The sequence below is a fragment of the Mustela putorius genome, unplaced genomic scaffold, assembly GCF_011764305.1.
Source record: "Mustela putorius furo isolate JIRA1106 unplaced genomic scaffold, ASM1176430v1.1 tig00000129_pilon_pilon_pilon, whole genome shotgun sequence".
In the NCBI taxonomy this organism is placed as follows: domain Eukaryota; kingdom Metazoa; phylum Chordata; class Mammalia; order Carnivora; family Mustelidae; genus Mustela; species Mustela putorius.
Window position 1 is genome coordinate 41,969,242 of NW_025421290.1, and position 110,610 is coordinate 42,079,851.

The following is a 110,610-nucleotide window of genomic DNA, read 5'->3' on the forward strand; positions in this document are numbered from 1 at the left end:
GCAAGAGGGGGCGGGGCCCGGGGGCAGGACACGTAGGCGCAGGGGGTGGAGAGGGGCGGGTCGGTGGCTGGCGGGGCAGCCCCAGCCGCGGAGATAGGAACCTGCGGACGGCCGGCAGCGGCCAATGGGAGGGCGGGTTGGCGTGGGGGGGGGGGGGCCCGGCGCCGGGCGGCTCCGCCCCTTCGGGTCCGCAGGGCTGGGGCGGAGCCAGGCCCGCGTCAGGTGGTCCCGGGCGTGCGGGCGGTGCTGGGGGCGGGGCGCGGCGCGGAGAGGGGAGCGGCGGCCGGCGGGCGGCGGCGGGCTCGGGCTGCGCGAGCAGGTACCCGCGGCGGAGGTGGCCAGGCCGTCCCCGGGGGGCGAGCACGAAGGCGGGGGCTCCGGCCCGCCGCGCCCCCATGCCGCGGTGAGCGCTCCAGCTCGGCGCACTTGTCGCCGCGCCAGCCCCAGCGAGCCGGCTCTCCCCGCCCCGCCAGCCCGGGCCCTACCTGCGGCCGCCGTCGGGGGAGGGGGGTCCCCCCAGCTCTGCGGAGCCGCATGAACAATAGGCGGCGGCGGCTCCTGCGGGCGGCGGCAGCCCCGCACCCTATGGATCGGCCGCTCCATGGAGCCCTCCAGAGCGCTTCTCGGCTGCCTGGCGAGCGCCGCCGCTGCCGCCCCGCCGGGGGAGGATGGAGCGGGGGCCGGGGCCGAGGAGGAGGAGGAAGAGGAGGAGGAGGCGGCGGCGGCGGCGGCCCCGGGGGAGCTGGGTTCCGATGCACCGCTGCCCTACTGGACGGCGGTGTTCGAGTACGAGGCGGCCGGCGAGGACGAGCTGACCCTGCGGCTGGGCGACGTGGTGGAGGTGCTGTCCAAGGACTCGCAGGTGTCCGGCGACGAGGGCTGGTGGACCGGGCAGCTGAACCAGCGGGTGGGCATCTTCCCCAGCAACTACGTGACCCCGCGCAGCGCCTTCTCCAGTCGTTGCCAGCACGGCGGCGAGGACCCCAGTTGCTACCCGCCCATTCAGTGTAAGGCGAAGGCGGGGCCGCGGAGCCGGGCGGGGAAGGGGGGAGTTGGAGGACTGGGGGGGGGGGTGTCGCAGAGCGGGTGGGGAACGATTGCCCGGGGGGTGGGTGTGTGCGCGCGCGCTCGGGCTGCAGGGGCTGCTTTGGTGGGTGCGCTGGGTGAGATAGAGACGCCGCAGGCCTTGCCAGGAACCTCAGGCGCTTGGGCTTCTTAACCTTCATCTGACCACCTCAGCTGCTCTCCACATCCTGGAGCCCCAGCATGAGAATCTCCCCATGTCGCACTCCCGGCTTCCCCAAATCTGGAAGGGTTTCAGGCAAGCTGGTAGTTTCTGTCATAACCTTAGTCCCCAAATCAGGGACCTTCCCGACCTCTTCTACAGCCTGTCCCCGCCCCTTCAAGGCATTTGCTTTGAAGCGGATGGGGGTGTCTCCCGCAGGGCTGGCTGGGCTGGCTCTCAAGTCCCGGAAGCCCGTGCGAACTCAAGGCTGAAGTGTCTTTGAAATGTCGTGTTGATTTCTCGGATCGCAGTCTTGTATCTCAGAAGTTGTACCTTTAGGAGTCTCAGTGAGTGATGTGCTGAGCAGGGTGCGAGTGTGTGAAGAAGCCGGTGGTGATGGGTGCAGAAATGATTGGAGAGGGAAAAGTATGTCCTTCCCCCGTGAGAGATCAGGAGCACAAGGTACAGTGGCGAAATCCCAGTCCCTTGACACCCAAGCTGTTCAGATACAACGTTTTCTCCTTTCTTCTCACCCTAGATCCTTGCCTATATTTGGTATTTGCCAAATCTCAAGGGGATCATGCCCACGGGTCCCTCCCAGGGCCTTTCTTCCAGTGTCCTGGTTTTCACCAATTTCCCAGGAGCCCCCTGTTCCACACCCTGCAATGATATTTCCTTTGTTTTTTTTTCCAAAGCAGTCAAATTGCCATTGGAATCCTTGAATCAGTTCTGCTAGGTGGCTTTAGGAGATGTAAATATCTACTCGTGCAGTTGACACTTATATTTGATTATTCCCACAATTTCTTCCCTGCTAAAAAGTATTGTTAATACGTATTTATTATTGTTTACTCAATATTTTGTCTACTTTGCATTTTAGTTAATTAAAGAAAATCGTTCCCAAGCACCAACTTTTAGGCATTTAGTTTTTAAATTTCATTTGTAACATTTATCTTTCGGTCCTGTAACTTACTTTCACCTGGACAGTTGTGTTACTTTCTTTAAGATGTTTTCTTTAAATACCATCACTTAATAAGAAAAGCATAACCTCTTTCCTTATGTTTCTATTCACCTTCTTTATGGGTGTTTTGACCATCAAATTGGTGTTCAAATTCTTAGTTCCCTTTGTTTCTGTCTCCCTCACATTCAGTGTAAAACTTCCTGTTTCTACATCCTGACCTTTATAATGCCTGGAGGGAACAGATGATTTTAAATGGTTTCTGGGTGTTAATTCATTTTGGCTCTAGTACTGGGAAGGTGAAGACTAAGGGTCCTAGTGTATGATGTGGTGCTGAACTTGGTCACATACTGAAAGAAATACTGGAAGAATGGTCTGGCATATTAGACACAGTGCAATTTTTTTATGCATAAGTCAAAGGTTTGAGGTTCTTTATGGGTTACATTTTGTGATTTTTTTTTTTTTTTCTGTGCAGCTAATGTCAGAGTGGGAGAGGTGTGTGAGGCTTATGAGCAGGAACTCTGTTTCTTCCATCTCTGTGCCCCCAGCTATCAGAGCAGTCGATGTGAATATGACTTGGGCTGGAAAAACTCACCTGCAGAATACCAGCCGTGGCCAGGGTGTGCTACGTTAGGAACTCCTTCTCCCTTAGGTACCCAGGACTTAATCTTTATTGTCACAAAAGTTACCTTCCATAGGCCAGATTCCTGATTCTAGAACTCAGATAAGAAAGTAGGAAGTACTTTGTGCTTGTGAAAAGAATTGACTTGCACATGACAGGCGAAGGCCCTGGTAAGTTACTTTATGTAGTCTCATCAGAAGTTCGGAACTTGACTGGAATTAATTCTTGATAATTCAGAAAATTTAATTCCATTCAAAAATCAATTCGAGTGCCTAGCAAAAGATAGATACTGGATTAAATTCCAGGAGATAGGGGAGCCTAGGTGGTTGAGTTGATGGAACATGCAACTCTTGAGCTCAGGATCGCGAGTTTGAGCCCTGCCATGGGGTACAGAGATTATTTAAATAAATAAAACTTAAAAAAAAAAACCCAGGAGATAAAGGAATGATAAGATAAGGGGGTGCTTATAAGTCACACCTGAGGGGGATTGGTGATATAAATACACCATGTTGACACAATGCTTTGATAAAGATGAACTCGGGAAATTGCTAACAGGTACTCTGATGGGTGTCCTATGTCCACCATTTCAGTTAGTGTCACTTGGAAAATAAAGTGATTGAAAACCTTGTCTCCAGAGACTTGGAATGAAATTGAGCCACTGACAGCTTTTCCCCAGTTACCCTTTTGAACTTCTCTTCTGGGGCATGAATTGTGACATTAGATTATGAATAGCAGACTGTCAGTTAAGTAAGAATGTTTTAGTTTTAAATAATGCTTTTCAGATAGAAAATTTTGTTTCAAACTTTACTCAAAATAGAAGAGGGGGAAATTACCAAATTTTGTGACAAACAGGAAATATAATAGATATTCAGAAATCATCTGATATTTATATAGTGCCTTTATGCCCTCCCGTGTGGATAATGAAAGCTTAGCTCTCCGTGGGGCTGACAAATATAAATAACATAGGAGCTCACTCATCTTTTTTTTTTTTTTAGTGAAAGAGGGAAAATGTACAGTTCCAAATTTATCATCTTGGGACATATACAGTCCTGGGTATTAAAAAAAAAAGTTTGTTACAGGAGAATTGTGTCTGTTTTCAAGCAGGGCATAAATTAAGATTATTACTAATTAACATTTTTTCCCTTGCATCCACTGCAAATCTAAGGATATATTTTCAGGTGTACTTGGGATTTTTAAAAAATTTATTTATTTGACAGAGGTCATAAGACAGAAAGGCAGGCAGAGAGAGAGAGAGAGAGTGGAGGAAGCAGGCTCCCGCTGAGCAGAGAGCCCAATGTGGGGCTCGATCCCAGGACCCCGGGATCATGACCTGAGCAGAAGGCAGAGGCTTTAACCCACTGAGCCACCCAAGCGCCCCTGTACTTGGGATTTTTAAATGAGTGAAGTACATGCCATTCACTTACCCAAAACCTACCGGAATGTGCCTATGTGTCTAGTTTTCAAGAATACAGCTGAGAGAGAATAACATCTTGACTGCCAAAATGAAAGAAGTAAGGTTTCATTCCTGATATTCCTGGAAATATCCATCCACAGAAACTGAAACCTGTGCTGAATGTGGCTTGACCTGATTCTTACTTAAAACCAGGTCTTGACTGCAGTGGGAAAGGAGAGTCCCACATTCTCTTAGCTGCAGCTGAAGGTCTAGTTCCTACCCAAAGGGACTTCTTCACAGGGAAGGGAAAATAAAGTACCTTCCCCCAGGCCCTGCTCATCTGTCTTCTCTCCACTTGCAAGCTGTGTTCTATGCCTTTCTTGAAGGCCGGTCATAATATTTCCTTAACTAGTTAGCAAGAACCTGAGAGGTTCATTTCTACCTCGAGAGGGTTTATTGCTGTCCCTTCCCGGCAGAGGTTTTCGGTCTTCTCTGAAATGCCATCAAAGGAGCTGTCCCTTCAGCACCCAAGTTCAGAATCACTTCTTTTAAATCCTTATACATTTAAAAATTTCCGCACGTCTTGTGTGTTCACAACTATGCTTCAGACCAGAGGAAAAGGTAGAAGAGAAAATACAACAGTTAATTCCGTTAAGGAAAAATCGGATATTCAGTTGAGGAAATGAGATGTGTGAATGGAAACTTGTTAAAGAGACAGATATCTTTTCATCAGTGTAAAAGCTGTTAGAAAAAGTGAATGTTCCTTCCCTCCATGACCAAGGAGACGCCTAACATAGTTTACATATTTCTCCAAGAGGGTTTCTTAACACTCCTTAGTATACACATTGTCTTTTAAATTCATATAGACAAGATAAGAATTAGTAATCAGGATTCATTTTAGAACCCAGATGCACTGAAGCTATTTTAAGCAGAGGAAATTTTAGGCACAGGAAACTGGGTGCTTACAGAATTGTTGGAAGGGCAGGGAGAAGGGGCTTTTAGTTGGACCTGTGAGAACGACTCCCAGAACACTGCAGACCTGGCCCACCCAGGAAGCTACTCCTTCTCTAATTGGAAACATACAGAATCAGGAGTTGGTGTTGAAGCTGTCGATTTGGAGAACACCCTGTTGTCATTGCTGTCCAGCTTAGGCAACCACTTGGCCTTGCAGGTTTCCTTTCTACATCTGCCCAGAGCTAGTGATTGGACACTGACATGCAGGAAAACCCCACTTGTCCAAAGTCATGCTTGGCTGGAGAAGCGGCGATAAGATGGTGTCCATCCCACTTCTGCCTTCTCTCTCTTGTGCATCTAATTGGCAGAAGCAGACCTGTAGCAGTCAGAGAGTCTGGGAAATGTAGTTCTTAGCTTTCTGGCCTTTGTACTGCACGATATACTAGAGGATTTTAGAGTGGGTTTGATGGTGAGTCTGCAGGACCAGCCGAAACATTTATTTTTTAAGAGGAGTGGCAGATGAGGTAAAAGCTTGAACAGTTGGAACTTTGGGGGTCAAGATGGGCTAGACTTTTCGTATTCTTTTGTGCATACTGCCACTTGCATTGTAAAAGACTAATGAATATTAGTCCTAGACAGGACGGACATACTCTAATTAAGAAAGAATAGAGTTTTGAGCACCGTCAGCATGTGAGTGGTGGTTGGAGATATCCTGGAGCTGGCTGCAGAAGGAAGAGAACAGCCAGCAGTGGGCACTTCCTCTTTTGGTTTTGCCAAAAGTTCAGAAATATATCTTTGTTTTCTTAGTTTTTTTTTTTTTTTTAGCAAGCTGACTATATTCTTTCTGTTTCAGGAGATCCAGTGCATTAAAAAAAAAAAAAGTTCAGATCTGAGTTTGGTTTATTTCCTACTGAGATAGACCCCCCCCCCTTTACTTGACTGCCGCTTACCTGCTGAATGTTCAGCAGGGTGAGTACAGTGATGAGTAAAGCAGGCAGAGTCTACCCTTGTGGATCGCTCAATCTCGCAGGACGGCAGGCACCGAACAGGTTATTAAACCTTGTTGGGTCTTGCCAAACAGACTGTTATGGACGTGTTTGATGGGGGCCTGACCTCATTTAGGCGGGGGTTAGGAAAAGTTCCTCTAGAAGATTTTGTTTCAGCTGAGACCTGAGGGTTGGGTATGAGTCAGCCAGGTAAAGACAAAGAGACTGAGAAGACGGAGCACAGGGTTTTCACGAGAGAAACCTAACATAGCACTTTACTCCTATAGCAATGCCTTATCTAGCCTGAGTTTTCTAATCACTGGTGGCCATTGTGATCTGGCCATGGATCCCTTTCCAAATGGTGCTGAAGATGTAATCAGGTTCGTCCTCTTAGGTTCATCCTCTATATTGGAAAGGAGATGAGTGGTTGGGTGTGGTACTCGGGGACATCAGGGATGGAGCTATGACGCAGGTGACTTCTGCAGTGAGATGTCCCCTGGGAGGCTCCTCTCTGCACGTCTTAGTCACCAGCTCCTGGTAGAACCATGTTTGGAAAATATCCTCCCAATTTATTTCCCACCCTCCGTCTTTCCTGCTGCTCGTGTTTGCACCCTGTGCCTGCATGCCTGCCTTATTTCAGTGGCTCCTTAGTGGTTCCTCTTGCAGAAGGCTCCCTGGCCTCCAGGTTAGATGCCCCATGGCTGCCACAATTAATGTCCTCTCTAAGTCACAGTCTACTAGCACTCCCCTACTTAAAAATGCATGAGTTCTGGGGAGCCTGGGTGGCTCATTGGGTTAAGCCTCTGCCTTCGGCTCAGGTCATGGTCTCAGGGTCCTGGGATCGAGACCCACATTGGGTTCCCTGCTCAGCAGGGAGCATGCTTCCTTCCCCCTCTCTCTCCCTGCTTGCTGCTCTGCCTGCTTGTGATCTCTCTCTCTCTCTCTGTCAAATAAATAAATAAAATCTTAAAAAAAACAAACAAACACATGAGTCCTGTCATTCACAGTGTGAAATTTAAGCCACTCAGCATGACTCTAAACCATTTCACAACCGAGCTGACCCCAACAAGACCTTGAGCCTCATCTCCTATCCCTGTACATATAATCCAGCCACACTGTGCTCCTTGAACTTCTTAATATGTGATATAGTCTCATACCTCTTGTTCTTGCTCATGACCTTCCCTTTGCCTGGATTGTCTTTCTCCGTCCTGATCTTTGCTGCCTGATGAGAACCCTCCCACTCATTTTTCTTTTTTTTAAGATTTTATTTTTAAGTAATCTCTACACCCAACATGGAGCTGAAACTCACAACCCCGAAATCCGAAGTTGCACGCTCTCCCAACGAGCCAGCCAGGCACCCTCCCTCCCACTCATTCTTTAGGACACATTCCCTGAGTTCAATTCCCTGAGAAGCCCTTCCCATTCACCCTCTCAATCCTGTCCTGCAGTGGGAGTTGGTGGTTTCCTAATCTGGTCATATGGCTCTGAAGGCTCTTTTCACACTGTGGTTTTGTTGTTGTGTGTCTGGCTTGTCACTGGACTGTGTGCTTCTCGCCATCAAGTACACAGAAAAACGAAGAAGTCTCCCAAAAATGATCTCCCTCTATGTTACCTTGTATTAAAATGGTGTGTCATGGTATGACATTCTGCGTGATGTTCCAAGTAGAAATTATCACATGAATAGTTATTGAATGCCCACTATGTGCTAGTCGTTAAGATTAATGTAACAGAAAGTAGGTTAGCCACATTTCTTGCCTTGATGGAGCTTACCTTATAGAGGGGAGACAAAAAAGCCAAGGGAGTATAACTTCCTATGTTTACCTGTAGGTAAATGGGTGATTCCGTGGTGTTTTCAGAATGTTTTTGACTTCTTTTTTTCTTCTCTTTCTCAGTGTTAGAGATTGATTTTGCGGAGCTAACCCTGGAAGAGATTATTGGCATCGGGGGCTTTGGGAAGGTCTATCGTGCTTTCTGGATAGGGGATGAGGTTGCCGTGAAAGCAGCTCGCCATGACCCCGATGAGGACATCAGCCAGACTATAGAGAATGTTCGCCAAGAGGCCAAGCTCTTCGCCATGCTGAAGCATCCCAACATCATTGCCCTTAGGGGGGTGTGTCTGAAGGAACCCAACCTCTGCTTGGTCATGGAGTTTGCACGTGGAGGGCCTTTGAATAGAGTGTTATCTGGGAAAAGGATTCCCCCAGACATCCTGGTGAACTGGGCTGTGCAGATTGCCAGAGGGATGAACTACTTACATGATGAGGCAATTGTCCCCATCATCCACCGCGACCTTAAGTCCAGTAACAGTGAGTATGAAGTGATGGGACTGGAGGGCTCACGAGTAATTCTCTACTCAGTCAGTGGCTTCGGTGGGAGTGGATTCCGAAGGAATCTCAGTGGGCAGTGAAACAGGGCAACTCCTTATATAAAACCATTCCATCCTTGAGTTGAGATGTAAGGATGAAATGAGTGCCAGGGAAAATTGGTTTAGAAAGAGAAGAATGAGGCAGCCGAGGGGTTTGGAATAATCCGAAACTCATATTAGCAGGCAAGGGTGGCAGTGTATAATTCTGATGCGCTGTGCAGTGTATATCCACACATGTAGATAGTTAGATGCATAGATTTTTCCACTTTAGGGAAGCAAGCCTGTCATTACAGAAGGGCTTTCCGTCTTTGGTGGAACACCAGGTAACTACAACGCCTCTTTGCATTCTGCCTGACCACCCCAGCTTGAGGTACCCCCAGAGAAGGGTCTATAAGGAAGAAAGGGGCAGGTCATCTAAGCTGTGGGGCCGATTCGGGTGACAAAGTGCCCTGGGAGAGTATGACCTGGCTGGTAGTATTGTGGACTCCTGATAGCCTACGGGTCTTATTAATTAATTGTTGTAACTACTTAGTTTTTAATAGCAGGGAACTGAGAAGTAACTGTTTATTAAACATCCAAGATCCATAAACTGGATTGTAAAGCAGGTGTTAGACATAATTACATGGTGAGTTGGTGGAAACCAGTCTCTTTCCTTGGAGGAAACTGCAGGCGCTGGGACTCTGCTGCTTTTGTGTCGTAATTTGTGTCTCTGTTGCCTTAACTGTGTGATCGAAAGGATGACATTTGTTTAATTGGAAATGCTTAAAATCGTTTCAAGCACCCTTTCTGGAGAGGAGGGCGTTCAGGTTTGGGGGAGGTGGTGTGGGTCGCGGAACTTCACTGTCTGTCTCCTTCTGCATTGAGCCCAGAATTCCTTCAGATTTTATTTTGTTCTGAGAGGTTCCAGATGTGGTTTATTTTCTGTTGACACTACTATGAACATTTACTTTTAAAAATACATTGTTGTTGTTGTTTTGCTGTTGGTTTTTTCTTGGACAGTTGTAATTATTTTTATTTTATTATTCGTTAAAATTTAATTTTTTTATTATTAACATATAATGTAGTGTTTGTTTCAGGGGAAAAATAGATTTTAAAATTATTTAAGTAGATGTTTGTACAAAAATTGGGCATTGTAGATAAAGAGAAGGTAACCAGTAATGTTTTCCTTCAGGGCGTCTAACTATTACATTCCGCATATCCGCTCATGTGTTCTGTGTGCGTGACTTAAAAAATCGTTTTGGAAATCTTATGCTCGTTTTTACCCACCCGTTGGAGAGTCACAACTTCACTGTGTTTCGCAGACCAGGGGATGCTGGCCTGTTTCCCTTGGGTTTTCTTGTTTGTTCAAGATTTTATTTATTTGAGAGAGAGAGAGAGAGAGCAGGTGGGCACGTGTGGGGAGGGGAGGAAGACGGCTCCCCAACGAGCAGAGAGCGCGATGGGAGGCTCGATCCAGGATCCTGGGATCACGACCTGAGCCCAAGGCAGATGCCCAACTGACTGAGCCACCCAGGTGCCCCCCTTGGTTTTTATTAGGGTTCTGGCGAGTTGGATTTGGTCGCTATCATGTGAGGACAGAATTCTAGGAATCATATGTGTTCATTGATCCACCAGCGAAAAGAGTACGTATACAGGCGGTTGTCTTTGTGGAAAAAAGAAAGTAGTTGGTGATAAACATCTAACTGTTACAAAAGGCTCCGTGGAAAGGTGACTAAAGTGCTCTACTATCCTGCTTTAAAAAGTCACGTGCTGTCACCGGCAGTGGAACACATACAGCATGTATGTGTATGTATGTGTATGTATGCACATAACCTAAAGACCAAAATAATAGTGGCTAAAACAAGGTGTATGTTCAGTTGTCTTTGACAAGTAGTCTGCAGGGCTTCGGGCATCCCAGTGTCATCAGTCCAGTCCCAGTGCATGGCTCGTGCCCTCAGGCTTGCCTTGTGGTCTTCGATGGCAGCGGAAATGCCAGTTATTTGGTCCAAGTAACAGGCCTGAAGGAGGAGGAAAAGCAGAAGCACAGAAAAAGGTGTTCCTGGAGCCGAGTTGGCTCCTGTCGTCCTCCCAAAAGTCCACCAAAGTGCATCTGCTTGCAGTCATTGGCCAGAACATAATCAGAGTCGCGGCTGGCGCAGGGGAGCCTGGGAGGTGCAGGACTCTAATCTGGGTGGCCGTGAGCCCAGCTGATCATCAGGGGCTATTACCGAGGAAGAGGAAGAGCAGGGCTGGTGGGGGCAGCAGCTGGCAATCTTCCCATGGGATCTTCATGTGGGACATGCATTGGGAAGAACTGTTTATTTCAGATGTTTAGCATCATTTGGCCAAGCAAGGTTAGCCAGGCCTTGGGGCATGTGGCTCTGACCCCTGATTTAACTAATGGCTTCTACTCCTTTTGCCACATTGCATCATTAGCCCAAACATCACTTCTTAAAACTACTTGCAGAAAGCCCTGGCTTGAATAATGGATTAGTGTCTCTGCTCTGTTAACTGGGAAAAGCCAGCTACTTGATATTGTTAGCAAAGGTGTCCACAAAAGATGGTCTTAGTGGAAACATTGTCCTTTTGGGGCTTAGCTAGATGATTTCAGGATTTGGGCTTGAAGGCATTTGGCAGAATAACAGTTCAATCGCCGTCATTAGAAGTTAAATTAGTGTAAAAACAAGATCGTATGAAAAAGCTTTGGAAAAGGAAAAGCCTTGCCCAAAGTGGAGGTTGTGTTATTACTTTTATTTTATTATTAAATAACTTCTTTCCTCCTCTTAGAGAACATAGAAAAACAGAGAGGTAAAAGCAGTGTGTTTCTGCAGTTTTTGTGTTTATGGATACTTCTTTTTACCCAGAATATTGCACGGGAAGTCCTAGTAACTGTGCTGCTTGTAGTGTGCCTCCATGCCCCCAGGCCCGTCCACATATTGTGACTTGTTATGTAAATAAATAGTCTTTGACCACAAGATATTTAAAGGTCGCACAGATCCCACTGCTTAGATATACTCTGTTAACGAAACCAAACCCGTATATGACAATAATAATAATAATAATAGTAATAATAATAATACAACTGATTCTAATGAAGTGCTCTCTTTATGTTAGGCACGAAGCATTTCACGGCCCTTCCCTTTCATTCCCGTAGCAGCCCTGCTGAGTAAAGACTATGAGTGTGTTTATTTTACAAAGGAGGAAACTGAGGCTCAGAAGGGGTTAGCCATTTCTCCAAAGTCTCCCCGCCAGTCCTGAGGGCGGACTTCGCGGCCCGGTCTGACCCCTCGGCCTGTGCTCCCAGTCACCAGGCTGTTGGCGGCACCCAGCTGCTGGGCAGCCGGGGCATTCACAGCATTATTTCCCATGGCCCGTAGCACTTTGGTTTTATAGGATTGGGAGTAGCATTATCCCGCTCACAGAGCCCCAGAATCTACATTTCCTTAAGGTCTGATCGACTCACTCTTGTTTCATAGCTGCAGCGCAGAGGTGAGTGGGGAACTCCCCGTGGTTGGGACTGGTGGCACCTGCCTTCTTTGGTGTGGGCGTCAGTTGAAACTGACATGAGGTCTTTGCTGCCTTGATTCCCTCTTCCTCTACAGGCACTGCCCCGCATGCCGGGCTGCTTTCCTCTTTCCTCTGGAATACCCTCTTTGCCTCCCAGCCACGAGGCCCTCAGCACCGTCCCCCTCGCAGCAGGAATAATCTGGCTTTCAGGGGTGCTCTTGCCTCGGCCCCTGCCTGTCCAAACCCTACCCACGTTCCTGTGCTCGGCGTGAACCCGGCGGTTCCCTCCCGACAGCCTGGCACCGTGGTCAGTGCTGAGCGGTCATCTCAGGCTGGGCACATGCTGCCCGAGAGCACGTGGGAGAACAGTCGGGTGACAAGGGACTGGAGCCGCTCGGCCAGGGGTCGACCCCAGGTGTCTTCTGGGGTCGGGTCGGTGTGTTTGCGAAGCCGCTGGGGGGAAGCTGTAGGGCTCGGGAGGAAGGATGGGGAAGCGAGTGCGCGCTCCCTCGGGCGCGGGCCGTGGGTAGATGGGACAAAGCACGCCGGCCTGCCGCAGCCTGCCCGCCGCATCCCCCTGGCCGCCTCCCGTTGGCCGGGATTTCAGGAGCATCCCTGAGGCCTCCAAATAGGTTCTGTGTCGTTAACGTCCAGGGGCACGAGTGAATGGGCAAATGAGCCAACACAGGATCCCTTGAACTGGTCTGCTCATGGGGTCGCCAAGTGTGCAGCCCCCCCCTTCTCTCATCAGAGGATGTCCTGTGTCCTCCGGGACTTTGGAGCCTGTGCCTTTTCATCCTCTATAACCTCCAGACCCTTGTCCCAGTCCTAATGTCCGAGTTCGCCAACGTTTCGGGTGCCGAGGCTGGTATTGTCCCAGTGTGTTTGTTACCAACCTCCAAGGCCTCTGCCCTCTTTTTTCTCTGCACCCTTCCTGGATGCCGGCCCCAAATACCTCCCTGGCAGCGTGTCCCCTGCAGCCAGCCAGAGGGCTGCGAGGTGCTGCGGGAGCAGGCCAACCCCCAGCCTCGGCCTCGTGTTCCCTCCCTGTGAGTTCCCTGCTGTGGCCCTCGGTCTCCCTTCGTGGGCTTGTTTGATTGGTGGCTCCTCTTGGCAGCTAGGGGCTGAGTAGTGCCCTGCCTCCCGTTTCTGCACTCACTTGTGCTTTGTGCCCTTTTCACAAGATAAAGAAGCAGAAGCCTCGCTTTCTTGGAAGTGGAAGGAGGACCCAGCTTCCATCGTGCCCTTGACCTCAGGCGGGCTGTAACATTCTAAGCCCTGCAGTATACCTGGACTGGACACTGGCCACAGACCCTGACTGTGTTTTCTGGGGAGGGTTTCTCCGGGCTGAGAGTGTGCTGTGGACCCCACTGGGTCCCACTTGCTGGTGTCCTTCTTCCGGGACCCTGAGGTCAAGCAGATTTCCTACGTGCAGGAGTGAATGAATGCAGGAAGCACCTAGAGCTCGGGGATCCTGGCCGAGAGCAATGCGGCAGGAAGGACTTGCCTAGAAAAGCTTGAGGAGTAGCCATCACAGCAGCTTTTCCTATAGGAGAACTAAAGACACTGTAAAACATTCCCAGGATGGAACTGGGAGGGAGCAAAGTATTGGCCAGAGAACCCAATTCCTAGTCCTTTGTAAGAGTTACTTAAGTGACTTTTTATGTCCCATGAAGCCATCCCCAAATGAGACACTTCTAACAGTACCTGGCTTAGGTACTGCCAGATCTCTCTGCCCATTTTCTGTCCCACTTCTGGGCTTTGTGGTTCTTTGTTTGCTACAGGCTCCTTCCTTCAGAGTTGGAGAGTGATGGACATGTCTTAAGGATTTTTCCTGGCAGAAGCATACAAGTGCTCAACAAATTGGATCATTTTGGTTGTAGGAGGCAATACCTAAGGTTAGCCAGCAGCCACTGGGCATATACCAGACGATTCTGTTCAGTTGATGGGTAGCATTCTGCATGAACACAGACGCATGTTGTGCAAGTCAAATAAAGACATAAGTAAATAAAGCTGAAATGAAGCAAACCATCGAACCTGGTGAGGCCTGGCGGTCTGACCTGGAGGTCCGGTTGCAGCTCCCAGTTCATTCATGTTGCCGGTGCTTTTCCCTTTTCCCTTGGGCGTGGCCATCTCCCGCACAAAGATGGTTCTCCTTTGTGTGTTAGTTTGACTGCTTGGTGTTGAGGATCTGACAGTAAGCGATACCAGACACCTGCCGTGCCCTTAACGAGCTCCCTGTGGGGTCGCAGGCAACGACCTAAGTCAGGACTATGGTGCACGCTGTGGAGGGAAGATGTTGGTACCACAAGAGAATGACAATAAAGGGACCTGCCTGAGAATTTCCTGAGGGAGCAAAGGAGTTCATGCGAAGCCATGAGGGTAGGTGGGGCCTTGGACGCTCCAGGCAGGGAGACCAGCAGACTCAAATAGGAGTCTCAGACTCAAATGCCCAGTGGGAGCATGGCCCCCCAGGAGGCAGGTGATGCCCTTGATGGGGTCCTTTCCTGTGCTTGCCGGGGCTCAGGGGCCACCGAGAAGGATCAGGAAGGACATTGGTCTCTTTGTGGCAGATGTGCCATGCTTTCCTCAAGCTTGCTCTGGAGTGCCTTCCTGCATCTCTGGGAGCTCGGGGCTGGGCGTGGGGGTGGAGGGGCTTCCCTGCGGCTTACTCAGGTGTGTAGGAGGTGGCTTGGGGCCCTGGGCAACAGTCCGGCACCTGTAAAGTCCATGTTCCAGTTGTAGCAGGAGATGAAGGATCTTGGGAAATATTCTGGACCCTGAGCCGTTATCTTGGGGAAAACAGCCTCAGTGCGGGGGCAGGTTCAGGGCCAGGAGGACATTTAAGGTGTGTGGGCTCTGACTCCAGATGATGCCTTAGTGTCTTCCCCTTTGTTTTCTCCGATTTGAGCCGCTTTTGCCGTGAAGGTTGGATCGCGATGTCTTCTCTCCTCCGCGTGTCTCCCCGGGCACACTTGGTAACAACTAAGTAGTGACATCCTCCTCCTTTTGCAGCCGGTCTGTGGCTCCGTCATTGCTCAGGGTCGCGGTCTGTGCTTCAGGATCTCTAGGGAGACAAGAGCCTGCCCGTCTCTCCTTTCCTCCTTATCTCTTGGAAGCATTTCAGTTCCTAACTTGGTATTCTACTTCATTCCCGCGAGCTAGCTCAGGGCTGCTTGTGGGGAGAGAAAGTGAGACACAAGGTGATGGTGTGGGTGGTCTTGTTAATCCAGAAAAAATGTGGCTTCGTCTCCAGGTCCCTCATCTCCTCACCTCGGAATCCCCTTCCCTGTAGAGCCAGCAGCTCCCTGTAGAGCCATACTTGTCCCTCTTATTAGGAAAGGCTGCTAACGTGGCACCATTGAACCCCTTGGCATCTGTGCAGAATGTGTGCATGTTCGTTTTGGGGACAGGGTTGTTACTCTGACTAATCGAAGACTCGGAGAAGGTTGTGCATCAACACTGTTATAGAGAACTTCTAAAACCGGTCATCTGGGTGACAGGAGACTTGGTGGCATAGAAGAACACCGGCCCACCTGCCACCCGTGGCTTTGCCGGGCCGGGTTGCCTTGGGCACATCTTGTGCTTGCTGATACGCGGACCCCTCGCATGTGACCTGAAAGGTTTGGATGAGGGGGTCCCTTCCAGGGGCGCTTCCAGGACTGACATTATGCATATGCGTGTGTTTGGGAGAAGGTGGTGACTACGTGGTCTGTATGTGCATCAGGCCATCACGTGCCCAGGTTCCCCGCTTTCCGGCTTCTGGTTGCAGGGGCTGAAGCTCCCAGTGAGGGAGCATTCTCTGAGAGGTGTAGGGAGAAGACAGTTGACAGGAGCTCCCGGGTGCACCCCTTCCCCTTGGCTGCCCAGGGCACGACAGATGGCTTCGCAGAGAGAAAATGAATCAGGAGGGAGAGTCACAGTAAACCAAGGGCAGCGTTCATCCTGGAGACGGGACATAGTCAAACGCCACCTCTGCCCTTGGGGCTGAACGCGGGGCATTCCAAGGCCTCAGAGCTTTGCTCTAGCCGCCCCCCCCCCCACTTAGGGCTTTTTCAGGTGGGATGGGGACCACTTAGGTGTTTGTGTGCCCTAGTCCCCCTGCCCAGCAGAGCCGCAGGAAGACCGTGCTTGTGCGGGCACCGGAGTGTGACAGCAAGGTCTAGAATGAGACACATTAAAGCCGAGGCTTGCTCATCCCTGGGATTTGTGCTGTCTGCAGGATACATGGAGGTTCTGATCTGAGAAGAAAGCATTTCCCCTGAAGCTTGGCTTTGGGAATCCTGAGCCCTGACATTGAGCGTGTGGCTAGCCTCTGGGGGTTCCAGAATCCTTGTCTGTAAAACGTGGACAATACAGGAGTGTTGTCTGAAGATGGTATGAAACTGTGTGTGCCACGTGTCCCACGGGGACCACATTCACGACTGACGCTGCACTTCTTTCCTCTTCCCAAGGAGTAGGAGAAACTTCTCGCTATTCCTTGGTATTTTAGGTGTATACAGGATATAGTTGGGTTTCCCTTTTTAAAGTAGCATGAGAGGGGCGCCTGGGTGGCTAATTGGGTTAAAGCCTCTACCTTCAGCTCGGGTCATGATCTCCGGGTTCTCAGGGCTCTCTGCTCGCCGGGGAGCCTGCTTCCCCCTCTCTCTCTGCTTGCTGCTCTGCCTACTTGTGCTCTCTCTCTCTGTGTCAAATAAATAAATAAAATCTTTAAAAAAAAAAAAAAAAGGTAATATGAGGATTTTAGGCGGCCCTGAGCTGCCCTTTGCCCAGTTGGCCGGAGGTAGCTTTACCTCTACTACCGAACCCGGGCAGATTTATGTCAGCCAAAGCCACAGAGGGGGGTTGATAGCCCTCAGCCCCTTCCAACTGTATCTGGGTTTCTTGGGGGTCTTTAGCTCCCAACCCCTTCCAACTGTGTCTGGGCTTCTTATGGAAAAGGCCGGTGTTTCTCGCTCCTGCTGGACCTGTGTTAACTCACAGTGCTCGGCCCCCTGAGAAATGCTGCCTTGTTTGTTACGGCCTTTGGCCTGATTGAATGGGACAGCTGGCAAGTTTTATGGCTCTGCTGGCCTCTCAGCTGACAATTAAAATGCTTTTGCCCCAGGAGGAAGGCAATGTATTTCTCCTTTCTCTGCTGCACTGGTCTACGGCCAAGGTCAAAGGGAATGCCTTTTCCACTCCCGCTCCTGGCTTCCCCAAACCCACTTAGCATTCTTGTTGCACAATCTTTTCTACGACTTCTCAGGGTGAGCCCAAGAGATTCTATGTCGAGTTTTGTGGTCCTCCTTTGGCAGGATGGGGGAGCTTGGCTGCCCCTTTTCCATCTCCACGCAGCAGCTTTATTGCTGTCGCTGTTCAGATCTGGCTGTGCACAGCACCGCGTAGGTACTCAGGAAGTGCTGGTGGGTTTGGTCATCATGAGTTCCAGCACCGTCCGTCTTCCCATGCATTAACCTCTCCCCCCAATCCAAGGCAATATGTAAACAGTGCCCAAACTCTCCTTTAGAGCCCGCATTTAGGATGTGAACCCTCTCTCTCATTGGAGATGAGCCCATGTGAGCTCTGGGTGAGATGTGCCTGTGTCTTGGCTCTATTACTTGCTAGCTGGGACCTTGCGCAAACGACAGACTCCTTGTGCTTTCGTTTTTGTTAATGTTAAATGGGAACAATTATAATTCCACCCGCCTCATTTTATAGGGTAGAGGGGAGGATTCAGTGAAATAATCTAGATGACGCTCTCTGCCCTGCCTGGCACATGCTAAGTGCTTGGTATGTTGATCATAATTCCAGAGGCTGCATTTTCCCCTCAGCCTTTAGAGCCACAATTTGTGATCTTGTACTTTTGAGTATAAATCATCTTGTGCTTGCATTCTCAGCGTCTTAGTCCTGTTCTCTCCGATTGTGCTGTAGGTACTTAAAATTCAAAGTGCGGATGTATACATAACGTGAGAAGAGTTCGACGTTGAACTACAAAGGAAAGTTGCTCTTCTTTACCCTAAACCCTGAGTTGACGTCTTAGAAGCAAGTGAAATTAAGATATGGGGTTCTGTTTTGGGTTTTTTTTTTTTTTTTTTGTCTCCTTAGATAATTTTTATTCTGTAAAAACACAGAAATCCCAGTAGAATTCTGGACAACAGAATTTGTTGTCTTCCCACTTCTTTTTTTTTTTTTTTAAAGATTTTATTTATTTGTTTGACAGAGAGAGATCACAAGCAGGCAGAGAGAGAGGAGGAAGCAGGCTCCCCGCTGAGCAGAGAGCCCGATGCGGGACTCGATCCCAGGACCCTGCGATCATGACCCGAGCCGAAGGCAGAGGCTTAACCCACTGAGCCACCCAGGCGCCCCTGTCTTCCCACTTCTGCTCCCTGCCACGCTCTTCCACATATCACGGGCAGTATAGGACTTTGCATGTAGCATTCCCAATGTTTGGCAGCAATTGTCTGTTTCTATGAAATCTTGCCTTTTCTTCTTTTTCTTCTTCTTTTTTTTTTTCCTTTATAGAGAGAGCAGGAGGAGGGACAGAGGGAGAGGGAAAGTGAGAATCTTAAGCAGGCTCCACACTCTGGGCAGAGCCTGACATGGGGCTTGATCTCACAACGCTGAGATCATGACCTGAGCTGAAATCAAGAGTCAGATGCGTAACCCACCGAACCACCCAGGCACCCTGAAATCTTGCATTTTCTATCCCTAGTCCCTTTCTGGATGGACTCAAACTCCTCTACTGAACAAACCGGAAGGTGTTCCTTGGACCTCAGATAGTCAGAAGCCTAATATCTGCCTCTGGCATTTTGCCAGCCGGGGAGGCTCTGACTCTGTAGCGGGGACCCGAAGCATACCCATGGGGCCGTGGGACCCTGGAACTGGCTGCTCTTGTAATCCAGACCTGTTTCTGCAGATCCCCGTGACTGCTTGCTGCCTGATGTGCCCGATAGGGCAACATAACAGGAAAAAGTATCAGTGAAAAAAGAAGAAGTTATCCCAGATTGCATAGCGCAGATGCGACTGCTTTTTCCGTCTACGCGATTTGCCTATTCCTGTCTGCGTACCTCGTCTTCTCCTGCCATTTCAGTCCATCTGGATACATTTTATTTTTGTTTGTTTCTGCATTCTGGTAACCTTCAGAATCCAAGAAGGAGGAGAAAAAGATTGTAGTTGGGGGAAACAACAATAATCTTCAGTTTCCAGTTCCATAACTCCCTTTTGTGTTTGTGGATAAGGTTGGAGCTTAAACGAACCTTAGAGCCGTGACCACGAGACGTTGAGTGATTTGCCAGAAGTTGGGCTGTTGGAATGCCTGGTTTCGTGACAGCGTCCTGCCTTTCAGGCGCCCCCAGCCCCTGACAGTGGGGACCTGTTAACTCTGTCACGTTTCCCAGCTGGGTCCCCAGGACTGTGGACGACAGTGGAGTGAGGATCTCCACATCCCCCCGAGGAGAGGAGTCAGGGATGCCTGGCTCATGGCCCCCGAGGTCACGGCTGAGCTGCCAAGGCTGTGTCTTGAAGTTTCTTCCCTGGGGTGTCTAGAAGAATCCGAGAGTTCAGGCTCTGCGTCTAGTTCCCAGGAAGAAGAAACCGTAGAGACGCCCCACCCCTCCCCCCAGCTGTACTGAGAGTTAATTGACACGTACACTCTGAGTTTAAGGTATGTGATTTGATTCATGTATACGTTACAAGATGGTTACCACAGCAGGCTTAGTCAACATCTGTCACCTCACATAGTTACCACTTTTTGGTGCTAGGAGAAGATTTAAGATTTATTCTTATTGGCAGTTTTAAAGTCTATAATATAGGATAGGGATTTCCTAATGATTTTATTTTATTTATTTTTTAAAAATTATATTTATTTATGTGAGAGAGATAGAAAGTGGGGGTAGGGGGTGAGGGACAGAGGGAGAAGAAGGTAGGGCTCGATCCCAGGATTCTGGGATCATGACGTGAGCCAAAGGCCAATGCTTAATGACTGAGCCACCCCGGAACCCTTAACATTTTATTTTTAGGTAATCTCTGCAGCCAACACGGGGCTTGAACTCATACCCCCAAGGTCAAGAGTCGCAGCCAGCCAGGCACCCAGTACAGTGTTGTTCACTATGGTTAGTCACCGTATTGTATGTTAGGCCCCCCAGAACTCACTCATCTTTTAATGGGAAGTTTGTTACTCTTTGGCCAGCATCTCTCCATTTCCCCTACCCTTCAACCCCTAGCAACACCATTCTGCTCTGTTTCTGTGTTTGCCTTTTTTGGCTTCCCCATGTAAGTGAAATCACACTGTATGTGTCTTTCTGAGTCTGACTTATTCTACTTGGCATAATGTCCTCAAGGTCCATCCATTTGTCATAAATGGCAGGATTTCCTTCTTTTTTAGGACTCATACTTCATTATATGTGTATATACAACATGACTTTATCTATTCCTCCATAGATGGACGCTTGGATTGTTACTGTATCTTGGTTATTGTGAACAAGGCTGCGTTGAACTTGGGGATGCAGATATGTCTTGGAGATAGGATTTCATTTCATTTGCATATATACCTAGAAGTGGGATTGCTGAATCATATGGTAATTCTACTCTAAATTTTTCTTTTAAAAGATTTTATTTATTTATTTGACAGAGACACAGTGAGAGAGGGAACACAGGCAGGGGGAGAGGGAGAGGGAGAAGCAGGCTCTCTGGTGAGGAGGGAGCCTGAAGCAGAGCTTGATCCCATGAGCCGGGGATCATGACCTGAGCTGAAGGCAGATGCTTAATGACTGAGCCACCCAGGCGCCCCTCTACTTTTAATTTTTTGAGGCACCTCCATACTGTTCTCCATAGTGGCCACAGTAGTTTACATTTGTACCAACGGTGCACAAAGATTCCCTTTTCTTTACATCCTCACTAACACATTATCTCCTACTTTTTGGTAATCACTCTCCTAGCAGATGGGAGGTGATAGCTCATTGTGCTTTTGATTTGCATCTCCCTGATGATTAGTGATATTGAGTAGTTAGCGCCTTGCTCTCTGTGCTTAGGAATCCCGTGGTGTATCAGGAACCATCTCTCTGTCATTGTCAGTTCTCCTCTCTCCCTCAAACTCATAAAATTAATCATAAATTATTGTCTTTCCCAAGTGCATGGCAGTTGGTGACAAAGAAGGGTGACCCATCCAGTCCCATGGATGGTAATGAAAAATCAACTTAAATGTTTCCAAAAGACGACGACTTAAGATTATTAGTGACATTATCTGATTTTTCTTCTTAGCTTATTACTCATGGTGACAGCAATATATGGCCTTCCCTTTTCTCTCCCCCAGGATTCCTAGAGATAGGATGAGGAATAATCTTACTTTGTGCTTGGTGCTATGGAATTGTATTTGGAGCAGTATTTATCCAAGCCGTTGCAGGCAGAGGTGGCGGGAGCCCCACTAGACAGGAGAGGAAGCTGAGTCTCAGAGAGGTTTAATGCGTTGCCTGAGAAACCACAGCTTTAGAAATTAGTGGGTCCTAAAGTCAAGTCCATGTTCTCCGACACTCGTTACTGGTCTTCTCTGTTTTTTAGGAACAGATTGTAGTAGGAGACTCTATTCTAGCACCTTGTTCTGTAGGATGACCCTGTGACTAACAGAGACAACCCTGGCTTTTGAAACCTGGTCTTGAGGCCTTTGTGGGCCGGATCATCCCCAAATCTGGAATCAAAGGGAGGGTATCCTTCACTCTTCCAACCCAGGGGCCTGGCTGTTCTCAGATGCACAGGAGCTGAAGGCTACTGTCTCGTTTCCTCTCGCCCCAGGGCCCCTCCAAAAGCACAATGTGAATCTTAGCCATCATTCTGTAGCCTCAGCCTTGCCTCTTGTTAGTGTTCCTTGGGAACCTAAACCATGCTTGTATACAGCTGTCCAAAAGTTGGCCTGTGACAGAAGTTTCCACATTATTTGACTCTTATTTTTGCTTATGTTGATATTGTGGTTTTGCTTTTGTTTAAACAAGGGAACTATGAATAGATTTCAGGTAAATTCGCAGATGCTTATTTATGGAATTAAAATTTTTAAAGTTTTAGTTTAGAGAGAGAGAGAGAGCGAGTAGGGAGAGGGGCAGAGGGAGAGGAGAGAGAATCTCAAGCAGACTCTGCACCTTGTGTGCAGCCCGACGCAGGGCTCAATCCCATGACCCCGAGATCATGACCTGAGCAGAAACCGAGAGTCAGACGTCCAATGGACGGAGCCGTCCAGGCACCCCCATGGAATTTTAAAATTCTTAACCAGGAAAGTAATGTAAACATTCAGAAAGGGTTTGCACAGACTTGTTAATATCCAAGCCCCTTGTGGTTTATTCGGATGTTATGACTCTCAGCTGCCTGTCCTCTTGGGGGTGAGCAGGCCCCCAGGGGTGTTGCCTCTGCAGCCTTGTTTGCAACCAGATGGACTAGGTCGGACCAGCGTGGTAATCGCACTGCACCCCCCCCCCCCGCCAATGGAAAACGGCTAGGCACGCTAGGAGTGCCCACTTCTATTTTTAGATTAATGTCACGACGGAGAAATTTGACTTTCCATCCTTCATCCCTTAGTGCTCCGAGTCGAATCGATGGCTTATGGAACAGCCCCCAGACCGTTATGAGTGAAGCTTCCCAGCTGTTCCCTTGTCCCGCCTTTCAAAGAGAATTTTGACTTTGCTGCCACCAGGATTTTTGAGGTGTGGTGACAGGAGGAAAGCAGAGGGGACAGGAGAGGAATCGTGCAAATTCATGCTGACAGAAATGTTTTTCGGAAAGGCATTTTCAGCAGGAAATTCACGAGTTTCTTTACGTGAGATCAACAAACAAGAGAAATGGGGCATTTGCAGAAGTTTCTGTGGAGCATATGAGCCCTCTGGTGTCTGGCAAAATAAGTAGAAAGTCCAACTAATTTGACTTACTTTCAGAGGCTGCCAGTACCACCCCCCCATTGGATACATTTCTACCCTGTGATCTTTACATGTAAGGCTGGCTTTGTGTGCAAGGTTCTAGGTCATACGATGAATCTGGCCAATTTTGGGCTCCTCATAAGCTTTTTTGGTGCTTGATTTGATATGTAGTATATTGGAGGAGGGTCTGGGAATGGGAAGGTCACTGATAGTAACCTTGTAGGAAGAGTATGAATGTCCCTCCTCAGGAAGAGGGACATATTCTAAGACCTTGCCCCACTGGGAGGTTTCCTGAGGGCAGGAAAGAAGGCATTCCAGCAGTTTCTGGGTGTGCCCATTATGCCTGCCTGTTGTAGTTTTGAAATGTTGGTGAGGTCTGGTGCCAAGAAAGAATTCTTGAGACTTCTTTGGTGCGAAAGGGATGGTTTTATTAAAGCACGGGATAGGACCCAGGGGCAGAAAGAGCCGCTGCACTGGGGTTGTGAGGAGTGGCGGATTGTGTACTTGGGAGTTGGGGAGGTAAGGAAAAAGGGAGGTGTCCAAAAGGACTTTCATGTGTCCAGGAAGATTTATGGGATACCGGAGGGCTGACTGTTGCCGAATTAAAGTGTTTTTCCTTCTAGTAAGGCACTAGCATTAAGACAGTTGGGAGCTTTCTGGAGGAGTGTTATACTGCCTGTCTTAGGTCCTTGTCGATGGGCTGCAGGTCATTAAGAAATTTAATCTTGTTCACTCTCCCTTCTGCTTCTGGTTCCCGCATCACTCATGGACGGGAGAGTGATGTGAGGGCTCCAGGAAATCGAGTTATGGCTCTCTGAAAGCCAGGCTATTGGTAAGAACGCTTTTCCCCTGTCAGTCACTCAGACATGGGTACCCCGGATGGACACTCATGTCGTGCAGGACTGTGACCTGTATCAGTTAACCGTTGGTTTTTCCCTTTGTTTTAGGGTGGTCATGGGTGCCTGAGGAATGTCACTCAGATCCCGCGGCCAGGGCGGGGATGGTTGTGGGGGGTCCCCTGGTGCTTTGTCCTCACTTTGCCTTGTGCTCCCTCATCATAACTTTCTGGGGACTGGCTGCCCTCTGGAAACGGAGGTGGACGGCCTTGAGAATCTCTGTGGTTCTGAATCTGCCTGACCACGGGAAGATCCTCGGCTCCATGGCAGGGGGTAGGATCTGTAGGGTCATCTTTGGAGGTAGGCCAGGAAGGTACAGGCACAAACCTCGTCTCGCCCATCCCAGTGGGCATGGAGGTGGAAGGAAGGGAGTCAGAAAGGCAGCCATAGCATAGACAGGAAGCCCGTGAGTCAGAGCAAAGCTAGTCCTAGCCTGAGGCTTCCTTGAGATTGGCCTCTCCCGACTCTTAGATGGGAGGTTAGAGAGTGACTCATAGGAAACTTTAATGTGTGTTTCTAAGCTTTCCAGGACTATTAAGGACCTGTGGCTCAACATGGCAACTCCCATGGTTTTGAGCCTTTGTGGTGGGGCTTCCTTGCCTGCAAGGTGATGGCGATGATTTTCTGTGGTGGGTCGTGCTGCTTCTTCCTCACCCTAAAATCTTTCCTCCTCTGCGATGCCTGGGGTGAAGCGCGGGCTGTAGAGCTGGGGATGTTTGCGTTGTGTGTTGGTTAGGACTCTCAACCAGCAGGTCCTCGTGAGACAGTGACGTGCCCATGATTACGCAGACGCTGTAGGAAATGCAACACATCACTTCAGTGTATACGTAAGGTAGACATCACTTCCAGCACATTCTTTCCATCCTCCAGAGCTGTACTACGGAAACATGCCCAAACAGCCAGAACAGGGTGATGCCATCTGGAATCACGTGCCAAGCGTGCATGAGATGATGTCCAAAGAGGGCAGATTTTCTGCCAGGCATTGATGGAGGAGTTTGGTCTTAAAGAGGGAGTGAGTAGCAGGTTGGTGGGCCACGGGAGGGCGGTGCCCATGTTCAGCCATGGCTAAGTGTTTATCCATGCTGGCCTCTGTTGATGCTGTGCCTCTGCTGCTTGGGTTTTGTTTTGTTTTGTTTTGTTTTTTAGAGTTTATTTATTTGAGAGAGAGAAAGAGAGAGAGTGCGTGCCCAAGCAGGGGGAGGGGCAGAGGGTGAGGGAGAAGCAGGCTCCCCGCTGAGCTGAGCCAGCAGCCTGATGCGGAGCTCCATCCTAGGACCCTGGGATCAGGGCCAGAGCTGAAGGCAGACTCTTAGCCGACCGAGCCACCTGCATGCCCCTGTCACTTGGGTTCTCTAGGAATTTCCCACATGGGACTATTGAACAGGAAAGCCTTGCCCCCAACTATTTGAGTCTTCCATGTAGAAACAACTCTCATCTCCAGTCGGCTGGGGGGCAGAGTGGGGTGGAGTGTTACAGGCTCTGAGCCAGGCAGATCTGGCTTTGGGCAAAGTCCTCAACCTCTGAGCCCATTTCCTCTTCCGTAAAATGAGGATAATCCTAGTATTTACTCATAACATCGTCACGGGCATGACATGAAATTATGCACGTAAGCCCTTCGCAAAATGCCTGGTACAAAGTAAATGCCCAGTAAAAGGGAGCGTTTCTTTTTTTAAGAATACCATTTCCGAGAGCAGCTGCTTCCCTGCTAGCAGCAGATGTAAGTAGACTCACAAGTAGACTCACAAGTGCGCTACCAATGGTTCCCATTACTGGTGCTTCAGAACAAACCGTTCCACACGAGAACCGTTTCATTATGCTCACGGAGACCAGGCTGGGAATTGGGAAAGGGCTCGGCAGGAGTGGCTTAGTTCCTGCTTCTCAGCTGGGACAACTTGGAGGCTCTGGGTGAGGCTGCAGATGGAGGCAGGAAGTATCAGAAAGGCTCATCACGCCTATGTCTGGTGCCTGGGCTCGGGGGACAGGAAGGCTAGGGCTGCTGGCGGTGGTGTCCACATGTAACCCCTCCAAGTGTGGCTGGCTCGGGGCTCGTGGTCTTCTTATATGGTGGCTCAAGGCCTCAGGCACGAATGTTGCCACGAATGCGGCAGAAGCTGCACCATCTTTCCTGATCTGGCTTGGAAGTCGTGCCATGTCATTCACACGGCGTTCCAGCCCTTACTGTGAGTCTCAGGCCTGCTGAGGTACAGAGGGACAGAGACCCGCCTCTCAGTGGAAGGGGAGTCCAGATCACGTCAGAGATGGTGTGCTGTTTTGATAATGCAACCTTTCCTGCCTGCCAAGGGAACTCTGGTGGCAGAGCATGGAGACGCGGGGTCGTGGAGGGCCCGGGCAATAGTAGCACCCCAAGCTCGCGTAAGAAGGAAGAATGACTGTTGGTTGACACAGCCGTCAGAGGTGTGATGTGCTGCCTGTCTGTGGATGCTTTGGGTTCGGTTGGTAGCCGGGTGTTTCTGAGGCATGACAGATACCTGGTAGCCCTTCTCAGGGACGTGAGGCCCTGCTGTGGGACTGGGCAGGGCAGGCCGGCCTTTGTGGAGACGTTCTTCAGTGAGGAAAGTGGGGATCCAGACGGTCTGCCTCCACCTTCTGGTTTCCTGGTGGTGACATCTGTGTGTGGACCAGCTCGGGGCGAGAGCCCCAGCCGTGCTGTCTGAGCCTCCTCTGCCCAAGATGACAGTTGCCGTAGGTGCCCACGTTGAAACAGTCCTATTTTAGGATGTTGGAGAGAGCAAGGTGTCCTGCAAACACACGCTGGGAAGTCTGGCCGGAAAGAAGGCACCGATCTGTCTGTTTTAATCACAAGAAGCTTGGCTCTAGGAGAAGCTTTCCTCAGCAGCAGGAGAGAGGTGGGAAGGGGGTCCGGCATCCAAGGAAAAGATGAAAATGTGGTTGCCGTGGGAAGCCAGGGCGGGTTGAAAGGGTCGTTGAAAAATAGCTTGAAGCAGGCTGAGAATTGTGCTGTGTCTCTTGAGACCAGCCACTGTCAGTCTATAAATACGAGTTTGCTGTCCCGTCCCCCTATCCTCCAGTGAAACAGAGCAGCAGAAATCCAGCCATCATGCTGTAGAATCGTGTCGCAGGCACAGAGGTGGGCCCAGCACGGAGAAGCCTGGTGCTTTGAGTTTTTTCCTGAGTACCGGTGTACGCATATACATCTTTTCCCTCATTCCCTGTGACACATATTCACGGAAAGCCAACCAGAGTTTGGAGTAGCCTGGAACCCTGGACACTGTCCAGGCTTGAACAGAGGCCCCAGGACCACAGTGCTGTTAACTAGCCTGTCTGAACACCGTGCTTACAGCCCAGCGGCCCGAGGACTGTCTCTCAGAGCAACGCACTAGCTAGCCCGGGGGAGCTCCTCTAGCTGGGCTGTCCTCTCCGACCTCATGCTTAGCCTGAATCATTCCTGGAGCTCTCTGCTGCATCCCTTGGTGGACGCGGTGCAGCGCCGTGCCCCGGGGTCTGGGGCTTGCCTGCTGTCCCACAGGAATGCAAGACGGAGCTGCTTTGGCACCCAGTGTCTGGCCTCAGCATGTCGGGACTGTGGAACCACATGTGGTCCAGACAGTGGCGGCTGGTGATGTGTGTTGGTGGCTCTACCAGGAAATGAAGCAACCGTGTTCCCAGGTGGTTAGGGAGAGCTGGAAGGGGGTGGGAAGCCTTGGCTCCGGCTGGAAGCCAAGAGTTGGTGGGTGTATGTTGTCACAGAGGTAGGGGGGACAGAACATTTAAGGCCCCTCTACTCCCTGAATGCTCATATCTACCCAAAAGGTTGATGACACACAGGTCTCCAGCTGGGAGCGGCTGGGTGATGTGAAGTCAGAGAGAGTTCCTAGGACCCCTGTCTGCCCCTTCTCCATGTTCATGTGATCAATCGCTCCTTCTCCCTGCCCCCATCACCCCCAGCCCAATACCGTGGTTCATTCTTCACCACCTCCCCTGGGCCCCTGATCGTAGAGGTTACTGCTGGGTTCTTGCATGTCTGACTGCAGCCACACCACGTCCCTGCTTCGAAACTGCTGGTCACTCCCAGGTAGATTCCAAGCGTCTCCGCATGGCCTGCAGCCCTGCGGTCCAGCCCTGACCCTTCAGGGCTGCTCCGTCATCTCCCTTTTCCTTTTGTGAAGGTTCCGCTACAAGGGACTATTTTCTCTTGCCTCTGGCGTGTCAGGGATTTTTTCCCCCCTTTGGCCTGAAACCACGTTATTCCCTCCTGCTGAGAATGGCCTTCTGATTCTTCCCTGTGTGTTCTCTGACCCCCCTCTTCTAATTTTTTTTCCTCTCTACAGCTCCTGTTTCCATAATTCTCCATAGTAGGTGGTTAAACAGGATGGGTGGGTGGAGTAGAATAAGGTCGTCATTGAGAGCATGGGAGGAAGGGGCGCCGGGTGGCTCCGCCGGTTCGGCGTCCGGTTCTTGATTTCATCTCCAGTCATGATCTCAGGGTCCTGGGATCAGGCTCCTCATCAGGCTCCGCATGCAGCTCAGAGTCTGCTTGAGGATTTCCCTCCCTCTCCCTCTGCCCCTCCCCGTGCTTGTGCGCTCTCCCTCCCTCCCTGTCTCTCAAATAAATCAATAAATCTTAAAAAAAAAAATAAAAGAGCATGGGAGCAGAAGCTCATCATCCCAGCTCGGCCACTTACTGGCTGCGTAACTCAGAGGAATATCCTCACTTCAGTTGGCTACCGTGTCTTCATCTGTAGGTAGTGATGAAACAGTGCCCATTGCTTGAGGTTTTTGATGGGCTTGGCGCATGCCGAATGCTTAGCACAGAGCCTGGCGTGTCGTTAGTGCCCCATACGTACGAGCAGTGGCTACAAGGGTGGACTTACGACCAGAGCGGGGATGTGAGAATGAGGGGCGCTCCGTCCTGTTTCCCCTGTGGGAGCATCTCTTCATCCCTCCCTCCTCCTCCCCCTTTTGCCCGTGTGGGGACCTGTTGGCCTTTTCCAGTAACCAAAGCAGTTGTGTCCTTAAGTGGGCAAAGTCAGTAGATTCCCAGGCAGGAATGTTAACAGGGAGGAGTCTTGCTTTCTTGGGTAACAGCCTGGATTCTCTCCTGGTGACTCTTCTGATCCTGGATGTTAGCTGTGTTTTAGAGGCTTTGGATCACCCCTTTCCACCCATGGTGTGATGCGACAGTCAGGGTGGGACGTCATGGTCTGTGGGCCGAGCCCAGCATCATAAGTAAGAGTTGACCTGCTGGGACCCTCCCGTGAAGGGCTGACCCTTGTTCCTCAGAACTCCACCCGGGGTCCTGACCACGTTGAAGAGCATCAGGCTAGTCTCCCAGGGCTGACTTTCTGGCCCCTGGGCTGTGATGCAGCAAAGAGAATCTTCTCTAAACTAACCCTTCCCTCCACCTAGGGATGGAGAGAATGGTCCCTCCTGGGGCGCACGAGCAGTGAGCGATGTCTCTCCCATGGTTGACTGTGGCTCCCGGTGAACCGGGCAGCTGAGGTACGGAGCTTTTGGAGTTGACCTTGTTCTTTGCATGTCCGATTTGTGAACCTCAACCTTTCTCTCCCCCCTCTCTGGAGGCCCTTCGTACTAGCCTGGTAGACACACATTTTAGAACAGGAAAAAGAGGTGTGGATGTGGTGTGGGTGCAGACAGGGAGGGAAGATTCTGCAGCGAAAGGGATAGGACTGAAGCATTGGACCAAGTGATGGGGCCCTGATGACGGATGGGAAGTTGGAGACGGTCAGTCCAGAGTTTTCCATGAAGGGCCGATAGGAAAGGATTCCGTGAGTCCAAGCAGATCTCGGATTAAGATCATCCTGTGTTGGGCTCCACAGAACAGCTGGATTGGACCTTCCTGCTACTGCCCAGCACCGAATACACACCTGTTTTGAAGGTGAAGGTCCAATGGAGAGAGCGGGACTTAAGGTCCTGGGATTCCTCCGTTTTCCTAGTGCTTATCCTCATACGTTTGACCACTGAACATGAAGTCCGCTCTCCCCATGACTTCACTGCTGTTCCTTCTGGGGGGTGTGACTCGAAGGTGACCAGTGCTATCCTGGGTTTGCAGAGTCCAGCCTACCAACTCTAAGCAAAACTCCCCACTAATTCTTTTTTTTTTTTTTTGAAGATTTCATTTATTTATTTGACACAGAGAGAGAGACAGCAAGAGAGGGAACACAAGCTGGGAGAGTGGGAGAGGGAGAAGCAGGTTCCCGCCGAGCAGGGAGACCGATGTGGGCCTCAATCCCAGGATCCTGGGATCATGACCTGAGCTGAAGGCAGAGGCTTTAGCCCACTGAGCCACCCAGGCGCCCCTAGACAGCATATTCTTAAGGAAAAAAAAAAAAAATCTGAAAAAAAAAAAAAAAGAAATCTGATCAAACTATGTGTTTTTACATACTAATGTTTTACTAAAATATATTCACATATATTAAATTTTGCCTGCTACATCTTTTTTATATATGTATTTTAAAGTGCATGTATAATATCTATTAACAAGCCAAATCATATCACAAGGTTTAGAATATAAAACAAAGGTTTCCTGCTCTATCCTGTGTTACTCCCTGAGTCTTCCTCCTGGCCAGTGATCTTCTTGAGGGGAGGTGCTAGTTTAATTTATATTTGAACACCCTGTACTTAGCACTGTGCATATGGGCTCTCTTAACAGGGGCCTCTTTAAAGAAAAGGAAAAACAGATTTAAGTCAACACTTATTATAGAACATGACATACTCCTTAAAAAACATGCAGCTGAAACTTGTTAAGTTGATTCATTTTATAGACGCTTGGAGAGGCTGTCCAAATCCTTGGCCGCATCGTATGGAGATTTTATTGACTGGGATGTTGCTTTTGGTTTAGATTTTCAATTTTAATATGTCTTTTTGCTCCAAGAAATGTTGTAGGAGTGGAATTGAGCTTTGTATCTGTTAGATTAGGTTAGCTAATGAGAAAAAAGATCCCCAAAATAACAATGGCTGAAAGAAAGTTTTTTTTTTTTTTTTTTTTCCTTTTGTATGTCAAAGTCTGGCGGAGACAGCCCATGATTAGCAGGGTAACTCCCTTCCACAAGCCGTAGACCCTTTCCCATTCACAGCTCTGCCTACGTTGGGGCAGGATCTTACCCTCAAGGCCCAAGGTGGCGGCTAGATCTGCAGCCATCACATCTGTGTTCCAGGTAGCACAGTGGAGGGAGGGGTGCAGAAGGTCTAAAGGCCGGGAACTGAGAACTCTTGATACTTGTAAGCTGCCGGGTTGTGCTTTGGAACAGGAAGGACGGGAAACATAGTTAACGTGACATGTGGCCAGACGCCCCTCCTGCACATGAGGGTTCTGTCACTATGGGATGAGGGGCAGATAACCACGGAAGGGCGACTCTCCGTCTGGGTCACAGCTTTCAGGCCCTTTTCCTATCATTAATCCCTTGTTAGTGCTTCCATGATATGTTGCCAGGATTGCTAACGTAGCAATTCTTTTCTGCTGTGTTTTCAATTTGTTTTCTCTTCCTCATGGAACGCTGCTGACTCTGTCCTTCTGTTTTAACCCTTCCTTGGAGATTTCTCTCCCATCCACTCCTCTGGAGCTGGAGGATTTGAGACGCCGGCCTGGATGTGAGCTGATGGCCGACAGGTAGACTTTTTCATCAAGGGCAGTAGCCTTCTGCTTTGTGCCTGTCCAGCTTCCGGTTGTATCATCGGCATCACTGGCTCCCAGGGGTGGCTGCAGACCTCGAGGGGTGGGGCTGCTGCAAGGGCTTTCTGAATCTAAGTGTTGGCAGAGAGTGTAAGTATTCCAATGTCTGTTTTTCAAATGTAGATGCTGTCGTGTTGATCAATACAAATTGGATTGAAAGTGGGTCTTTCTCCGTGGGTATTTTAATACGGTGGGGTGGTCGGGCACTGACTGGGATTTCATTCAACCCTGGGCTATGTCCTGGCTCTGCCTCTTAGCACCTGGGGACCAGCCTCTGAACTGTGGTTCCACATCTGATAGTGCCTCCCTGGCTTACTGAGAGCGTTCCAATTACGGAAATCACTTAGCAAATCACTTAGCCTGGTGCACAGCAAGCCCCGAAACTCCCAGAAACATTAGCTCTGGTGACGGTTTCCTTCTTAACCCTGAAAGTACATTGACCGCCAGAGTAGCATTTGCTTGAAGGCTGGAAGAACCTATTTCAAGAGGTCGGGAATCACTGCTGTAGCTCCTTTGGTGATTCTGATGTCGCCAGCCCTCTGACAGGTTTGGGGAGCACTGTCTAAACAGATTCGATCAGAGACCTTTGTCGCCAGCCTCCTCGGGTGAGCGGCGTGGAAAGGGAGGCCATCGCGGTTCGGTTGTGCTCCAGCTCTGGGTCACCAGAGGTGGGTCACACAAGGTCACTGTGCTGAGTGCTCTTCGGCTGCGCCCGGAGCGCTTTCACACACCCAGTGGTTTCCTCTTCCACACCCAGAGAGAGTGATCCCAAGCCCACCCCGTTCTCTCACCCTTACATGGCTCTTCCGACGGGGCCTTCTGGCTGCCCATGCCGAGTGTCGCCAGGAAGCTCGGCGTGGCTGGCTGTGCCCATGGAACCCAGTGGAACTCTGCTGACCTTGCCGGGCCGGCTGGAGCCTTGCCGGCTGCGTCTCCGGGCCGTCTCCCGCCTGCACCGCACCTGCTGAGGCGGGGAGTCAGGGAGTCTAGGTGGGGGATCATTTGCCTTCGTAAGCAAAGTCTGATCTCTCCTGTTCCTGCCTGGAGGGCCGGAGTGGCAGAGGACCAGGGGCCAGGAGAGGCCAGGAGACGCCGGCTGGCCACGCTCCCACTGCACGCTAGTGGTCCGTGAGGCAGGCCCTTCCAGGGGGCTCTGCTTTCAGGGAGTTACAGATTCCCAGAAGGTCAGAAGTGGGGAGCAGGGGCCCAGTGCAGGTTGCCCAGTGGTCGAGCTGGAACGAGACGTTCTAGGCTTTCGGCTCCTGCTCTTTTCTTTCTGCCTCGTTGCAGCTCAGACATTGCTCCTGCGCAGCGGGAGGGAGGGGACGCCATGGCGGGGAGCTGGTGGCTGGACTGCGCTGTGGCAGGAACGAGCAGGAGCCCCGGTTTTGTGTCACTGGAGAGGTGGAAGAACTAAGCCAAGGAAAGGTCCCTTGCAGGGAGCCCTTGGGTACAGACCATACCAGTTGGCTTTTCCCTATACCGAGAAAACAACCAAAACCGAGGCAGGACCCTGGGCCAGGCTGGCAGATTGGACACGGGCACGGACTGCGTCTGCTGGCGCTCGGTTCTCAGAATCCCGGGAAACCGCAGGAACTCCCGAGGCGGCAGGAGAGGAGGCCACGGCAGCCTAGTTTGGGAAGGTGGGAAACAGGTAACTAGCCGACCTAGGAAATTGAGGAAGTCTTCGGAAATTGAGAAAGATCATTTCAAGCTGACTGTGAGGAAAGCAAAGAACCCGTCAGTCAGTTTGTAATCACAGATGCCTGAAAAGCCCAGCACACGGCAGCAGGAGGCAGCCGGGGCGAAGCAGGGTCCCCGAGTAACCAAGACTGGGCAGCAGTGGTTCGGCACGCCCTGCAGTTCTGTGGGCCTGTCTTCTCCAGTCCGTGCCGCCTGACCGCTTCTCCTTTTGGGGTTAGGGGGGTAAACCGTTTCTGGGTGGGGTCTGGGCACAGTGGAAGGTATAGGTGCTTTATAGGAAAAGGAGGGATGAAGTGAGTGTCTCGGGGCTGATGCCTGCATTCCGAGATCGCCTCGGCCCTCCTTGTGGTGGGCTTCCCGGCACCCTGGTGGCCAGGACTTGCTTTCCCGAGCTGTTGGGAGATATTCTGACCTAGGTTGGCCCGGATCTCCCCACCGTCAAGCTCAAGGTTGACAGACTCCTCCCGTGCGCTGGGAGGTTCTAGTCCGCTTTGGGTCCCTCAGACCTCACCCTGCGTACTTACCATGGAAGGGTCACAAGGAAGGAGAATCCACACGCGTGCCCGTGTACTCACCAATGTCGACACTGGCCAACTCGTGGGAGATCGTCTTTCTTCTGTCATTTCACTCACCCCCCAGCCTTGATTATTTTGAAGGGAATGTGTCAAGGGAAATTCCGATGAAATATGAATCATTTCATATTATTGGTAAATATTGCAGTAGGTACTTTAAACTACAAGGACTCCTTTTTAAAACCAAAGCACAATTTGGCTCTCAGTCGTGAGCAGACAACCAAGGATTGCTGGGACTCTGAGCAAAATCGCCTTAGAGGCCAAAGCACAAACAGGAAAAGCAGCTCAAGCAAACTGCGCTGGGAGACAACAAAGTAAAAAAGAACCATCAGGGATACCCTCAGAAGAGAAGACTGTGCCCATGTTACAAAAACAGCTGTTACACAAATACATCAGCGTCAGTCCCCCCAAAAAGAAAAAAATTCGGAGAAGGAAAAAGAGTAATTAAAACCGTGATAGGAAAATGAAAAACCCAATAGAAGTGTTCGAAGGTAAAGTGATGATACCTCCGAAAGAAGAGGAAAAAAGATAAAAAGATGGGAAAAATAGAGGAGACAAGATCAGGAAATTGAAGGACCAGTCTAGAAAGCCCAGTATCTGAATAATGGATTCTATTCTATAGAGAGAGAAAACAGAAATATAGGCGAGGAAATTAACAGGAAAATACTTCAAGAAAATTCTCTGTAACTGAAAGACATGATTGTGTAGATTTCAAAGTACTCACTAAGTTCTCACCTCAAGCCACATCCCTCTAAGATTTCAGACCACAGGGGACCAAGAAGAGAGTAGAAATTTCCCAAAGGAAAAAGACGCATCACTTACAGAGTATCAGGAAACAAAATGGCTTGAGACTTTTTAACAGCAGTGTCGAAAGCGAGAAAATGATGCACAATGTCTTCAGAATTATGAAGGTAAATCTCTCATCATTTTTGTACCAAGTATAGGGATGGAAAAGAGACATTTTCCAACAACAACAAAAAAGAACCTTCCATGCATTCTTTTCTAAGGAGCTACTGGAGAAGGCACACCACCAAAGCAAGAGAAGAAGCCAGCAAAGAGAAAAAGTGGGGTGCGGGACACAGGGACAGGAGAGGAATGAGGGGAAAAGCCCCACAAATTGGGAAGGGGGGTCTCCGGGAGCATGGCTGAGACCTGGAGATTGGACAGTTGACATCCGGCAGTGTGACTCAGGGCTGTCATGGCCAACTCAGCTGCTGGTGGTGTTCCATTGATTTAACCTGAGGACTCACTGCCTGGGGGAGCCTGGTGCAGATTCTTATCTGCACTTGGCTGTCTTGCTCATGTGCTGATGAAGCTCCTTGCCCCGCTTACTGGATAGATGAGTGTTTGCTTTGCCCAACCCAGGAACCGGAGGTAGGCCAAGGTGAATTCAGAGCAAGGAAATACGGAGGTGCTCACGCCTGTGTATGTGACCTTATTTGGAAACTGAGTCTTTGTAGATATCAAGTCAGGACGAGGCTGTATTAGATGAAGACTGGCTCCAATCCAGAGACTGGTTTCTGGATAAGAAGAGGGAAATTTGGATACGAACACACAGAGATGAGAAGGCCATGCGAAGACACAAAGACAGACATACACAGGGCACACAGCCAGATGAAGACGCTGGAGTTAACGCTGCCTTGAGCCAAGGAGTGCCAAGAATTGCTGGAAGCCACTAGCAGCTAGAGGAGGAAGGGAAGGATTCTTCCTTCCCAAGAGCCTTTGAAGGGAGCAGAGTCCTGGCCACACCTTGACTTTGGACTAGAAGTCTAGTCTCTAGAACAGAGAGAGAATAAGTTTCTGTTGTAAGCCACCACGTTTGTGGTAGTCATGTTGTGGCAGCCCCAGAAAACTAGTATGCCTAGCTCCATACATACCTGCCCCTCGCTCTTTCCGAACTAAACAGTAACTTATTTAAGAATAGGTGGTAAAATATAAAAAGAAGGAAAGGAATGAATGGCAGAAGTCGGGAAAGGGATGTGATGAGGGAGAGACACAGGGAGCTTCTAAGGGACTGGGTAGGGTACAGGAGTTTTCATCTCCTTTTCTTTAAACCATACACACACTCTTCTGTTTGTATATACATTGGACAATAAATTGGGGGAGGGGAAGAGACTCAACCAAGCAGAGCCGAACCCTCAAGAGGTAGACCAGTTGCCCATTCAGGGAGAGATGGTGCTGATTCATTCAAACTAAATGAAGGTCTGGGGGACGGGAGTCCTGGCGCCAAGGTGAGCGTTTAGCAGATCAGAGCCCCTCGTGCTAATGGAGATGAATAATAAATAAGAAATCTCAAAATGATAAATCATCAACCAAAGCTAAATTTACCATTATGACATATGGGAGTGTCTCCTCAGTTATGCCAAGTTTTGAGTGCCTGGCCTCCAGCTAAATGGTATTAGGTCAGACACCGAGCCCTCTGTGGCCATCCCCATCTGAATTATTTCTGCCTCTAATAACCTAACAGGATATGGCCTTTCAGAGGGTGTGTATGAAATGCCACTGAACCCCGTAGAAAAGTCACTCCTCCCTCTGTATTCATGCAGGTTCGACATTCATTTTGTCCCAGTTTTCCTATATTCCTTTCAACATTTCTAAATGTTTCTTTCTAACAGACTGAAGGCCCTAGGCTCAGGGTTTGACCCGTGACAGGATCTACGGTTATTTTTGTTTTCATTTTATTTGTACAGGTTAACTGATATTAGAATATTTGTGTTTTTCATTTATAATAATACAAAATTTCTTTTAGTAATTTTTAAAAAGTCACTGTAAAGAAAAATGCTAAGTAAGTGGTGTATAGTTGGTTCCTGATCTGGAAATAATCGTGAATTCTGTCCGTGGGTTACGGAGGCTTGGAAAACTGCCTATCTTCCTGATTGTAGCAAAACGTTGGCCCCTGTTGATGTACACTTTGTCTTCACCTAATATTCAATTTTGTCTTGTATCTTTCCGTGTAGTATGTAGGGAAGGCCCTACATACTACAGAATCAGGGCAGAATCAGTCGTTTCTCTTTCCTGCGTCCCCCGACCCGACCTGGTGGCCGCTAGATGTTGTAGTCACCAGTGAACCGTGGCTGTGGTGTTCCTCTCTCAGTCTCATTTTCTTGCCTCGTACACGCTGGCTCCCCTTCATGCCTCAGGGATGGATGGCACCGGGCTGGGGGGGATGTCCACTTCCCCCCTGTTCCGGGCATCCACAGGGTGGTAGTCTGAGAAATGCACAAGCTACTTATTTACTGAAATAAATGACCAGCAAGGGGTCACTTCTTTCATAGAGTCTGGTTCTGTGCTGGTACCTGGAGGGAGAATAGTATGGATTCCGGAAGACAGAGAATGGGGTTTTTGCCCACGAGGAGTCCTGCCCATCACCTTCTGGAGGAGGTGGTGGGACACACCTGCCTGCAGTACTGGGGAATGATTTAAAAGAAGCGCATGTGTGAAATTGTATGATAGTGGTTTTGGGTGCTGAAGGAATAATTCAGAAAAAGGCAGTGCGGTAAAGACTGGTCTAGGCATCTGGCAGGAAATGAAATAAGCCTATAATGAAAGGCACTAGGATTCCTTTCTATCCTCTGGGTGGCACAGCACATGAAGAGAGGTCTGGCTTTGGAGCCCATCTCCGTTCTTCTCTACCGTGGGCAACTGACTTAACCATTCTGTGTCTGTTTCAGCATGGGTAAAATTGGGAAAATATTGGTACCTACTTCATAGAGTTGGTTTAAGGATTAACTAAGGCGTTGTATGCAAAGAGCATCGTGCCACTACATAGCAAGGGATCAATAATGGATAGCTAGCGTTATTAATTTATCAACCATTCCATTTATTTCTACAGCAAAATAGTATTGTTGAGTTACCATTTGTCAGCAACTCCCAGGTTTCCTACCAGTGTCTTCAGTACGTTGGCTGCTGAGTCCCCTAGCTTGCACTTATGCACGAGACACTGAATCATCAGAGTAACACTAATAGCTGTGGTGTCCCAAGTCCCTGTTTGGGTGTCAGGCCCTCTGCTAGGTGCTTCGTTACTACGTTGCCTTTAATCCTTATCCCCGTTTTATAGAAGTGAGAGTAGAAGCACAGAGTTTATGAAACTTGTCCAGGGTCACATGTAGAGTGTCAAGGCTGGGATTTAAATGATCTGCTTTTTGGGCTTTTTCTGATCCATACTGACTCTTGTTACCGTTGCCCTATACCCATTTCGTCATCCCAAATTGAACTTGGCTTCCTCAAAGGGCTTTGCCTTTCAACTTCAATCAAGGATGCCACCATTCTTCTTGTCACCCACATCTGAAGGGCTGGGACCCTCCCCCTTCTCCATCCAACCTCTCTGTCAGGTTAATCAGTAAGACTTTTCGTTCAAATGGACCTTTTCCTCTCTGAGCCCTCCTACCCGGCCAGCCCCCCCGACCCCCATGTTGACTTAGGCTGGACTTGTTTTCAGCATTTGTTCCGCTGCCCTACCTGTGAGAGGTGAGCTTTACACAATACTTGGACGGACGTTGTTAGATTTTGATAAAGCATTCTTAAATTTTCTAAGTAAAGCACCATAATTTGTTCTTGCTGTGGCTGTTTGTTGGTGGTAGAAGTTCAGAAGGGTCTAACTTCAAGGGTACGGGAGATAAGCTGCTGTGATTCTAACTTCCCTTTCCCCAGGGAAAGTGCACTGGGAGGGAACTGCTCCATTCTGTTTTTAAAAGTAAAGTCTTTTTCTTTAACAAACGGGACAATTGGATAGTCATATGCCAACCAGTGAGGTTGAAGGCCCTCTTGTGATACACAAAAATGAACTAAGAATGGATCAGTGACCTCGTTATAAGAGCTGAACCCGTTAAACTAGTAAAAGAAAACATAGAGGCAGATCTTCATGAACTTGGTTTTGGCAATGGAATCCTTGATATTTCATCAAAAGCATGACCAACAAAATAAAAAACAGGTAAAGTGGACTTCATCTAAGTTAAAAGCTTTTGTGCATCCAAGGACATTGTCACGTGCGTGAAAAGACAGCCTACAGAAGGGAAAATATCTGCAAGTCATCTATTTGGTAAGGGTTTAGTGCATGGAGTCTATAGAACGAAGTCTTTTTAAAAAAATTTTATTTATTTATTTGACACAGAGAGAGATCACAAGTAGGCAGAGAGGCAGGTAGAGAGAGAGGAGGAAGCAGGCTCCCCGCTGAGCAGAGAGCCCGATGCGGGACTCGATCCCAGGACCCTGAGATCATGACCTGAGCCGAAGGCAGAGGCTTAACCCACTGAGCCACCCAGGTGCCCCATAGAAAGAAGTCTTATAACTCAAAACAAAAAGACGTTTCTCTTTTTTTCCTGCATTTTGAAGATAACATATAATGTATTATTTGTTTCAGGGGTACAGGTGTGTGATTCATCAGTCTTTCACAATTCACAGTGACCACCATAGCGCATACCCTCCCCAATGCCCATAATCGAGCCATTCCATCCCACCCACCCACCCCCAGCAACCCTCAGTTTGTCTCCTGAGATTAAGAGCAAAGAGACATTTCTTAAAAAGAGATACACAAATGGCAAACAAGCACATGGCTATATGCCCAGCATCACTGGTCAGTAGGGAAATGCAAGTCAAAAAATCCCAATGAGATACCACTCCGCATCCTCTAGGATGGCTGTAATTTTTCTTTTTTTAAAAGTAAATACAAGGGAAAATGGTGCGTTGAGGATGTGGAGAAATTGGAACCCTCTCCCACTGCTGGTGGGGATGTAAAATGGGGCGCCTGCCGAGGGAAGCAGCAAACATGGAGCTACCATCACAACGTAGTGATTCCGCTCCTCGGTGCATATCCCCAAGGATGGAGAACAGGTCCGAAACAAATAGACGGACCTATGTGTGCATAGCGGCGCTTCCTCACAGTAACTAAAAAGTGGAAACAGCTCAAATGTCTATCGTGGACAGATGGATAAACAAATTGTGGTCTATGCGTACGAAGGAATATTACTCAACCATAGGAAGGCGTGCCGTGTGGCTACAAGCTATAATACAGAGGAGCCTGGAGAACATTATGCTACGTGAAATTACCAGATGTGTCACCTGTCACCTGTCCATTTGTATAAAATAGCCACAATAGGTAAATCCGTAGAGATAGAGAACACATTGGCGGCTGCGAGGGGCTGGGGAGAGGAGAGGATGGGGAATGGTGGCTGCCAGGATGGATTTCCTTCGGTGGGACTAGACAGAAATCTAGAGACAGCCAGAATTACTAGCTGGCTTCTAACCACAGCCTCTCCCCTTTGTTGAGGTCAGAGCCCGAAGACCAGGGATTTCTAACTCCGATGCCGTCAGGGGTCCAGCCTGTGGGGACACTTGTTTGAAGTCGCTGGATTTAAGGCAGCAGAGAGCAGTGGGGACTCGGTGGAACTGGGCGGGACCTACACTACCTAAAGGCATTCGTATTCCGGCAGATCTTTCCTGGGCTGATTCTTGCCGCATCTCCAACCTGCCGTCCGTCTTAAGCCATCCGGCATCCTCTTCATCACGCCATTCATCGCCTAAAAATCCACTTCCTGTCACAGAACCTAGATGTCTTTGCTCCCCAGCCTGGAATCTGCGACGCTTAGCAGGTTCCATATGTGCCAGGGAACTGTTACCCCCTCCCACTCACCCCGTCCCAGCACCTGGCGTTGGGGGCGGGGGCGGCTGTTACAGGACCAGACCCCACTGGCTGGGTGAGCGGATGGTCTCACTCTGAATCTTTGGTTTCAGGGCGGCTTAGAAATGGTCCGTGGCTGGGGGCTGCCTCATACAGGGAACGGTGAGTTTCTTTAGTACCACTGGCCCAGGAGTTTGAGTGCATATTTGTCTGTTATCTCTGCCGGCAGAGATGGGGAGAGGGGCACAGAAGAATCTGGAAAGAGTTTTGTTATTTGATGAGATGGAGAACGTATTTTTTTAAAAAAATTTGTCCAAGCCTTTAGAGGTGTGGATCCGTTCAGCTCAGAGTGGGGAGGAGTGTGTCCGGGGGCTCAGAGAGGGTGTGGAGGAAGGACACCGAGCCCATTAGGTCAGGGAGGGACTGGCACGGTTTTCTCTGTGTTTCCAGCGCTGCAGCTCCTCGTCATCCCTCTCCACGGCTGGTTTTTTGAGAAGCACGTAGGACACAGACCTGTGGCCCACGTCCTTCCAATACGTAACGGCTCAGTGGACAGGCTGGGGGCAGGAAGAGAAAATTACAGCGTGTGGCTGACGGGAGGGACTGCCTGAGGTCCTTGCCCTCAGAGTCTCCTCCGAGCCCCTCCTTGGTACCCAGAGTACCACCACCACGGACCCTTTCTTTAGATAGTGAAAGAGTTTGAGCTGTCAGAGAATCTTAAATTGCAAAGACCTCTCAGAGAGGTAGAGTTAGAGCCTTCTTAAGAGCCCCTCAGTGGGAGTTTGAGGAGAACCAACCCAGGAAGGGTAACCCCGCCCGAGTAGGGCTCAGAACTCATGTTTTCAGTGTTTACCTAGACAGAGTGGCTGGAGGAATGGAGTCAACCTTTTTTTAGTTGTTATTCTCTCTTCGATGGATTCCTTTCCCCACTCTCTCCACTTGGACTTGAACAGCAGGGCTGGGGAGAGGCTCCTTCCTTCTCTGAAATCCTGCGTAGAGAGCTCTCAATTCTGGGCCGTTCAGCGTCCGGCCCACAGGAGGCTGTGCTCACATGGCGCCTTCAGAGCCATCCTGCTTGTGGACATGGAGTTCTGGCTTCTACGCGGCCACTGCCCTCTCAGAGTTCCTTGGCTTAGCTTCTAGGACATTAGTCAATTAGCGCTTTTGCTCTTTTTAGGAAGATTGGCCCCTGCAAGGGGACGCATATCCCTGGAACCCCCTGGAGGTGGCTACCTCAGCTACCATCCTAGGAGAACTAAGATGGCTCCGCACAGGGGTGCTTTGGTGTTAGAAGCCGGGGGACAGGCCCAGAGTGTAACTGGTTGGGCGCATTAGTTCTTTCTTCCTGGGTCATATCCACAGAAAGCTTTGTGGGTGTAAACCTGTGTGTGCCCTTTGACTTCTGTAACTTGTCAGCCAGTTCTCAGTGCCTGGGGGTGAGTTCCCAGGTCAAAGGGAAGCCTCTGTGCCCCAAGACATGTTTTCTTACAGGCTTAAGTAACTTGTAGAGGTTCATGGAAACTGCTCAGACACAGTCTGAAACCTTGGAAATCCACCATGCACCGCCATTCCTTGTAGTCTGAGAGTGGTTATGGCCCGGGGTGCCCGGGCAGACGGGAAGCCCAAGTAGGCTGTCCTCAGAAGGGTCGGCTGTGACCTTGTGGCTCCTTTCATAGGGTGTGAAAGGGCCGTACGCCATGAGGGTAAAAAAGGGCCTTTGTGTCCGACTGCCTGCCTTTCAGTCCTGGCTTATTGGTATCTCAGTTTCCTCATCTTGTGGAAAGGATACAGCAGTGGTACCTACCTTGTAAGGTTGTTGTGAGTTAAAGGTAATGCCTAGAAAAGACTTGGCACAACAATGGATGCATTGTAGAGATGTCTTACCAAAAACAGTGGTTCATACCATCAGGCTAGCGTAGCTGCCCAGGGAGCCTGGCGGGGAGGACAAGAGTCTGGCAGGAGGGCTCTGTATTCGCTGGTTTTCCTGTGATTGATGCAGACTTTCTGGTTTCTTCCATGTCTTTTTCTTGCTCAGTATTGATCCTTCAGAAGGTGGAGAATGGAGACCTGAGCAACAAGATTCTGAAGATCACTGACTTCGGCCTGGCTCGAGAGTGGCACCGAACCACAAAGATGAGCGCAGCGGGGACGTATGCTTGGATGGCACCTGAGGTCATTCGTGCCTCCATGTTTTCCAAAGGCAGTGACGTGTGGAGGTAAGATCCAGAGGCTCAGGGTCCATGCTCCCCAGGTTTATTTTGGGTGCACACACGTTTTAGGACTTGGAGAACTAAGGATGCGTAGAATCCCAGGCACCCCAAATAGGTCTAAGAGACCCCTTCAGAGCAATCTCCAGGAATTCACAGGTTGCCATAGGACCATTTCTAATGCCTTCACCTACCCAGAGTCCCTTTAGTGCTTTGGCAGGTACCACCTCTTGGTGATTGCTCTGTAGGAAAGACCAGTAGATCCAGGGTCAGTGTGCACGTGCATCTCTGATGGTAGGGTGGTGAGTGCACCCGCTCATTCCTGGGAACCTTCCCCAGGGTCATCCTGGCTGCCTTAGCCCCGTGGCTGTGTACTGCTGGACCTGTCCCCACTGCAGGCTCTTCCGCTAATGAGTATTCTTTGTGTGATCTCTTTTATTTTGGTAGGTTGGAGATTTCTAGTTGTCTGGTTAACCTTTTAGTTGGCGCTCTCTCGGTTGAACAGTGATACAGAAATGGGAGAAGATGGGTCTCAAGCAATTACCCAGAACTGCAGACTTACAGATTCGACCAACCCCCGCGCCCCCAGTAAATATCAGCCAATAGGTCATAAGGACACATGGGTCAAAAAAAATCTTGTCCTCAAAAATAAACAAACAAACAAACAAATAAATATTTTATACATGGATCTTGTCCTTGCTGATGGGAAGATGAGCTTCTACGGAGTATGCATCCTCACGGCTGTGAGACAGTAGTGTCAGCACGCTATACTAAAAGGAAGGACTATAGGTGATCATGTACTTAGTCCATGAATTTGTTTCTTCCCGATGAGTAGTAAAGTGAGCTTGTGTGTGTGTATGATGAATATACGTATTATTTTTTTAAAGATTTTATTTATCTGAGAGAGAGAGAGAGCATGCACGAGAAGGGAGCAGAAGGGGAGGGAAAAGAAGGGGGAGAAAATCCCAAGCAGACTCTGTGCTGAGCACGGAGCCCGATACGGGGCTCAGTCTCACGACCCTGAGATCATGGCCTGAGCCAAAATTGAGAGTCGGATGTTTAACTGACTGAGCCCCCCAGCCTCCCTGAGTATGTGTATTTTAAATAACAGCTTTATTGAAATTGTATACACATATGACAGAGTTCACCCTTGAAAATGTATAAGTCAGTGCTTTTTAGTAAATTTACCAAATTTGTTCCAATGACGATTGTCCAATTGCTAGGGCCACTGTAACAAATTACCACAGACCTGGTGGTTGAAACCATAGACATGTGTCGTCTGGAGGCCACAAGTCTGAAATCAATATGAGAAGGGCTCCACTCCCTCCAGAGACTTTAGGGGAGATTCTGTTCCACGTAAGGATTCTGGATATTAGGACATGGACCTACCATTTTAGAGCTGCCATTCCAACCACTACAACTGCTACCTGTTTCTGCAATATTTTTATCAGAATCCCGGTGCCTATTAGTAAAGGTCTATTGACATCCTTTACAGATTTTAAAATTGGGCTACTTGTCTTCTTATTTTTAAGTTGAAAGAGTTATTTATATATCCTTAACATGTCACTTATCAGGTACATGGTCTGCAAAAATTTTCTCCCTTTCTGTGGGTCTCTTTCTTATTGCTTTCTTGATGGAGTTCTTTGAAACACAAACATTTTTAATTTTGATGAGGTCCAATTTATCTGCTTTTTCTTCTGGTTGCTTGTGCTTTTGGTGCAAGATTATGAATATTTGTACCTACGTTATCTTCTAAGAGTTATAAAACTTAGCTTTTACATTTAGGTCTCTGTTCTGTTTTGAGTTAATTTTTATATGTGGTGTGAGGTAAGGGATTTAACTACATTCTTCTGCCTGTGACCATAGTAGTCCCTCCTTATGAGTAATTTTGCTTTTTTATGGTTTCATTTATTCATGGTCACCTGTGGTCTGGAAGGTCAGATCCGTCATCAGTATACCTAAGGCAGTATCACAATGCCTACGTCATTCACCTCACTTCGTCTTAATCACGTCAGCTTTTTATCATCTCACATCACTGCAAAAAGAAGGGTGAGGGCACCTGGGTGGTTCAGTCAGCTAAGTGCCTGTGTCTGGCTCTGGTCATGATCCAGGAGTCCTGGGATTGAGTCCCACATCGGGCTCCCTGCTTTAGTGAGGAATCTGCTTTTTCCTCTGCCCTTCACCCTGCTTGTGCTCTCTCTGTTACTCTTCAATAAGTAAATAAAATCTTTGAAAAAAAAAAAAAGGCAAAACAAGAACAATAAGATTTTGAGAGAGAGAGCATATTTATATAACTTTTATTATAGTATATTATTATAATTATTCCCTTTTATTAGTAGTTATTGTTCATTTCTTACTATGTTTAATTTACAAATTAAACTTTATCATAGGTATGTATGTATGTATAGGAAAAAAATAGGGTTCTGTGCTACCTGTTGCTTCAGGCATCCAGTGAGGGTTTTGAAATGTACCTCCCATGGATAAGCAGGGACTCCTGCATCCAGTCTCATTTGTTGAAAAGGCCGTTCTCCCAATTAAATTGTCACCCTTGTCAAAGAGTAATTTGCCATAAATGTAAGGGTCTTTTCTGGACTCAGTTTTACTCCACTGGTTTATGTATCTATCCTTATGCCAGTACCATTGTTCTAATTACTGTAGCTTTGTAGTAAGTTCTGAAATTACAATGTAGAGAGTTCTCCAACTTTGTCGTTGTTCTTCAAGATGATTTTGGCTGTTCTGGGTGCTTTGTATGTCCAAATGAATTTTAGGAGCATTTTGTTAATTTCTCCAAAATAGGCAGCTGAGATTTTGATAGGGATTGTGTTAAATCTGTAGATCATTTTGGGGGGTATTGCCATCTTAACAACAGTAAGTCTTCCAATTCATGAACATGGGATATCTTCCTGTTTATGTGGGCCTTTTCCAGTTTCTTTTAGTGATGTTTTATAGCTTCTGTATACTACATCTTATTTTATTTTCCCACACATTCATTACAGGGTGAAGTAACTATTATGAAGAAAAGAGTTTTCCTTCCTTAAAGTATCTGACCAGATTTCATTAGGTTGAACTGGGTAGGAATATTCCAGTATTTTCGACCTATGAAAACAGCAACTTCATAGGCTTCAATCTAACACTTTCATTACTTGTCTATAGGCTGATGAGCATAGTTAATAATTTAATTAATCTTAGCTATTATTACGAAGAGATCTATAGATGCACTTGAGGTAGAAGTGTCTTTCTTTTCTAAAGAGTCCAGACTGTAGGTTAGCTGTGCCGATGAGAGCATTCAGAAACCCAGGTTCTTTTTTTTTTTTTTAAAGATTTTATTTATTTATTTGACAGAGTGAGATCATAAGTAGGCAGAAAGGCGGGCAGAGAGAGAGAGGAGGAAACAGGCTCCCCGCCAAGCAGAGAGCCCGATGCGGGACTCGATCCCAGGACCCTGAGATCACGACCTGAGCCAAAGGCAGAGGCTTAACCCACTGAGCCAGTCCCCTGGGTGACTCAGTCTGTTCAGCATCCGGCTCTTGGTTTTGGCTTGGGTCATGTTGTCAGGGTTGTGAGATCGAGCCTTTGTCAGGCTCTGCACTGAGCATGGAATCTAGTTGAGATTCTCTCTCTCCCTCTCTCTTTGCCCCTCCCCTGCTTGTGCTCACTCTTGCTCCTTAAAAAAAGGAAAAGAAACCAAGGTTCTTTCTGGGTCCCTCAGTGTATTTTCTGAACGGTTACATGTGAGTGACTTACTTCAGCGTTTATATTCTGCAGAAACAGAGAAAGAGCTTATTCACTGCAAGCAGCTTGGCCTTAATTTGGAGACAGCCCGGAAGTTGTGCACATCTCTTCTGTACACACCCCAATGCGGGCTCTTGGTTACGTGGGCACACCTGGCTCCCAGGGAGGGAGGCAAACAGGATAACTGTGTGTCCACCTAAAACTCTTATTAAGGAAGAAGGGGGAATGGATCTGGGGGATAGTCAGCCATTTGCTACACTCAGCTTCCAGGCTGCTGCATTTCCTGCAAGCAGCGATGTATGGGAACCCGATAGATGGGTCTTTAATCCCACCTCCCTTGAGCCTACTTACCTAAGTGGCTCCAAATGATCTTGTGCCTTTAGCAGAGTCAGTCTTGTGCCCGTTGCTGTAGGTACAACATGCATACTCTGCGAACGATATTTACCACCTATACACGTGCTTACGAGCTAAATGCTCTGCCTCTTTAATAATCTCACAAGAACCCCCAAAGTAGAGGATATTACTTCTCTTTTACAGATGAGGTGACAGAGGCTGAGATGGTTTAAGGGACTTTTTAGCCAGGTGGTAGAAGCAAAGCTATGATTAGAACTAGAGATGTCTCTGGGTACCTGGGTGGCTGAGTCAGTTAAGCGTCTGCCTTCAACTCAAGTCATGATCCCAGGGTCCTGGGATGGAGCCTCACATCAGGCTCTGGGCTCAGCAGGGAGTCTGTTTCTCCCTCTCCCTCTGCTGTTCTCCCTGCTTGTGTTCTCTCACTCTCTGTCTAATAAATAAATAAAATCTTTAAAAAAAAAAAAGAACTAGATATGTTCTTAAACTTTGTGCTTGTAGCCCTGCTGCCATCCATATACTCTTGTTCCTGTACTTTGGGCGGGCTCCTCCAGATGACTGGTGCGCCGTGCCTGGCGCCCAGCAGGATGTCCCAGAGCGGGCCTAGGAAGTTGGACAAAGCTCATTCCCAAATGGACTTATAATCCATTTACTCATTTAGGAATCGTTTGTTGAATACTAACTTTGTGCCAGGTACTTGGCTGAGCCTGTATCTGTCCCCCACCCCTCCTGGAACTCCCTGGGGTCTGGGGCCTTTCGGCCTCTGCTTTTGCTAGGTGCCCAAGGCCAGCTGAGTCTTAGTGCTTGTCAAGCATGTGGTTCCCTGGGCTTCTTCCACATGCTGTGACGGAGGCTGTGTTGGTAACGGCCCAGGTCCTCAGCTTCATGCATTTCCTCATCTGCTTGGACTCAGACCGCCTCAGGAAGGGTAGTGGACAAAAACTTTCCCTCTGGTTGTGCTGTGTAGGGAGCACAGTGGTTGGTGGTCTCCTGTAAAGACTTCTTGCCTGGTGTCTGTGGGATGATTGGAGGCATTTTAAGTTTTTAAAATTGCAGAAGTAAAATATGTTCACCATCGAAGAAAATTAGAAAATGTGGATTAAAAAAAAAAAGGGAAAAAGAAATCACCCTTTACCCACTTCTAAAGATAACCTCTATTAATATTTTGGTGCCTTTATTTCTGTTTCCATTTTTATCTGCCCATCCCTTAAAATGGGATCATTCTGTTTCATAAACTGCTTTTGAAATACAATATAGCATGAGCATATTACCATATCAGTAAGTATTTATTGGGTCAATATATTCATGTATATGTTAATAAATCATCATTTTGAATGAGGTCTAGTTAACAAGAATAGTTTTATGTTACTTTACAGTTTACAGAGTGCTTTCTCATGTGGTTGTTCAACTAACTTTGCCCAAGATATTGTTTTTTTTTTTTAAAGATTTTATTTATTTATTTGACAGAGATCACAAGTAGGCAGAGAGGCAGGCGGTGGCGGGGAGAGGGAAGCAGGCTTCCCACTGAGCAGAGAGCCTGAGACCATGACTTGAGCTGAAGGCAGATGCTTAGCCCACTGAGCCACCCAAGTGCCCTGCCCAAGAAATTTTTTTAAAAGATTGGTTTATTTGTTTGACACAGAGAAAGAGAGAGTGGAGGGGAGGGGAAGGGGGCAGAGGGAGAGGGAGAGAGAGTCTCCAGCAGACTCCGTGCTGAGCATGGAGCCGGACTTGGGGCTCCATCTCAGGAGCCAGAATCAGGAGTCAGATGCTTAACCAACTGTACGACCCAGGGGCCCCTGTGTGAAAGATTACTAAACAGCGTGGTTTCTGGAATGTGGGGTCACAGCTGATTACCAAGTGCAGAAGCCTGTTTGAGGAACATCTTCTCCTTTCAGGGTGTGTGTCTTAGAGACGAGGTCGGTTAATAAGAAAGCTCATCCCAGTCCAGCTCAGGCGTGGGTTTGCTGTGCCTTCAGCCGGCCGCTGGCCACTCTGATGCTTTTCCTCACTTTGAAAACATGGAGCACCCCTTGCTGACCTGAGACCCCACCAAGTGATGGAAGGGATTTCCATATCCCCCGAGGTGGCTAATTATTGACACGGGGTGCATTCCCCAGGGTTTGGGGCGAGGTTGCAAGGACTCCTGGGAAACCGCTGACAGCACTGTGGGGGCTGGCGGCTCTGCCAGGGGAGGGGCTGGGGCGGAGTTTCAGCTGAGCCGGTACTTCCAGGCTGCTTGGATGTGGTCTTGAAAGGGCCTCTTGACCTTCTGTCAACTCTGGGAGGGCTTCAGCGTAGGTCAGACCTGAGGTAAATCATGTGGACTTATTCTGGCCCCTCTCCCTGGGGCTCAGACCCCTCCAACGTGTAATTCTTTAGTTCCTTGCTTGGACTGTATTCCTGCCAAAGGAACGCCAAGGCTTCTCTTCTGTTGCCACCTTCAGTTACAGAAATAGAGGAACATTGGCAGAGGAGGACTTACTGTTCACTCATTCCCAGAAAGGCTTCTTGCCTGAATGCTGGTGTCCCTCAGGCTCTCAGCCGACACTGCGGCCTTTTCCTGAATCCCCCCGCCCCCCCCACCGCTGAGGCTTTCTTGTTTCCGGCCCTTCCCAAGGGGAAACATACAGCGTTTACTAGCCGTACATAGAAGCTTCTGGAGAAGTAGTAGTTGTGTTATTTATCCCTTGCCGCTATTCTGTGAGGTGGGAAGTGCTGTCTTCGTTGTCCAGGTGGGGAGCATGGAGGAACTTCCTTTCCCAGGGCCACATGGCCATGAGTGGCAAAGCAGACATTGACTCAAGTCTGTCCGAATCTTCCCTGAGCAGCGTTCAACCAGCTCCTCTTAGTTGTGGGGCCTTTCACGTGGAGCAAAATGCAGAAGAACAAAGAAGCCATGTGAGAGCCGAGAGGGGAGGAGTCCCTGGCTTCTCCCTCTTCCAGGTGGCCTGGGACAGCTCCATGGACACCGTCCCAGAGCCCGTGCAAGGACATGAAGAGGACACCTGTTTAGATCTTTGCAATACTCTACTGTCTTTCCAGGTAGTTAGGGCTCCGATACCCGTCATCTTAGCCTCGATAGAGGAGTGGGGTTCTGGGGGACTTTGGGTTTTAATTGCCCAGAGTGGAGGCTGGCAGGAATGCCAGGAGCAGACAGCAGGAGATGATTGTCACCGTGAGCTCGGAGTCTCGTCGGCAGCGCTGAGGGTTCTCAGAGTCCCTCGGTAGCGGCTACCCAGCACCACTGCCATCTGGATGAGTCCCAGTAACAGTTTGGCAGGAAGAATAACAGCGCAGTTCTCTGTATCCACGGCTGACTCTCGGGTGCGCAGTGCAGTCTGCAGGCCGGTCCGACCATGCACTTTTCCCCACACCCACCTCCCAAGCCCTTTACTGTGTGAGCGCCTGCTGTGTCCGCGGCTCTCTGAATGCAGAGATTAAACTACTGTCCCTGCCCCGGAAGAGCGCATAGGCTGGCACACAGGTAATTGCTGTACACGGCTGCCCACACAAGGGTTAAGTAACACCTGTGAGTGTCAGGGAAGGCTTCCTCGAGTGCCCAGCATGGCTGCCATCAACCTCAGAGTAAAACCCAGCTCCCCGTCAAGACAAGACCTGCAATCGTCTATCAGGCTTTTTTTGGTGGTTGAGATACATGAAGAAAGTGGTGGTATTTGGAGGACTCACCGAGGGAAAGCCATTGTCCAAGGACACTGGCCAGGCCACCTGGCGGGCCGTGTGCAGGGATCTTCCGGGGCAGTGACTGGCCTGCTGCTCTTCTTAGGAGCCAGACCAGGCCATTTGGGATTCTTTGAGGGCAGGACATGCCCTGTGCATTGCTGACCCCTGTTTCCGGATCTCTGTCTTTCCTTATCTAACAGTCAAGGTTCAGCTGTCTCCTGCCCCCGTTCGGGTCTGGCCAGGAGCCCATCTGCTCTTTGTGCACTCATGGTATCTTTCTTGTGACTCATCTCTGTGTTCTTATTGACATTTTTTCTGTTCCTCTCACTGGTTGTGGACAAGATTTGTATCCAGCATCCTAGTGCCCAGCCTTGACCTTGATGCATAGTAAATCTTTAGTAGATGTGTGAAAGGAATGCATGGTGGTGCATCTGAATTTGATCTTGAAAGACAGAGTTTATCAAGCAGAAAAATGGTAGCTGGGGATCTAGAGAGAGGGAACTGAGACTTGGTCTGGGGTCCATCATGACTTACTTATTCCATGTAGGCCCTAAACTTATCTGAAACTTACTTTTGTCATCTGCAGAATGGCTATAATATTTATCTTGCAGGTTCATAGTAGAGATTCAAGATGATGTTATAAATGTCGTAGCTCCTCCTGCATACAATGTACCATGATGAAATAGGTATTGGGATTACTTTTTTTTAAATTAAGTAATCTCTGTGCCCAACGTGGGACTTGGAACTCATGACCCTGACATCAAGAGTCATCAGCTCCATCAACTGAGCCATATTTTGCTTTAAAATAACATGACTTTGGGGCACCTGGGTGGCTTAGTCGGTTAAGCATCTGCCTTCGGCTCAGATCATGATCCCAGAGTCCTGGGACCACACCCCACATCGGGTTCTCTGCTTAGCAGAAGCCTGCTTCTCCCTCTGCCTCTGCCTGCTGCTCCCCCTGCTTGTGCTCTCTCTCTCTCTCACTGTCAGATAAGTAAGTCAAATCTTTTAAAGTAAAATAAAATAACATGACTCTGTTAATTGGAAACTACTGATGAGTATTTTTTTGAAATTTGAGATTTGTGCTGAAAATACGAGGAGATCCACTGTTCAAACTGTCCATGGCCTTATGGTTGCTTGTCCTGGGAGCATCGCTGTTCCTGGAAGGATTCAACACTACATGAGTTTTCCTTGTTCCGATTGTGAATTCATAGAATAATGATTCTAAGCTCTGTGCTTCCCATTCTCTGACTCGCAGGACATGTGAAAGGAAAATTCTTCCTGTGGATTTGAAAGGTCAGGAGGAAACTGAGGTCCTCATGGCTGAGGCCTTGTTCTGCTCTTCCCGTGTAGGCTGCCCTTGTGTGACTTTCCCCTTCGAATTACACATAGTCTCAGTTAACTGATCGGGGGCAGGAATCTATCCATCCTAGGGGGCATTGAAAAGGATCCTGTGACAGGAGGAAAATCTGTTTGTCGTAGGTGGTCAGCTCTCCACGTTCCTAAAGCTGAAAAAACGTATCTGTGACGAAAGCTAAAGTTTTCTTAAAATAGGAAAAAAATGTGTTCTTGGGATGTGGTCTCTTCTTCCAGAATATTATGTCAGCAGTAGTAACGACAGAAGAGTATGGCCGGCGAGTGCTGATTTAAACCCTCCGAGTGGCTCAGAGACTCTCACGGCCTCCTTGTGAGAATGGTGTTGTTGTTTGCACTTTGTAGATGAGGAGTTTGAGGAACAGGACTTTGTAACTAAGTGTGCCCGACTCCAGGGCTTTTGCTTCTAGAAGGCAGGCCTCCTGGTCTCGTGTCTGTGTCCCATTAGTGCATCTGCTCTGCTGGTCTCCCTCCGTGCCAGGGAGAGTGTGGCTAGCTCGGAAAGGCCTCGGTGAGCTCTGTCGGTGAGATCGCATCTGTGGCCGTCTGAGATGGCTTCTGTCTTCTTCCTCTCCTCAGCTACGGGGTGCTGCTTTGGGAGCTCTTGACCGGCGAGGTGCCCTTCCGAGGAATCGACGGCTTAGCCGTGGCTTACGGAGTGGCCATGAACAAGCTCGCCCTGCCCATTCCTTCTACGTGCCCAGAACCTTTTGCCAAACTCATGGAAGGTAAGTGACCGCTGACTGGAACAAAACTAGAGCAGCGCTTGGGTAGATGTCGGACGATTCGGCCAGGTCCGTCACGGAGAGAGGGGAGGAAGTACAAGTCAGTCAGGGAGGAATCCCGTGGGTGGTTGGAAGAGCCACTTTCAGATGATGTGGCACCTGCTGCGTTGCTGTCACAGGTACGCCTCTGTCCATCCCCAGGGACTGCAGAACTTCACTTAGTAACTAAAACCCACTACCCAGCAAGTCAGTATTTTATCATCTAATACAAAATGAGAAGACATGGCAGCTTCTGTTTTTAAGACCTCCGAGTGTGGGGCGCCTGGGTGGCTCAGTGGGTTAAGCTGCTGCCTTCGGCTCAGGTCATGATCTCAGGGTCCTGGGATCGAGTCCCGCATCAGGCTCTCTGCTCAGCAGGGAGCCTGCTTCCTCCTCTCTCTCTCTGCCTGCCTCTCTGCCTACTTGTGATCTCTCTCTGTCGAATAAATAAATAAAATCTTTAAAAAAAAAAGACCTCCGAGTGTATTACATCTAGAAACGAAAAACGTCTGAGAAGAGATCTCTAGGAGTCACCTGCTCAAACCCTGTAATTCCCTGAGCGAGAAATCCGAAGCTGAGAGAGACAGAGTGCACTCCGTTAGCTAGTGTGTGAGCCGAGAAGACGTAGCGTTCATCCTTCCCGATACCCAGTCCAGGCCTTTTTATCTTTGCCTCATCATCATCCCAGTGGCGTGGGGAAGGCTGGCTCATTTATTGGGAAACTGAGGTCCGAAGTCCAGTTACCACTGTCAGGACTGGAATTGTGTAGGAACGTGGTAAGTCCTGGCTGTCGAGCCTTGCGCCAGCAAACCCCTTGGACTTGCTTTTCTGATGCTAAGTCGGGAGGCAGAGTCGGTTGGGGGCAGAACTGCTGCATCTGTTTCCACGTTCACTCTGGTCGTGAGCGTGGGCAGCTTGCTTTCCCCGGCCCTGTGTGTGGTTGCCGAAATCCCCGTGTTTCTGTTTCTGGAAGGAAAATTGTGAGACAGTTTCCTGGTAAATAAGGTCACGTCATATTCTGTCTTACTCCTGTCTCTGTCCATTGGTGCTTCCTGTCTGCTCCGTGTCCCACACAGACTGCTGGAATCCGGACCCTCATTCACGACCGTCTTTCACAAATATCCTGGACCAGCTAACTACCATAGAGGAGTCTGGCTTCTTTGAAATGCCCAAGGACTCCTTCCACTGCCTGCAGGATGACTGGAAACACGAGATTCAGGAGATGTTTGACCAACTCAGGGCCAAAGAAAAGGTAAATAAAACAAGAAAAAAGGCACGCATTGAATCAAGTGGGCCTTCCCCACTGGGCCTTCTCCACTGGGGCCTCTGGACCGATTCTGACACAAGCACCTTCCTGCTTAGTTTGAGGTAACAGCACCTTTTTCTTCCCGACGTTACACAGAGAGAGTTCTCCAGGCCTCAGGTGTGTCCCGAAGTGGTAGAGATGGTTCCTTTCTTTCTGGGATTTGGCAGAAACCAGTTGGGCGTCGTGAGCCCACAGTTCTCCACGTGGAGTACCTATTCCACTGTCCACACCAGAGGAAGAGCGCCACTGGGCAGGCACCAGCAGGAAATCAGAGAGGTTCTAGAAACCTTTTTTGGTTCCATAGTGGACTTCCAGAGTGGGGGTTACTTGGAGACAGGGACGCTTCAACACTGAACATAGTCATCAGCACATCCTACGACTGTCTTTGGTATCAGAGTCAGAAACAAAAGATGGGCTGAAAATACTATGGTTCTGAAATGATTGGGTGTTTTGCATGTTTTTATGAAAAAGGCTTAAAGCGTGAACTGACTGAGGAGTTCAGATATTCTTTTTTTTTTTTTTAAGATTTTATTTATTTATTTGACAGAGAGAAATCACAAGCAGGCAGAGAGGCAGGCAGAGAGAGAGAGAGAGGAGGAAGCAGGCTCCCCGCTGAGCAGAGAGCCCGATGCGGGACTCGATCCCAGGACCCTGAGATCATGACCTGAGCCAAAGGCAGCGGCTTAACCCACTGAGCCACCCAGGCGCCCAGGAGTTCAGATATTCTTAGCTTACTAGAGATCTGCCATGCGTTTTGGTGGCCATTCCTTACGTGGCTCCTCTCTGGGCCCCCGGTGTCTGAGGAGTGGTTTGCGTCCACGGGGGTTGGGGGTGGGGGAGCAAGCGCTTACATTGCTTCTGCTCGGGCTGGGCTGGATCTAAGGGCTACAGCCACGGACACGAGCAACAGCCACGTGTCTCCTGGCTAATTTCTTTTTTACCTCCTCGTTGCCCGCTCGGGGCATTTGGGAAGCAACATGATAAGAGGAGCTGAAATTATGTACATCTTTATGGCTTCTCAGTTCTTTCCCTTGAAAGATGTGATGATGGAAGAACCTTTTATCCTTTTTATCCTGCAGTCTTGTGACCCCTACCCCCCCAGCATGTAGGCAGGTGTCACTGTCTTTCTTATCCAGGGCAAAGGGTCGGTGACTTGTCTGCAGTCACACAGCCAGTAAGCGGGGAAGCAGAATTTTCCTCCTGGGTCATCTGATTCCAAAGCCATCTTCTCTCCAGGATCATTGTTTACCTCAACAAATGACTTAAAAATAATTTCTGAAGCTCATTTGAAGAGATTAACCTCTTCTTATGCCACATAGCACTTCCTAACCTGGTACTACTTGGCAAGTCAAGGAGTGTTCCACAGGGGAATGGACCGAGCTCATGACAGATCTTTTGGGCCCTGGGTGGGGGGAAGGGACCAGCACTGACTGCATGATTGAAAAAGGCCATTCCTCTGGCCCCCGGGCAGCTCAGTCAGTTAAGCATCTGACTTTGGCTCAGGTCATGGTTTCAGGAGGACGGAGCCCCACAGTGAGCCCCCCCTCCACTTGGCAGGGAGTCTGCTTGTCCCTCTCCCTGTCCCCCTACTCATGTTCTCTCTCTCTCAAATGAATAAATAAATGAAATCTTAAAAAAAGAAAAAGAAGAGGAGGTGCTCCTGTTACTAGTGATGTTCTGAGTAGAAGAACCTCGTGTTGCTGGCTCTTGAGGTTGTCGAATCACTTGATTCATGGTTTTCTTGCTTTCGGCTGGTGAAATTATAAGGGTATCTGCCAGTACGAAAAATGGAAGTGGGAAATTGTCACAGGTAGTTATTAGGAGAAGCCAAACCAATTCTCGTAGCAGCCAGCATTCGTAGAGCACGTACTATGTGCTATGCTCTGTTGCAAAGCGATTTATAGGAATCCTTATATAGTCTCACATAATAAGATAATAATTGTCTTATGTAAACAACTGTGATGTCAGTGCAGTTAACTCCATGGTACTTAATAAGGCCCGCGGTAACTCGCCCTGGGCCACGATTCAGGCAGTTTGTTCCAGAGTCCTTGCTCTTAACCACGGCGCCCTGATGCCTGTCCGTGGTAAGACTCCTAGTGGGGCAAGTGAGGGTGAGGGACTCCGGGGAGATGCCTCCTAAGTCATTGTGTGCAGCGAGGGGATTTGCATACGAGGAGGCTGATCCCCAGACCAGTGCTTCACAAGAAGGAAGGACACTCACCGTGTTTGAGAGGCTGGGGATTTATGGTGCCGTTGGCCAGTATTCCGTAAGTGTCCTGGTTTCTCGTATGAGTCAGCTCATTCCCAGCTTGTCTCAACTTACTGTTTCCAGTATAGCAATGATGGATTTGTCTCTGGACTGGGGTCTGAGTTCCCTCCAAGGAAGGGGCTACAACCCACACCATCCCGTAGATGAGAGCAGGTTCTGCCCATCTAATACAGCCGTGGTACCAGAGCAAGCGTCCAGCAAAGACTGGGAAATATTTTCTCTTCTCTTTGCTGGCCTGCCACGATCCTTCTGGAGCACAGCGTTTTCCTTCAAGATGAGAGTGGAAACCACATGCCTCTGTGGAGTCACCAACTGAACAGAGGTGCAGAAGACACGCCTCACTGCCTTTTGAGCAATCACTCTGGAAATACATTTTTATTTGACTATTAGGTGATACCTGGAGGCCGATTCATTTATAGTGGGCACCGTTTAAGTCACATCCTTTATAGAATGGGAAAAAATGAAAATACAACCAAGTCTGTAAAATTTAAGTACATGATAATATTTTCTACCCAAACACCCATGTTTTTCCAGTCACAGGCAATTTTAATCAGTAATCTAGGAACCCTCAGCCCCCGTCTCCAGGGCTACCATGGCTCTGTCCACGGGTGGCCGGGCTGAGCCTGCCCCTCCCAGGCATTCAGTTCCTGGGGTGGTCAGCGATTCCTTTACCAGCCCCCTGGGAAACCCGCGCCCCGTCTGGGACCTGGAGTATGGAGGCACCGGCCCTCGAGGGCCCTCGGCCTCCCCTCCAAGCCCGAGCACTCCGGCTTCTCCGCCGTGCTTCCGCCCCTGCAGGAGCTGCGCACCTGGGAGGAGGAGCTGACGCGGGCCGCGCTCCAGCAGAAGACCCAGGAGGAGCTGCTGCGGCGCCGCGAGCAGGAGCTGGCCGAGCGGGAGATCGACATCCTGGAGCGGGAGCTCAACATCATCATCCACCAGCTGTGCCAGGAGAAGCCCCGGGTGAAGAAGCGCAAGGGCAAGTTCCGGAAGAGCCGGCTGAAGCTCAAGGACGGGAACCGCATCAGCCTCCCTTCCGGTCAGTGGCCGGGGCCCTGCGGGGAGCCGGGGACCCAGCTCCGCGAGGCAGGACTCTGTGGGTCTCAGATCGGGGCGGGCTCGAAGTGGGCTGGCCATTCGGGGGGACACTGGCCCGCGGCCAAGCTGGCCCACCCCAGGGGAGGTTCTGAGTGTGACTAAACAGACCGCGGGGAGGTCGCGGGCACACCTGACCGGCACCGTCCAGCAGCCAGCAGCCTCGTGGCTCCCGTGGAGGACTCAGGGCCCTGCGGAGTCACTCCTCTCAGGGTTTCTTTGAATAACAAGTTCTCTGGCCGCAGTGGAGAGTGGGATTCACTGGTAGGAATTTGAGTTGCACACAACCTTTCAGAAGCACTTTGGGTGAGGAGAGGTACATCTGTACTAGGTTCAGCCTTGGGAAAATGCAAATCAACACAAAACCATGAGTTAGAATCTTTGTGGGTTGTAATGGACCCACGGAGGGAGGCGGTGCTCACTGCGGTTTGTTGTATTCTATGTCTACAAGGTCCCGGGAAGCAAGCTCAGTGGAGGTGGGAGGAAACCGAGGGAAAATAGCATCAGGGGGACACAGTGGAGGATTTTAAGCCCCGGGATGATGGCTTCAGTGCAAGCACGGGAATTCATCCAGTGCAATCCCGTGGCTAGATTTGTGGGACGTGTCTCCTAGTGTTCTCGTTGTACATTTTCCTGGCCGGCAGCACCGTCTGTGAGCCCCTCTTGAGCGTGTTGTGTGTGGTGGCTGCTGCTGTGAGCTGGGGAAGCTCGGAGGGAAGCAGTAGTTCCCACCTCCAGGGAGATCGCGTCTAGTCAAGGGACCTCGGTGCAGACACTCATCTGTTTATTACACCTCTCGATAGCTGAGGACACTGGGACTTAGAAAACCAGCGCTGTAAGGTTTCCCTTCTTTATGCCGTACCATAACTGCCTTTGGAAAACACCACAGTTTGGGCCATTAGTCCCATCACGCTCGCTTCCCTAGGTTCCCACCAAGGATGAGTTCTTATTACTCTGCTCTGCCGGCCCTTAGTGAGAAGCTTCTGGCTCCCTGCCTTGGTCCCCGAGAAAAGGGGGCCTCTCCTCATCGATTGTAAGAAACCGAATTTTAAGTCAGATTTCCTAGACTAATTAGCAAGTCTCACGATCTTAAGAAAACTGCTATAAATCTGTAGTTGCTACACCTACCTGAGCCACAGATGAGCTTGACTCAGAGAGTGAATTTTCCTTCTCATATGTTCAGCTTGCTGTCCTGCCATCTTCGGGGAGAAAGCATTTCCCAGGCAAACAAGTTGCTTCTTAGGAAACCGGGGCCTGTCCCTCCAGCCTGCTGGGAAGTGTCACTTTTCTCGTAGGAACTGGATTATGGAAAATTCTAACATGCACGCATGTCTGTCTTTCCCCAAGCAGATTTCCAGCACAAGTTCACGGTTCAGGCCTCCCCCACCATGGATAAAAGGAAGAGTCTCGTCAGCAGCCGCTCCAGTCCTCCCGCGAGCCCCACCGTCATTCCTCGCCTTCGGGCCATCCAGTGTGAGACTGTTTCCCAAATTAGTTGGGGCCAGAACACACCAGGGGCCTCTGTCCCCTGCTCTGTCCAGCCACCGACTGGCCCAGGCTTGCTCCATCCATAACTTCTGCCACCTCTCCTCGGCAATGTGTATATACATGCACATATGTACGCAAACCCTTAGCGCTCCTTCTTGTCTCTCTCCGTTAGCTTTATACTGCTACCTCCCCTACTTCTCCTCTTAGAGACCAGCAGAGGGGTTTGTGGGCATTGATGGGATCTTTCGTGAACTACAGAGCAATTCAGAAACTGGCGTGTGCTATAGGTAGTCTGGGACCTGGCCTGGGCTGGTTGGTACCCTGGCCTGGGGACCTTGTATGCTCTCTGCCGTGTTCAGGGCATCATTGTTTTTTGTTATCGTTCATGCTCCCCAGGGGAAGGGTGTTTTCAAAGTGTAGGTCCTAAGGAAACTGGCCACATACTTCGGGATAGGTCAAGTCTGGACCAATTATATTCTTTTTTTTTTTTTAAAGATTTTATTTATTTATTTGACAGAGAGAGATCACAAGTAGGCAGAGAGGCAGGCAGAGAGAGGAGGAAGCAGGCTCCCCCCTGAGCAGAGAGCCCGATGTGGGGCTCGATCCCAGGACCCTGAGATCATGACCCTAGCCGAAGGCAGCAGCTTAACCCACTGAGCCACCCAGGCACCCCTGGACCAATTATATCCTTACAATTTTACAAGATTTACAAAAAATTTTCCAATTTTTACAATTTTAGTGTTTATTAAAAGAATTTCCACACACACGTGTGTGTATGAATGGAGCCGTCTCCCTAACTTAAAGATAGAGATTTCATTTAAAAACAAACAAAAGACGACTCTGGCTGGCTCTCCTTGAAAAACCCATTCATATCTGTGGATTCCCTTTTTTCATGTGGCCACGGTTGGCTGGAAGCAATGGCGACTGCCATATGCTCTGTATTTTACCTCCGTCCCCTCAGCTCCTGTATTTTTGGTGTCTGGAACCATCTGCTCATTTATGATACAAGCCTAGTCTCTGAGGCATTTGGGTTTGAACTTCTGCTATAAGGCAGTGATGTCAGAAGAACGTTCCTCCTCTCTTCCCGGTTGTGATTCTCAAGGCCGTTCCGTCCCCACCTCCTCATTGTCTTCCCTTCTTACCAAAATTCTTCTCTGCACCTCTGAGTCTTCCCTTTCACCCTCACCTTTTTTTTCCCCTTCCTACCTAGCTCCTTCCCTACCCACCCTGACTCCAGTTCCACTGGAACAAAACAAGTCCCGTAAACCAGATCTGTTTGGAACTCCAGTGTCCGGCTGGCCTGAGCCCCCGCTTTGCCTCGGACTTGGGAGGATCGGGGAAGTTTCCCGTGTTGGGTGCTTTGAGAGCGCTCGGTGACTGGTGCCTGAGGACTCGAAGGCTCCACTTGGCCACAGAGTTTTTGACTTCTCCCCTGCAACTCCATATGTGTGTGTGTGTGTGTGTGTGTCTGTCTGTCTGGTGAGGGAGGCTAGTTTTGGGGGGGGGGACCCTATCTTTTTTCCAGGTCCCATCCAACTTTTGTTATTCACAGTGACACCGGGTGAAAGCAGCAAAACCTGGGGCCGGAACTCAGTCATCCTGAGAGAAGAAGGGGAGGAGGAGGAGAAGAGAGCCCCCAAGAAGAAAGGACGGACGTGGGGGCCAAGCACGCTTGGTCAGAAGGAGCTTGCCTCCGGAGATGAAGGGTAAGAACCGGAACGCAGGCGATTCTTTCCGCTTAAAGACAGGTGCTGCCTTTTAGAACTATGATGTGAAATACTTTCTCCCTGTTGTGGGTTTCATTGCTTGCTGAGATAATTACAAGCCTGTGGATCTTTGCAGTGGTTTTCCAATATCCTCGCTCCCTGGACCCTAGGAAGGGGCTCAGCCTACTTCTGTGTATGGTAATTATTTAATGCTTTGCGGGTCCTGGTAACTATTTTATGCTTTGCGGGTCCTGTCTTCTCTTTTGCAGCTCCTCCGCTGCTTTGTTGCGGCGCCAAAGCAGGCACAGACCGCGGGCGACACGTAACTGAAGGAGCGCGCCTGTGTTCTTTCAGTAAGACTCGCAAACACAGGCGGTGGATGGGAGTAAGCCCTCCCGTTTGAGTCTGCCGAGCCGTGCCGGCGTCTGCCTCTTCCCCTTCAAACACCCGCGCAGAGCAAAGAGAAGGAAGGGCAGGGGACCCTCTTGACCTGGAGGCTTATCCCGAAGCAAGGGTGGTTGCAATAACCCAGAGCTGGCAGTCTGTGCGCTCAGATGTAACAGCATGGCCACCAGAACTTTTTTTTTTTTTTTAAGATTTTATGTATTTACTTGACACAGAGAGAGAGAGCACAAGTAGGCAGAGAGGCAGGCAGAGAGAGAGAGAGGAAGGGAAGCAGGCTCCCTGCTGAGGGACAGCCGGATGCAGGGCTTGATCCCAGGACCCTGGGATCATGACCTGAGCCGAAGGCAGAGGCTTTAACCCACCAAGCCACCCAGGCGCCCCCAGAACTTTTTTTAAAAATTTATTTAAATTCAATTAATTAACAGTTTCCGAGATAGAGTTCAGTGGTTCATCAGTCTCCTGGAACACCCAGTGCCTGTGACATCTCGGGCCCCTAGAACTTCTTTTAAGCCCCACCTCCTGGCCACACTGAGTGTGTGAGCAGCCACTCTGGGCAAAGCATGAGACCCAGCTTTGCGTCTTGGACGTGCTGGTCTTCCTGAGCCTCATGGGTTAGATTCTCTCAGGTCCCGGCTCCTCAGAGGCCGTGCCCTGTGGTGCAGTCCGCAGTGGCGAGCGCACCTGCTGACCCCAGGCCTTCCCAGCCCCTCGTCTCCCCGCTGAGACGAGGATTAACTAAGTTCCTCTTTGGGACGTGCAGGCAGGATTCACTGGCTCCTGGTGAGCCTGCGCAAGTACAGCTGTGCCGTGGCACGCCTCTTGTGCCGTTTCCATGTCGCCGTTGAAAAATGAGTGTCGTGGTTTATGGTTCTTTTTCTTGGTGTTAAAACCTAGAATCCTGTTTCTTGACTTTTCTGAGAAGCAGCAGCACTCCCCTTCTCTCTTTGCAGTGACTTTTCTGAGCTTGTGCCTGGCTCTGGCCCTGGCTCTGGCCCTGGCTCTGGTATTCCTTTGACTACTAGACCATCTCAGGTCCAACGTCTGTTTTCTCTTGTCAGATCTGAGCTGAAGGCGAAAATGTCAGTTTGGTGCATAAAGGATTGACTCTTTGAAGCCAGGCTTTAGAAATCACTAGATGCCTTGGAATAGAGGAGGGAGAGAAGGAGGGAACTAAGGCAGGCAGGCAGGCAGGCAGGAAACTTTAGGTATGTAGGGCAAACTGCCTAAGCTGAGAGTTCAGTGCCTGAGCCCTCTAGGAATGGTAAATTGTTCTGCTGCGGTTGCTTCTGTAGAGGCAAGAGCCCCACAGTCTGATTGCGCTTGAGCCCTGGGGTCCAGTAGGGTTGTGGTGGGTCTGAGAAACTCAGTCGCCCTGAATCCCTTGGTATTTCTGACTTTCGTTTGATTCCTGCCTGACAGGATTTCCCAGGTTGGCTGTGGATCCCAGTAGTTTCTATAGTTCTGTTTCATTTATAGATATATATATTTTTTTGTCTTGCTGGTAAATTAACTTTATTTCACATTCCAAAATATTTATTTTGGCATTTCTTCTCCCTTCCATAGATTTGTCCTCAAAACTGTTAAAACAGTTCAAAATAAGACTTATAATTGATTCTCAATTCCTAGTCAAGAAATCACGTATATTCCGTTCATTCTCAAATCAAATGTCAGAAATTTTTGAGAGGCTCTGTATGACTGTATTTCTAATTTTAGTCCCTATCAACGGAAGAAAATATGTAACAGCAAGAAGTTATGTTAAGTTCAGTAATGTTAAGTGAATTTGCATCTCCATCCTTTTAAAAAAAATAGTATATATGTTATAGGAAACATATACTTGCTCATAGACAGCTTGGGTATGTGGCTTCATGCTGTCTCCGCAGTTACGCTGTGGTGGCTCAGGGACCTTTGCCCCACAGATTGGGAGGTCCTGGGCCTGTGGCAGCTCGAGCACGGCCACCTCGTTAAGATTCCCACATGGTGTGGGCTGTGCTGAGCAAGCAAGAGCAGGGCGGCTGGCCACGTGATCGAGTCCAGCCTCGAGGGCTCCCATGTGGGAGAGGCTGAGTTGGATGTACCCACTGTCGCCCACTACTGATTTTCTTTATTCATTGAAGATCCCCTCAGAGACGTGAGAAAGCTAATGGTTTAAGTACCCCATCAGAGTCTCCACATTTCCACCTGGGGTGAGTCTCCTCTGCACCCTTCCATCAAGTGTGTTCGTAACAGTTCCCCTTCCATTTCCTCCTTCTCACGGCACACCCCGTAGAACCGAGCCTCGTTATTGCCAAGGCTGTGCTGACTTTTTCTTCCTTTAAAGCAGTACCCCTGTGCACCCTGGGATCTTCCTGTGTTGGTCTGACTCTCCCGTTCCTCCCTTCCCTGACCGCCCCCATGGTTGGGATTCTTCCCGCACCCTTAGCTATAGGGGGATGACACAAGGCTGTTTGTCATCTTCAGCATTGGCTTTGACTTTGCTAATCCGGATCCCCTTGAACCCAGAAGATACTAGAGGATTGTCAGTCAGAAGTCCCAGGCTGTGGGTTGAGTAGCATGCTTATCTCTGGCGGTGTATTTTAGTAGAAACCACTGGTGGCTGAATGTACTTGAATTCATTGGTATTTCTGATAACACTTTGAAACGGATCTGAAATGAGGGGAAACGTTGGTCCTTCTCTTTCCCTCGGGATGGACTGGGAAGAGTGGGCTTAATCTGAGTAGCTTTTTCTGATCCTAAAATGAGAGCCACCGCTGATTATTATCCTGGTATTTCCAAGGTAACAATAACCCACAGATTTCCTCAGTCTTCCCTTTTTATTGTCTTTTAGAGAAAAGACCAGTGCTTCTGGGCCTCTGATTCCCCCATCATATAAGGGGGCTGGAGGGGTCCCCCCATCAGGGTCCCCCGAGTTACTGGCTTGCAGGTGTGAGCTCCTCACAAGGGTCTGAAAGTGAGCTCCTGCCCTTTTCCTCTCCGTTCCCAGACAAACCAGGGGCTCCAGTACAGCATTATGTACTCTGCACATAGGTCTGTCCCAAAGTGCACTGGGTTGGTGCAGCTTTGTTGGCTGGTTTTTGTTTTTTATAAAAGTGTCTGGCTTTGAAAGTTGCCTGAGCATGCCATTCGCCGGGAAGGAGTGGAGAAACGGTCTGAGTGGAGCAGGCTGGCCCATCCGTGGGGCTGCCCGGGGCTTGCCTGGCATCGCAGTGTCCCCTGATGTCAGCACTGTGCTGTAGACAGTGTCCCGGAGCGATGGCCTCTTGTGGAAGATGGGCTCGGGCAAGACCCGGGCCAGTGCTGGGCAGTCCGCGCTCTTCTGCCCTCTTGCCAGCCTGCCTGCTAGATCTTTCTCCCGCTCCATAGCAGCATGTGGAGGGGTGGGTTCACGGCCCTGCTTTTCTTTTCCGAGAGCATGTGTACTTCCGTTTGCGATGCGAGGGGACTCGGGGTTTGTTGCCTGTACGCCAAGGCTCGTGGGCTTTGGTGGAATTAATAGGCTCCCAGGGAGAGACATTTGCACAGGCCCGTGGAGGTGCGGGTCGAGTAAGGGAAGTAACCAGTTCTCACAGTCTCCTCGTTTCCTCCCGTCAGCCTCAAGTCCCTGGTAGATGGATACAAACAGTGGTCGTCCAGTGCCCCCAACCTGGGGAAGGGCCCGAGGAGTAGCCCAGCGCTGCCAGGGTTCACCAGCCTTATGGAGATGGGTGAGCCCTGCCCTTGTTCTGACCCTCCCTGTGCCCTCAGGGAAATTTTGGTCAAGCTTCTGGGACTGTTTGAGGAGCCCTGGTGCCCCTTCATGGGCGTCTCCTCTTTCCCCGACTCCCAGGCCCCACCTCCTGCCCTCTTTGCTCGCTCTACTCCTGTTTCGTTGAACCTTCCCCAATCACAGTTTCTTCCTCCTGCTGCCCTGGGCCCGCGGCCTCCCATCCGAGGGAGCCAGGTCTAGTGTCCTAGGGCAGTGCAGAGGGTGAGGCCTTGAATCAGGCACTTCCCTTTGCTGGGTCGCTTCCCTTTGTATCTTAATATGGGGAGTCTGCAAACCAGGAGATGGTGGCGGGGGACACTGTGGTCTTTCTCCAGGGAAGCTTTCCAGTTGCTTGGGTAAGGTCTCCTCCAGGCTGTTGCTCAGACAGCAGGTGCTGTTCTCGCTGAAGACTTCCAAGGTCGTAGTGGGTCAGTTCATACAGTAGATGCACCTTCACCCGTGGAGGGCATTCCGGTCCATTGCAGGACACTGGTCTAAGGACCGGCCTCTAGGCCATCCCAGAAATTCAAGGTCTCTTCCAATTTTAAGGTGCAAAAAAAGGAGGAATGTTTCTGTTCTACCCACTATTCTAGGACACTCACACTCTACCTCGTGTGCTGAGGGTCCCTATGAAAGGAGTAGAAAAGTGGCAGATGACTTCTTCAGAAAACAGAAAAGGAGGCTGTGGGATGGAGAGTGATTTCCTCGGGTTGGCCACAGTTGAGCGTGGAGGGCTGAAACCCTGGGGCTCAATGCCGGGTGCCTTAGACTCTTCAATCTTTGCATTCCTGACGCTCGGCCAGGAGGCAGGGGTAGGAGAGAAGGACAAGATTCTCTTGCTGCTTCATCTCTGTGTCCTGTGTCCCCTTCCTTCCTCTCGTTCGCACAGAGGATGAGGACAGTGAAGGCCCCAGAAGCGGGGAGAGTCGTCTACAGCATCCACCCAACCAGTCCTACCTCTGTATCCCATTCCCTCGTGGAGAGGACGGAGAGGGCCCCTCCAGTGATGCAGGCCACGAGGAGCCCACCCCGGTCAATTCGGCCACCAGTACCCCGCAGCTGACGCCCACCAACAGCCTCAAGCGGGGCGGCGGCCACCACCGCCGTTGTGAGGTGGCCCTGCTCGGCTGTGGGGCTGTTCTCGCAGCCACGGGCCTGGGGTTCGACCTGCTGGAAGCCGGCAAGTACCAGCTGCTTCCCCCGGAGGAGCCCGAGCCCCCAGCCCGGGAGGAGAAGAAGAGGCGCGAGGGTCTTTTCCAGAGGGCCAGCCGGCCTCGTCGGAGCACCAGCCCCCCCTCCCGGAAGCTCTTCAAGAAGGAGGAGCCCACGCTGCTGCTGGGAGACCCCTCCGCCTCCCTGACGCTGCTGTCGCTCTCGTCCATCTCCGAGTGCAACTCCACCCGCTCGCTGCTGCGCTCTGACAGCGACGAGATCGTGGTGTACGAGATGCCCGTCAGTCCGGCCGAGGCCCCGCCCCTGAGCCCCTGCACCCGCAACCCCCTGGTCAACGTCCGCGTGGAGCGCTTCAAGCGGGACCCCAACCAGTCCCTGACTCCCACCCACGTCACCCTCACGGCCCCCGCGCAGCCCAGCGGCCACCGGCGGACTCCTTCCGACGGGGCCCTCAAGCCAGCGGCTCTCCTCGCCAGCAGGAGCCCCTCCAGCAATGGGCTGAGCCCCAGCCCTGGAGCAGGTGAGCCCGGCCCTCCTCCTCTTGCCTCTTTCCTGCCTCTGTGCCCCGCCCCCCCCCCCAAGAGTGGCCGTATGGGTGTCCTTCCTCCTCTGTCCCGCTCACCAGGACATGCTGCCCTTGGCTGGTGGGGGGGTGGCCCGGCCGGCTGCCCTCTCTCGTGCAGGAGAGACAGAAAGGTTCTAGGCAGGATCAGACCCGGGGCTCCAGGAGATACTCAGGCCCTGCGTCTTGCAGTGCGCCGTGTGGTGCTTGCAGGGTACGGGTGGGGCTGGAGCCTAGCTCTGCTTGTGCCCAGAAGGGGAGACGGAAGTTCCCGGAAGGAATGGCGTGCTGCCCCAGGAGGGGCACCTGGTGCCACGTGGCTGGGCTCCAGCCTGCCTTTACAGCGCTGGTGCAGTCTTGCTCACAGGCAAGCTTCCTCCTGGGCGTCCTGCCCTGCATCAGTCATCCCTTACTCGTGGCTGACTCCCTGGGCGTGGAGAGGGATCCCGGTGAACCGCTGGGCCCGGCATGTGCACGCCTCCTCCGCCTAATCTCATGTCGTTCCCACCAGCAGCCCCCGACCCCCTGGGGACCTGAATCTGACTCTGAAACCCCCCTCACCCTGCAGAAGCTGAGGAGATGGTGACTGAGATTTGAGTGATACTTGAGTGTAAACGACAGTTACTTTCTCTTCTGCTTGCCCCCTCCCCTCTTTAGATTTTATTTTTGCTGTGCAGATGTGTGTCCTCTCTGGGGAGAGACCTTATGCCTCCTCTGTAGAGTTTGGTTACCTTGATTTGTTCCTGCCTCACGTGTTTATTCACCGAATCAACTGAGAATAAGCAGATCTTTCCTTAAGTCAGGGTCAGCGAACTTTCTTGGTAAAGGGCGAGAGAGTAAATATTTGAGGCTTTGTGGGTCCCGTGGTGTTTGTTGTAACCACTCAACGCTGCTGCTGTAGTGGGAGAGCGAGCCGTAGACGTGGCTGTGTTACACTGTGTTACACTGAACCTTTATTTGCCAACAGAGGGTGGTCCATGGGGCATAGTTCTGCCTTAAGCTCTTTCATTACAGATGTCACCTCCTTATGTCCCATGATTACTGTTCTAATCAGATACAGTGATCACGGCCTTCTGGTTCACTACTGTATCCCCAGTGCCTCCCAGCACACTGCCCGGCAGGTCACTGGTGTTCATTAACTATCTGTTACTCGGGTTAGTCCAAGTGACTAAGGCTATGACGGCTGTGGGGAGGGAGGAGTGTCCAGCCGGTGTCTAGCCGGCCCAGGAATGTGGTGTCGTCATCTGATGCTTCTCCCTTTGTCTCTTTGACCAGGAATGTTGAAAACCCCCAGCCCCAGCCGAGACCCAGGTGAATTCCCCCGTCTCCCAGACCCCAATGTGGTCTTTCCCCCAACCCCAAGACGCTGGAACACACAGCAGGACTCCACCTTGGAGAGACCCAAGACCCTGGAGTTTCTGCCTCGGCCACGTCCTTCTGCCAACCGGCAACGGCTGGACCCTTGGTGGTTTGTGTCCCCCAGCCACGCCCGTAGCGCCTCCCCAGCCAACAGCTCCAGCACGGAGACGCCCAGCAACCTGGACTCCTGCTTTGCTAGCAGCAGCAGCACTGTGGAGGAACGGCCTGGACTTCCGGCCCTGCTGCCGTTCCAGGCGGGGCCGCTGCCCCCCGCCGAGCGGACGCTTCTGGATCTGGACGCGGAGGGCCAGAGTCAGGACAGCACCGTGCCGCTGTGCAGAGCCGAACTGAACACACACAGGCCTGCCCCTTATGAGATTCAGCAAGAGTTCTGGTCTTAGCGTCACATGGGCTGGGGGCGGCCAAGGGGGAAGCCGGAGGAGATCAGGGGAGCTGGTTGGCACAGCCCTTTCTCAGAGTTGGACCCCCCTGAAATCCAGCCCTACTTCTTGCACTGATAATGCACTTTGACGATGGAAGGGGTGGAAGCAGGGCCACTTCAGAGGGTCCCCTGCCCTGTAGGGCCTTTCTACCCACGTCCACTGGAAGGGGCTGTGGCCATCAGCTCTGGCTGTGTAGGGGAGAGAGGGGTGCGTGCATGTCCCCCATCCTCCACAGTCTTCCTCGCCTTTCGGGTGTCCCTGCAGGGTCACTCAGCCAAATCTGTCTGCTGCTCCCTCTCCTGAGTCCCCTGGGTAAGCCCAGAGCCTGTCCTGGAGCCCTCGTATTAGCCCTGAGTTCCCAAACACCAGTATTGGATGTTCTGTGATTGATTTTTGCTCCTCTTCCACATCCTTCCCCAACACCCATGAATCCGCATCTCAGCTGGGGTGAAACAGGAGCTTTTCCGGGTCCTCAGCCCTTATGTGCCAGCCGGAGGACCGAGGGCATGGTGCCCTGGCGTGGGGCACAGGAGTTGCCGGACCTGGCGCTGACCTGCCTGTGCTTCCAGGTGCCCCCTCCCTGCATTTATTTGAGCCTCGCAGGGGTGAGGGGACCTGCCTCAGTGAGAACTGGGGAGAGGGGGAGGAGTTAGGAAGCCCAGAGTTGAGTGGCAGCCAAGAGGGTCACAGAGTCTGTCCTTGTTCCTTTTGGAAACATGCGAATAAGGGCAGAAACCAGCACCGTTGATGGCATCCATCTCCTACCTGGGGTCTGGACGTGGCCAGACCAGTTTCTGCCCCAAACATGCTCATCCCAGGGATCATTTCTTGGGAGACTTACTCACCGGTGCCAGTTCTGAAGCCAGAGACGAAGTTCCTGCGCTTGTCCATTTTGTTGTTTGACCTTTATGTGTGACGCCCGCCCGTCCCTTGACCTTTCCTCCCGTCCTGGGATCAGTGGACTTTGGGTTGTGTGTGTGGTTGGTAGAGACTTTGTGCCGCTCCAGAAGAGCTTATTGGTGGGGGCAGAGCGGGGGCTCCTGGACGCTGGGAGCCGGCACTGGGGGGATATCTTCTCAGCCAGGCTGTCCGTTCCGGGATGCCCTTGAAGGAAAACGGAGCCTTAGTGGTACCTTCCGCAAACGGACACGGTGAGGCCATGATGTTTGTAAGGTGCTCAGTGAGCCCCTAATATTGTGCCCCAAGTTTCGAGCCCCGGGCTCCGCAGGCTGACCACGGTCCCTTGTCACTCTACACAGGTGGCCCCGATGCTGGGCTCTGGACCGTGCAGAGGCCAACCCCTACTTTCCTGGAGTTCGTTTCCTTGACTTGAATGTTGAGTTGCTTCTAGAGCTTTCTCCTGTGTACCTTCACTTCTCCGCTTACCCTGAGGCCTCCTGTGTCAACTGTGAACAGTTGTCTTGTGCGGGACGCACACATGAACTTGATGGGGAGCAGAGCCTTAGGTCATGCCCCTCTCCCCTCCAGACTCTCCAAACGTTGCTTCACTGTCCTCTCTCACAGAACAGTTCCCTGGAGATGCTGCCGGACAGCCCGTGGGCTTCCTGTGTTTGCTGCCTGGGGGCCAGGAAGTGGGGGGAGCAGGGGAGCAACAAAGCTGGCTCAGGTGATGACTTTGGTCCCTGCTCCGTCTCTCCCTGTAACTGATAAAGTCCCAACCTGGGAGTGAAGGAAGGGGTGACCTTAGCTTCCAAATGGCTCCTTGTTTGGTGAGCTCAGTGGTGCTCTGGCTCAAGGGTGCCACCTCATCTCGGGTGGGAGGCGCCCTCGGTGTGTTGCCCCGGGACTTGGCTGTCCTGTGTCATCTCTTCTTTGTGCAGCGAAGACTGTGAGAGACCATTTTTGCCCCCATGCCCCCCCCCACCCCTTGGCCAGAAGGGGAAAAAATGTGAAACCTCTCCACAGTTCCAGCCCACCAAGTGACTCCCCTTTGTTCTTGATGGGGAGAGGGCCGCAGGTGGTCTCTTCCTTGCCCTTCCCCGGGACTCTCCATAGCCCCTAAGTCACTAACTAAGTCCTAGGTCACTAACGCATTTGCAAACCCTTGGCTCCACTGAATGGCCCCTCAGTGGGGCACAGCCTACAGCAAGATCCAAACCCTCTGGCTCTGGCTGCTCTGCACGGTGAGGCAACTGGCAACTGACCGTTCTCTACTTTTCGTTGTTTCTTGGGGTGGCAGCCAACTCCTTTGGGAGTGGTAGCGTGACTGTTGCAGTGCCGGCTGAATGGTGGCCACTTGGCTTTGAGTGAGAGGTGGAACCTGTTTCTTACTCCCCGCCCAGAAGGAAGACAGGGGACGCCTGGGTCCGCTGAGGGTAGAATTGCACGTGTGAGAGGCAGAAGCAGGTTTAGTCTGAAGCGGCTTCGGGGGGCATGTCCGGGGAGACAGAGGAGTTCCTTCTCAGCTCCTCCAAACCCTGTCTCTGATGGGCCCTTGCCTGCTGCCCACACACACTCTCTCTCTCTGTGAGGCAAGGCTCGGTTGAATAAGGATCCTGTGTAGTAATGGGTTTGAGTTGCTTTCTGTCCACCTCGGCTCCCCAGCCTCTGTGGCCGCGGTTAGGAGCAGGCCTTGAAGCTGGGGTCAGCCCCGGCCGTGGCATTAGCCAGCATCTCCCGTTCTCTTTCCTTCTCTTTCCTCAGGAACACTTACCCTCTGCTCTTGGCAGGTGCTCACTACCTAGAATGCGGGAAGCAGGTCCTGCTCTCTGCTCCTCCTCCCCAGATCCTTCCACGGATTCTAAACAGGATTATCCTCTATTTGCCCCCTTGGGGATCCAGGCCACTGCCAGGGCCTGAGTGGATGTCCCCATTGTCCCCAAGTGTTATTTCTGAGAGGCTCTGGAGGTGGTCTTCACCTCGCATCCTGTAGTACCCCTGGGTCCAGGGGTGATGGTGACGATAGCTCACAAGGGTCCAGTCGGAATGATGCTAACCTTTCCTCCCGGCCTCTACACACTTGCATCATTGTCCTCCTGATGCACTTGCTGGTACAGAAGAGGAAGCGCTTCAGGAGGAAGACATTCAAGGGAAGAGAAATTGAAAAGCTGCTTGGGCTGGCTGCTGAGTTGGGCACCGAGCTCTTGAGCCCTGAGCGAGGTGTCTCTCTCCCGCTTTCTGCTTTGCTCTCTGGCCTTGGGCTTGGTCTTTTGCTCCTCTCACATTCCCTTCCTGTAAAAGCCACCGTTACCCGCTTCTGTGACGAGGCTTTGAGGACACGTATCCCAGCTGGTCAGCGAAGCCCACCGCTCCCTGCCGACCATCGGGACGGACTGCTGGCGTCAGCAGTGTGGTTCTCATCACTTCTGCCTCTGAGGGACTTGCCTCCTGTTCCTTTGGTTTCTGGAAGAGTAGTGCTTTGGAGTTGGCTTAGTCTGGGGGCCATGGTCAGGCGTGTGTTCTTCTGCATTTATGTGGCACCTGGTGTTTGTAAGCGCCCTTTCTACTCCCCCCCCCCCCCACTTCACTTGTCCTGCTTGTCCTCACTGTCACCATCTTAGGAAGAAGGACCGAGGAGATGGGGAGGCTGGAGGCAGCGTCAGAATGACAGTTTGGGGTCTCACATTTTTTTAGGCGTCATTCCCAGAGTCTGCTTTGTTCAGAGACTGAAATCAGACCAGTTCCTGGAAGAAAATTTGTGAGAAGGTCCGCCGGCCCTTAAGATCCATGTCCCGGTGTGAGGCTCTTTACAAAGCCCCTATTCCCTCCGGCCACGGTTGCTCAGGGACACGACAAGACACCCCAAGGGCACCCAGGTGTGGCTTATGGTCCACGCTCTTGCTCCTCAGTTCCCAAAGTGGAGGCCCCCTCCTCCCTCCGTCCCGCTGCAAGCGGGAGACAGCGCCGAGCATTGCTAACTCTCCAGCACACGTTTCACAAAAGCAGAGAGCAGCGGACTCTGAAGTCCGGACAGCTGTGAAGGGGATGCTTCAGGGAGCCTTGACCTTTTCTCCCGTGTTTAATTAGCCTGTGCTTTTGACTCAGGCAGGTGAGAAAGACTCCGTTGCCTCTTGAAGGATTTGGGGGAAGAAGCAGATGTCCTTGCTGTAGTGCCAGGCTTTTCCAGAAAGCTCTGCCGGAGTCTGTGGTGCCCTGGATCAGAGGTGAGAGCAGCCCACAGCACGTTGTGGTCCCAGGTGACCGTCGTGGCAGAAGTGGCAGACTAATGCTGACCTGAGCGGTCTCCGTACTAGCTGTGTGGAGTTGCAAATGTTTCTTCCCCTTTCTGGACCTCCGAGCCCAACCGCGAACTAAGCGGGATGCTACCTTCCCTACCCGAAGCACGAAAAAGCCCTTTAACTTCAAAATATGTGATCCTGGAACCCAGGGTCCAGCACGGATGAGCCTCCCCTTGCTGGATCGCTTCTCTTTGCGGAGAAAATATGTGCGTGCGTGTGTGTGTGCGTGTGTGTGTGCACGTGTGTGTGCGTGCACGTGTGTGTGTGGTTGTAGGTCAAAACCAGTCGAATCTTGGCAGTTCCCTTTGGTTCAGCATACTGGGCCACCTGCCTCTCTCCTTGGCTTCAGGCCTGGGGATGAGTTCTTGTCAGGCTACTTTTATTACAACACAATCCCAAATGCTCTCTTCTTTCAGACGAATCCTTGCTTTCTTAGGTCAGGCATTCAGATTAGTGAAAATCCACACTAAAAAGGAAAACGCGCTGCCATGCTGGGAGTCCTCGGTCCCTAGCTCCTCCACTGCCTGGCGCCCCGGGTGCTCGCCTTCGTGGGCACTGGTGTTGAAGGCAGGACGCAGAGACCCGAGTCCTGGCTAATGAAGCGAAGTCCCGGGATTTAGGTTCCTAGTTAAGCTGACCCCGCTCTGGGCGTCTGGTTGGCTGTGCAGGCCGGGGGAGCCTCTCATCAGCCTCTCCACCTAATGACTATTTCCCATTCGTCCGGGGGAGACACCGGCAGCAACTCCCTCCTTTGTTCTTTTCCTGTCTTGGGCCCTGGAAGCACCACTCCCCTCAGGCTGCTCAGGGAGCCCTAGGGATAGTCGTTCTGAAGGTTGGGCTCCTTCCTTAACTTAGAGCCAGGAGGACTGGCCTTCCTGATGCTTCCTGCCTGTGGCTCCCTGCATTCCCCGCCTGTAGCCTTGCTCTGGGTCCCTCGGTCCCTGCTGCAGTGAGACCAGAGAAAAGCCCTTGCAGTGAGTTACACGCCCTCGGTCCCCAGCTGTAGCAAAGAAGGGAGGTGACGAACTCGTCCTCTTTCTCCTCTGAGTCTTCTCACTGTCCACCCTAAACACACACATACTCGCACACTCACATGCTTGCACACACATTTAAACTGAATTTTCTGGAGGATTAAGGAAAGAGGTTGGTGATGGGTTTTACTTGGTTTGCAGAAATGCCTTCTTTGGGACTTTCCTCCCTGTTCGAGCCTTTGAGTCTAGGTGAAAAAAGTGAAAGTTCACATTTGTGTTCGTTTTGTTTCTCTGGAATTAGCTATTCGTTTTCATCCCTAGGCTCCAGTGTCTTGTCCACACGTCCTGACCCTGTGTCCTTGAATTCCCATTTTGCTTTGGGATTTAAGTTATTGTAATTTGTCAACAATATTTAAGACTAGAAAAGCCCAGAAGGAAACTTACCAGGTTCTTTTCTTTGGCTTTTTTTTTTTTTTCAAGGTACTGTAAGTTGTTAACTAGGGATGCCAAGCAGGCTTGGTTCAATGGCTAAACCTCTTACCGTATTACAGTGTAATGCTGATTCAGCCTGGTCCCGCCACCAGAGCACACACAGACTTGAATAAAACTGTTACAACAATGACCTCTGGTTTGCCCTGTACTTTGTAAGCTTATCCTTTCCAACCTCTTTTTAATTAAACAGTTTATCCAGGGAACTGGCTCTTTCTGGGGAATTTCTGTACGTAAAAAAAATAAAAGCTATGTCTATGGTGCAGGAAAAAGGAGGTGGGTGAGGAGGTTCCCTGGTGCCCCTCCCGCACCCCCCCCACAGCCCCCCACGCACCCCTCCCCCCCGTGGACTACAGGGGCACTTCCGGCACGGGGCACTGAGAACAGCACCGCCCAGACGATTCAGTCTCTTCTCATAGGTGACTTTTGCACAGGCCACGGATTTGGACCTTCAGAGCCCCCTGTACCCTCTCCCAGCCCTATGCCCCTCCCCTCTGATGTTCCTGGTGAAGCGGTAAATGGGGCCAAGAGAAGTAGAAGGGGTGTGCGGCTGTGAGGGGAATCTTGGGTTCTTCACTGTCTTGATACTCTCAGGGGCACTTGGCCAGCTGCGGGCCCTTGGACAAGCCACTTCACCTCTCTGGGCCTCTCATGGAAAAAGCTGATCACCAAGCTGCCTTTGTGCTTTCGCTTCCAGGATTACAAACTGGGTGGGGATGAGGGTAAGAGCAGATGGGGGAGGGGCGGCGGCGCACACGGGGGCTACCGTCCACCGCCTTAGTCCCCTTTTTGGCCATTCAGCTGCACGCAGAAGAGGGCCTGTGAAACTTCGATACGGACACTCTCCCGCTTTAATGCTGTGACCTCGTACCTCGTGCCTTACAGCTTAGCTCCACCATCTGCAACCCAGGAGGGCTGACGGAGGCGGGCTTCTGTGCTGGATGCTGAGACGGAGAAGAAAGAGGACGTCGAGGGAGGTTTGCCCAGGGCCTACGTCATCTTCGGAAGGCAGATTGAGCAACGATGAAAAAATGACCAAACTCCTTGCTGGAGAAGATGCCATGAAAGAGACCAGATGCCCTGTGCAAGGCGTGGCACTCGCTCCACGTCTCTGGAAAGCAGTTTGGCCATGCGGCATTAATTCCATAAGAGGGGCCGAGAAATTGCATTTAGTCATTAACACCAGCTACAGTGTGCCAATGTGGGTGAAGACTTGACCTATGTTCTCTTATTCACAACATCTCAACATCCTTAAGAGCAGAGCCCGTTTTATCTCCATTATACATCGAGACAAATGAGGACCAGAGTCAAGTAACACACTCAAGGCCACCAGCTATCAAATAGGGGAGCTGGGATTTTTTCCGAGTCTAGCATCCCCGCTTGTATCACTTTGTGGGGTGCCTGGATGGCTCAGGTGGTTAAGCGGCTGACTCTTGATTTTGGCTCAGGTCACCATCTCAGGGTCGTGAGACTGAGCCCCCCCATCGGCTCCCTGCTCAGCGGGGAGGCTGCTTGTCTCCCTCTCCTCTGCTCTTCCACCTGCTCACTCTCTCTCTTAAATAAATCTTAAAAAAAAAAAAGTGTTCCTTACTTTTGGAATTTTTAGAATTTTTTTCTTATGGTGAATATATGTTACTTCTACGTGCAGTGAAAGAATGGTGAATTCCGAAGTTTGGGGTGTATTCCCAGATACTGGGTTCTCCTGCAGATGTTCCAGAAGTCTAGGCCACTTGCTTCAGGGCTGCTGCCTGACCTGAGTGATAGAGCAAGGTGACTGCAGGCCAGAGCCAGGACCAGGACAAGCTTCCAGGTCCTAATGGAATCTCCCCTGTCCCCTCTTCTCATTTCTTCCTCCCAACTGGACAATGATGCTGAAATGGTGAGTCACCTGCAAATTGCAAGCGGAATCTAGTGAGGACACATGAACAGAGAAAGTTCTGGAAGGAAATAGCACAGAAGTGTCCTAGAAGGCATAGCTGGTGAGGAATGCCAGGTCCCGGGCTGACACACACGGTGTGCTCTGACATTTGCAACACACGCACACAACCCTCCGTGCCCAGAGTTGGGCGGGGGTTGGGTACAACCACACCCTGTTGACTTGACTGTGGAATGTGCTTCATTCAAGGCTTCGACCCTGTGCTAATCCCCTCCTGGATCCCTGCAGTCCCCACCCAGTCTAGTCCGACCAGCTCAGGCTGGGGAACATGTTTTGGCCCAGGTGGGTGGAGTCGGGGGTTGTCTGCTGCTCAGTCCTGCTCCTCCCCTCAGACACTGGTCACACGGTGGCCACCCAATCAGGAGAGCCTGTCGCATAGTCTCAAAGGGAGATGCTGGAGGGTCCTTTGTAAGCAAGGGAAAAGGGGACCTTGGGACAGATCAGCCCAAGGAAATGTGCTCAGGGAACCCAGGTCTGGTCATGTTACATCCCAATATCTGTAGGAAGAGGCCCACCTTCTTCAGCACAGCCTTGAGGGCACTCAACGATCTGGTCCCAGACTCCCTTCCCAAGCTTCTAGCGCAATTTCCCTGCCCACAGCTTTGCCTCATCTAAGACTGTACCCCTCTGGGTTTCCCTAAGATTTGATCTTCCAGCCGAGGCCTCCTGTTGGAGGGACCATTATCTTCTTTCTGAGCAGGGGCTCTGCTACTTCCCCAGGTCTCTAAGCGGACTGTAACCTGATGAAGGGGTTGGCAAGTGAAGGGCTTGAATTTGCGGTGGGAGAATGCCAGGGGTCCTTAGGCCAGAGAAGGAGGGAAAGAGAAGAAAGGAAGTGAGACAGGACCCTGCCTTCGGGAAGGCCACGCATTCCCTGGAGAGACGGAAGACAGAAGATGCCGGGACGCTCTGATGCAGGTTACCAAGCACAGCAGGACTCCTGTGACAAAGGCAGTTCTGGGGGCCACGATCAGCGAGCAGCGGCCAGTTAAAGAGACCCTGACTCCCATCTTGTTCTGTGCTTTACCCAACCTGGAAAGAGAAGAGTCATCCTTGGGACACATAATGACAGAGGGCCTACACAGGCCCGTGACGCAGTGTGACCAGCAAATTCCAGTTCTGTTCGGGTCCGGCAGGTCAAGAAGGGACGCGTTCTTGAGATGGTGGGGATGTGGTAGGGGTCAGTGGTGGACGGAGAGGCCTGCCCCGCCTGAGGGCAACCACTTAATAAAAGAGCGCATGAACACATCCCCTCTGTGCTTTAAACTTCTTGAGAGTGAAAGGACAAGACAGAAAAGAGCTGCTGCCTTTTTAGGAATTCACAGTGCACTGGGGAAAATCACAAGAAGGGCACGTGGGGGGGGGGACTCCGGGATGGGGGGGATGGGGGAGAGGGGGGAAGCCATGTCTAAGCTGAGGCCTGAAACGGGAGTAAGACCGACCGAGTCCCTAGGTGGTGATGGCAGCTGGGATCCCAAGGATTATTCCAGCAGCCCTTGTTTTTTGTTTTTAATTAAAATTCAATTAGCCAACATTTAGTACATCATTAGTTTTTGATGTGGTGTTCAATGATTCCTTCGTTGCGTAGAACACCCAGTGCTCATCACGACACGTGCCCTCCTTAATGCCCATCCCCCGGCTCCCCCATCCCCCGGCCCCTCTCCCTTCTGGAACCCCGTTTGTTTCCCAGAGTCAAGAGTCGCTCATGGTTTGTCTCCCTCTCTGATTTCTTCCCATTCAGTTTTCCCTCCCTTGCCCTGTGGTCCCCCATGCTATTCCTTATGTTCCACATCTGAGTGAAACCATATAACAGTTGTGTGTCTCTGCTTGTCTTACTTCACTCAGCATAAACCCATCCAGTTCCGTCCATGTTGATGCAAAACCTGAGGATTCATCCTTTCTAATGGCTGAATAATATTCCATCGCATATATGGCCCATATCTTCTTCTTCTTCTTTTTAAAGATTTTATTTACTTATTTGACAGACAGAGATCACAAGTAGGCGGACAGGCAGGCAGAGAGAGAGAGAGGAGGAAGCAGGCTCCCTGCCGAGTAGAGAGCCTGATGCAGGACTTGATCCCAGGACCTAGAGATCATGACCTGAGCCAAAGGCAGAGGCCTTAACTCACTGAGCCACCGAAGCGCCCCTGGACCACATCTTCTTCTTCTTTTTTTTTTTTTTTAAGATTGTATTTATTTACTTGACAGACAGAGATCACAAGTAGGCAGAGAAGCAGGCAGAGAGAGAGAGAGAGGAGGAAGCAGGCTCCCTGCTGAGCAGAGAGAGGGACGTGAGGTTCAATCCCAGGACCCTGAAATCACGACCTGAGCCGAAGGCAGAGGCCTAACCCACAGAGCCACCCAGGCGCCCCAATCTTCTTTATTCATTCTTCTGTTGAAGGGCATCTTGGATCTTTCCACTGTTTGGCTATTGTGGACACTGCTGCTATGAACATCAATGTGCAGGTGCCCCTTCTTTTCACTACATCTGTATCTTTGGGGTAAATACCCAGTAGTGCAATTGCTGGGTCATAGGGCAGCTCTGTTTTTTACTTCTTGAGCAACCTCCGTACTATTTTGCAGAGTGGCTGCACCAGCTTTCATTCCCACCAACAAAACAGGGTTTTGTTTTGCGAAAACCGCAAAAGGGTTTCCCTTTCTCCACATCCTCGCCAGCATGTGCTGTTTCCCGTCTGGTTCATGGAGCAGCCCCTGCAAAGGGGGCTTTCCATCGTCTGCCAGTCCACATTCCTCCTCTCACAGGGCATTCTGTTCTTGTAGCCTTTTCTGTATCGTAAGTGTTGGGCTTAGGTGATCACCAGGCCAGAAGCAGCACAGGTAAGTTTTAGCACAGGTGGGAGGAGGACTGGGTCCTTCCAGCTGGGATCCCCCGTGCTGTCTAGTCTGCGCTGGAGTGAGGGGGACGGTGAGGGGGAGGTGTGTCTTGGAAGAGGCTCTCTGTGGAGAATCAGGAAAGGGCGCGGGCAGGGGAGAATAGCATATGGGGGGAAGGGTTTGGGGCACGGGGGGTCTTTTATTTGACCCCATCTCCCAATAAATGATAATAAAGACATGTGATAACAGCCCCTCCTTCCTTCCTCGGGCAGCCCGTGTGGGGAGGTAGAGCACTGATCTTCAAAGCATGGTCCATAGACCCCTGGGGATCTTCAAGGTCAAACCCATTTTCCCAATGATATTAAACTGTTATTTACCCCTTCGCTGTGTTTATGTTGGCACCAGAGGTGCAAAACAGCAGTGCATGAACTCCCAGAACCTGCTCCTATCACGGGTGGGGACACCAACCTAGACAGTCCCCACCACGCATGCACAAGAACAGAAATGCCAGTTTCACTGAACAATGTTCTTCATAAAACAGGAAACATTAATTATTTTGCATCTTGATTCAGGAGTCCATCTTTTTAACACCCTATGGGAAGAAATGAAAAGTTCACGGAAAGCCCTTCTGCGGCAGACGGAAATCCCAGGGTTATCTCGAGGGAAAGCAGGGGTAGGGTTGTCTGCTGAATGAGCTGCTGTTTTTTCCATAGAATGCTGTTTTTACTCGAAAGACTGATTGTCAAGCAAACTATAGTTATTCGGGCTTGACTGCTTGGCAGATATTTTCCCGAAAATGAAGGAAGTGGGACTATTCAGAGAAAACAGGAGATGTTATTTTTCCCAACGACAAAATTCAAGCTTTCAAGTGAAAATTATGATTTTAGGAAACTTGAGTCTGTCATAAGCTTGACAGCTTCCCCACACTTAAAGAAATTTTCTAATGAGATCAGTAGCGATATTAATAAATGTAGGGGTTTTTTTTTGATGTTCTATAATGAAATGTGTCAACATTTGGAAGTTCTCCATAACTCATAAACTGATAGTCTCCATATGACAATGAAGTTATAAAATCATGCATCAAAAATCTATTCAAAGTCCAAGATAGACCAATGGAATTTTTTTTTTAAGATTGTATTTATTTACTTGACACAGTGAAGAGAGAGAGAGAGAGCACAAGTGGGGGAAAGAGCAGAGGGATAGGAAGAAACAGACTCCCCACTGAACAGGGAGTCCATCGATCCCAGGACCCTGGGATCATGACCAGAGCTGAAGGCAAACGCTTAGCCAACTGAGCCACCCAGGTGCCCCTAGACCAATGGATTTTCATATAGCAACTTACAAAAGTTTATGGATATGATTTCAGATTTCACAATTCAACTAACCTTTAAAAAACCATAACTTGTTGAGTGTTGGTGTAGTAGCAAAAAAGAATGACCACAATTATCTGAAAAAGCTATTAAAACACTCCTTTTTCCAACTACATATCTGTCTGAGACCAGATTTTCTTCATATGTTTCAACCAAAACAAGATATTGCAACAGATTGAATGCAAAAGCAGAGAGAGAGAGCTTGGCTGTCTTTTATTAAGCCAGACATTAAAGAGATGTGCAAAAATGTGAGTATCAACACTCTGTTCATAGAATATTTTTGTTTGGGAAAATATGGTTATTTTTCATTAAAATATGTTATTTCTGGGAAACATTTAATAAGATAATTATTTTCATCTTAAGATGAATTAACAAATCAAAACTTTTTTTCTTGGTTTTACTTTCAGATAAGATAAATACTGTAGGTGTAATGCGCGTAGGTGGGCAGGCACTCTTTGGGGTCTAAAAGGACGAGAGGACTCGAATGCCCACCAGATGGCGCTAGTGAGACTAAGGAGAAAGGTGGGGGCAAGGAGAGAAGGAGAGAGGGGAGGAGGGAGAAAAAGATAGAGGGAGGACGGAGAGACTTAAAGTGGGATCTGCAGTAGCGAGTTTCATTGTATGAGATTTCCCAATAACACTGATATTTGTAGACTCCGTAGGAAAAAGGCCCAGGACTTCATCAGTGGGTTTTCACAATCTAAATTAGATAGGCAGATTTATGCCAAACCATGAGTTAGAAGTTTTTTTGTTTTTTGGTTTTTTTTTTTTTTTTTTTTAACGTCCCCTAACAAAAGCCAAGCACATTCCTTGGAGAAGCTCCCTGCAACCCCGGGAAACTAAGCAGATTATACTGAAAGAGCTCAGTCTTTTCCATTTTGTGTTGCTAATAAGATAACATTAATCTCGGGGGTTTAAGAGTGAAGTGGAGGCAGATTCCTTCCAGCAAGGAGCGCCGTGTGCAGGGAGCCTTACAGCCCGCTGCGTCTTCTCATAGTCCCTGAAAGCCCTGAGCGGAGGAGGTAGTTGGGGTGAGGGCGGACAGAAGGTCACCCCGAGGGACTTAAGTGGCCTCTGGTGACAAAATAGTACAGAAGTCCGGGCTTTGTGTCAGGAACTATAAATGGGCATTGGGAAAACTTGAAGCCAAATTTATTTTCCTCTCAAGGGCAGTGTGAGATAGCCCACGAAGGACAGAAGCCTCTTCCAGAGTTGAAGTCTTAATGGCAGCGCTCTTTTAAGGGTCTCCAACAAAAAGAGTAGAACCTAAACCGGGGGCCGGCTTTCTGAATGGGTGTGTCAGCTGCTAGAGAAGTGGGTGTACTGTGGTATCAACTCTCCTTCCCCACTAGGCTGGGGGTTTACATGTATCTTCTGACATTCATTCATTCATTCATTGACTCATTTCCACATCGGTCGGAACCTGCTCCCTCTGGGTGCTAGGCACCATGCCACGTGCTGGGTCTACAGGAGAGGCTGAAACAGACATGGTTCATACTCTCAGGAGGATTTGTTTGAAAAAACAAGTCACAACTGAAGGAATCTTGACAGCCTCATGTCACCACCACCACCACCACAGACTTCTTAAAATGTTTCAAAGTCCACTCAACTTGTTCTCTAGGAAAACTAATTAGTGCAATCCACCAAGCTGGACGGTCGATCTTCCTTGTGAAGATGGAGCTGGGCATTATAAGGCTCAGAAAGAGTGGGTGGGGTGCTATTTTTTTTTTAAGATTTTATTTATTTATTTAGAGAGGGAACATGTGAGAAGGGGAGGGGCAGAGGGAGAGGGAGACAGAGCATTTCAAGCTGAGCTTGGAGCCCGATGTGGGGCTTGAACTCATGACCCTGAGATCATGACTCGAGCTGAAACCAAGAGTCGGACACTCCACCGACTGGGCCACCCAGGCGCTCCAGTGGGTGCTATTTGAACTTGATTTCCCCTTTTCTTCCGCGCCTTCCTTTCCTTCCTGCCCTTCTTGCCACAAATATTTATTGAGCACCTACTATGTGATGGGTGCTGAGGCAACAAAGCTGAGCAAGCCATGCTCCGTCTCCAACCTGGCGGAGTACATGACGAGTGTGTAAACAAGAATATATTTACAGATTGTAGTGAGCGATGGGAAGGACGGGGGTTGGGAATCACCGTAGACAGAGATGGTCAGGGAAGGCCTCTCTACAGAAGTGAATTTAAGCCAAGATTTCTCACCCTTGGCATTACTGACATTTTGGGCCGGACAGCTCCTTGCTGCGTGGCCATCCTACACGCTGTAGAAAGTCTAGCAGGCATGCCTGACCTCTGCACACCGGATGTTGGTTGCACCTCTCACCCCTATTCATGACGACCAGAAAAGTCTCTGGGCATTGTCAAAAGTCCCTTGGGGGCCAAAATTACTCCCGGGCTGAGAACCATTGCTTGAAGCTGAGACCTGAAAGATGAGGAAACCATCAAGAGGGGCTGCCCTGGGCGCTTTCAGACCATAGGAAAGAGTTTGGATTTTATTCTAAGTGGAAAGAAACCAAGGCCTTCAATCACGGGTGACATAATCCACTTTGAACTTCGAAAAGATCATTCAGGCTGTGGAGTGGAGAAAGGATTGCCTGGAGGACGAGAAAGGTCACGACTGTCAAAGGAGCCTGGAAGGCTTGTCCGCCTGATACGCAGGAAGAGAGGGTCATCTGGACTGGGGTGATGACCTCGAAGTTGATAGAGGGAGACAAACATTCACCATCTTTGAGGTGCAACACCCCGGTTGCTGACCGCCTGATGTGGAGACTCCAACCCTAAGCATTCCTGTGGAGCTTTCTTTGCTCTGGGCGAAGTGGTAAGCATTTGTAGGGGGAAGGGGGCAAGGAGAATCCTGCCCATACAGCTGCTTCCAGCTCTCATAAGAATGTGTCATAGGGGCGCCTTGGAGGGGGCACTCATTTGGTTAAGCGTCTGCCTTTGGCTCAGGTCATGGTCCCAGGGTCTTGGGATGGAGCCCCACAAAGGACTCCCTGTTCAGTGGAAAATCTGCTTCTCCCTCTCTCTCTGCCCCTCCCCACCCCTCACTGGTGTGCAAGCACATGCTCTCTCTCTCTCAAATAAATTAAAAAAAAAAAAAAAGAATGTGTAGTTGATGCTAACATTCTTTTGGGATGATGGGCAAACATGAGGGCAGTGGGTTCGGGTTCCCTGTTCCCTGTTATTCTGAGGGCTACATCCCGTAGGCACCAATTTCTGCTCATAAAACTGGAAAGGCAGAAGAAGCAGAGCTGATTTCTAAATGAGAAGTAATCGAGACTGTTCTTACTCTCAACTTTCAAAGCCAGCGATGATGCAAAAGTCCCTTTCGTAGCCACAAGGCACTCCAGGAATCTTGCATTTCTCCGTCGGGAAAACTGATAGACCCGGGAGTGGGAAGCGCAGGTTGGAAGCAAGGACAACTTTTGGTGTGAATGACAGCTGACCAAGGAGGGCTTCTTGGCGGAAGTTGGAGGGTGATGGACAGGCATTAGGGGACAAGGGACTGTTGGGTGACCAGCCTTAGTGTCCCCAGGGAAGTGGGAGATGGGCAGGGAGAAATTCTAACAAAATATTAGGAGGCTGTTTGTTCGTTTGTTTTTAATTGCATAGCACGTGGTTGCCAGGATTTTCAATGGTAGTGCTCTAGGCATGTAATTAAGCGAGACGGCTTAGTGGGTACCAACTGGGATACCAAGTTGTTGAGGCAGCTTATGAGAGTGATCTTCTGATATTAAAATGCAGGCGCTGTGTGTGTGTGTGCCCTATTTGCTGTTTTTCCTTGGGGCTTCCAAGCTCCAGCTGAAAAGGACCAGCCCCTTTAATGTTTTTGGGTTTTGTGGGCGGCCCGTGTGAACCTCCCCACCTTGGTCTCAGTCTGGCCTGCGGCCATGACCCTCAGCTGAAAGGGTTTCTGGACCTGAAACAAAGGTGCAGCCTCTCAGCTCAATCGCGAGCCATCCCACGCATGACCAATGCCCCGCCGTCTCTTCTTCGGCTTTAAAACCACAGCGTTTTAGAGCCCAAAGTGAACTTCGTCTTTATCTTCACACTGTATAGATGAGAAATCTGAGGGCCGGAGTGGGGAGCGGACTTGTTCCAGGCTGCTCAGCTGGTGGGCGTGATCAGAACAGGAGCAGGACGGAACCTGCACAGGGTCCTCTCTGGGGTGGCCCGGAGGCCCTCTGTGACTCCAGCACGGGCTCTTGTCCTTGGCCGTGAACTCCCGCCCTCTGACACGTGAGTGCCGTTTTCCACGTCTTGGTGCCTGGAGCGTGGTGACTCGGCTGCCGGGTCTGACAGAGAAAGGAGAGGAACGGACGAGCCAGGTAACAGAAATGCTTTGTGAAATGGTCCAGTGGTCACTTTTCGTGTCGAGGGGAACCACTGCACCTTGGCAAAGGCGACCCTCCCAGTGGGCCGTGAGGGTCTGCAGAGTTTTTGCCCTTCCCCACGGGGAGCTGTTTCCTCCATTCCTCGGGGCCGGCACAGGCCCCCTCACATAATGGAGACGCCCCGTGCTTACCTGGCAACCCCCCGGGGGAGGGCCAGCCCTTTCAAGAAGTTCTCTCTGATCCTTTCTTAGCAAGTCCCTCAGGCAGAGGAAAGAGGAAGGCACTGCTGAGACCGACAGAAGTCAGGACCCGGCCGGCCCCCCGACCTCCCCGGCCTCCCTTCCCACACTCTGTCCATTCGGACCTTGCTGTTACTGTTGCAGATGGAGCCTTCAAGGGAGTCCCAGTTTTCCGCTCCCCAGGCCAGTGCGGGAGGAGTGTGGCTGGTGCTCCTTATTAGGGATGGATGGAAGCGAAACGGCCGGGGCTCTCGGGGATGAAAGAGCGTTGGTGCTTTTTGTGTCAGGTGACCGTGTTCCTGGGAGTCGTGGGTGCCCTGACCTCAGATCTCCATCCTACCTTCTTTATTACGCTCATGGATTTATTGAAACTTCTATTCTGATTTGGAGTTCTGAAGATAGAGAGGTTGTTTGGAAATGGAATTCTTCGTCCCCTTCTGGTGTCTGACTTTGAACCCCACAAAGCCCTCTCTGGAAAGAATAGAATCCACCCTGCTGCCTGTGTCCCCCGGCTCCCAATCGTACCGGCCAGTCCTCGAGGGAGCCTGTGATGGGGCCCAGCAAGGCAGGGTGTGCATGTGTGTGTGTGTGTGTGTGTGTGTGAGCATGGGTTTAGCACCATGATTTACGGCGTTTTCTAACTGTAGCTCTTGCTTCTCTTCCCTGGACTCCTCTGCTTCTGAGCACTACCCAGTGTGTCCCTCTGCTACTCGGCGCCTGCCTCAGGGCCTTTGCATTTGCGCTTCCCTTGCCCTGGAATTCTTCTCCCAGAGACCCACGTGCCTCTACTCTGCCTTCTTCAAACCTCTGGTCGGTGTCGGGTGGAGGACTCCCACGGCCAGTCCCTAACTCTGCGGTCCTCCGCGCTCTTACCCCGTCTCCATCTTCACTTTTACCCTCCACAGCGCCTATGACCGCCGAGCATAGTGTGCACTTTTGTTTATTGTCTATCTTCCCCCAGCCACAACGGAAGCCCCACGAGGGCGGGGATTTTCATCAGCTTTGGTCACGGGGATACGCCCAGCATCTAGAACAGTGTCTGGTCCTTGGCAGGAGCTTAATGACTGCGTGAAGACAGAAACCTGAGCAAGTTACCTACCACCCCGTGCCTGTGTGCCTCTCTTGGAAGGAAGGTGTGACGGATTAAATAAGACAACTGCTGTCGATAAAAATAACAGCCAAGCTAGCTTGCATCTTTCTCAGTGCCCGAGCTCAAATGTTCCAGGTGCTCACGATTACACATGGATTATTTTATCTAATCCTCTCCCAAGTCCTGTGAGGAATTCTGTTTATCTTTTACAGAAGAAGATCCTGGGGCTTAGAGAAGTTATGTCACCTCCCCAGAGCCACACAAAATTCATGTCCACATTTGTCTGAGCCATAAGCCAGGACTCAACTGTGCCAACACGGTGCCCAGGGCCTGTTCACAGCCACAGCTCCACCAGCGCTAATTCTCTTCTCCAAATCACTCAGGGAGTGACACCTGTGGTAGTCTGCTCTTCATGTGTGTGTGTCTGTGTGTGTGTGTGTGTGTGTGTGAACCTTCCACTGAAGGACACACAGTCCCTTCCCCTGAAGCCTGATACAGAAGTATCTTCTGTCCTCAGGAGACAATGTGTTGCTATTATTATTATTATTATTAATGATTGTATTTATTTGTCAGAGAGAGAGCACAAGCAGGCAGAGCGGCAGGCAGAGGCAGAGGGAGAAGTGGGCTCCCCAGTGAGCAAGGAGCCTGACGTGGGACTCGATCTCAGGACCCCGGGATCATGAGCCAAGCTGAGGGCAGCCACTTAACCGACTGAACCACCCAGGCGTCCCAAATTGGTGCTATTATTTAACAAATACCGGAAGTCCTAGCCTCAGCAATCAGACAATAAAGAAACAGAAAGCGTCCAGATTGGCAAGGAAGAAGTCAAACTTTCACTATTTGCAGACGACATGGTACTCTAGGTAGAAAACCTGAAAAACTTCACCAAAAAATCATTAGAACTGTTACGCGAGTTCAGTAAAGTTGCAGGATACAAAATCAACATACGGAACTCTGTTGCATATCCTACGTACCAACAATGAAGCAGCAGAAAGAGAAATCAAAGAATCGATCCCATTTGCAATGGCACCCCAAACCATAAGATATCTAGGAATAAACCTAACCAAAGCCATAAAGGATCTGTACTCTGAAAACCATATAACATTTATGAAAGAAATTAAGGAAGACACAGAGAAATGGAAAAAAAACATTCCGTGCTCATGGATCGAAAGAACAAACATTTTTTAAAATGCTGGGTGGCTCTGTCAGTTAAGTGTCTGCCTTTGGCTCAGGTTGTGATCCTGGGGTCCTGGGACTGGCCCTGTGTTGGGGGGAGTCTGCTTCCCCCTCTCCCTGTGCCCTTTACCCCTGCTCATGCTCTCTCTCTCCCTCAGATGAATAAATTAAAAAAAATTTAATGTTTATACTACTCAAAGCAATTACACATTTAATGTGATCCCTATCAAAACACAACCAGTAGTTTTCAGAGAGCTAGAACAAACAATCCAAAAATTTGTATGGAACCACAAAGAGCCTGAATAGCCAAAGCAGTCTTAAAAAAGAAAGCAAAGCTGGAGGCATCACAATTCTTGACTTTAAGATATATTACAAAGCTGTAGCCATCCAGACAGAATGGTATTGGCATAAAAACAGACACATAGACCAATGGAACAGAATAGAAAACCCAGAGATGGACCCACAACTGTAAGGTCAATTAATCTTCGACAGAGCAGGGAAGAATTTCCAGTGGAAAAAGGACACTCTATTCAACAAATGGTGTTGGGAAAATTGGACAGCAACATGCAAGAGAATGAAACTGAACCACTTTTTTACGCCATACACAAAAATTAATCCAAAATGGATGAAAGACCTAAATGTGAGGCAGAAACCATTAAAATCTTGGAGGAGAACACAGGCAATAACTTTGACATTGGCTGTAGCAACTTCTTACTAGATTCATCTCCTAAGGCAAGGGAAACAAAAGCAAAAATGAACTATTGGGACTTCACCAAGGTAAAGAGCTTCTACACGGCAAAGAAAACAACCAACAAAACTAAAAGGCAGCCTACAGAGTGGGAGAAGATATTTGCAAATGACATATCTGATAAAGCACTAGTATCCAAAATATATAAAGAACTCATCAAACTCAACACCCAAAAAACAAATAATCTAGTTAAAAAGTGGGCAGAAGAACATGAACAGATAGACATTTTTCCAAAGAAGACATACAGATGGCTACAGACACATGAAAAGATGCTCAGCATCACTCCTCATTAAGGAAATACAAATCAAAACCATAATGAAATGTCAACTCACACCTGTCAGAATGGCTAAGATAACACAGGAAACAACAGATGTTGGTGAAGGTGAAGAGAAAGGGCAACCCTCTTACGCTGTTGGTAGGAATGCTTCCTCAAAAAGTTAAAAATAGAACTACTCTACAATCCAGTAATCACACTACTGGGTATTTACCCACAGAATACAAAAGTACCGATTTGAAGGGATACACACACCCTGATGTTTACAGAAGCATGATCAACAATAGCCAAATTACGGAAAGAGCCCAAATGACCATCACCTGATGAATGGATAAAGAAGATGTGGTCTATATATACCGTGGAATATTACTCAGCCATAAAAAAGAATGAAATCTTGCCATTTGCACCAAAGTGGATGGAGCTAGAGGGTATTATGCTAAGAGAAATAAGTCTGTCAGAGAAAGACAAACACCATATGATTTCACTTATACGTGGAATTTAAGAAACAAAACAAATGAAGATAAGGGGAAAAAAGAAGAGGGAGGCAAACCAAGAAAGAGACTCTTAACTACCGAGAACAAACAGCATTGCTGGAAGGACATGCGTGGGGGATGGGTTAAATGGGGGATGGGAATTAAGGAGGGCCCTTGTGATGAGTGCCGGGTGTTGTACGTAAGTGATGACTCACTAAATTCTACACCTGAAACTAATATTACACTGTATGTTAACTAACTGGGATTTATTTGTTTGTTTGTTTGTTTGTTTTTTAAAGATTTTATTTATTTGACAGAGAGAAATCACAAGTAGGCAGAGAGACAGGGGGCGGGGGAGCAGGCTCCCTGCTCAGCAGAGAGTCCGATGTGGGGCTCGATCCCAGGACCCTGAGATCATGACCTGAGCCCAAGGCAGAGGCCTAACCCACTGAGCCACCCAGACGCCCCAACTAACTGGAATTTAAATAAAGATGTGAAACGAAAAAAGAAAAAGGTGTTGTGTTGCATTTACAATGAGATGGTAGGTTTGTTTTCCGGGGGACCTAGATTCTGGCACCGTAATAGCCTTGGACCCAGGGAGGACACCACGGGGTTGTGCGGTGTATGAATCATCTCAGGGATCCTGCCCCCAGGCTGTAGCCTTGACCTCACTCTGCTTAATAATGCAGTCTATCCGGCTTTGATGACTACCCTCCGTGCCCTTCCCACAGCTCTGGAGCTTGGGTTTCAGGCTGCTGGATTTGAGTGGGAGGCCATAGGAGGCAGCATTTCCAGAGATTTTTCTAAGCACTTCTCTAGGGGCAAGACCAAGAGAAAGATAAGGAAGACTTGAGAGCTTTCCCACCCAACCAGGGACGGTCACTGCAGTAAACAGACTTCTCTCGCTGGGGTGGTCACAGGGGAGACCTCCCCGGCCCTCTGGAAACTCTGTGGAAGGGCTGGGGGACTGCGTATGTAAGCGGGCCTCTGTCCAACAGCCCCTTCCAATTCCTACCGCACTTCCTGCCCAAGGAGTCCGACCATCCCCTTAATTTGCCAACCCCAAAACTGCCTCACGTCAGTTCCAACTTCTAAGCTAGGAATCTGTCGCCCTCCTTGTGAAATGTGGGTGAAGTGGAGGAAGCTGAGCTAGCCAGTGGCTTGGGTCATTTTTCTCATTTCATTCATTCATTCATTTATTCAATATTTATGTGATAGACTTTTTGCTAGGGATGCGAAGAGCAAATTAGTCACGTTGTGGCAAACTTAAATTGGGTAACTGGTAATTTGAGGAGTGTCTAAGAAAGAGACTATCTTCAACAGTGAGGATAGAGTACAGGAAAGCAAGGGATAGAGGCGTACGTGGTTGCTGGCAACATCAGGAAGAGATTATCAGTCCTGGGCTGCGGGGATAAGAGTAGGAAAATTTCCAGAATCCAGGAGAGAGCCTAGTGGATAGGGCTCTTTGGCAGGAGCTCTGTGACCTTTGATCAACAGATCATCCAGCTGGTGAACGAACATCTTCGTTCGTCTCCCTCTCTTCTCTCCATTGGCTGAATTCCACTGATGTAGTTGGGATGGGCCAGCCCCTTGGGGCTCACAGCAGAGCAGAGAAGGACAAACACATGTCTAGCACGAAGGACAAACACACGTCTAGGACAGAAATCAGACACAGCCTGTGTCCTCAAGGAGCTTGTATACTAGTAGGAAAGACAGGAATACAAAAGTTGATTACAGCCTGATAAATGCTTTGATAAGCTATGAACAAAGTACAAGAATTCAGGGGTTAGGATATAGGAAAGATCTCTGCTAGGGAGGGTGTTCGTGTGTTCGTCGGTTGGGAAGGCAATTGGTTCCTGGGAAGGAAGTGTGGAGGAGTTGTTTCTCAAAGGAAGATCAGGTTTCTTGGAGGAAGGAATGTCTACACGGAGACCTGAAATGTGAACAAGAATTAAGGAGAAGAGGAGGAAGTAACAGAGTTGAGGCAGAGGGAGACACGGGTGAAAGCGGAGGCTGGAAGAGTGTAGAACTCTTTGGGGAACTGTGAGTAACGTGATATAATAAAGGAATGTGATATAGTAGCGTTTGGAGGACAGGTGAGGCAGGAGGCTGAACAAAGAAGGGCTCAGTGCATGAAGAATTTTTTTGCCAGATTAAGGAATTTGGAAGGCCAGTGGTAAGGCCTTAAAAGGTTTTAATCGGGGGGCACCTGGGTGGCTCAGTGAGTTAAGCCTCTGTCTTCAGCTCAGGTCATGATCTCAGGGTCCCTCTCAGCAGGGAGCCTGCTTCCCTACCTCTCTCTCTCTGCCTGCCTCTCTGCCTACTTGTGATCTCTGTCTGTCAAATAAATAAATAAATAAAATCTTTTTAAAAATTTTAAAAAAAGGTTTTAATCAGGAAGTGATGTCATGGTTACTTGTTCTAGAAAATCACTTTGGTTGAAGAGAGGAGAGTGTATTAAAGGCAGGAGGATTGGAAAGAAGGTTATTTTTGTGATCTAAGTGAGAGCGGAGAGTGCCCCAAAGTCAACTGGATGTGTGGTTTGAGGTGTTGGGGTTCGGAGCCAATGGCCAAGAAAGAATTCTTGAGACGTCTCTGAAAAAAGGTAGTTTAGTTAAAGCACAGGGATGGGACCCGCGGACAGGAAGCACAGCATTGGGGTTGTGAGGATGATTATGTAAGATTTTCTATCCCAGGGAGGGGATGGTGATGTTAGGGCTCCAAGATCAAATCTATAGGCTTCTGGACATGGCTTTTCTCTTGTAAATCATTAAGACAGTTGCAAACTGAAGGAAACTCATGTCCTACATGACTGTCATCTCCATCAGTTAACCCGTTGCTTTTCCTTTCTTTTGTTCTGGGGCAGCTAAGAGTGTCACATATTCCACCTTGAACACTAGGTGTGGTCATGTGACTAGGTTCCAGCCAATAGAATGGGAGTCAGAGTGACGCCAACAACTTCCCCCTGTGCCCGTATAAGAGAGAGGTGTGTTCTCCCCCGTCACCTTTCTTTCCTTCTCCCTTGGACATTGACAACTTGTGGCCACCACATTAGCCCTGGATGGCCTTTATTTGGCCTGTCATTTGAGAGCTATTCCTGTCTTGTTTAACCCATCATTATTTTATCCCTTACTATGACAAAGAGATATTCTAACTAATACTTACAGTGGAACCTCTGCTAGCACCATATGCAATGGTAATTACCTTTTGGATGAAGAAATAGAGATTAGGGAAAGGAATAAATATTTACCGAGTGCTTCTTATGGGCTAGGTATTGTGTTATCATGGGCTAAGTATATGTTATAGTTATTGTATAATTCTTATGATGGCTCTATAAGGTAGGTATTACTAGTCCTTTGTTAATGTGCAGGAAACTAAGGTTCAGAGAAGTTATGTCACTTCCCCAGGGGAACACAATGAGTAGGTGACAGAGTCAGGATTTGAATCTGGGTCAGTGGTTCTTAACCAGAGGCAATGTTGTCCCCCAGGAGACATTTGGCTGGAGGAATGTTTGCCTGTCATGAGTGGTGCTGTGGGGGTGGGTAGGGTTGTGTCTCCAGCATCTTACAACGCACAAGACCACCCCCCCATAAAAAATTCTCTCCCCCAAATGTTCATAGCACCGAGGGTGAGAACCCCTGAGGCGTGTTCTACAAAAGCTTCGTGTTCTTTCCATTAGACCAGACTGGGGGGCGGGAGTTAGAGAGAGGTTATGAAAAGCTGATAAGGGAGGAGAAGAAAGGCATGGAAGCATTATTTGGGGGACCCAACCTAGAGGGGTAAACAGATGAGTTGGGGGAACTGATGAAACTGAGAAGAGCTGAGCTGGGGGACACGGAAGCCGAGGACACCAGGGGGCCCCCGCTGACCTGGTCCAGGCGAGGGGTAGGGCTTGAGGGACTGGGGTGAGGCTCACAGAGGGAAGATCATCTAAGTGTCCATGCCAGAACCCGCTCACCAGAAGCATCTAGAGAATGGGAGAGGCAGGGGGAAAGGAAGACAGGCTGGTCAGGGACGATTCCACTCCTCCCCGCCTCCCCCTCCCCGCTGCCCCTCCTTCCCCGTCTCACCCACCCCTTCCTCCGGCTACCCCTCCCCCCTTCTCCTTCCCTCCCCATCTCGCCTCCTTCCCTCTCTTCTTCCTAGTCTCCTCCCCCAACCGCCTCTGTTTCTCTCCCTCTTCCTTCCCACTGGCCCCTTTCTCTAGCAGTGCACTCTGTTTTCCCCTGACCCCCAGTTCTAAGCTGTGGGTCTAAGCTCCCCCCTCCATCAAGTACGATGCGGAAAGATCTGTATTTCCTCAGCGTATCCCCCTTGAACCGGCAAGCTCCTGCGGTGACAGGGACAGACTGACGCATCTCAGTCTTGCTTCCTTCACCATTTCCTGTTTGCAGGGTGGGTTGAAAAATTGGACCAGTGTCTAGGATGGTTGTAAGGACAGACACATGGCTCCTGAAAAGACCCCCAAGGGAATTTCTGACATGCCGGAGGAGGAAGGAAATCCTTTGGCTCGGTTTTTTTTTTTTTTTTTTTTTGCTGTTTTCCCGGGAGTGTTTTTCAAAAACAACTGGCCTGCTGACAAGATATTCTGAGGGGCTTGGGATGGTTTTCCTCCTCTTCCTCACCCCTGGCCTGTGCCTGTGCCAGCAAGCTGCTGCCTGCTTCAGGGCCAGGGGACCGCCCCGCAGGCCCTGAGCCCTGCTGGCAGAAGCTTTAGTGTCTGCTCTCTGGGTCTGCTTCCCTGGCCTTCTCTTCCCCAGGCCTTGGGGAGCCCTGTGGAGAGATCACTGGCATCTCTCGCATTTGGAAACCTTGGTCAGGAAGAAGGCTGCCCTGACGACCTGAAGGCTTTAGTCCCAGGCTCTCGACTCATGGGGTCAAAGAATGAATCTCGTGGACACAAAAGGGCGAGGTGGTAATTTATTGAGCAAAGGTGAGCACAGACAGAAAGCTCTCCAGAGTGAGAGGGATCCTGAGCCAGCGGGTTGCTACTGAGGTCTTTTATGGTCAGGCTTTTATGGAAGCCTGAGACCTTCTTGACGTCACCAGGAAGAGCACCGTGATCACTTCTTCGAGTATCTCATCTCTGATGTTTAAGGCAAGTGAGGTGGTCTGGTTCTAGTCCCTTATCTCTGGTTTCCTTTGCCTCAGCATTTCTGGAATTTTCAGTGACCCTGATCACGTAGCCACCTACCCATCTCTCTGAACCTGGCCCCACCCGACCCTTACTCACGTTCAGGCCTTACAGCTAACGTCGGAGGCTGATGGGCCAGGCCAGAATCCGTCATCCAGACAGACGGGTCAGCACTAGGGGCTCAAGAGAACTGCCCTCTTTAGGTTTGTCCTTTTTTAAATAAAAAAAAACAAAAACAAAACAAAACAAAAAACCCACTTTATTTAAGAAACCTTTGATGCAGTGTTAAAAAGCAATCCAGCCAGCTAAAGCGACAACCACCAGAAAGAAAGAAGAAGATGAGGGGAGACCCAGGGACCACCCCCTCCCCCTGAAGCTGTTCCCAAGGGCTGGAGGCCAGGGGCTGACCGGGATAGGGCAGGGGTGGTGGGAGAGAGGAAAGGCCGGCCACCAAAGTGAACAGGCAGAACAAAACATGTACATAGGAAACATCTGGCTGAACTGAAGAGGATCCAGGGGAGAAGGGAAGCCCCCATTTTTTTTTCCCCCAAAAATGTCCTAGACCTGGGGAGAGGGTTGGCCTCCTGGGGTGAAGCGAGCAGGCCCTGCCCCACCCCAAACTCCTCTCTCAGGGAGTACGGATGTGCTGGGGGCCAGATGCGTGTGGCTGGGGAGACAGGAAAGAGGGGAGCGGGGAGGAGCGCCCCCTCGCTGGAAGCTGTCCTGAGGGCTGAGATGGTTCCGTCTGACCCTGGTTCTGCTGGCAGAAGGGGCTGCGCCTGGGAGGACGGGAAGCCAGGAAAGCAGAAGGGGGGAGAGCAGAGGGGGCGTAGGGGCGAGGGAAGCACACAGGCTGAACCGGAGCAGCCCCGAGAAGCACGGTGGGAGCTGGCCGGGAAACCCCCTCCAGCTTGGCCTGGAACCCGGGCTCTGCCCCTCACACGCAGCTCTGCGTGCGTCACTAAACTTCTGTTCTGGATCCTTCAGTCTGGAAGTCGGAGCTAAGGGTAGCACCGACCTCCAAGGGGTTGCGAGAGCTCAGTAAATGCGGCGGGTAAACACTTCAGAAGGCACCTGGTACCTGAGAAGTTTTATGGAAATTAGGTGTTGCTATCCTTCTGGAATACAGGTTGGTGTTCTGTCGCTCAGTAAGAGTTCTGCATGTAGGACAGGCCCCCCCTTCCAGCCATGGCGAGCGGGACTGAGGGCCATCCTGGGTGAGTGCGCCATGGGAGAGGCCGGGCGAGCACTCGCCAGTGCCCAGGATGGGCTGAGTCCAATCTCCTGTTAGCACAGTGGGCCTGAGCCTCCGGCAGGTGTGCAGAAGAGGAGTGGAGGTGGGGACCGCAAGTGGCGGGCCGCCATCATTCCAGGGACGGGCAGGGGGGCCGGGATGAGCATCAGGCCAGCCATCAGAGCAGGGAGCCCTTGTCTTTGCAGCTGGGGGACCCAAATGGCTAAAATGGAAATGCTTCCCCAGGAACCCACTGGGAACGAGTAGGCAGGACCCACTGCATCTGGAGGCCAGTAAAGGCCGTTGTAATGGTCACCATGTCCCCTTCCCCCTCCTGCGCGCTTCCTCCCATGCTCACATTCACCGTCTCTCCTTTCTTCTCCTGGGAGAGGCCCCTTGGAAAAGCCTCTGATAGCAGCCACCCCTGAGGGAAATGAGCTAAGGTTGTCTGTGCCTCTTCTAAGTATTTTCCATTTGGCAGGCTCTGGTGTTTGTTCAAGAAACAGTATCATCACCCAGCAGGAGGGCAGGTGGTGGAGGTCCAGGAGCCCCTGCCCACAGCTCCAGGCTCAAGGGCAGGGCGTCTCCTCAGCGCCGGGGCACAGGGCTCCCGCACTCATCCTGGAGCGCCCCTCACGTCCCACAGCTGGAGTCGCCCGCCCGTGGACCTTCCCTAATCAGGGACCCTGATCCCTTGTTCTCTGTTCTTGGCTCTTTCTTGTGAACTCAGGGCTGGGGACAGGGAAGGGGATAGCAGGGAACGGGAGAAATCAGATTGAACCGTGGGGCTGAGAGACCTGATGTTTAGGGCGAAAAGAAGAAAAGTTGCCGCAGAGCAGGGAGCCAGCCTCAGCTTCTCGCCCCCTCTCACCTCCTGCTTTGGGGGGAGCTGACCTGCCTTGCACATGATGAATTGGGAGTGGAGCAAGGAACAATGATACAACAAAACGGGCTCTCCGCTGGCTCATTAGGAAGAGAAATGACTGCCAAGAACTGACTCTTTAGGACTGTTTTTTCTGGCACCTTCCACGGCATTGCCAGGCTAATGGAGGGATCAAGGACATCCGATGCTAGAAGGAACAGGAAAACGGGTGTGGGGGTGCCGCAAGGCAAGCAGACATGTGCGTGCCCGTGTGATGGCCGTGCCCAATGTCCCAGTGTGGAACCTTGCAGTCTCTCTGACTCAGGACGGGATTCTTATAGGATCTGTACATCCAGACTCCCAAATCACCCAGCCAGACCGCTGGGCGGACCTGGGGCCCCATGACTCAGCAAGGCCGGAGTCTGTCTGGGCAAGGGGCAAGGCTTACTCTCCTCTGCGGGGATCCGCCCTGAGGAAGATCTGAGGCCAGCGCGTGTCATGGAGTTGGGGGGGGGGGGTCTGCTGGCAACCACCCTGCCTGCCTCCCCCATGTACCCATACAGTCCTTGTGTTTTTCCATCTTAAAAAAAAAAAAAGTATGCAAAAGCATCTTGAAGCCAAGACCTCCAGCCCCGGGGTGATGTTCAAGAGTGCCAAACATTCATCACTTCATAGCGTGTCAGGGAGGTTCAGGGGTCCAGGGAAGGGGTCTCCCGTGGCTCAGGGCAGCAACATGTACCAGCTCTAAGGAAAACACCTTTATCATATTCGGGGTGGTAGCGTCGTGTTCACTTTTTTTTTTTTTTAACTTGACTATACAAAACATATAACATTACATTTACCATCTTAACTTTTTTCTTAAGAGTACGGGTTCAGTAGTGTTAAGTATATTTCACATTGTTGTATAACAGATCTCTAGAACTTTCTTATCTTGCAAAACTGAAACTCCATACCCACTGAGCATAAGATCCTGGTCTCCCTCCCCTCAGCCCTTGGCAACCACCGTTCTGCTTTCTATTTGTGTGTTTTTGATTACTTTAGATAGTTTATGGGAGTAGAATACGCAGTGTTTGTCTTTTTGTGACTGGCTTATTTTGCCTAGCACAATGTCCTCGAGGCTCAAAGCACGTTAATATTTTAATCAAGTGGATCTGTGCACAGGTGTTGGCTGAATGACAGCCCTGCCTCGCTCCTACCTCAAACGTGCACCCAACTGCGCAGGAGTTCTGGAAGTTACTCATGCCTGAATATTAAAGAAATCCTATTCCGCATTTCCAAGTCCTTCCTACCGTTCTTTCCCTAGTGTGAGTTTCCAGAGACTCTCAGAGTGTGGGACGTCTCTCTGCTTCGGCCAGTTTTTTGGTGAAGGCCTCATTTGTCAAAGCCAGCGTGTCTCTTTCTTTTCTAGCTCATTCCCAACTATTTCCTCTCCTGTGCCACACACGGTCTAAATGGAATTCTATTTTTTTTTCTTCACACATATCCTAAACATCCTCATCTTTATGGCTTTGCTCTTCTACTTTCCTTTTTTTTTTTTTAGGAGAAAGAGAGAGAGAGTGAGGGTGCACATGAGGGAGGGGTGGGGCGTGGGAGACCGAGAATCTCAAGGAGGCTCCACGCCCAGCATGGTCTCTACCTCACAACTCTGAGACCACAACGTGAGCCGAAGTCAAGAGTCAGACTGTCAACTGACTGCGTCATCCAGGTGCCCCTATGTAGGCATGTATGTATGCATTTAGATTTTATTTATTTGAGAAAGAGAGCATGAGGCGGGGAGAGAGAGGCAGAGAGAGAAGCAGACACCCCGCTGAGCAGGGAGCCTGATTCAGGACGCGATCCCAGGACCCTAGGATAGTGACCTGAGCAGAAGGCACAGGCTTCACCGCCTGGGCCACCCAGGGACCCCTCTCTCCACATTCCCCGACCCGGGAGGCCTCTTTCTCTTTTCTCACTGCGTCCAGCTCATACCCACCTGCTGAAGCTGCCCCCACGGCCCCATCTTCACAAAAGGCTCCGGCTATCCCCTCATTCAGAAATGACTTCTCTCCTCTGTGACACCCTAAAGCTCCTTTTTCTGAAACTTCAGGACGGCACTTACAATCTCACCATCGTGAGATAGCATTTGCGGACGGTCTGCTGTGTGTCAGGAAATTGTCTGTGTTTCCCATCGCCGTTTGCTTTTCTATCTTGTCAAATGGTTACTGCGTTTTCTTCCTTTCTAAGTTGTCAAATGGCTACTGGGTTTTCTTCCTTTCTAAGTTGTCATCATAAAGCAAGTGGGATTCAGGATCTGACGGACTTGGGCTTGGACCCAGTTCTGTTAAGGGGGTCAGGCCTTTGGGCAAACGGTTTCACGTCTCTCCCTCCCGGCTTGCATGGGGACAGTAGTTCTTCACGTCGGATCATTGTAGCGCCTGAAATAATAATGCTCACAACGAGCATTTGCCGAATGATTATCATGTGCTGGGCCATGCTGCTCCAAACCCCTTCATAATTTAAATCCTTATAACAGCGGCGCCTGGGTGGCTCAGTGGATTAAGCCTCTGCCTACAGCTCAGGTCATGATCCCAGCGTCCTGGGATCAAGCCCCGAATCCGGCTCTCTGCTCAGTAGGGAGCCTGCTTCCCCCCACCACCACCCCCGTCACTCTCTGCCTGCCTCTCTGCCTGCTTGTGATCTCTGTCTGTCCAATAAGTAAATAAAACCTTAAAAAAAAAAAAAAAACCTTATAACAACCCCATGGTGGTGGTGGGGGGGTCGTTTATAGCAGGAGAATCCAAGGCTAAGAAGGTTTAAGTCAGTAAGCGGAAGAGCCAGAAGAACTTGGTCTTCAGGATCTTTACTCCTCACCATTACCAACCCCTGCCCCTCAAGAGAGAAGGGCGAGCAGCGCAGATGGGGCAATATCTGTGGGACACTCAGCTCCGCACCTGTGAGCCTTCGTAAGTGGCAGCTGTGACTCTTACTCCCGTTCCTGCTTTGGGGGCTGGGGACTGTCCGTGCATTCGTTTCCCCATAGCACCTCCCAGAAGTGACAGATGACATTCAGTTAAGCATTTTCCAGGAATCTGTATTTGCCAGGAACCGTGGGACGTCTCCAGCCCTGGCACTCCCAGCAAATGAGTGATGGAACAAATGAGTGAATGAAGAGAGGGGACACAAACTCTCGAGGGGCGGGGCCAAGGCAGCCCGAGCAGCGGGGCCATCCCTGCCGGTTTGCTGGCCTGGGAAGAGGATTCTGCAGCCCAGGGAGGCCTCGCAGGGTTCTGACACGTGCCCAGTACTCATCAGTGTTTTCATTAATGACTCCAAAGACGGAGAGCAGAGGACGCTAATCAAATTGGGGAAGCCTGCGAGGCAGGATAGAAGCTGAGCACTTAGGAGGCCGAAGCTCGAGCTTGCAGACAGTCCTTGACAAATTAGAGAAATAAACAGAGTCAATAAGCAGAGGCCCGGGAGCTGCAGGCTTCAAGTGGCTCCAAGGGAGCGGCTACCTCGAATGGATCTGCCCAGAGAAGCTTTTGACCCACTTTCCTTTGGGCTTCACCTGGCTTGACTGTGTACTCAGGGCAAGTCTAAATGCAGTCGCTTGATGAGGGATTTGGGCCCGGAGGTCTCATGGACAAGATCCCCACTGCAATGCTCAGCGATTTGGGCCCGGAGGTCTCATGGACAAGATCCCCACTGCAATGCTCAGCGATTTGGGCCCGGAGGTCTCATGGACAAGATCCCCACTGCAATGCTCAGCGATGCCCCTGCTCCTTCCTGGCCTCTGTCTCCCAGCCGCTGGCTTTGCTGGGGCTCCTGGAGTGAAGGACAGGGCTCCCCCGCTGCTCCCTCAAAGAGCGGAGACTGGGCAAGAACATAAGGTTAACCAAGATGCCCCATCTCTACTCACCAAAATGGTGCCGGCCTTCTCTTCTTCGCCCCCATTCAGATCACTGAGGGACTGCCTTCCCCACTTGAGGCTGCCCTGGAGGTTACTGTGACCTCAGTTTTCTTTGGGCAAAATGTATCGGGTATGAAAGGAGGGACAAGGACACAGCGTGACCTGGCAGGGAGTGCCCCTCTGTCTGCCCTTCCCGCCTCTGGGAGAGAGGTGGGGTCCGGGTGGTTTTGCAGATACAGGAGCGTCCAGGCTCTGGAGCTTCGGCGGCACCCTTTTGGAAAGTTATTTAACTTCTCTGAGTCCCTTTGGTTATGAATAATTGAACACCAGTTGGTTTGTCTTAATTGAAATGGAGTGCTCAGTTGGAAGACTAGGACGGGTTTCCAGAAAAGCTGGGCGCTGGTGGAGGAGCCACCGCGGGCCACAGCATGACCTCTCCCTCCTTCTCTGGAGTTGTGGCGCTCCAGGCTCCTGCTGGAGCCTGTGTCTCAGCACATCTGATCTGATTCTGCCTCTTCCTCTTTCCTCCCCTGCTTCCTTCTTCTCCCCTCCCCCTCCTCTTCTTCTTTTCAAGATTTTGTTTTTTAAGTAATCTCTACACCCACCATGGGGCTCGGACTCACCAATCCTGAGCTCAAGAGTCACCGACTGAGCCAGCCAGGCACCCCTCCTTCTTTCTTAATTGGCCTTCATTGTGCACACCCCCATCCCACCTTTAGAGAGACCTGACAGTGAGGACAAGCGTCTCTATGTCCAAATTCCCAAGTCTGGGAAAAGAAACTGGCCCCAGGGGACAGATTTCTCCCCTGGCCCCCCTGACCTGAGGAGTTGCTGGTGTGTGCTTAGGAACAACATGCCAGTGGGAGCCCATGCTCCTGGGGAGATGGAAGGTTCTCAGAGAAGAGAAAAAGTAGGGTTGTGGTCTCTTAGCATCAGTTTTGTCATGTGATAATGGGAATAATGTTGCCGACGTCATAAGGTTGAAGCACTCTGTGTAGAACCCTTAGAGTCATGCTGACACACGGGAAGTTCTGTCACTTGCTGAACAATTGCTCTTATTCCAGGTAAGGTTCTCTGAACTTGGGCGGAGGGTCTCTGAGCGGGGCTGGGTCTGGGTGGGGAGGGAAGCTCAAAAGGGATGGGCTGAGGCCATTGAGTATCTGAAGGCGTTCCCATTCATCCTTTATTTGGGGAGACAGAGTTGCAGCAAGCCTGGGGATGGGAATATTCGCATGTTCTTGTTTTAGGAAGCCTGACTCCTGATTCCCAGCTGGAGGGCAAGTGAGTGCGACTATGTCAGGGGCCTTAAGCACTCAAACTGTGCTTTCATTCATTCTTTCATTTAATCAATGTCCGTGGAACACCTACTGTGTACCAGGTACCGTGCTGGTTGCTGGAGTTAGGGCAGTGATCCCTCGTGGTATTTGCGGTCAGTGGGAGAAAAAGGCAATGAGTAAGAGGTTATAGGCAAGCGCTAAAGAGAAAAAATAAAATGGGAAAGGGTTTGTGAGACGTCAGGCCGGTGGGGTGAGTGTTGACATTTGAAATGGAGGTAGTCAAGGAGGGCTTCACTAAGAGGTGTCTTTTGATTAACCTTGAAAGAAGCTATAGTGCTAGCCATGTTATGAGATGGGGGAGAGGATCCTAGACAGAGGGAGCAGCCAGTGCAAAGGCCCTGAGGTGGGAATCTGCCTGCCTCCACGAGGGAATGAATCGGAGAGAGGCCAGTATCGCTGGAACAGATGGAGAATGGTAGCGATGAAGTCAGAGGATTCGAAGACCAGATCTTCCTGGATCATGTAGTTCATAGTAAGGACTTCAGCTTTTACTCTGAGTGAGAGGGAAGCCATTAGAGGGTTCTAAGCAGAGGAGAATCAAGTTTTTTGTCTTTTTTGGTTTAATTTTTTTTTTTTTTTAGTATATGTGCTGCCGAAGCGAGCACTGTTTAATTTTTTTTTTAAGGTTTTATTTACTTATTTGACAGACAGAGATCACAAGTAGGCAGAGAGACAGGCAGAGAGAGAGAGGAGGAAGCAGGCTCCCCGCTGAGCAGAGAGTCCTATGCGGTGTTTGATCCCAGGACCCTGGGATCATGACCTGAGCCGAAGGCAGAGGCCTTAACCCACTGAGCCACCCAGGCGCCCCGAGAATCAAGTTTTAACAGAGACACTTTGGAATTGACTGAAGAGGTCAAGGACAGAGGTAGCGCGTCTAGTTCAAGTATTGCTAGGGGAGTAGAGTTCATGTCTTAGACCAGAGTGGTCATAACAGGACTGGAAAGAAGTGGTCAGAGTCCATATATATTTTGCAAGTATCACTGACAGGATTTACCCGGCTTAACTACTGCTTTGTTCTGCCAACAGTGACATAAATTCCAATTCCGGGCCCCAGAACGTCCCTTGGCACATGGGCCTTCTTCCTGCCAGCCAGTCCTTCCAATGCGTGTCTCCACAGACATGTTCAGCTCCTTTCGAGCTCTGAAGGTCTGTGAAATTCGTGCAGTGCAAGCATTTTGCTATCTGAGATATTTACTTCTCTGGATTTGGCTTCTCAGAGTCCTCATTCTTTTAAGTTTCACTTACTATAAATCAAGAGAGATAAGTGAATGACATTTTTGCAAAACGGCCTGATGACAGAGAGGATGCCTTTGAGCTGGGTGACCAGGCTAAGCCCTGAAAAGCTCATCACCCTCCAGCCAGTGGGCCTCGCTCGGGAGCCTGAGCTAAACACACTCATCTCTGAAGGGAGAAGGAGTGAGTCAGCAGAAAAGAGGGGTGAGAGAAGGTGACACCTGCAGAGTTTAGTTTCCGCATTCCCACTTGTCTTTATTCTCATGTTTCTCCTGCGTTGTCTTTCGGAAAGCAAATGAGACTTCTCTGTAAGCTCCAGGGCTGTATGCATGACGTCTAGGCAACAGAAGAGCGACTTTCAGTTGCCAAGATGCCGACCCCTCTGTTTCTTGGGCATCACATCCCCTCACTAGCTCTGCTGGGAGCCATTAGCATAGCAGGAGGGGCTGTAGAAAAAGAATTGAGCTCTCCTCACTTCAATAGGGGTGGGGTGCATCTCTGCTCTGTGGCAACACGGGGCCTGTCAGATGTCTTGAAGCCAGCATGGGAACTATATTCCTTCAAGCCAGTGATGAGAAAACACATATTCCTTTTTTTTTTTAATATTTTATTTATTAATTTTGGTGGTGGGGCGAGGGCAGAGGGAGAGAGAGAATCTCAAACAGACTCCCTGCGGAGCACAGGGCCCAACGTGGACTCGATCTCAGGACCCCAAGAGGATGACCTGAGTGGAAATCCAGAGCTGGCCATTCAACCATTCAACCACCCAGCTGCCCCTAGGATAGCTAGTTCTTTGGCCATTGTCTAAACCTTCTGTGCATGAGAACCTTGCTTTTGTTTATCTGGCAAGATGCTCAGCTGGTTAAAAGACTTGGTTCACATACTTATGATGCTCTTATCCCACTCGGTCAGGCTTTTCCTTCTAAATGTCTGTGCTAACACATTTTTTTTGCTCTTTGTTCTTATACATAGGCTCTTACTGGTGAGGCAGCTCTGGTTCCCAACCAAAGAGATAACAGGGAGATGTTTCAGAAGATGATAAGAAGGGAACTGGCTCTTTGTCTGGGCTCTTATTCCTTGGCCTATACCTATGATTCTAAGGCACCCCCAGGTTCCCAGCCCTCACACGTCTCCTTTCTATTCTATCTCATTTAAGATACTTCTACTCAAAGGTAAAAAGCATAAACTCATCCTGGATCCCTCTAGCTGCCTGAAATTTGCCCCAGAGCTGAATTTGCAACTGACTTCTTGCTTGCTTCTCTCTTAGAGGAGCAGCCCAGGTCCCCATAACTCTGATAAGCCAAGGAGTTGGAGAGTGAAGAGCATTTCTTTGTGAACCACACAAAGAAAATGGGTGGAGCTGCCAGGTCACACATTGGGTTGACGTATGGCCTCCCCAGTAGAGCTCTAGGTTTGGGTTCCCTTTCCTGACAATGCCCCAGAGATCAGAGGCCAGATTCCGAATGACTATGCAGCAATCCCAGAAGGAGAAACTGTATGGGGGCCTAAGTAACCAAAAGAGCTGGTGGGGGGAGGGGGGAAGGGAAGCTATGCCAACTGGTTCTGCCAAAGTTGGAAGTCATAGATTTCCTCTTCTTTAAGTGGTATCTGGTGGGATTATTATTTTTACTTTTAGAATACTCATTTCAGGAAAAATCAACCTGCACGGCCAGGTGCACAGGGAAGACACTATCTATTAAACCTTCTTTGTCCAGCCCTTTCTCTTAGATTTGGACGAAAAACTCACGAGGATAAACTAGGGTTCTTGCAGGGACATCTCTCTCTGATCCCAGGGGACCTAAACGTGTCCTTTTCCTCCTCAGTGTGTCATCAACGGACATTTATTGAGTAACAACAACATGCAAGCATAGGTCCCCCTGCCCAGAATCCCCTTCCTTCTCCCACTTCCCTTTCCAGCCAAGGCCTGATAAGCAATCATTATCCTTCAGACCTAAGTTCCCTGAGGCTTCTCTCCCTTGATTAAAACTGCCTCAAAAAACTCATGCATGTGGGGTCACTAATAAGTGCTTTCACATCTTTCCCTAAAAGCCACTTTTGAAGTAGAAGGAAAGGAGGTTAGAGAACAAAAGGAGACAGAAGCTCCTGAAGAGAGTAGAGGAGGGGGCTGTAAGGTGGTCCCAAGGAAGGTAGCAGGCAGGCTCAGGAAGGAGAGGCTAGAGGTGTCAGAGATCACTGTAGCCAGCTTCTCACGTGCCAAAGATGCTCAGTACAGGATGGGATTATTTTGGAGGGAGGAAAATGAGACTGAAGCAATTTGGAAGTATGAATTATAAGAGATGAATTGGGGGTGCCTGTGCAAAAGAAGGACTTCGGGGTTAGCAGAAGGGGTTGGAGGTAGAGGTGGACCGTGGAGTCCTTTCCTGATGCTGAAGACGTTTGGAGAAGTGGGAGTACTCAAAAGTCTCAGTAACACTTAAGAATAAGGTGGTTTATTTGTAAATAATATGTGGCTGGATAAACATATGGTCAGAACGGGTATCTGAACACAGGGTCAACTAGTTGACTCTGCAGACTGGCTGCCTCTGCTCAGGAATCAGACTGTGCTGTTCTCTCCCTACTCAGACCGTGGTCCATGCTCCGGCTGCATAGCTTCTCCTGGAATCTTATTCAAAAGGCAGAATCTGGGGCGCTGCTCCAGACCTACTGAATCAGAATCTGCCTGTTAGCAAGATTCCCAGGTGATCTGTGGGCCCATGACAGTATGAGAAGTACTAGTATTCCCAATCACCGAGCTCAGTCCCAGACTGTCCCACGGCAAGCTGTGTGAGCTGCTGGGATTTTAAATCTCTTTGTTCCAGCACAGAGCACCATCATGTGATGTTAAGAACCAGATTCCATTCTAAATTTAAATTAACTGTAAATTAACTTTATACTTTAGTGGGCTCATCTTTAAATAAAGTCTTTGTAGATAGACCAATGGCAAAAGGGAACCACATCACCGATATGCCTTTGACATATCAAATATTCCTGCCTTGGCTTATAGACTCAAGTTAACATCAGCAATATTCAGTATGAGCTTTTTTTTTTTTTTTTTTAAATCACAAGACATAATTTCTCTATTAGTGGATTCACTAGACATTCCCTAATGGATAACTTCTATAAATAGTCTTATTTAAAATTCACCTATTGCCACCTGCCAGGGGATACAGGAAATCAATTCAAGCAACCTCCAGCAACTCTGAAGGGAGATCTTGAGGTCTCTGTGCAGTGAATCCCTGAAGGAGCGAAGGCCAGGCTGGCAATCATGGCTCCTTGGACACATCACTGCTCTGTGCCTCAGTTTCTCACTGGCAAAATGATCAAGATGATTGACAAAGAGGGCTCATCGAACAGCTCTCAGCTCCTTCACCTCTTTCCTTTTATGCTTCCTTTTTTGGATCTCAGGACATGATTCAACTAAGACGTCAGGTTCTTTTAACTAGAAGCTGGTATAAGCCCAAGCAAGTGCAGGATGAGATCCAGGCCAGGACAGCAGGGCTTAGTGGCTCAAAAGGTAGCTGTGGTCTCGAGGTGGTGGAAGGGAAATGGAGGGAGCAAAGGAATTTTGTCCTCCTATAAGCTCAAGGTCAGTTCTCAGAGTACCTGAGAGCCCTAGGTTGCCCAGGGGTTACACAATCCAGGCCACTAGTGATGAGGTGTTGGTACCTTCCTTACACTGAATTGTGTACCAAATAGGGATGCTGGTAATGCTTTTTTAATTTCTTCATTCCCTTATCATAGAAATTTCTACCATGCCTGATGGTCAGACACCCCAGTGTCTTTATTTCTGCCCCTCGATGTTCTCTAAAGCTTCTCCTTAAAAAAAAAAAAAAAAAGGCTTTCTTATCTTTTGTTAATATGTTTATTAACTCAAGCAAATACATGAAATAAGTGCATGGATCAGAAAGGGCCAATTCTGTGTGGGATCAGCAAAGATATCCTGCTACATATTTATAGACTATTAACACAATCGAGTGATTCCCAAATATCAGTCTCTGAACAAGTAACAGAATTTTAGCTTTTTAAAAATGCCATTTCCTGGGGGCGCCTGGGTGGCTCAGTGGGTTAAGCCTCTGCCTTCAGCTCCAGTCATGATCTCAGGATCCTGGGATCGAGCCCCACATTGGGCTCTCTGCTCAGCAAGAAGCCTGCTTCCCCCTTCTCTCTCTGCCTGTCTCTCTGCCTGCTTGTGGTCTCTGTCTGTCAAATAAATAAATAAAATCTTAAAAAAAAAAAAAGCCATTTCCTGAACCCCACTATCTGTATTTTTGAAAATGCTGGCGGGGTGATTCAGAGACCCAGAGAGATTTCTGACCCACCTCCACCCATTTATAGATGGGAATGAGGTAGTGGAAGCACACCGCAGACTCAGGGCCCTGCAGCCCGTGAAGGCAGATCCCATGTGGGTCAGGCCTCCTCATTCACAGCTCTGTGCTTCTCTGTGTTGCCCAGCACACGTGTGTGTCTCATCCTATCATGCTGAATCCAAAGGAATCAAAAAGTAAAAATGCAAGCAGCATTTTGGTAAGGTGAACATCATTGTGGCAGAATCATGCCCTGGCTGGAAGATGAGAAGAGCCACCATATGTCAATATCCTTCCCAACAGTGCCAGCCCCAACCCTCCGCCTACGCTCAGCCTGCACCCAAGGCCTCACTCACTGCTTTCGAGGTGAGGCAGCGAGAGGAAAGATGAAGAGCTCCTGCCATTTAACAATCGTGGCAAATTCTAAATCCGAGAAAATCATTTTCTTTGTGAGCTGGCAGACTCCACTTAGCACTTACCAAACAAACAAAACAAAACACAAAAACAGACCTACCGATAACCCTAGCTCAGGACTCCTGAGGCAACCACGGAAATTTCACTTCATGGCCCTCTAACTCCAGGTGACTGACAGGCCTGGGGTCGCCTCCCTGGGAGCTCTTATCTTCCCCCTCACCTCAGTGGCCCCAGCTATGCATGTGACCTCAGACCTTCCTCGGCATCTTTGCCTCCTCCCAACACATATACCACTAGAATGTCCTATGGCTGCCTCCTTTTTTTTTTTTTTTTTTTTAAAGATTTTATTTACTTGAGACAGAGACAGGGAGAACACAGACGGAGAGTGAGAGGGAGAGGCAGACTCCAGAGAGAGGAGAGGGAGAGGGAGCGGAGAGCTCCCTGTGGGACTCAATCCGAAACCCTGAGATCATGACCTGAGGCTAAGGAAGATGCTTAACCAATCCACTCACCTCAGTGCCCCACCTCCCTCTTTTTTTTTTTTTCCCCAACTCCCTCTTTCAATGCATTCCAATGCAATCCTCCCCACCCACATGAATCATCTCCCCATGCCTCCTGTTGGCCATTGCTCCCACTTTGTGGTCAATCTCCTAAGCTTGAAAATTGAAGGGAGGGTTCTAGTTGTGTGCTGCTGCACTCTCCATCTGGTTTTATGCCAGATTCAGGACAGAGGAATTGTTGTCAAATCTGTACATGGCATGAAATTGGGGAAATCAGCAGATACGGGTGACAGAATCATGATGAAAGCACACATTACAAGCTGGAAAGGACAGACGGAAATCAATGTAGTTAAACTGAGTAGGAATAAAACTGTGCGTGAAGATAAAAATACAATGTCACAATACTATATTATTCCATTTATATGAATTTCAAAAACAAGTTTTGTGTTTTCAAAACTTATCTACAGGGCTAGTGTCAGAATCCGTTACCTCCAGGGTTTCAGGAAGGAGACTGTTGGGAATAGCGCACGAGAGAACTTTCTAGGGTGAAGGCAATGTTCTATATTATGATTGTCGTGCTGGTTGCAGGAGTGTATTTATTTTTAGGATGTAACAACTGACACTTGAGATCTGTGCATTTTATATACAGAATTATAACTCGATAACAAAAAAATTTGAAATCAGTGGTATAATGAGAAGATGGGGCCACATGTGTACCACTAGCCAGCTGTGAAGTGACCTGATGAAAAGCTAGGCACCTTTGCAGTCCAGATGTAGAGAGACAGTGAGGGTCCCCTGTTTTCCTGCTGGCCAGTATGGTTTTGTGTGTCGCATTTTAAGAGGAACATGAATAGACGGAAAAGCAAGGGCTGGTGCTGGACAGCCCGTGAGGGAAGAATAGTTGAGGGAACTGGAACATAGAGGCCAGAAAATAGAAGACGTTAAGAAGAGTCCAGATGGGGGAATGTCATTTTGGAGAGAAGACCTGGCTGGCACTGAAGAGGGCCAAAGGCAGGTCATGGATGGAAACTACTGGAAGACAGGTTCTAGCCCAATATAAGAAGGTGGGTTCCAGGCTTGTTTGGGTGAGGCCCCGCCGCCAATGGCAGCAGGGCTGGGTCTCCGCACTTGTGGGATGGGGCCTGCCTGGGCAGCACGGAGGGACGCAAGCCTCCGCAGGTGGGGACATCGCCTGGCACAACTTCAGTGCAAGACTGTGGGAACAGTCGTCCACTTCCCTGTCATGGGGCTGATGGACTCGCTCTTCCTGTGGGTGGGCACCACACTGTACCTGCACAACCTGGCCATGGTCATGTGCAACAGCTAGGATTCCATCCCCATGTCTACCTTCCTCTTTGGAGACACTTCTGACATGACCTCTACTGGCTTTGCACCCCACTTAGCCAGGAAGACCAACAAATAGGTCTTAATATAGTCTAGATACAAATATCAGATATATGACTGCAAAAGTGGGAGATTCTCTCCCATAGTGTGGGTTGCTTGATGGTGTCCTTTGAAGCACCAAAGTTTTTAATTTTAATAGAAAAAAAGTTAGTTTTATCTATTTTGTCTTTTAAAAATAATAAAGAAAATTGTATTTGTGCTTTTGGTTTCACGTCCAAGAAAACATCACCTAACCCCAAATCACAAGGATTTACACCTCCGTTCTCTTCTAAGAGTTAGAAAGTTTTAGCTCGTACATTTAGGTCTTTAATCCATTTGAGTAAATTTTTTGTGTGTATGATGTAAGGTAGTGGTCAACCTTCATTCTTTGGCATGTGGCTACCCCACTGTCTCAACACCATTGGTTGAAAAGACACTTTCTTCCTCCATTGAAATATCTTAGTATCCTTGAAAATCAATCTGCCATAAGGGTGAGAGCTTGGGGCGCCTGGGTGGCTCACTGGGTTAAAGCCTCTTCCTTTGGCTCAGGTCATGATCCCAGGGTCCTGGGATTGAGCCTCACATCGGGCTCTCTGCTTGGCAGGGAGCCTGCTTCCCCCTCTCTCTCTGCCTGCCTCTCTGCCTACTTGTGATCTCTGTCTGTCAAATAAATAAACAAAATCTTAAAAAAAAATATATGAGAGCTTATTCCTGAACTATCGTTTCTGTTCCATTGGTCCATTATTTACCTTTATGCTAACACCACACGGTCTTGATTACCATAGATTTGTAGTAAGTAAGCTTTTGTAATTAGGAATTGAGGGTCCTCCAACTCTGCTCTTCTTTTTTAAGTTGTTTTGGCTATTCTGGGTCCCTTGCGTTTCCATACAGCATTTAAGAATAGTTTGTAAATTTCTGTAAAGAGGTCAATTAGGACATGGATAAAGATTGTGTTGAATCTGTAGATCAGTTTGGGAGGTTAACATCTTAACAATGTCAAATCTTCAATTCATGAACATGGGCTATCTTTCCATATAGTCAAGTCTTCTTTAATTTCTTTCGACAGTATTTTGTCTTCAGAGTTTAAGCTTTGTACTTCTTTTGCTAAATTTATTCCTGAGTATTTTTTTAAATTTAATTTAATTTTTTTCAGTGTCTGAGTGTTTTATTCTTTCTGGTTATTTTCTTAACTTTATTTTTGTTCAGGGTATATTATTAAAAGTAATTTTTCTGCCTTCTTTTGCTTTTTTAAATGCGGCTGCTAGAAAACTTAGAATTACTTAGGTGGCTCACATTTCATTTTGCACAGACAGCGCTGCTGTAGAGTAAGAGGCTGAGATCAGAGGAAAGGAAAGAACACAGGACAATGGAGTATACCCAGGGCACCCATGATATATGCCTCTGGAGGTACATTTGTGAAATGTGATGTAGAATTTCTGCCTGTTATGGAAGCCACAAGTCTTGAGGCGCTTCGGACTGTAATCACAGATAGCATATGCAGCCTCTCATCTCTGTTCTGCACAGAGGGGATTTAATCAGATACAACCTGTAAGGTCTTCTGTGACTTCTCAACCCTTGGGCTTACACAGGTGGTAAGTGACATTGACTGAGCCCAGGCTTGGAACACTGGGAAAAGGGTGAGAAAAGATAGCGTGTGATGACTGTCTCAAATCCTTTCATAGTATATCCAAGAAAAGGAGCAGTAGAGCCTTGCCATTGACCCTGAAGTTCACTCATCTCTCATCTGTTCTGCTCTACTAGCCGATACCCCCTCAGGAAAATCTTCACTGTTCCTAGGATTGGTACAGATGCCTCTTCCATGTATGCCCTTGGCATACACAGATTCAGAGTTGCCTCTCTATTTTTCTTTTTTCTTTACAGACTCAAAGCTTCTCAACCAAGAAAAATACTTCGTTGACCTTGGAACCACCTATAATGAAGTGAGGGGAATGATCAATACCGAGTGAATGAATGAATGAATGAATGTGTACTCTGTTCCTTCTTTCTCTAGAAGATAATAACTTCACAGCACTACTTTTTTATTTTTATTTTTTTAGACAGGTGCTGTGTAAGTGTATTTTGGCTCTGTAGACAGAATATTACATTTGTTGTCAGAAAACTGACCCAATTCCAGTTCTGTCTTTGTTATTGATGAGCTATGTGACCTTGAACACTCACCTTCTCTGGACTTGATCC

At 49.8% G+C, this 110,610-nt stretch overlaps 1 protein-coding gene across 2 annotated transcripts; it reads left to right on the forward strand.

The window, feature by feature from the left end:
* Positions 1–259: 259 nt before the first annotated feature.
* Positions 260–73,775, forward strand: MAP3K9 (mitogen-activated protein kinase kinase kinase 9). 2 transcript variants are annotated; one of them, XM_045072936.1, is made up of 12 exons: positions 260–1,007; positions 8,028–8,441; positions 42,359–42,539; positions 52,251–52,399; positions 53,512–53,687; positions 56,809–57,049; positions 58,456–58,578; positions 60,146–60,299; positions 62,819–62,887; positions 64,293–64,405; positions 65,336–66,139; positions 67,457–73,775. In XM_045072936.1, exons 1-12 carry the CDS (start codon positions 602–604, stop codon positions 67,939–67,941), a joined length of 3,315 nt encoding a protein of 1,104 aa, XP_044928871.1. In that variant the 5' UTR covers positions 260–601; the 3' UTR covers positions 67,942–73,775. The 2 variants fall into 2 exon arrangements, with proteins under 2 accessions (XP_044928871.1, XP_044928878.1); XM_045072943.1 differs by lacking the exon at positions 62,819–62,887 and having other exon boundaries at positions 261–1,007.
* The last annotated feature ends 36,835 nt before the right edge of the window (positions 73,776–110,610 follow it).

What these genes read in the sequence shown, in the direction of transcription:
- MAP3K9 (XM_045072936.1), top strand. Translation starts at nt 602, where the DNA reads ATGGAGCCCTCCAGAGCGCTTCTCGGCTGCCTGGCGAGCGCCGCCGCT. An exon ending in TTTTGCCAAACTCATGGAAG is followed by an intron (nt 52,400 to 53,511) that starts GTAAGTGACCGC and finishes TGTCCCACACAG; the next exon opens with ACTGCTGGAATCCGGACCCT. An exon ending in CCGCATCAGCCTCCCTTCCG is followed by an intron (nt 57,050 to 58,455) that starts GTCAGTGGCCGG and finishes TTCCCCAAGCAG; the next exon opens with ATTTCCAGCACAAGTTCACG.